The sequence below is a fragment of the Podarcis raffonei genome, chromosome Z (assembly GCF_027172205.1).
Source record: "Podarcis raffonei isolate rPodRaf1 chromosome Z, rPodRaf1.pri, whole genome shotgun sequence".
In the NCBI taxonomy this organism is placed as follows: Eukaryota; Metazoa; Chordata; class Lepidosauria; order Squamata; family Lacertidae; genus Podarcis; species Podarcis raffonei.
Window position 1 is genome coordinate 13,044,636 of NC_070621.1, and position 144,179 is coordinate 13,188,814.

The 144,179-nt window shown below is 44.3% G+C and overlaps 3 protein-coding genes across 6 annotated transcripts; 2 read left to right on the top strand and 1 right to left on the bottom strand.

Moving 5' to 3' along the window:
• Nucleotides 1-5,425: 5,425 nt before the first annotated feature.
• On the bottom strand, nt 5,426-83,565 carry SCAI (suppressor of cancer cell invasion). The gene is made up of 18 exons (XM_053374389.1): nt 83,401-83,565; nt 81,003-81,089; nt 41,742-41,873; nt 32,909-33,004; nt 31,390-31,476; nt 31,038-31,136; nt 28,022-28,118; nt 24,826-24,924; nt 23,300-23,452; nt 21,067-21,168; nt 20,763-20,864; nt 18,108-18,186; nt 14,123-14,222; nt 13,440-13,521; nt 10,170-10,242; nt 6,853-7,026; nt 6,504-6,604; nt 5,426-5,824 (listed from the first exon to the last, which is right to left on the bottom strand). Exons 1-18 carry the CDS (start codon nt 83,445-83,447, stop codon nt 5,675-5,677), a joined length of 1,860 nt encoding a protein of 619 aa, XP_053230364.1. The 5' UTR covers nt 83,448-83,565; the 3' UTR covers nt 5,426-5,674.
• Nucleotides 83,566-91,463: 7,898 nt separating this feature from the next.
• On the top strand, nt 91,464-96,770 carry RPL35 (ribosomal protein L35). Its single transcript, XM_053374388.1, has 4 exons — nt 91,464-91,581; nt 93,669-93,805; nt 95,179-95,260; nt 96,558-96,770. Exons 1-4 carry the CDS (start codon nt 91,579-91,581, stop codon nt 96,705-96,707), a joined length of 372 nt encoding a protein of 123 aa, XP_053230363.1. The 5' UTR covers nt 91,464-91,578; the 3' UTR covers nt 96,708-96,770.
• An 18,950-nt stretch (nt 96,771-115,720) lies between these two features.
• Nucleotides 115,721-141,653, top strand: TOR4A (torsin family 4 member A). 4 transcript variants are annotated; one of them, XM_053374087.1, is made up of 2 exons: nt 115,721-115,787; nt 140,010-141,653. In XM_053374087.1, exons 1-2 carry the CDS (start codon nt 115,745-115,747, stop codon nt 141,287-141,289), a joined length of 1,323 nt encoding a protein of 440 aa, XP_053230062.1. In that variant the 5' UTR covers nt 115,721-115,744; the 3' UTR covers nt 141,290-141,653. The 4 variants fall into 4 exon arrangements, with proteins under 4 accessions (XP_053230062.1, XP_053230063.1, XP_053230065.1 ...); XM_053374088.1 differs by lacking the exon at nt 115,721-115,787 and adding an exon at nt 117,254-117,423; XM_053374090.1 differs by lacking the exon at nt 115,721-115,787 and adding an exon at nt 117,254-117,423 and having other exon boundaries at nt 140,015-141,653.
• Nucleotides 141,654-144,179: the final 2,526 nt, after the last annotated feature.

Sequence of the window (144,179 nt, forward strand, 5' to 3'; positions counted from 1 at the left end):
TAGTCTCCAAGACGTGTCCAAGCAGCCATTTCAGATCAAAATATCATTTCTCTCCACACTCACAAAAGAGCAGTTTTTCTATTTGGAAACCATTACTAAAATACACTGCAAAAAGCAAGTTATGGCTTAAAGGGTCTCAACCAGAGCTAATTTATTATTGCCATGCCAGCATATAGCAGTGCTGTAATATATTCAGAACAATACAGTTAAGTGCTTGAAGCCCCAACAAACTCTAAAACCTACTGCTCACTTTCCACCAGAACCACTAAAGCAAGGTGGAAGAGCTTCCCTTTTCCCTGGGTTCAAATCTGTGAAGTATTACAATATCAATCTATGTTGAAGGAAAAGTTCACTTGACCAAAGGCTACTCCCACACTGGAAGCAAAAAATCTATGTAACAGGTGTTAGTCAGGTTTGCATATTTGAAAGTAGGGTTGCATAGGCGTAGCAGGAATTTTGTGGGGGGGCAGACCTTTTGTTGGGGGGCAGCTATGTATTTTTATTGTTATTGATTGGGGGGCAGCTGCCCCTCACTGCCCCCCTTGGCTACGCCTATGCAGGGTGGGCTCTGCACATGCAGAGCAATGTCATCAAGGAGAGGCAGAGAGATATCAAGAAGTGCCAAGACTTAGGCTGCAGGATAAGGAAGACTTATTACTAGACTCTTCATTCTTACATCTCTGCTTTGGCCAACAGTACTGTTTCGCCTCTCTGGTATCAGGGCTTGTTTAGTATTACATGAACTACCTACATTTTTTTGCTCTGTGGTGTATTTCGTGTATGTACAAACACACCATGGGGGGGGGATATTGGTGGTTTATGTAATACTGATTCTATACTTCATATCCATAAAGAGCTGTACCATGTGCTGAGAACATACTCCTCCTAGACAAGGTGTTGCTGGAAACTTCAACCCAACAATGCTGGCTCAAAAACAGCTAGTGTATTGGCCCATATTGAAAATCAGCAGATAGTCTCCAGTCTTTTAAATCCTTGAAACTATTGACTGTGATCATTTTGCCCTTCAGATGATCACTGGCCAGGTTGGCTGGGGCTGATGGAAGTTGGAGCCCAACAACAACAACTGGATTCCCACACCTTCCCCATCTCTGACAAAGCATTTTCACTGCCTTAATTTGTCTTTCAGGATTTTAAAGTTGACTGCACCAACATAATAAACAGTTGACTCACAACTTACGCACACAGAGTTTTAAGCACTTGGCCAAAAAAACCCAAAAATAAATTATAAAGGGGGCAGGTGTTTGGGGGAAAATATGTTGGCAATCCCACCTGCCATTGCACTCACCTTGAGAGAGTGGTCAGAGGGGCAGGGAGAGTACAGGTGGCCTTGGGATGGCATTTGGAGGTACAGGAGGAATGGGTTGTGTGTGGAGGGTTGTTTTTTTTTTTACTATACATGATTTTGGCTTTGTGTGCTATACCCGCAACATAATCTCTACATAAGTTGAGAGTCGATTGTACAAGCAAAACTGAGACAAAATGTTCCTGTTTACAACCTGCGCCTTATGTAGGCATTAGAGAAGCCAACTTTTCTTTACCCAATTTCAGCTAGAAACATAAACTACAATGCCAGACTTACTTATCCACTTAAATCTAAGTTGTTGGTTGTTGTTTTTAAAAAAGAAGCTGTTCAAATAGAATGTAGTACTTTTGTAGAATATATGAAGGGGGGGGGGATCTGGATACAAAGACCAATTCATCTGGTAAGGTCTTTCAGTATCTCTCCATCATATTTTTCTAAATTTAAAGCTAGTAGCATAATTTCAAAAATGGATAATGTCTTCATCCAGCAGATTTGTTCCCTTTGCTTGATGTGGAGATCAGCCCAAATAGTACCACATGATCACTTGAGCATTTCCTTGAGCAATATGTGGTATGGAAAAGGAGAATGGTTGCCTGCCTTCGATTTCAGCAAACATTCCTTGCCACATCCTTGTGGCCACAATGATAGGAATATCCTGTATTTGTGTAGTTGGTACAGTGAAGGGTGTTCCTCACTATTCATTTGATTGTCCTATACGTAACAGGGCCAGAAAATACTTTCCTCAACTCTTAATTTGGTTTGATTCTATATCAAGCCTGCAGATCTTTGCAGGCAAACCATCAGGCTTGTTACAGAAAAGAAGCTGCAGCAGAAAATATCAAGATAAGATTACATCAATGTGGTAGACTGGATATTCTTAAAACAAAATTGTAATATCTGTCCTTATTTGCTTTAAAAAATATAGTCCTTTAATTATTTGAACTTTGCATATCTGTTATGCTGGACTATGTATGGCTGGGATCCAGTTTTAACCTAAATCTACTGTTAAAGCAAAACTTGAACAGAATACAAAATGCAAACTCTAAAACAGAAATCTCATTTCCAAGCTTGTGGACACAAGCTATTTCAGCTAAAATGAGGCAACATGGAGTAAGGTAAGTCAGAGCTAACTGTGGAAACTGACGTATGATCACCACAGGTGACCAGAGAAACCTTTGGACCTTGAAAAGGAAGAATCTCCTTGATGGAAACCTTGGCTTCCAAAATGAACACAAGTGTTCCATATTCTTAGTAAATTTCCCCTAAGAACCATTTGCCATTTAAAGACTACTCAGAGGTACATCGGCGGTACAGGGAGACGTATTGGCACCAGAATGTTTCAGGGACGTCAGTGTGTGTCCATCATCACAAACCTTTGGTTTGCAAACATTACAAGGTCACAGTTCAGTAAGAATTAGATGAAATACTTGTCCCGAGTTTAAGGCCTACACAAATCCCTAATCTGTTTTTGGACAGTGAAGTCCTCCAAGAAGAAATTCACATTGCTGAAACTATGCTTCTGAATTATGGACCCATGAAACCACCGTCTTGAGCAATGGCACTCTTAATTATGCTCTCTTGAAATAGAACAAATTCTGCTCAGCACCTATGCTTAGATTTTTTTAAAAAAAATTCCGTATTCAAATGGTTCTCAAGCTATCACACACACACGCACACACGCACACAATTTACAAGAAGCACCCTCCACAAGCTAGCAGACTGTGCATATAATACATATAACAAACACCTTTTACCTACACTGTTGTTATTTTACTTTTTAAAAAATCAGGAAAATGGGAGCACCCCAGGGAAAAAATGTAGCAGTGCCAGTTACCAAACCTAACTTGATGGAAACAACTTGGCAATTAAACTGTTCTTTCCAATTGCCTGTCAAAAGTGAAGGCATTTTAGAAGCAAGCTCACTGGGGAGCAGGGAAGAGAACAACATCTCTGCAAAAACTCTGTATCTACTCGCCCATGCCCCATTGCACTTTTTTTGCCCGACCTAAGGCACCTCTCGCTACACCTCCCAAGCATTGCCTTCTCAGAGTCTGGAATGCATCTCAGTTCTGCTGTTGTGCCCAGCTTGTTGGCTATTGCATCATACTTTGGGCAGCGGCATACATGGCAGCCTGCTGGAAGAGATACGAAGGAAGCAATATTTTATGGGGACAAAACAGATTCAGGAAGAAAAGGATGAAAAAGAAACACTTACTCCATTGTTCTCTCCTTGGCCTCCATGAAACCCAAGCTGCAACAACAAAACTCTTGTTTTTCCTATTTGACATCTCAAAGATACCCCACAACTGCAGAATTACAGAAAACACTCAATAAGCTTTAAAAAATAAAGCCTGAAATGTGTGCTGTGTTTGGTGGGTTAATCCTGAATGTACTGGCCAACAACTCCCCACAACATGCCCCCATTTGCAAGATGACCACCAAAGGAGTCTTTATCAGCAGCCCTTCCAGGACCATCTGGAAGACACTTAACACACAAACCTATGCTGTGTAATTTTTCCAGGACTTCCTATCCATTTTCAAATGAAACGGAATGTGTTCTTTACATTCTAAGTCTTTCAAAGCCTGTTGCTGTACTCAAAGATGAACATATTCCTTGGTGGGCAAAAAAACCCCACTGAGGTCTTTTCCAAGATGGTTGTATAGGAGTGGGGGTAGACCTCTTGAGCCACAACTTGCCTTAAAAAGCTGGGTGCTGAGGACAATTTGAGAGCAGCACCCTTCCCCAGCAACCCTTTCCTTCTGCTGCAGCATTCCTATTTGATTATAATTATATACTAGTATCTTCCTAACATATGTTGAAAACAGACAGGCTGCCTTCAGGCAGTTTAGCTTCCCTTGCATTGCTCCCCTCCCCTTGACACCCCAGCAAAAACCCTCTGGCAGCAGCCTTCAGATTCCTGTAGATTGGCCCACTAGATTGCTGCTGGACTACAACTCCCATCATCCTTGGCCAAAGGCCATATGCTTGCCAAGGCTGATGGGAGTTGTATCCAGCAACACCTGGTGGGCTAAAGGTCCCCTGCACCTGCTGTAGACAGAATAAATACTTAAGGGCTCAAATGAAAAGTCAGTATGTTCCCCCACACCACCTCATCTAAACACAGCTATGGTAGGGAAGATTCATGTTTTACACAGGCAGTGAGGGGAGGGACGTGCCTTTCCCACAACTATAAACAAGGTTTTATTTTGAGCAGCTCAGCCACAGAGGCAAGGCAGTGATCTTTCCCCCACTACACAGCATCAACTTGTGTTGTCAAATCACAAAAGACTGGGTAGGAGTGGGGGGTAAGAAAAGTGGCTCTCTTGGATCTGGGGAACACCACAAACAGGTTAAGGGTTTATTCACAGTCCCAAGTGTGGCAGTGGTAGTTTGAAGCAGTTCCTTGCCATGTGTTCATATGCTGGCATTTTCCATCCCTAGATACAAGTCTCTGGGCAGAAGCTGAGGAATGATACTTCATTGTGTGGCGGAGGAAGGCAGCTTGTCTCCTTCTGAGGTTTCAGAACCCAAAAACTGACTGGTTCTGACCTTCCTCCCAGGGCAGGAAGATCGTCATGGCTCTGCAAGAGGCACGGAGGGTGGTCCAATAAAGAGATGGGGGCCAGTCTCTTGATGTGATTCCTATGTCAGGAGGCAATTCCTTCACAGGCTGAGATGGGGTAAAAGTCCTGCATTCTTAATCAACATGCAACATAGCTTTAACATCTGGATAAGGGGATTTATGGGAGTAGGGAACACTACATTTTCTGCGATCCCTTCAAAAGTGATGCTCCTTCTTGAGTTGGCCATACATATCTTGTTTTGAAAGACTTTTTATTATTGCTATTGCTGCTTTGCAATGAGTGATCCCATGTTTCACATTTCAAATCCAGAATCTTTGGGGACAGAAGAGGTCTTCTTCTTGGTTTGTTTGTGTTTTGTTTTTGCTTCCAAATTTTTAAAAATCGTACAAAAATAAAGAATTTTCACATACAAGGGCGAAAAGTGACCAATAGCATTTTTTCCCTAAATACTTAGGCTCATTTATGATGTGTCGCTGGTTTTCAACCACCACAAACCAAAATTTTAAACCCAAGGGATTCCTTTAAGTCTTTAATTTTTTTAAAAAGATGCAGGAGGGATTAGTTTATAAAATTGACCCCATACAGAATGGAACAGCCGTGCCCACAGCCATTCCATTTGTTTAAAAAAATAATCATTAAGTTTAAAAATAAAAATCAAGTAAATTCCTTTTGTGGATCTTCACATTAGAAAACTGCACCATTTCAAAAATCTGTGGCTGGGAAACACCCCATTGCAGTAAGAAAGCCAGAATGTGTATTTCCATTTTAATAATCATCAAGCGTGGTTTCCAGGAACACATTTCGAACATCCAGCATGGAAGCCAGCTCCAAAATATGCTTTTGGAGGTGTGGATTCTCCACAGTTTCGTCCCTTGGCAACTGGGGGTAGGATTCTGGATAATTTCTAGTTTCCTGCTATAGGAAGTGGGGAAGAGGAGGAGAGAAAAAATAGAATTTCAATTTTCCAGTACAGTAATCATTGCAATTTCATAAAAATATCTAAGTGGTCCTCTTTTCAGCTTCTACTGAAGACCTCCTTCTTCCAAGAAGCCTTTTAAGTAGAGATTCTTTTCCAGTTTGTATCTGGAATTGTTTTAAAGGTATTTTTATTGTTTTATTGTTTGCTACCCCTGAGCTCCTTTGGGAGGAAGAGAGGGACAAACAAGATATATTTATGCTAATGATCTGTGATTTTAAATTTTAACTTATTTTTTTTAAACACACACACACATGTATGAAGAAAGCTGTGTAAAATTTAATATAATAATCAGCATAACTATCATAGATGTTTTCTTAACTGTCTGTGCTTGGTGGCATAGAAAAGTTTATGGCAAATTTTGAAAGGTTAAAATAGAAGGTGCCTGCTGAGCCTCCTTAGGGAGAGCATTCCTACAGGACTGGGCCTAATGTTGCTAAAAACTTGACGGCTGCTTTGATTTCACTGGGTCTACTCAAAGTAGAGCTTGGTTGGATACAATCCACAGTCAGCATCTATCAAAGAGCTGTTTCGACAACAAGAAGGGAAGAGTTCAATGCTGCTTTGAGATTTTCAAGCAGTATGATTTTTTAAATAAAATAAATAATAGATAAATACCCGGAAGATTTTGTGCATCCTCATGGTAGCTGAGCAAAAGATGAATCTTGTTAGAAGTAAGCGAAGGAATTCATCTCCAAAAAACTGGAGAAAGGCCTGATCTGCAGAAAGTAAGAAGGCAGCTCTTAAAGAAAAGCTGAATTCAGAAAGTTATTTTTTCAATTTCTGGAGTGGAAAGGAGACTCTGAGTTGCATCTAATGCTAGTCAGGCTCAGTAACATCAATCTGTCTACTCATCTGAGGATACAACCTCAGATGCGGCCCTTTATAGTAAAAATAACAAACACATCCTCTTTGTTCATTTTCAGCTGCATGGTTCCCTTGGTCTAAGCATACCTAGAGTACATACCTATGGAACGGGAATGAGTCAGCAATTGTGCAATATCCCGGTTGATTTTGCGAAGGTAATCATGACACTTGTCCCACAATCCTTTGCGCATGCTTGATAATCCAGAGACAAATAGGAATGCCATTAAAGGATTGTTCAGGAAGAAGGTGAAGAGGCTGCCTCGCTGAGACTGATCTGGAAGGAAATGAACACAAAATGCACTTAGCATACGAAACAGGAGAGGTGGTTGCCCACTGTTAACAGCCATACAACCCTCTACCATGACACATAAATAGGGAGGCACTATTATAAATGCACCAAAGATGCCCTCCTATCCAAGTCTAACAAACTTTGCTTAGCAATGAGCAGCAGCAAATTTATGTCAAGGGTCTAACAGGTTCCCTATAAACCCAAGGTTGTATCAAAAGAAGTTGTACTCAGAGCAGACCCACTGAAATGAACATGACCAAATTAACGATGCTCATAAATTTCAATTTACCTAATCTGAGTAGGATTGGCTACAACCCTCAGATTTATTTCAAGGTAGATTTTACACTGCCGAAAGGTGTTCAGGCTTCGACTGTTGACAAATGGAAGGGGGGTGGGGGACCAAAAGCCATTCTATGATGTGAACTATCATTCTGTAAGGTACCAGCAGAAATCTGTCTATCCAAAGATATGGAACCTTAGGCCCAGGAGCCAAATATACCTGGCTTAGGGAAATCTCCCTAATTCACAACCCTCAGTGACCCTGCTTCGCATCTCAATATGCCTTGCTGGAATATGCCCTTGATTTCTGAGACCACCTTTTGCTTGTATGGATGGAGGAAAAAGAAGGGGCGTGTGTGAGCATGTGAGGAAAATGTTCTGCTGTACAAAGGTAAAGTTTATATTTGTTGCCCTGCCCACCACTGGCATATGGACCCTAGAAGATTTCTCAGAAGGGAATGTGGTCCTTGGGCTGCAAAAAGGTTCCCCATTTCTATTATATCCTACTGAGCACTGCAGACACCCCGGCTGTGGCGATCAAGGAGTGTTTCCTAATTATGATGTACCCACTGATAGCTATATTATTTGATTATCTATTACCCAATGCAAAACGTTTCTCCAAAGCGTCATCCAATACAAAGAGGCACTATTACCCCAATGGGGAGAGGAAGCACAATACCTTGAAAAAAACTATCCCCAACCCAATCCCCAAAACACACATATGAAGAATTATTTTGCCAGCAATCACCATCCCAATTATTCACCAGAATGAAAGCTGATCCTTCAAACTTGACTAGCTCTTAGCTCTGTTTCAAATTTGTACAACTAAGTAAAATGAGAAAAAGGAGAGATTTAAGGTTCTGATCAGCAGGAACATTACACTAAACAAGATACGATCTTCCTCCCCTCTCCCGCTGGAGACATTCACCAGTTGGTAGGTGTTTTCTGCTTGAAAAAGGGTAAGTTCTATTATTTTCATCATTCCTTTGACTGAGGCTATGTACATATTATACATTTAAAGCACACCCTTCTCTGGGAAGAAAGAAAGAAAAAGAATCCAGGGGCTACAATTTCAAGTACCCACAGCGAACTACAGTTCCCAGGTTTCTTTTGGGGGGAGATTTAATGTTGTTGTTGTTGTTGTTGTTTTTTAAAAAATGTATGATGTGTACTCAGCCTCATTTAGTGTTCTTTTCACAGGAACAATATTTATTTATTTTTACTCAAAACCTCTTGGCACATAATAGAACTTACCTCAACAAGGCCAAAGGGTGAAGTCTCCAGCTCCTTTCATGCATTCACTGCTGACCACCACCTTCCTGTGCCACAAATTATGTCACCAGACTGGACTTCATGCTGGGAACCAGTAGCAGTAAAGGGGCTGCTCTCTCAGAGAGCGACACACCAGAGAACCACTTACAGTTATGGGGACTGGAAAAATGGGTTGGAAAGTTAATAGAGAGCTTTCGAACTGATCAAATATTTCGCTCCCTAATTAGATTACAAGGCACTCCAAAAAGACTTCCGTTAACGTTAGTCCAGGCAAGGAAGAAACCCTAAGAGAGAGTGCCCACCACAGTTACCGCTGCAAAGGAAGAGGAGATAATACCGCCCCCCTGCCCCACATTTTATCTGCACGAAGCAAAAGGACAGCGGACATTAAGGAGAAAAGGAGCTGTCGTATGCTCTGTTTGCACTATATATTTAAATCGGTATCATACCACTATAAACAATCATGGCTTCCCCCAAAGCATCCTGGGAACTGCAGTTTCTTAGGGTGTTGAAAGTCGTTAGATTTATTCCCCTCACAGAGATACAATTCTCAGTGTGGTTTAACAATCAATTATTCTTCCCAGGGAACTCACTTTATTTATTTATTTTGCGAAAAGTGACTAATAAATATAATAAATAAAAACAGTAACTCTAGGAATTGTAGATTTGTGACATGAATAGGAATCTCCTAGCAACTGTCAGCACCAGTAACAAACTTCAGTTCCCAGAATTCTCTGGGGGAAACTGATTGTTTGAAGCAATATACTACTGCTGTAAATGTATAGTGCAGAGGGGTCCTTACTGGTCCATCTAGATTGGTACTGTAGACATTGACTGACAGCAGCTCTCTAGGGTGTCAGGCTGGAGTCTCTCCCAGCCGTACCTAGAGATGCCAGGGATTGAATCTGGAACTTTGTGCATGCAAAGAAAGTGCTCAACCCGCTGGACTATGGTCCTATCCCCCAAGAAAATAAAGAGCCTGATTGCACCTTGACCTTTAAAGCCCTACAAGGCTCAGGAGCACAATAATTCAGGGACTGCCTCTCCTCATACAAACCAGCCCAGTCCCTGCAGTCTTCATTTGAAGTCCTTTTCAATGTGCCCCACCTGAGCATCTGAGAGAAGTGAGGAGGCTGGCAACACTTTTCAGTAGTACCACCTGTGGAATGCTCTCCCCAGACTCATGCCTGGTGCCATTCTTATCAATCCCTAGGCACCAGGCTAAGAGCTTTTTGTTTACCCAGCAGTGGAATGAACAATGCAACAGCAACAACAGGACTAAGCACCAGAGTTTCTCCAAGCATCCAGGACAGCCAATTTCAAGGCTCAACAAGTATGTTAGTGAAATATTTACTGTAAATTTCCAGACGACAAATGCCCTGTTCTTGCAAAAAAAGAAAGAACTGCTCACTGTGGTTCAGGGGTTCAAATGAGGGTCGAGAGATGGGAGGTGTCACTGCAGCTTTTTAAGCTGGGAAGCTAATACCCCCTTTCCACTGACTTTTGTTGTTGCTGTAAAATACAGGAACACAATGCAACACCTCAACTCCTGTTACAGAGGAAAAACACCTTCATACCTTGCAACGCTTTTGGATATGCTGTTGGTGAAAGTAGGCACACCAGTGGTTGTCCGAATAAGTTTGTGAAATTCTGGAAGAGGAGCGAGAGAAAGAGAGAGATCTCAGCAGTTTGGTTTGAGAACACATACAGCAATAGAAAGCTAACGGAAAGGTAAACCCGATCAGTTGGTTGAAGAGGAGGGCCACTGGGAGCCCCATACAAACCCCTTTCTTTCAAAAGAAAGAGTGGGATGTTCAGTATAAAAGTAAAATTCCCTAGCAATATGTCTACGCCTCTGCATCACAAACATGTTCTTCTCTGCCATGGCTAAACACAGGGTGTTCTGGAGACCCCCAAGGTCAGGCCACTGGCACCAGAGGGACTTGACTGTCACCAGGCGATCAGCACTAAGTTGTGTTTGTGTCACTCAGAACTACCACATGCTGCTTGCAACCTGGATTACTCCCTGGTGGCGAGCAAGATCCATCTCTAGTCAAAAAGGGCCCATAGTACAAAGCAGAAAGAGTGGCCTTGAATCAACACCACCAGAACAGTCATACCTGAACTTTGTGAACGCTTCCCTCTTTTTAAAAAATATCCAAATATTTTTATTGGTTTTCACGTAAATACAAGAACAGCATATAAATACAGTAACTTTGTCCAGTGGTACCTTCTTATTAAGTTTCATAGGCAGTACACAGTACACAGACAATACGTTTATATATGCACTGTCCATTCAAGTATCCTCTCCACAGAGATTCTTGTGTTGTGCGTGGAATAAAAGTATCTTCTTTCTCATTTATATAGGAAAAGAATGGAAGCCAAGTCTCGCCAAAAGTGTCTATCTTTGAAATGCCTTTAATTACCCTTCTATGACGAGTAAGGTGTCCCGACAGAGCCACATTCCAAATATTATTTACCGAGATTTCAATGGGGATTTCAATAGGTTTCCAGTATTGTCAGCTACTGTTAATCAGGCTGCTGATAATAGAAAAAATACTAAGTCTCTGTATTTAAAGTTATTATTTAAACTTGAGTCTAAGGATAACAAGGCAAGAACTTAATTGGGTGGAAGGGATTGCTGCATAATTTTGAGACGTGGGCAACTTACATCCACCAGGAGCAACACCTCAACGCCTTCCACATGTGCTGTGTCAGAAAGACTTTGGTTATCACATGGGAGGACAAAGTTTCAAACAAAGACATGCTCTCCCAAATCCACATTCCCAGCATGTTCACACTCCTGTCTCAGACATCTATGCTGCTTTGGCCACGTCCACAGAATGGAAGATGGCAGGATCCCCAAGAACGTGCTCTATGGGGACCTGGTTTCAGGCACTAGGCCTATTGGCAGACCAAATCTGCATTTCAAGGATGTCTGCAAATGAGACATGAAGGCTGGCAACATCAACCCCTTGGAGTGGGAATCAGTTGCAGATGACTGCAGTGCCTGCAGGAAGTCAAGTTGTGTATCCCTAGCAGTGACCAGAGGTGGAATGGCCACTGGGAGAAGGACAGAGATAAAAAAAGAGCCATGGCACATCTGCAGCAGCACAACTGGACGCCTTTATCTGCTCCAGATGCAACAAAACATGTCTCTCCCGTCTCAGTCTCTACAGCCACAGCAGATACTGTAACCTTCCAACAGCTTGACTTCACCCTCAAAGGCAAACTCCTCCAATGTCTCAAGAGACAGAAGGATGTCAACATTAAGAATTAATGCCTAAGTTTGATTCCCCACCCACCTCTTTCACTTCCCCTTCACTTTCCCCTTGTGTGTCATGTTTTTGTCCGGAAGCCACTGTGTGAGCCTTTCTGGCAGAAGAGTGGACTACAAATGTTCTAAATAAGTAACAGAAGTCTTTGCAGTGCACCAGGGGATGTCATGTGGACAACCCAACATGAAATTTAACTTTCTGTATGCAACAGCTAATGAGACAAAGCAAATGTTTTTTTGAGGCGGATGACTGCTCAGTTTTTCCAGCCAAATGAGTATTTTCTAACACGTGGTGGAAAAGAGATGCTGGGGAAAGTTGGAAATTTAGGCAGGGAAAGGAAGGAAAGCATCCTTCTAGTTTCTATCCAGGACTCAGCCTGTTAAGACAGCAAGCGCTCTTCCAAATGTGTCAATTCCACTAAAATTCATTAAGGTAATTCCTACTAAGCTTGTTAACATATTAAAGAGCAGCTGGGTCTAATCAGAGCAATAGTCACCCCCCCTTCTCTCCCTCTCAATGTCAAAGTGATGATTAAGCACAGAGCTCTGTGCTACTCTACACAGGGCATGCGATACAGACACTCATATATATATTATGTGCAATAAGGTAACTAGAATTAGCAAGAGCAAAATCCAACTGAAATAGTCAAAACAAGGAAGGAAGGAAGTTACAGTACAGCTGCTGGCACATGAACATGGCTATGTCTCTCCAAAGGGGCTGCAGTTATCCATGGGTTAACACATCACACCACCTTAGAGAACTCTAAAAAGGCCAGTTGCAATTGTGCTTTAAATCTCAGAAGTAAGCTCAGTACCAAATCCCAAATGTGTTGGGTATTTCACTGTTTCACAGAGGACATTTTAGTGTTTTATAAAAGTCAGTTACTACTACCAAGGCATTATGTTTTTTAAAATTTTGTTTGGTTTTTTGCTTTGTTCCCTTGAATAAATTTTGTGTATACACATTACAAGATTGTTCTATTTACAACAAATGGCACACGTAAAATGCATTTTTAAAAATTACTTTGGTGTAGGGAGAGGGGCTGACTTTAGAAGCACTCAAAACACAGACATCTTAAAAATCATCTTATCTGTGAGTCCTGCAAGAGCCTCCTCCCTGCTTTGCTGGGCTGGGGTGGGGGGCAGCACCCTGATTCCAGCTGCAAAACCAGCTGGTGCTGGAGAGGCCAGAGACTATTTGACCTGTGAGGCCAGTAAGTCCTGCTGTCCAGTATGTCTAGAAACTATTGGCATGGGGGGTGTTGTTTAGGAGTTAATGCTGGAGTCAAGATTTAATTCTGACATACATTGTTTTTACCTGTTATTGGGATTACATTGCTTAGTTTTTATTCTCAGATCTTATGATCTACTAACAATTGTTAAATTTTGCTGTATACTCACTGAGAGGTTTTCATTTTTTATCATTTAAGATTTGGTTGCATTTTTGTACCTACTAGAGCAAATTATGTCAATTTTCTGGGGTTGTAAGCCATCTAGAGCACACCTTAACTATGGAAAGGAGGCATATAAATAAATAACGATGGTGATAATGATGGAGAAAAGTTGTTACCTTGTAGGCAACGCTGTTAGAGGAGTCCACTATGATAAACAGAGGCTTCCTCGTGAAAGGATAGAGATCACCAGGGTGTAGACTAAAAGAGAGAACAGAAACGGTTCAAAAGTACGCTTGGAACCTGGGAAGAGATTGTTGCTTCCTTAGTAATATAACATCATTCCAGGGGTCTCCCCACCCCCCACCACAACCTTCCATTTACTGTACTTATTTATAAAAGTGCTTAAGGGAAACTAAGCAAACCTAAACAGGACCCTCCACCCACGAGTTTAAACAGAGAGGCCTGAGTTCATGGTCACAAGAACATAAGAAGAGCTGCTAGATAATGCTTCTTGCTTGCCTGGATGGAGTGATGAAGGTGTGTGCCTACAGCACGAAGGTGTCATCTCCACTGCTCCCCCTACTGCCTTTGGGCCCACTCACCACCAGCATGCAGCCACCCAAAAACGTTACTATTGAAGGAATGTGATGCGCAGGTTGAAAAATACCCCCCAACCCTGCCCTTGAGGTTAGGGCTTTATAGGAAATGTGTATGAGTTGTGGGAGAAGCATCAGCCTCAAAATGCCAGTTGGAAGAAGCCAGTACAAATACTGAAACCATGGGGCAGCAAAAGTCCCGTAACTAAATTCCAAGGGCTGAGGGCTCCTGCCACCTGCTCTTCCAGGTACATGGTACTCACCAGTGCATCTCTTTGTACGACTGGTTCCGCTTGTGGATGCCATCCCCATTTATGATGTCCCGGTTGCTGTTTGTCAGGACACCCCCAAAATCATAGGGACCTGCAGAAAATGCAAACAGGAGGCCAGAATGAACAGCAGCTACACAGCTACATGTTGGCAATGAAACAAACACGGGATATGGACAGCAGCCCCCATTTGGGGAAAAAAGGAGAATCTGGAAGAGCTTGCAGATTACTAATGGATTATGGGTTTGGAAGTTCACTTGGCCAATGTCTGCCCCCCATCTTGACAATACAAGATGTCCTTTAGCTTTTGATTCATTTTAGCCTATGAATTCAAAACACAACACAGATTCACTTCGTCCCAATTTAACTTACTATGATCTTGATTAGAATTTGGTACAGCTGCCATAGGTGGAATTGAGGGCTGGCAGCTGACTATCCCTGTTTCAGATTGTGTAGGGCCAAAAGTATTGTGCCCTTTTCATTAGAGACCTCTCTAACTAAAACCGTGTTTATTTCACATATATACAGGAAGGATCAATATACGCCATGTTTAAACCCACACACCACAATCAAAATCAATACAACCAAGAACTAGAAATCCATCCTTCCACCTTAGTAGGTCAGGAAGAACCTTTCCAGATTTGCTGTGGATACCAGCCACCAGCATAGTGATAAAGAGAGAGAGAGAGAGAGAGAGAGAGAGAGAGAGAGAGAGAGAGAGAGAGAGAGAACGCTGATGGGAGAATGCCAAGGGAAGCTTAAAAAAGGAAAAGCTGGTTTTTTGACCCAACTCTGGGCAACAGCCACTTACACAACATGCTTCACTACCAGATTCACAACTGCCTAGTGGGAATTCAAGCATTTTCCACAACAAGACAATGGGATTTTCCAAATGGTCTTTGCGCTTAACCATCTCTTCCCAGTGGAGACAGTATAATTTGTCTAGTTTGGCCCTAAGATTTTACTCCTTCTCCTGGAGACGCAGTTACTCATTTCGCATAGCAAAGTCGACAGGTGTCAAATGCGGTCTTTAGAATCAGGCTCCATCTGCACTATACATTTAAAGCAGCATCAAACCACTTTAAACACCCAGGGCTCCCCCAAAGGATCCTGGGAACTGCCGTTTGTTAAGGTGGTGAGACCCCCTATTCCCCTCACAAAGCTACCATTCCCAGAGTGGTTTAACAGTTCCCTCTACCTGGGGTACTCTGGGAATGGAAGTTCTGTGCGAAGAATAGGGGGGGGGTCTCCTAGCAAGTCTCACAACCTTTAATAAATTGCAGCTCCCAGGATGCTTGGTGGGGAAGCCATGAGTTATTAAAGTGGTATGGTACTGCTTTAAAGATACAATGCAGATGGTGCCTCCCTCAAATGCTGCTTCCCATGCTCCTGAAGCTGTAACATTCTAGGGAACAAGTGATACTGTTTGCCCTTCCCTGTACGTTCAGCTCAGAAAGCCAATCATGTGGACTGCAGGTAGCTATGTGCAAGTCCAATATTTTAAAAATTATCATTACAAGGCTGAATTCAGCAATGCCACATTGGTCTGTGTTGGCCACATGGATTGACAAGGATCATCTTCGGCTGACTTTTGTACATGGGTACAATTGGAAGGGCTGAGACAACAATCCTGGTTCTTCATTTACTTCCCAAATTTCACTTGCTGATTAATAACCAGTTTTACCTTCCCAAGGAAAGACCAAAGCAGCTAACAAAAGGAAACATTGATTAAAAAATAATAATTTGTTGTGCAAAAGCAAGTATCAGGAATATTGCCATTGCACCTTTGCCTTACTGAGCTCAGAAGATTACAGGGCAGTTTCATGGGTGAGGCAGAGCCTATCCTCCTTCTCTTTTTCCTTAGACCTATCCTCCCTTTATCTTTGTCTGATACTCCATCCTCCCATGGTTCAAGCGCTCTAAGATTATCTGCCTTGTTGTGCCTCAAGAGGCAGGTCCCATTCCTCAAACTCTGTTCAATTACAGAAGACAAACCTATTCTTACCAACTATCAATTTACCCCTTCCTCAAATTATCCCTAATTATTTTTACCCCTTCTGCTTTCCCCCCATGTCAATGACTTAATCAGGCCAGCTCTCTTTCCCTTCTAGAGTCCCAGCTGCATTAATGTCATCTCTGGGGCAGAATGGAGGAGGTTGACATTTTGCACAGATGGTCCCCAAGGCTCACCTCCCACTTTGAGCCAGAAGCATTAACAGAAAATCTAGAAAGCTCTACAAAGGGTGGAGATGGACATTTGTCCTACCGTATGTTGGGAACAACAAAAGCTCATGCAGCAGGCATAAGACCCACCCACCCACAAAAACCAGAGTCAAGCGAGAGGACAAAGATTTGGCACCAAAGTACACAGCAAAAAAGACCCTGTAAACTTTTTGTTACAGGTGTTTTTGTGGGTTTTTTTAAATATAAGTATCTGGAAAGGTTTATGAATCATGCAAGGAAAGATGAAACAAGCATGCATTTTATAAAGGAATGCAAGTCTTTTAAGTGAATGGAGCAGATTTAATACAACATCTACTAGGAGGAATTTTTGTTGTTGTTGAATGCAAACATGATACCATGAGAACCAAATTCTTTCACTTTGTATGATCCATTCATTCAGCTTCAGCCAATTTTTGGAATGGATCATCTTCATGATTGTATTTTTTGAGGGGGGTGGGGAGTTGTCTTAAAAAACAAAACAACAAACAAAGCACAGATGGCAGCTGCATCCCAATATTCTTCCGGGTCGGATAGGTGGGGTGGAGGTGGGGTGGAGGGAAATTACCAAAGTCATGACAAGGGCTTGAATTGTGAGGAAATATCCACCATCTCTACAGCACGCCCCCCCTCCCCCAGCAGTCATCCTTTGGCTGCACTTGAGTACTATCAACACGGCTTTGTGTTCATACTGCTTTGTTTTGTTTTTTAAATAAAAGGGACAATGAGCCCCAGAAGCATTCAGGAGGCACCATTTACCAAACACTTACAAGGCTGGTTATCATCTTCGTGTAGTGAAGATCAAGCACACGCCACTCCTCAGTACTGTAATGTGCTCCATATGGAGCCTCGTAACACTTTTAAGACCTGGTTGGACAGCAGAGGTGGGGAACCCTCCAGGGCTCTTTATCTGGCCCTTAAGACTTTCTCCCTCTCTCCAGGCCATAACCCTCACCCTCACTGACTCTACTTCACACTGTGAATGGTTTTGGCTGGCTGGAATGTGTCCTTAAACCCTGATAATGCCTCTTGCTTGTGTGGATGGAGGCTGGGTGTTTGTGTGTATCATTTATACATAGAAACTAGTCTACTGCACAAAGGTAAAAATTCACAATCATTGTTCCACCCACCAATGGCATGTGGCCCCTTGAAGCCTTCAAAGAAGGGAATGTGGCCCTCAGGCTGAAAAATGTCTTTGTTGTCCACTCTTTTCTCCCTGGGGCATGAAAGGAGAACCAGTGTAGTGTAGTGGCTAGAGCGTTTGTCAGACTAGGACCTGGGAGGCCAGGGCTCAAATCCCCACTAAGCTTAACCTACCTCACAGGGTTGCTGTGAGGATAAAATGATGAGAGGGAGAACCATGTAAACCACCTTGAGCTACTTGGAAAAAAAGGTGAGAGAGAAACTAATGGAGATGTATGGGATACACATCTGCTGAGCATCACGCAGTGTGCATGGCATAGGGGTCCGTACACCCCACTTCTTCACCACACAAAGAAGATCTTCCAGCCCAGTAAAGCACCTGAACCGGGTGCTAACGCTTCCAACACCTGAAAAATCTTAAGGTGTGGCACAAAGGTAGACATGAGAGAAAATCCAAACGCCACTTCCTGTTGGGCAGCCTTACCCAGCAAAGGCAATGCCGGCCCATAGCTTATTCTCCAAGAGAAAAAGCATTTGGAGGCTTCCCCCGTCAGATTGTGGATCATAAAGAGAATTCAGGCCCTGCTCATGACAGGGAGCATTCCTTTATTTGTACCTTCACTATCCGAACGACCTGAAGGAAACACGCCAGTGGCTGACAGGTAGATGAGCAGGACACTATTTGCAGGCAGCTCCTGAAAGTTTGACAGGAGAAGGGGGGGGAGGGGAGTTGGTGAGGGAATATTGGAGAGGGGGGAGGTAGGCATTTGTTTATTAATGCACAATACAGATACATATCATTTATTTTAAGCTGTGTGTATCAAGGATAACCCAATATGAATATTAAAAATGTTTTTTTAAAATAAATGTAGCAGTAGGACTTGCACTGGATTGAAGGAATATTCCATCCTTAATAAGATAATAAGAGCCCTGCTAGAAGCACTCGCCCCTCATGTGGCTTCCAGCAACTAGTATGCAGAAGGTTGCTGATCAGAAGGTTGGCAATTCAAATCCCCGCGACAGGGTGAGCTCCCGTTGCTCTGTCCCAGCTTCTGCCAGCCTAGCAGTTCAAAAGCACACCAGTGTGAGTAGATAAATAGGTATACCACTGCGGTGGGAAGGTAAACGGCATTTCCATGCGTTCTGGTTTCCAGCACGGTGTTCTGTTGCACCAGAAGCGGTTTAGTCGTGCTGGTCACATGACCCGGAAAGCTGTCTGTGGACAAATGCCAGCTCCCTTGGCCTGAAAGCGAGGTGAGTGCTGCAACCCCATAGTCGCCTTTGGCTGGACTTAACTGTCCAGGGGTCCTTTACCTTTTTATTCAGAAGCATTTACTGCCTCTGACCATCAAGAAACAGCATAGCTTTTGTGGCTAGTAGACATCAATGGTCTTATCCTCCATGAACTTCTCTAATACTCTTTCAAAGCCATCCAAATTGGTGGGCCATTGTTGCCTCCTGCAGGAGTGAGTTCCATAGTTTAACTATGTGGTGTAGAAACACTTCCTTTTATTTGTCCTGAATCTTCCAACATTCAGCTTCACTGGATATCTTTGAGTTCTAGTGTCCTTCCCACTGCTAGCTCCATTGAGACTCCTCTCCTGTTTCCACACAACTGGGGCAGAGGCTCTTGTCCGCCTTTCACCCATCTGGAAGTTGCTGATAGCTTACTTCTTAGCCCTCTGGTCCAATGGTGCTGTTATTGAATGCCAGGTCAGTCCACAATAAGACCATGCTCACCCACAAACTGGTGGTGAATAAAAGGGCAGATGTGGTATGCATTACCAAGACTTGGATGGGTGAGTTGGGTGGGCCTGACCTAACTCAGCCGTGTCCCTCTGGGTACTTGTTACAGCGCTAGGTTAGACTTGGGCGGAGGAGGACAAAGGGCAGGTGTTGCTACTGTCTGTAAAGATACTATCTCCTTTACCAGAAAACCTATTGATCTTGGAATGGGATTAGGAGATCAGCATCTGGTGATGGGCCAGAGAGACAGACAGGGGATGCTGTGGTCTATCGTCCACCCCGTTACACAGCAGCACCCCATCCGTGCTGTCCAGGAGGGGCGCTGGAGTAGTGTTGGCAAACCCCAGGGGCAGTAAGTCTTGATGTTTTTCCATTAAAATGATCAACACAAAACAGTTGGGTTTCCTATTGATCTTTTTAATGGTTCCTGTAAACAGAGGTTTCGTTACAACCAAGCGGCATATACTGCTAAATGAATGAATGAATGCTTGGGAGGGAGCAGAGTAACACAGAAGTGACGCAGTCATATGCCGCTTTCAACTTTTTTATTTAAAAAAATCATTGCCAACCTCCAGGCAACGCACAAAGAAACCTCTTTTGTCTTGCTGTTGCTTCTGTTCAAATAGGTTTGATAGTCTTTTTAAAATTATTACAAGAACCTGTTCAAGTCAGGATGACTGTATATAAACCAACCCACCCATCTCTGGAAGAGGCAAAACAGCCTCTCTTTCTCTCTCCTCTTCCTAATTCTAAATTTGTGTCCAACTGTACAAACTCTGAGGGAAACCTGCCTCAGCTCCTCTTGCAGCAGCCTTCAATAGGCTGGTATAAAAAAATATCTCTCTTTGGACTGGAAACTGCTCCCTTATCTAATGATGGTAGTGGTTGTCTCCCCCCCCCCCCCAATTTGAAACTGCCTTCGGTTTTGTGAATAATTTTTTATTGCTGCTGTATTCAATTGTCTTCCACTGCTGCTTTAAGCGTTCACTGCAGGGTAATTTGAAAATTAAATTGCTGTTGCTTGCTGCCTTGAGCTCTCCAAAGCAAAGGTGTATAAAACAGTTTAAACAGATGAATAAAATTCAATTCATAGCAATGATGGTATTTTTTAAATTTGTCATTATTCATTTCAATTGCGCTTCATAAACACCTTTTGTTCTCAGGAGACATACCTGCTCACTTGCATTTTGACTTGGCAAAATGGTATTTTAGGAGCAGTGGTGGCTGGCGGGGCGGAAGGCATGGAAGCCAACAGTAGATAGTGCCAGAGCCAACAATAGGTAGAACCTCCTAATCCTAGTTTTGCTCCCATTCTCATCCCTGCTGAGTTATACAAGTGACTACACTGAGACAGATGAAGGAGCTGACAGCCCCCCCCCCCCCCCGAGTGGTTGCAAGTAAGAAGACAGGAAGATGCTGGCTGACTCATGGCAGACTGAGGTTGTTGGGGCAACCTATTGGATGAGCCTTCACTATTTGGGATATTCTATCACTAGAAAGAGGCACCTCCTCCTTTGGCACAAACCTTAAACGACGCAGCCAAGAAGGTGTACAGCTGACTGAAGGTTGGCTTGTACAGCAAGTACTTGTGAGGGTTTTCCCTTCTTGCTGGCTTTTCCGTTGTCTCCTATATAAAAAAAGAAAGAAAGAAACAAGCAGCACATGTCACTAAAATAAAGGAGGTTATAGATTTTTCATCTCAGCACAGCTGCTCCTCAGATCTATACAATTAGCTCAACATGGAATTCCAACTGATCTCAAACCAAAGTTAAAATAAATTTCTACTGCCTCGCCTGGTGAGTGCAGGGCTGAAAGACGAGGGGACTTGCCTGCAGCCCTGGCTTGCTCATTTGTGATGCCAAGTTCATAGGTTCCCTCTCCAGAGCTTGCAGCATCCGGAACATGTCGATTGTCAGCTCGCTGAACTTCACCTACCAGAGACACAGTTGCAAATTAAAGGTTTTTAGGATAATGAAAGCCATTTCTGGTGGGTAAAGATTTTTTTGATTTTTTTATTGTATATAAATAAGCAAGAATAATTACATAACAGATGGAAATTAAAACATAAAAAGCCAAACCATAAAATAAGCACATAGAATAAGTACAGTTACATATAGGTTTTTTAAGTAATGAGGTCCAGGTCATTGGAGTGGGGGTGGGGAGTAAGAATAAAATGTGTCCTCACATAAAGAAAGAATATTAAGCATTATTTGACTGTCAAGTATAGTTCCAGATGGGTCAGGCTTGTGACAATGGCTGCCTTGAAAATGATGGCTCTGCTGTATATGTAATCAAGAAATGTCAAGTCGTATATAAAAAAAGGTCTGGAACTTCTAGTCCTTGTTGAAAGCTCAAATTATGTGTAATTTCATCAATTAGTGCTGGAAATGAAAGTCTTTTGAGCTACCAAGTAAGTATGTGTCTGTACCAGCTTTTAAAAACAAAAAATGAAACCTTGCATACCACTTTACAATTATTACAATAGAAACACAATGCAGTGCAAAATACTAAAAATAGTACCAGAATATACGTATTTAAAAGTCAAATCATAAAGCCATATAAAGGAGCAAAACATTCACCCTCTAAAAAGTCTAGAAAACTGGCAGAACACAGTCATAAAGGTAATGCAGGGAGAAGCCCAGAGCCCTTTTCAAAAATTATGCTTAAAATTACTGTTGAGGGCCTATATCATTACCACTCTCTCTTCATAGATAATTCTAAAAATTATAGGTGTGTGTGTATATATATATGTGTGTGTGTGTGTTAGGGATCTTCAGTATACTTCATAGCACCCTCATTAAACTACTATTCCCAGAATTCTTTGGGGGAGCCATAGATACTTTATGCTATAGTACAGGGGTAGCCAACATGGTGCCCTCTGCATGTCATTGGACTTCAACTCCCATCATCCCTTACCACTGGCCATGCTGGTTGGGGATGATGGGAGTTGGGGTCCAGCAACATATGGAGAGTGCCTTGTTGGCTACCTCTGCTATATTAGAAAGCCAATTATGTTTGTCAAATAGGTATAACCTTTGTCTCATTATTTTTTAAAGCCTGTTCATATGGATAATGCAGCTTGCAACATGGCAACAGGCTTTTTAAAGCTCAAGTTGTGATTTTGACATGTGTGACTTTTATAAATCAATCAGCATCTCTTTACAGAGCCTGATCAATGGTTCTTTCAGCCCGGTGCCACCCATTTCTGACCTGCAATGACTCTCTCCAGGGCCTTGAGCAGAGATTTTCCTCCTAGTTTGTTTAAAAGAAATGTGGGTGGTAGGAAGTGTCAAGGGCTGCTTTATGCACCTGTGCTCTACACTCTGTGCAGCCTGGATGACCACGTTCATCCCTGGGGACAAAGATTGGTTCAATTAAGACCTAACACTGAGCCATGATTATGGAAAATGAACCACGATTCAGCATGATGTCCAAGCTGGCAAGGGTAGAAGCACTCTCAGTGGCCAAACTTTTCCAGTTTGATAAATCTCCTATAGTGTGTATGTGTGTGTGTATGCATGCGCACACACGCACACACGCACACACACGTTAGGCGATATATATACATTTCCCAAGTCCTGCTGGAGATTATGTATACTGACTGGGAAATATGCACAACTCCCTCTTCACAGACTGCTTATGTGCATGTTCTCCACAAGATCTGGTGAGTGTGTGCCAGGTGTGATGCACATTAATTTTTTCAATCACTTTTTAAAATTTTAAATTCTGTAACTTAAATTTAAGATAAGTCCATCTTGTGACCTTTCATATGAAGTTCTGAAGAGATTGGTGTTTTCAGTTTCTCAATGCTGGACTGAGCTTTTAAGGTTTTTGTGTAGTCCGACAAAGCCAAAATTGTCATTTATTTTTTTAATTTCAAACCCTCATAACTCAAAAAAGGGATGAAATAAAAAGCTAAAATTTTGGATTTAAATTTAGTTTTGATCATTCAACAAGAGTACAAAGTATTAAGAAAACTGGATGACATGAGGTAAAAAAGTTGGATTGCTTGATATAAAAAACTTGTGACATGGGACGAAAGGCTTGTGTACAGGATCCCACCTGATTGTTGCAGTTGCCAATAATAAGCGCATCTGCGAGAGTCAGCTGCCCTACGATCATCCCCTGCTCCAGCAGAGGGGCTCCCGTTTCAGAGAGGCGGTTGGAGAGGATCACAAGGGTGTTGTCATCATTCAACACCATCACAGGGTCTGCCTGGAAAGAAAGGGAGACAGGCATGAGAATGAGGGTCCCTGGCATGAATTATCTGGACTCAGGTTAAACCTTGCTGGAAGTAATAAAAACACAGCAACAAAAGAACAAGCAATTAGCAAGCCTCGTATTTTCCCAAATATTCTGCTGGGAGTGTGTGTGTGCAGAAATTCAGAAGCTCTTTCCCATAAAGCCAACTACATTAAGCTGGATGAAAGGGGCAATGGAGCAGGTTAACACTAATGCTAACTGCCACTGTGATTTGGGATTCTGTTTGCCAATTATCCTGTACTAAGCTTGTTTCTTTTGGAGAAGACTCGCTTTACCATGAGGATGGCGCAGCACCAGGTGAACTGCAAATCAGCCTCTGATGTATTACTGCGAGCTTTGGAAAGTCCAGGAGTAATAAGAGCAGCTGTGATCAAAGGAATGCTCCCTGCAAGATTCTAGTCTTAATTATACATATTTCCCTCACAAGATTTGGCTTATGAGTACGGCTCCTGCATTCTATTCCTTCCCACTTAGGAATAAATAATTCTGCTTTTTGTATATATACACATACATGCTGGCAAAATTTATATTATCTTAGGAACACTGGAAGCTACCTTATACCAAGTCAGACCATTGGCTCATCAAACTCAGTATTGCCAACACTCTTTGGTCATGACTCCCTATGGTCTCAGACAGGGGACATCCCTGGAAATGCCACATTGGGGATTGAATCTGGGATGTTTTGCATGCAAAGCAGATCTTCTACCACTGAGTGATGTTGCTTCCCTTGTATAATGTTGCTCAATTTACTTTTTCTAACACTATGAAAGCAATTGTTCCTATTTGGAAAAGGCGAAGGACAATATAGAAGCAGGGGGTGAGTTACTAGGAGGGGGAATGAGTAGTAGGAGATGACTTGAAGGCACAGAAGGAAGACGATGCCCTCCCGTTTCTTTCAGCGTTTAAAGGCTTCTCACTAAAATAATGAGAACTAGAAGCATGGGTGTGTGGTTTGCCTTTTAAACAAAAACTTTGCTTCCCAGAATAGCAAACTACAATAATGGTAACTAGCTCAGATGGCTTGCTAAAAATACCAATTAACAGAGAAGACAAGAGGTATTAGTTGTAAGAATTAAGGGTCTACATATTCCGCAGCAGCCTTTAACTACCCAATGTTGGGAACAAATGGGAACACTCCATCATCCTTTGCTTGCCAATTTCTTAGGGGATTTGCCTAGCTACTGTAGAAGATAGAACACTGAGCTAAATGCCCCCTTTGCCTGAGGATTATCGCAGAAGATGTAGGATATGAGTCAAGATCTGGGAAGACACTGCACTCTTTCAGAAAGAAAGGAAAATGCAGCGATTCACTTTTAAGTCCTCACCTCGACAAATGCAGCCACCTCTTGGAGAACCAGATTCCACTCCACTTGGTCTTCTGTGTTGAAGCGGTGGGTGTAGTCTTCAATCTCATCTGACAATTCCTAGAAAGCACAGAGAGCAACAAATGAGATGATTTAGTGCTGCTTTGGGCGGGGGGCTAACTTGAGTAGATTTTGTGAGTAGGCATGTGCAGTAAGTAAGCAAACATGTGGCAATGCTCAAAAAAATTTGTTTAGAGTGTTCAGGGAAGCAGTAACAGCAGTAAACTAGAGGTGAGGAAGCGAGGATCCATGGTGCACGGCCACATCCACGCTGGTTGGCGCTTCCTAGTAAGCTGTGCTACATCATCATCATCATCATTGAAATTTTTCAACATACACTATAATAAAAAACAAAGTAATCAAACTAATCTAAATAAAAGTAAAAGCAAAAAACAACAAAGAGAGAAAGAAAAGAAAAAGAGAAAGCAGGGCAGGTGGATGATGAAAAAAGCCATCTCCCAAAGGTAGATCCTTAACTTTTGTCACCCTTCCTATCTCACCTGGGAGCTTCCCTTTCTTCTCCTAGCCTCCAACCCTGGGAGATCTTCCCTTCCCTGCACCTCACGCAGGGTCTTTCACCTGCCAACCATCACCTTCTAACCTCATTAAGCCAGAGTAGAGGACATAATGAACAAAACGAAAGATAAGCAAAAGCATAGCGGATAAAAGGAAAAAGGAAAAGGAAAATGAAAACTATATGAAGAAAAAGATAATAAAACATAAAAAGAGTGGTGAGAACTTCTGATTCAAAGCGTTCACTGCAGGATGGTATCTAGCTGTATTCCATTATAATATCCAGCTGTTTTGCATTCAGCTAGATGATGTTTTCCCAATCTTCAACCCCAGACACAAGTTCATTCTCATTTCCACAAAAAAGTCCAAAAGGGGCTCCCCAGTTGTTATTATCACTACATGCCTAGAATAGTCTTCTTCCAATCTGGTATGTTGACCTTATCTCAAAAACAAAAATAAAAACCCAACATCCACTATAAGGATAATAATCCATAGTTATCCATTTGTTGTATATTAATTAATTCGTATCCAGTTCCATATCTTCCAATCCCATTTCCTGTTGGCCATGATTTTCCATCCTAATTTGGAAAAAAGTTCCTTCCATTTCCCCCCCCCCCCAAGAGAATTGGCACAGGCTCGGTAGCTTTTTCCTTTGAATTCATTCCAACTTGTACACAGGATCATTTCTCTCTCAGCTCTATCTCTGCCATCTCAAGATGTTTCTTAATGTCTGTTAATGGTTTCATTCCCCTCCTCCAGGATCACAACTTAATCATTTGTTTGTTCCACTCCTCCAGCCACCTGTGTGAAGGTCCTTTCCATTTCATTATCTGCTGCCTCTCACTTTACCATTCTACTCTCATATTCAGGCAGATCTCGATCGGTACTTTTTCCAAAAGCTCTGTGTATTCTTTGGTCTGAGCTTCTCTGATTCGTCTTCATTCACCATATTATGCATCTCGGCTCTGAGCTATCATATTCTCAAATGTGCAACTGTTCTCACAGAGCAGTGGTTCCCAAACTTCCACTCCCCCAACCTGCAACTACTTGGAAAGTGCTATGGGTGTTGGCAGATTACTGTGTAGCTATTGTAATGCAGAGCCAGTGTGGTGTAGCAGTTAGAGTGCTAGACTAAGACCTGGGAGACCAGAGTTCTAGCCCCACCACAAAGCTCACTAGGTGTCCTTGGACCAGTCATAGTCTCTTAGTCTAACCTACAGGGCTGTTGTGAGGATAAAATTGAGAGAGGAAGAACTATGTACACCACCTTGAACTCCTTGGAGGAACTGTGGGATATAAATGTAACAATAACCATAATAATAATGCACTATGCTAGATGACTCCTGCCAACCTAGCAGTTCGAAAGTACACCAGTGCAAGTAGATAAATAGGTACAGCTGTGATGGGAAGGTAAACAGTGTTTCCGTGCGCTGCTCTGGTTCACCAGAAGCGGCTGTCATGCTGGCCACATGACCCGGAAGCTGTACACTGGCTCCCTTGGCCAATAAAGCGAAATGAGCGCTGCAACCCCAGAGTCGGTCACGACTGGACCTAACGGTCAGGGGTCCCTTTACCTTTTATGCTAGATGATATTTAATTTAATCATGAATGAACTCCTTAAATCCAGCCTTCTATTAAATCCACTGCTTTCCACGCCTTTCAAGTGCCTCTTCCTCTCCATCACTTCAGGTCCATACCACCTGGCTTCCAGGTGAACTGCTGAGTTCTGAGAACAGAGCAGTAAGTTGCACTCTCCATTCACAACTGCTGCTCCTGCAAACATGCTGTGGGCCACCTGAATTAAGCTTGCAGACCAGACCCCATCATAGAATATGTGCCCGATAATATTTTTATACAGGCAAGACAAACTTCACCACCACTTCAAATTAATAATGGAAGCACTGCTGTTTCACTCTTACACTTGGAGAGGTTTACGCCTTTACAGTATACCAGAATCATTACCCCACTCTCCGATGTTTCTACATGCACTATTGTACTCGCATAACTTTCATAACAACCCTGTGAAACAGGAAAAACTGAGAGGGAGAGAGAGGCCAAAAACCTAATTAGAAAAAGAAGAAAGCCCAGAAAAGCCATCTAATCCTAAGAGTGGGCAGTTCTGAGGCTTCTTCTTCAGCGATCACTTGTAGCCAAGTAAGATTGTCTTCCATAAACACGGTTTTAACAATGAGTCCGTAAGTGACTATGGAAGCTAATTCTGGATCCACATGTCCTTCCACAGTGGGGACATTGGTTTCCGGGCGGGAGTAATCCAACTGCACTTTATACCCAAAGTACAATCTACACCAAGGCAGGGGCTGACTGGAAGGAGGCAGGAATAGGGCAATGATTCATATAGCAACACAACAAACAGCCTCCTCCATGGATGGATACCCTGAGATTCCAGGACCCTTCCATTAATTTCTCACTGCACATTTGGGAATTGCTATTGGACAGTCAAGGGGGCATAGTGATTAGAGCGCTGAGCTTCAGTGGGGGGAAAGCCAGACACAAATGCTTTCTGGCCATCCTCAACTTAACGTGCACTCACATGGTTGTTGCAAAGCTAATACAAGGCTTCGAGCTCCTTGGAGCATGTGCAAAGCCTTAACTACACACATCACAATGGTACTATTGGTTTTACCTTTACAAGATCCTTGACGACATCCATTTTGTTCAGTAAAAGGCAAACCACAATGAATCGTGCATAATAACGCAGCTTCTTAACTACCAGTTCAGGCCTGGGAGGGAAGAAAAAAAGCGGAAAGAAAATGGGAGAAGGGAAAATTATTTAGCAGATGGAAGAGAAATGAAGAGGAACATGGCTCCTGTGAAGGAATATCAAGTGATGTCCATGTTAGATTTTAATCACAGCTGTAGTATAGGCAGAAAATATTTCACTTTCAGTGCATGTAGAATTATTGGAGCTTGAGAGGACAAGTGCTTGGAGGACCAGAGATAATTTACTCTGTATGCCTCTTTACTACCTGCCAGCACAGCTATCTGGCTAATGGGAGGGATCATAGCTCTAGAGAACAGGATTTGCATGAAGATGGTCCCACATTCAATGTCTGGCACTTCCAGCCAAACGACTCAGGTGGCTGCAGATGGGGAAATACTTTTCCCTGCCTGAGACCCTGGAAAGCCATGGCCAGTGAGATCGACAAATAGTTTGGCTTGGAATAAGGCAGGTTCCTCCGTTACTAAATCCAGCTTCTGACAGAAAGGAACAAAATGGCTGGATTTAGAGCATGTAAGAAGAAAGCTTATATCCCTTAATAAAAGAATCGGGTAAGCTTCAGTCTGTGGGGCAATCTTGGCCCTCAAGGCTGTATTCCCCAAACCATGCCTACCCAGCCACCCCATCAGCTGGCATCACTAGTGACAACATATGGTGGGAGGTAGGGTTAAATCCTGCAATGTTTTTCTACCATAAACCACTCAGCAATCCTCAGGTGAAGGGCAGTATACAAAATAAATAAATAAAATAAAATAAAATAAAATCAATAACCTCCCACTCTTCAGCTGAAGAGAAGTTAAATCCTGCTCAAGCTTAGCAGGATTGCATGAAAGCCCCTTCCTGAACCAGGAAAGGGCTTGCATGGGAACCCCCTGCTAAAACGGGAGGGAGGGCCCTCTTTTTGGCAGCACCTTGCAAGATGTTTGAAGTCCCAAGTTTGTGCCCAGTGTTGTTGTGACATTTCTCGCAGTTTATCATCATGCATTGTGGGTTTCTGAACAGATATTCCCTAAGACCTTTTGTGGGTGACATAGAAGGTAGAGGCAGGCATCCTGGCACCCTGGAGTCTCATGTAGACGATCCCTAGCAAAGAGCACCCCAGGACTGGTTTCACACCTCCAATGAAGATATCAGACAGGTATTTCCAAAACACTATTCTCCAAAGCAGCTAGCGTTAAGGCATGTTTGGCTGGGAAGGGGCTTCCAGGTCAAAGATCCCAAGCCCTTCACCCCCTCTGCAGCAACCACTGGGGCTCCTGTCGGGAACCTACAGTTTTGTATTCTGCTTCCCCTGCATTAAAGCCCACCAGGGGTATTATTACTGCTGCTGCTGCTGTATTTATTTATACCCTGCCTTTTTCCCTAATGGGACTAAAGGCGACTGACAACTAAAATAGAAACAGCTAAAAACATATTAAAAAGCAATCATCAAAAAACAATTAAGCGTTAGTAGAATATATATATGTGTGTGTGTGTGTTAAAAATTGTATTATTTTGGTGCGCGCGCACACACACATAAAAAAGATCATTAAAATAAAAAACATCACAGCACCAGCCCTTTCCTTAAAAGTAAACAGCCATAACAGGGAAGACAGTTCCAAAGGGCTGACTGCAGCAAGTTGCTGATTCTGTGGGTTCACCCTATCTATACTATAATTAGTTAATAGGATCTTATTTCCCAAATGACTCTGGAAAATTGGGCTTGTAAAGCCGGCTTGACACTCATATCATCCATAAGATATCTGCTGTGGCACTTGGCTTAGGGTTCTTGCTTTTACCCTAAGTTCTTTTCCCAAGTACAGAGTTGCCTTACTCATTATTCCATGTATTTATGTCTTTTCTTTCTCTTTATCTACTTGCTCGCCAAAGTGTTGGAGGGGACATTGCTTTGGAACATTGAGCAGAGATAAAGCATACTTCTGAAGAACACTCTAGAAACCCTGTTCATTCACAGGCTGGAATGTTACATCCGCTGGAAAGGGGGATGTGTTACAGATGGAAGCAGTACCCTGGGCAGTGATGGGCTCCTAAATACCCAAGTGGCTCCACCAAGCCAGGGTGGTAACTGGCTCTCCTCAACAGGAAGGGCTTATAAAAGATTCCTGAATGAGCAGTGATGAGAAACCGAAACAACAACTCAATGCCAAAAAGGATCTGCACCCTCAATGTTGTAGGCCCAACTCTATGGAACTCCCCACAAGAAGTTAGACAGACACTGTCCCTATTGATTTTCAGACACCTGGTCAAGACCATTATGTTTCAGGAGGCCACTGCACCCTGAATACTTCTTGGATGTTTTGCATTACTTTCTTTTTTCTTTTTAGATTCTTTAGGTTTTAACTTTCGGTGGTTTAATTTAGTTCTTAAATTATGTATATGGTATAGCTTATTGTTGTAAGCCGCTTTGAGACCTAGATGGTGAAAAGCAGGATACAAACGTTGAAATAAAAATAATAATCTGGAGTCTAAGAACAAATGGAGAGCCACGAGTACCCATGTGCTACAGTTTTGGATAATAATAGGTTTCTCCTGGATCTGGCTCACATAAAGTCTTGGCTTCTTCCTTGATTGACTCACTTGGCTCCTACTCCTGGGCCCTCATTTAACAGCTGCCTATGACTCATCAGGGATAGGGAACTTGTAGCCCTTCAGATTCTGCTGAACTGCAACTCCTTCACCCCAGACCCCAGCTTGGGCTTGATGGGCATTACGGTCTAATGACATCTGAGGAGCCACAGGTTCCCCCATCCCTGCTCCTGCCAACACCTGCACCTCAAGGGAGGAGACACACAGGTAGCCAAGGGATGCCAACTGAACTGAAAGTGGCTGCCCACCAGCTGCCAAGTCACACAAGTTTGAGAATCCAGTACTTCTCGCTTTTAAATTGCAAAAAACTCACAAGACTGAGGCATGGCCTGACCTGTCTTCTTTGTTGACTTGCGAGTAGTAAGACCTCTGGCGGATAGCAGAGTAGAAGGAAAAGGCTTCATTCAGGTAGCTGGTTTCAGACGTGCGAAGGCTGTGTGGGAAGAAACACAAAGGGCTCACTGCTCTGCTAGATGAACATGTACCCCTCCTGCCCTTGGCTGAGAGGGCTGTCCATCTCACAGCAGTCCTCCTGGCACTTCTGACATTCCACTGAACTTTTTGCCACTCTTAATTGCTAAGGCCAGCAAGACTTTCATTACAGAGAGACTGAGACAGACAGACAAACAGACACACACACACACACACACACACACACACTGCATCCAGGAAGGGTTGTCACTCACTAGTAGTGGTAGTAAAGCTGCCCAATCTTGGAAGCGATTTCGCCAATTTGCCAGCGCTTTAATCCGTACCGATTGTCCAGAACTTGCCTTTATTTTTGCGGAGAAGAAAGGGAGAGTGTCACGTTCTATATGTTTATACACATACATATATATTAATTAAAAATAACAAAATATAATACTGAGTGCCCAAAATAAAAGGAATACCTAGAACTGAACATAGCAGGATATATTCATGTACCAAAATCAAGTACAGCAAATCAATATTACAAGGTTCCAAGCAACACAATTATTGCTCCAGTACATTATAATGAGACTCCTTTCTCCATTATCTTGCTGTCTTCCCTCTCTGGTTCTGATTATAAGTGTGAGCTTTACCATACATACTATGCCCCAGATTTTAGTCATCCATTCTCTCATGGATAGTGTACTCATTTCCCCCCAAGATTGTCAATAATAATTCTGGAACCAGTCAAGAAATGTTGCATTAATTCCCTGAGAAATCCTCAGACTCTCAGAAGGCAGTATTAAGCTCATTTGCTGATAACCACATTTCTCCCCGCCCCCCCCTCTCTCACACACACACCACCTCAAGGGGCATTTCTATACTACATGCTTCTACCAATTTAACTGGCATAGTATCCCCTCCTCCCCACAGACATTATGGGAATTGTAGTTTGGCAGAGGTGCTGAGAGTGTTTCATACTGATTCTTAGCTTCCAACAAGTAACTACCTACTCTGTGAGAGAAGATGAACGACAAGGAAAGTCATACTTCTGCTCTATTCTACCTTGGTCAAGCCACACCTGGAGTACTGTGTCCAATTCTGGGTACTGCAATTTAAGAAGGTCATCGACAAGCTGGAACATGTTCAGAGGAGGGCAACCAAGATGATCAAAGGTCTGGAAACAAAGCCTTATAAGGAACAGTTGTGGGAGTTGGGTATATTTAGCCTGGCTAAGAGGAGACTGAGAGGAGATAGGACAGACATCTTCAATAGCTAAAAATGGCTGTCACATGGAAGATGGAGCAAGCTATTTCCTGCTCTGCACTGTAGGACCTAAACCAATGGATTCAAGTTACAAGAAAGGAGATTCTGATTAAATATCAGGAAGAACTTTCTGACGGTAAGAGCCGTTTTACAGTGGAACAGACTCCCTCAGGAGGTGATGGACTCTCCTTCCTTGGAGGTTAATAAGCAGAGGCTGGATGGCCATCTGTCACAGATACTTTAGTTTAGATTCCTGCATTGCAGGGAGTTGGACTAGATGACCCTCAAGGTCCCTTCCAACTCTACAATTCTATGATTCCATGACTGGAAAAGCAGTTAACTTGCACTATGTATTGTATTTTCTCCATTGAGTTAATGCTCTATTTTTCTGAGGGTTGTTTAAGGCTCTCTTGCCCAGGAAAGGAGGGTGCCCTGGGCAACCTAGCCAACTGGCACCATCACACACACCACTCTGGCCCACGTGTTCCTGGAAGAGGTAGGCAGCCATCTCGATGCAGAGTTGGCTCTTACCGGTGCTGCTGCTGGAACTTCCAGAGCTTGGTGTAAACATCAAAGGTCCGCCCAAAATACGATTGCCACTGCTTCTGCCCATACTGAGGCAAGTCTCTGCAAGAGAGCCAATAGGAAGAGTCCATGTTACCAAGCAGGGAAGAAAGGAGGAGGGGCATTCACTGTGGGAAGAGACAGTCCAGAGACAACCTGGTGCTACTTATCTCATCATGCCTGCCTCATAATTCTAATGCTAACATTCATGTATCTACTTTACATTATGGAAAACTGTCCATTTGCTTTGCATTTGGACACCTCTTAAGGTATCACAATTAAATTTGGCACAATGGTTCCTGGGAAGAAGCAGCAGGTTTTCATCTATGCTTGAAGAGAATTGGGCACCATTCTGAATCAAGATGATACGTGGAGCCTTTCAAAACTGCACTGATTTTAACCACTAATTTCAACACGGCATGGATTGTTTTTTGTTGTTTCTAAGAATTCCTGAGCCACACAGGGTAGGCAGTTGCTATGTTCCTATATACATATCCATCCAAGATTGGGGTTGTGGGTCATTTTTGTCATTAAAAACATAGATTTTGGAGTGAGGGGACAGATTAAGATCCTCCTTGCTAGTATTGTATTCTTTTAAAGATGTCACATACTATACTTCATACCCCATAAATAGTAGGCTTTATTTATCAATGAATAAAACGGCATTTGTCCCACTACTTTCACCAAAAAGAACTGACCCAAAAACTTATAACAGCAGCAGCTTTGGTTTCCTAGGTATCAATATATACCTTCCCATAAGCTTATCAATAACACACTTTAATATGTGAGTGACCATGTTCAACAGCAGGTCCCTGGTTAAAATTTCTGGCATGCAAATCTCGCTGACCAAACCCACAGGCACAGCCTTGAGTACTTCCAAACCTATTCACAAGACACAGCAAGTCCCCTCCCATTCTTAAAATAAACACCATTCAAGCTTAGGAAACAATCACCTCCTCTCTTGGAAGGGAATGAAATACTCTATCCACTTATCTGGTATATAATTTAAGAACATAAGAAAAGCCTGCTGGATCAGGCCAACGGCCCATCTTATCCAGCATCGTGTTCTTGCAGTGGCCAACTAGATGCCTGTGGGAAACCTGAAAGCAGGACCTGGGCACAAGAGCAGCAGTCTCCCCTCCCTATGATTTCCAGCAACTGGTATCCAGAAGCATTTACTGGCTCCAACTATAGAGACAGATTACAGTCATCTTCGGGCTCTGGGGAAGGTCTCCTCATGACCCATGAGGGCTCTCCAGGGTGCTCCCCGCTTATGCACATTTCACTTTTGCGCATGGAGCACATAACATAGCCCCCAACATGAATGGGGAGTCACCTGTACTTTTAACACACAGGCCTAGAAAGAAATCTGACGGGCAGCAGCTCTCTAGCTTCTGAGCTTTCAGTAGGTATCATCCACACACATCTTTCACAGCCAGAAAGGTTACAAAAAACTTTAAACATTCAGTGTTAGATTCTACTTGCACCAACACATTCTGGACCTTTCCTGTGGCCCCACAGCATCAGTGCAGCCTACTGGTTCCAATACCTTAGTAATTTCTCCAACGCTACCTAAATTCCTTGAAGAACACTGGTACCCACAAAGGGAGGCGCATGTCCAGCATTGACAGCACAAAGCCTACTGAGGATGCACCACATCCTTCAGCTGCAGGAGGGGACACCCTCTTCCTCAGCACACTGATTTTCACACTCACAATTCCTGCTCCCTCACAGTTTATAATAGGAAGAAGCTATTAGCCCAGCATGCAGCCGCAACAAAAAGCCTTTGCAGAATGCAGGCAATTATGGGGTGGGTGGTGAAGGAATCTGCAATGCGTCTTAGGCTTGGCTATTCTTCAGGGAAAACAACATATGTGGCCCAAGTGCTTGCTTTGGCCCAGCAGGGAACCGGGTCCATGTAGGGAATGGGATCACAAAGTGGTTGCTTTTCATAACCTTCCCATACACTCTTGCACTTTCCCGCAGAGCTGCTCACTTGCTTTTACACCAGCACTGGGTTCTCAGACATGCAGCTCACCAACAGGCTCATTAATGAGCAGTTGGGACAATTTGCAAGAATCCATGCCATATTCAGCACAAAATGGCCATTCTTCCCCAAGATAAGTTTAAACACAACACTGTTTGCTGCAAATTTCAGAGTGAACCAGGGAAAACTGGCTGTGGAAGATGCCTACTGGCTAGTATCCGTGACAACAGAAAGATTGTGAGCAGCTCTGCAACTATTTCACTAGAGATCCTCTTGGGTGCTAAGATTAGCAGAGCTGGCCTTCTTAGTGGTTCCTCTGCTCTCAGGAGCTTGAGGTGTTGTTGTTTTTTGCAATGACACAGGAGAGGGTATTTTATGTGGCAGCCCCTAAGTTCTAGAATTCCCTCCCCACAGAGGGCCATCTGACACCTTCATTATAATGATTCTGGTCGGAGTGCTGAAGACACGCTTCCTTACTGCAGCTTTCGACATCTGAGGTGTACAGTTTTAGAATCCACCTTATTTCTGTGATTGTGTTGGTTTTAAGCTGTTTTAATATTGTATTTTAATGTTGTAACCCACCTGGGACCTTAGGATGAAGGGCAGGTAATAAATTTTAATAATATTAGCAATGACAATTATTAAGCTTGTGACTTTGCCTGGGGAAGGATAGGAGCGAAAACAAGGTGCAATATGGACATTTTTTTTAATTTAACAGGATTTGTTTAGCAATTGTTGAAACCCTCTAAGTGATTTACGTAAGATGGACATATTATTAACACTTGCCACTTGAAGAAGAAAAAGTGGGCAGTCAACATAACCTGCCAGCCGAGGGATAACACTAGCCTTGTATTTCAGCCCTTGCCTTGTAGAATCTGAACAGAAGAAACAGCATGCTGGCAAGTGAGAAGGCTGGCAGAGTAGGGCAAGAGTAATCTACCCCTTCTCTGGGCCTAGCACAGAAATCAAGGCAGGAAGGCCCCCTTTCCTTTCCTTTGCCCAGAAAATGCTGTTGGCCAATGGCCACTCAGCAACCTGCCCCCCTTTTGCCAGTCAGTTCCCTTCAGGCTAGTCTCTTAAAGGAAAAATGAAATTGCAGACTAGCACATTTTGTGGGCTTATTTCCAAGGGTGATGCTAACAGAATTCAACTTGTGGGGACAGCATTATGCTTGCAATACAAGTTGTGAAGGCAGAACAACAAGGAAGAACCCACCATTAATTATTATGGGTTACTGCCAACTAAGTCCTACTCAGAGAAGACCCACTGAAATTCATGGGCTTAAGTTTACCATGGGTCTTCTCTGAGTAGGGCTTACTTTTGCTACAACCGTACACATTCTGCACCAGATATCAGATCACCCTTGACTGGTTTGAAAATGGGCTAATTCACATTGTGCACATAAACCTAAGATTTATTGGCCAAGGATTCAAAAAACCATTGTCCTGAAAGCATAACATAGGCAGCTTCCCATCTGTCTATCCTGCTAGCATAGTACCGTCTCCTTTCACTATCAGCAGCAATTTAGGATCATGGACAGAGGCCTTTCCCATTACCTATTACCTGACCCTTTTTAAAAAATCAGCATTAGCCACTTTCCCTACAAAAGATCAGGAGATAACTAGAGATGCCTAGGACTGAAGCTGTGACCTTTTGCATAGGAACATAGGTAAACGACTACTGTGAACACCACTGCTAAAACACTCGATGCAGCAAGTACGAGGGCATCCTTTTCCTCCTCCTCCTCCTCCTCCTCCTCCTCCTCCTCCTCCTCCTCCTCCTGAGCTTAGAAATACCCCAAGTGCAACCCAGAGGAGAGCTTCCCCTCCTTCTGAGCATACCAGTCTTGGTGTTAATCCATGATCTCATCTGGGCTTCAAAGGGAACCTGAGTGCCTCCAAAGCTCAGATGCCTAGGACTGAAGCTGTGACCTTTTGCATAGGAACATAGGTAAATGACTACTGTGAACACCACTGCTAAAACACTCCATGCAGCAGGTACAAGGGCATTCTCCTCCTCCTCCTCCTCCTGAGCTTAGAAATACCCCAAGTGCAACCCAGAGGAGAGCTTCCCCTCCTTCTGAGCATAGCAGTTTTGGGGTTAATCCATGATCTCATCTGGGCTTCAAAGGGAACCTGAGTGCCTCCAAAGCTTAGCGCAGCATCAGACATCAGATCCTCCCACCAGGGCTGGGTCAATAGAAACTATACATCTTTTTCTTCTTCTTTTGCTTTCCAGGACACCCAGCTCCCCCACCCCACCCTAAAATGTGTGGGTCCTTGCTCATATAACTTGATTTCAAAGCTGAATGGGTGAACTTAATTATTCAGCATTAAAGTATTAGTCAAGTCAGCCAGACCCCTGAGGGTTTGCCAGCAGTTTCTCCATGACCATCTTTCATTTCTACAACCTAGTTCTTTAAGCAGTGTCAGAATGAATGATTGAATTGTTTTATTTCAGTCACTGACCAGAGTGAAGCAGTGTCAGAAATGGGCTGGATTGGTATGGCTCCCCTTTATCACATGCACAGCCCAACAAGACAACAACACGAACCCACCGACAGCATGCAATTCAATATGGATAACTTAATCCAACAACACCCCCCCTTCACACAACCACAAACAAATCCCACTGAAGCCAACCAAAGACAATCAACCACACCCTAGGCCACCCCAACCTCTCTCACCACCAAGGAAAAATAACAAGAATAGAAAGAGAACCTACCCAAGTGGCGTTGACACAAAACCCCTACACATACACTAAGTAAAAGAACAAAAGCTTTACCACCACCACCCTCTCTCCCACCCGCCCCTCTTTTCTTCCCAACCCTATACTGCATATAACACCAATGTCTCACAACAAATATAACTGGTAGAAAACACAACCTGAAAAAAGAGACAGTGCATGTGCTTTTGAAAACAAGGAAAATCTTTTAATAAAATTTGTTTTAAAAAGAAAAAAGCAATGGGCGAGATTTATTTCGCTCCAAATTTTTGGTCTAACACTAAAAGCAAACAGCCAGTCCAGAGCAGGCTGGATATTGACTGACAATCACCATCCAATCCCCGCCACTCGCCACTGTAAACAGATACTGCTGTTGTGGTCGGTTGGTGCTCTGTACCTCCCCTTCTTGCTCTTACACTCACTATTATCCTGGGAGACGGTAACTCAGGTAACTGCTGCTTACCCACAGGCACTGGCGAGGGAACCTGAGCCAAGAGCAGCAAATACCAAGTGATCCCCACAGGCCTGCAGGCACCAAGCCCAGGCTCTCTGTAGAGCCAGTCAAACACAGTACCATTTGCTCCAGTTTTCATTTCTGGAGAAATGTATTGGCTCGTGTTTTTCTGAGCCAAAAGATACAGCCGGAATTCTGCAGCAGCGCACCCTCCCCTTTCCACCTCTCACTTGCAGGCAGGTTGCTTTACCAGACAGCGTGCATGCATGATTAGAGGACACACACACACGCAGCAAAGACTATAAATGCCTGCACTCAAGAGCTGTTCTACAAGAAGCAGTTTTGTGTGCACAGCTGAATGAAGTGGCAATGAGGCCGCAGCATGGACTGTACCACTGTGAGGGGAGGAAGGGAGATCACATTACAACAAAGCAAAGCAAAACAAGACAAAAAAACCTCACTCCTTCAAGTAGAGAAGTAGCTTGAAGCAGGCAAGGCAAGAACCTTTGTCTCTGATGTGGGACTTCAATAACATGTATTTACAAAGAAAATCATGTAGTGGAACATTCAATAACGTGAACCTGCTTCTGAAGCCTGACATCAGGAGCTGAGACCCAGTTACGGAACTCAATTCCAAGTGGTATCAAGGCAAAGCCCATCTCTAGTCTCTTTCAAATGGGTCTTAAAGATGTTTTTCTTTGCTGTGGCCTTTGGGGGTTAGTTTGATTGCAGTTTGAAATGGGCTATCTTGCCTTATATATATTTCGGGATGTGACTGGTTATTTTATGTGTTTTCAATATTTCATTTCTGTGAGTGTGATTATAAACCATACTGAGAGTCAGTCTTCTCTGAAAAGTGGTATAAAGTCTTAAATACATGCATACCAGTGGAGCCTCATTCATTTGGGCTAATAGGGGGCACTGCCCCATTAACCTCAGTCCACCCTCAGCTAGCCCCCACCTACCTACCTCCTGGCTCACAACCAGTCAAGGAGGAGAACCTCCCTGCCGTATTCATCCTCCCTGGCCTCAGGGATGCCCTTGTGGAACTCAGCAGGCAGGAGGCTGGGAGCAGAACTACAATTGGTTGGCCCTAGCTCCATCTATTATTGGCTCTGGCTCCATCTACTGTTGAGCTCCCAGTCTTTCTCTCTATCAGTCCCAATGGGCATCAGTCATAACAGATGTTTACATAAATACTTAACAGCTCAAGATTCCACCACCTCATTCTGCTACCGTGTGTTCATTCAGGTTATGCAGGATGAGAAGGTAGTTTTGGGTCATACCACTTCAGACAGAAGGGAACTGCATATAGAAAAGTAGGGTATAAGCTTAACTGTGAAAAGATGCAGTTCACCACCTCCACCATTTCACCATACCAAGCTCTCAGGCAGCTTCCAAGGGGGCTTGCTAAAGAGCCTTGGCTCCTTTCTCCCAGAACAGACCCTTCTTTCTACCTTCCACTTGGAGGACCTTGCCAGTGTCAAAAACAACAACCGCTGCCTATAGGAGGCTGCTTCACATAAGGGATGCCTCTGGCACAAAGGGAGGAATTTAACATTTGAGCCACAAAAAAATAAAACAATTGCCAGAGTCACCTTGGCTAAAAGAGGGAAGGGGAAAAGCAGATTCAGTATGACATAAAAGAGTTTAAATGAGAGGATTCTTGGATGCACACCTCTTAGATGCCTGCCAATGAAGCAGCAACAGGGCTGATCACTATCTTGCTTTTCATTAATTTGGTTTTTTTCAGCTTGCGATTGAAGTTATAGCAACAGGTAGTGGGCTTTGAAGCACTTTGAAGCCCTCTCCTTACTTGCACAGCTCTTTGTGAATATTAGCTCTAAAGCAGGAAGGTACAGGATAATCATACTGGAGCAAGCAACTGGTCAAGGCTGCGGAGGCAGTTTATAGGAGACAAATTCTTGCTGTGGGTGCCCATTTTGAGCATACCACATGCACAAAAGTTTGAGGTATCTTCAGCACTTTACAAATTCCACTTGCATCTAATTAAAACCAAGGATCAGTCTTTAACACATAGAACCATAGGCAATCCAGGATTTTGGATGGGGGTCTGCCCTAGTCCTTGTTCTTTCTAGAGATGCCAGGGACTGAACCTGGGACCTTCTGTATGCAAGACAGATGCTCTAACACTGAGCTGTGGTCCTTCCTCAAAACAACACAGGGGTGGGAAACCTGTGGCCCTCCAGATGTTTTGGGAGACTCACAGTGGGAAGACCTGGATTCAGATCATTGGCTAAAGCTCACTGGGTAATAGAGATCAGAGAATTCCGATGAAAACAGAAGCAGCAGCAGAAATTGTTAATGTTCACTTATTCATCCCATTTCAGGAATTGATATAAATCCAGCAAATATGATTGGCATTTGCTGTTGTTGCTGCTTTCAGTCTGCAAATGATTCTTAACTGACTGCATTCCCGCCTCCACCACCATTGTGTTTCCTTTGCATTAAAATGAATGGGGTGGAATAACATAATGACAATATAATTTACATAACTATTTAAGCAAGTTACATAATTTTGCCACAGCAGACAGCAAGACAAATAACTATTTTTGATAGAAAATGAACTGCAGCAGAACAGAAACAGTGCGTCATGCAATGACTACAGGGCAGAATGGAAAACAATGCATTCCTACATGCCAACAGGGCCATTCTCTATGTCTGTCTCTGAAACAGGTTAGGCTGAAAGGGAAAGAAAGTCGGTTGGGTGGATAAAATGGGGTTGGAAGAAACAATCATGAATACCACTCTGAGATCCTTAAGGGAAGGATAAAAAATGTGAATAAAATAGAAGTGTCCCCCTAAGGAGGCAGAACACAGAGGCACCAAGATTTTGCAATTGTATAGCAGACACGATATCTAAAGGACAATCTGACAGCTCTGGCAGAATCCTCGAGTTTGGGCGGTCGCTGTTTCTAAAGCCACAAACACACAGCCTCTGACTAAAATGATGTTCCAAAGAAATAACTTCTAGCTCTTTAAAGAAAAAAGAAAAGAAAAAGCCTGAAGACCAATTGTTTTCTTCCACATTTTAAAGTTGAGTTTCTTCACACACAAACCCATCTGGCTTCACTTGGTAATCCCTGCTCTTTTTCCTGCAATGGACACAGTCACTGCCCAGTCTCCTGTTTCATCTCCCCAAATCCTTCTGCTCACTTATGTCAGCTATGTACTCTTTTCCCAAGGAAAAACATTATATTCTGCATGAAGGCAACCCAATGCTCCACACCAAGAATCCTGTAAGCTGTACACACTTCAGGAAACTGAGGGTGTTCGGGTCATCTCTTATTTTGAATCACATACTGTATTATATCCTTGTGGTAGCTGCCAAGCACTTGAGAACTTCTAGATAAAGCTTCAGAAGCCAGAGGGGTGGATTCAGGAAGGTTTCTGGAGTTGGAGTGGAGATTCAGCATACTGCAGAGCTCTGTGTTATTAGCAAAACTAGAATTGTGCAAAACACGAGGAATGCAAAATCTGCATAATTAATACAGTTTGTAGATTTAAACTTTTCCCAGTAAGGAATCTAGATTGCCAGATTCCAGAATTTTTGAGTTGTTGGTTTCTCCCCCAGCTCAAACCCTACCTATACAAAACACCTGAAACTGACTGACCTTAAGCCATTGAAGAGCTGTTTGGATTTATCCAGCAGATAACAGAAGTCCGTGACAGTTTTCCTCTCTCCCTGAGGGATGTCATCCTCCATGCCGCCTGTCGACATGGCTTCTTTCAGGGCAAACTCAGTCCTAGAAAGGGAATGCAGGCAAAAATCTAGATTAGCCATGGGTGGCAGGAAGGTCAGAATGAAAATGCTGCAGCTGGGAGTCTGGCACATAGAGTGTCACAAGAATGAAAAGGGGAAAACACACACACACATGCAAACACACATCACCCTCCCCACAGAGGCCTACTAAAATCCACAAGGAGAGAGAGTCTCAGCAAGTGACTGTCATTTGCTGTTTCTTTGCTCCATTCATTACTGAACTGCATACATCAAGGGGGCCTATTAAAGTTGTGGGTTGTTGTTGTTTTTTAAAAGATCCCTGTGCCTGTTCAATTAAGTCTCTCTAGCTTTGTCCGCTAGTAGAGCTATAGGTTTACCCCACAGCAGGAATTTAAGAACAGCCCTGCTAGATCAGGCCAGTGACCCATCTAGTCCAGCATCCTGTTCTTGAGGTGGCCAACCTGATGCCTGTAGGAAACCTTTAAGCAGGACTTGAGCACAACAGTACTCTCCCCTCCTGCAGTTTCCAGCAACTTATAAGTGTAGATGTGTGGGTGTAACACCCCCCCCACACACACATATAAAAGTTTTTCATGGTACAATAAGAAAATGGCTACAAAAACTACAAAAAGAACAGGTAGAATATGGAGTCCTCTCCTAGAGGCAATTCTCAGCCCCCACCATCTACAGAGGGTAGCAGTCCCTCCCAGATCTCACCTGGGATCCTTTTTTTCTCCTCCCAGCCTCTCATGCTGGGAGACCAACATTACCCTGTCTCCCACCCAGGGCCCTCCATCAACCATCTACCACCCCCATGAGTACACAATCCCCAAAACACAAGGCCCCAAACATAGGGCTCCAAAAGGAAAAAGGAAACATAAGGAAAAAAAGGAAAGAAAGAGGGAGGCAAAAAGACAAAAGAAAAAGAAACATTAGAGATAGATTAAAAGGGCTTCTGATTTTTTGTCTGCTGGTTACATGTCCATGTTAAAATCCCTCCACTATGTGATCCCTCCAATATGCAACACATGTTGGAGGGATCACATAGTGGAGGGATTTTAACATGGACATGTAACCAGCAGACAAAAAATCAGAAGCCCTTTTAATCTATCTCTAATGTTTCTTTTTCTTTTGTCTTTTTGCCTCCCTCTTTCTTTCCTTTTTTTCTTATGTTTCCTTTTGTGAGTACATTTGTGAGTACATATGTGAGTACATATTGGAACAGTATTCCGTATTTCCTCATTCTATATACTTTAATTCAAGCCCATTTCCTTATGTTCAAGTTCTGTTTCTTGTTGTATTTATGATAGAATCCCAATCTCCTCCTCTTGGACCTCCCATTTTCGTTTCCCCCAGTCTTTCTTCAGAGAGAGTACTGTGAATTTAATAGTATCATTCTCTGATTTCATCCCAAATCGTATGCAGAGTACAGAAAGGTAGCCGTGTTGGTCTGCCATAGTCAAAACAACAACAAAAAAATTTTTCCCCTTCCAGTAGCACACGAAAGCTCATACCAAGAACTAACTTAGTTGGTCTTTAAGGTGCTACTGGAAGGGAAAAAATTTTTTTGTTTTTGTTTTGACGTATGCAGAGTATTTTGCTAGAAATGAAGAGAGGCCAGGACTGAAGTTTTCCCAAAGCCTTCCCCCACCCCAAGCTCCATCAATGCCATATCCAGTTAATTTTCCATCACTGCATTTATTACTCCTCTCCTTCTTCTCAAAACCCTTGAATGGAGGGCATTTCCATTTCACCATCCAGCAACTGGTAAGTTACATGAGCAAGGGGGAGAATGGGGAGGAGAGAGTAAAATTGAATTTGCTTGATGCAGCTTCTAAACACCAGATTGCCCCACTGCAAGTGGCTTCCCAAACACTTGATAGCTGAGGCAAAAAAAAAAAAAAAAGATTAAAAGGCACCCAAGAACATGCACACATCACCTTCCACCTCTCAGTTGTGCAATCAATTGCTAGCATCACTGTTCTTTACAATAGCCCCATCCTGCAGTATGTCACACAGTGCTAATGAATACTAAAAGGGGAAATTAAGAAAAGTCAAGACCACAAGATACCTTCAATTAGGGCTGTTAAACTTGCAGCCCTGCAGATGTTGTCAAACTCAAACTCCCAGCAGCCCAAGCCACCAAAGCCAACGGTGCAGATTACAGGGGTAGGCAGCCTAAGGCCGGTGGGCCGGATGCGGCCCAATTGCCTTCTCAATCCATCCCGCGGACGGTCCGGGAATCAGCGTGTTTTGACATGAGTAGAACGTGTCCTTTTATTTAAAATGCATCTCTGGGTTATTTGTGGGGCATACGAATTCGTTCATTTCCCCCCACCCCCAAATATAGTCTGGCCCACCACATGGTCTGAGGGACGGTGGACCGGTCCACGGCTGAAAAAGGTTGCTGACCTCTGTTCCAGAATGATGAGAGTTGCCGTCTGACTGTGCCTGGAAGGCTACATACAGGTTCCCCATCCCTGCCTTTGACTGACAGGTTTTTCCTCATCAGCAGACCTCCTCTGCCAGCCTTACCCTGTCTGGATCCAGCCATACTTTTCAACATGTGCCAATAACTAGCAGGACAAGTCACCAACAGGTAAAATGGAAAGCAGGCGAATTAAAGGATCAAGGGTGCTGGTTACACGAATGCAACTGCTGCAAAGATTTGCTTCAGACGTGAAAGGGTGCCGGCCAGTCATCTCTTGCAGGTTTTTGCTTAATTATGCTCCAGGAGCCCCCAAATAATTACTGCTTGAAATAATGAGGTTTGCTAATGAGGTGTTGAAAAGCTCTGGTTTCAGCGTAAAAGTGATTGCTGATTTCTTCGCGCCAAAAGCTGTGCTTAACACACACACACACACACACACACACACACACACACACACAGGTTATGAACAGAAGAATGATTTGTTCATTAAAAAAACCCCAAACCAAATCATTTATATTTTCCAACTCATCTCCCACCCTTATTATTTTACCTCTTGAAAAATATTCAAATTCACACTACTATCTGGAGTTCCATGCCCACTTTACTGACAAACATGGCGCTGCTCGACCACCCCCACAAAAAAACCCTACCCTGTCACACTGAATATATTCTAATGTGTGGTGATGGGCTTCTTCAGGCCATGCAGTCTACCAAGTGCAGATTTAGATGGGAAATAACTCCATGTTTCTGAGGGGGTGGGAATAGAGACCAAGGGGACTGATGGGAGGCTTGGCAAGAGTGACTGGGAGACACTGTTAATGCTGATAATTTTAATGTGGGGCAACATTTATTTTGAATGGGATGTGCATGCATAAGCAAAGGAATATAGGTGTGACCTGTGAAAAACACAGGGAAGTCTTTTTGGGCCTCAATGATAGTTGAGAGCAAGAAATGGTGGCAGGTACTATTTTTTTAAAGAGCAAAGCAAAAAGAAAAGAGAAGGCTTTTTAACCCTGTGAGGAGGTTATGTGGAAACAGTGCCTTGGCTACACATAGTGAGGATCACAGACAAAACAGTTTTGAAAACAGGTTTCCCATGTCACTTTTCCAAACTGTAGTCACTGTTACTATGTATCTGTCACCCACCTTTTCCTTCAGGGAGCTGAAAGCAATGTACATGATTATCATCCTTCTCATTTAAGCCACACAACAACCCTGTGAAGTAGGTTAGGCTAAAAGGCTGTGAATGGCCTAGGGCCACTCAATCAGCTTAATGGCCAAGTGGGCCTTTGAACCCTTGTCTCCCAGGTTCCAGTCCATGGGTAGGCAAACTAAGGCCCAAGGACCAGATCCAGCCCAATCGCCTTCTCAATCCGGCTCGCGGACAGTCTGGGAATCAGCGTGTTTTTACATGAGTAGAATGTGCCCTTTTATTTAAAATGCATCTCTGGGTTATTTGTGGGGCCTGCCTAGTGTTTTCACATGAGTAGAATGTGTGCTTTTATTTAAAATGCATCTCTGGGTTATTTGTGAGGCATAGGAATTCGTTCATCCCCCCCCAAAAAAATATAGTCCAGCCCCCACAATCTCTGAGGGACAGTGGACTGGCCCCCTGCTGAAAAAGTTTGCTGACCCCTGTTCTAGTCTGACACACTAACCACTGAATCTCAGTGTGTCTCTACATAGGGTTGTGCTAGAGGCAAGCTATGACTCTTGTGGTGGCAGGAGTTAGGCAGGCATTTGCATAGCAAATAAACGAGAATAGGGGCAGGAAAAGTGTTATGGTTTATTTATACACCATGTTTTGCCTCCCTCCCCCTCCAAAGTGTGTGGAGTTGGACATTTTTCCAGGTAAGTGCAGAAGTGTTAATTGGGAGGCAGGTTTAATTTCTCTTGTGTAATGGGAACAGTATTTCTCCACAGTCCTCAAACATATGACACACTATACACCTGCCACTCATCTTCTCATTTGAGATAACATCAGAATACAACATCACATCTTCTATGTTTAAGTCAGCAGCTGCTGTATTATTCAAAGCAGCAGGGCAAATTGCCTAAAAGTCATCAGGTCACATCACAGTGGTAGAACATCTGCCTTGCATCCAGAAGGTACCAGGTTCAATCCCCAATGGCACATCTTTGCTGGGCTGGGAGAGATCTCCTGCCTGAAACTCAAGAGCTGCTGCCAGTCAGAGTAGGCAACACTGAGCTAGATGAACCAACAGCCCAACTCTGTATGAGGCAGCTTCCTACATTCTTAACAATGAGGACTAGAATGCTGCGGGAGGCAGTATGTTTCTGTTTATCAGTGCTTGGAAATGGAAGGAGGGAGGAGTGTTATTGCAGTCAAGTCCAGCTTTCAGGCTTCCTGTTGGGGCATTTGGCTTCCCACTGTGAGAACAGGATGCTGGCCTAGATGGGCCACTGGATTGATCCAGCGAGGCTCTTCTGATGCTGCTCAGTCATCACCAGAAACACAGTCCTCACTTTTGAGACTGAAAATCAGCCCATTTGGCGGGGTGGGGGTGGAGGTGGGAAGGGGGGAGAGGAGAGAACTTCCTTCCCTTCCTTCCTTCCTTCCTTCCTTCCTTCCTTCCTTGAAATTATCTCTGGAAAATGTTAATACCACTGTATTCACATTAAAAAGAGCAGAACATGTTGCTGTAGTTCTATCCCCAGAACCTTTACATGACGTGTACAAAAAAAAAGAGAGTAAAAGACTAGGTGGAAAACACCAAGATTGAATTTACTTAAATAAGCAAGTAAACAAGATGGTGTGAACAAGCCAATGGAAGCAGAAACAGATGGAGAAATGGCAAGGCAGACCCAACAGAGAGGGGGGCTGGGAATGAGAAAACTGAGAAAATGCCAGTTTCCCTGCCTCTGACAGAAAAGCAAACTGGGAAGGGTGGGGAGAGAGGGAGGAGAGAGAGAGAGAGAGAGAGGACAGAGAAACAGATATACAAAGCAGGCTAAAAATATCGAGACGCAGAATGAAAATGGGGCAACTGGAAAGAAAAGGCAGCGGAGGGGGAGCGGAAGAGGATGAAACCCCAAAAGGAACAGTGGAACTATTCTGCAGAGAGGCTGTTTCTCAAGGCGTTTTAACAAGTGACACACCCAGGGTTGCATTTTGTGTGACTCTTAAAAACATGCTTAGCACAAATTTTGTATAAAATTGAAATCTGCAATCACTTCAGTATAACACACACACACACACGAATTTCATTACTATCATTCTGTCTAACAACACTTCAGGCAAGCTTGCTCTGGATCAGGGTAGTCCGATGTGCTTTTTGGGTGGCCCTTGGAATCATCTGATACCCCTCCAGCCCTTACATTGGGTAAGCAAGGCACTGGGGTTTGGGAAGGAGGTGTGAGTGCTCTGACAGGTTCCTAGATTTCTCCTACGTCTTTCACAAAGCCTACTTAGCCAGAACCTTATGCCTCATCGCTGAAGCCTAGAGCCTCACTAAGCCAGCTTTGGAAAGGCAGTGCGAGGGCAGGGGTTGGCGTCAAATTTTGGCCTTGCTCCGCCACCCCTGCACAAGGTAGTGTGCAGCCGACGGATTCTGTGTTGAAGTACTCTTGCAACCCACTTGGTACGAAAAGTCTTCATTTTCCTGATAAGGAAGGACAAGAAAGTGTAGACAGACATCTTCAAATCTAGCAAGTTTCAAGAAGATTAGTCCTCCAAACGTGAGCAAAAACAAGGATACTATAGAAGGCTTGTGGCAGGAGAGAGAGATCAGAGAGCCAAATACGTTCCCCATGCAAACTCAAGAGAGCATTTGTAGGGAAACCTCCAACCTGGTGCCTTCTGGATGTTTTGGATCTCAGCTCCCATCAACCTCATCCAGTATGACCATGCTGGGTAAGGTTCGTAGAGGCCACCAGGTTGGGTGAAGCCTGCTGTAGAGAGCAGTGGCTGGAGGAGGGGACTAGCACTAGGGATGCTGGATAACTTTAGCAGACACAGAAGCAAAAACTGCTGGTGTTCACTTAGCCACCCCATGTCCAGAACAGAAAACAATGCAGTGAAGATAGAATCATGATTCACAATGAGCTTAACAAATTGGAAAACTGGGCCAAAACCAATAACCCTTTCCCAAGACATTATGTTGAAGACACCAACTTAACAACTACAGATTCTGCTGTCATCAGGAGATATGCCAAGGACCAGGGAAGAACACAGTGCAATGGGCTAATAAGGGACAAGGAAGGGCCATACTTACAAATACTGGCCACCTCATAGGCACAAAGTAATTGAGAGGGGGAACAGCATCCTTTTCACAAACCTCCCTATTAGTTTGGCACAGATATTCCCTTCCTGGTTACCCCCCACAGAACCTAATACAATGCCTCATTTCTCTACCACCTGCAACGTGTTCCTTCTGGGGATCTTGGGTTATTCACAGATTAGCAGCTGCCTTCCCAGCTACCTGCCTGCCTAATCACAGCTAAATAAGCACTTTGTGTTCTAACAAGTATTGTGTTTTTGCAGGCCACAGTTGGTTCCCCTTTACCTCAGAGGGGTAATGTTTCTGAGGCAGATGAAGCAGTCAAAATCTACACTAACAATTTGGGGAAATGAACAGAACAAAGAATCAGAGGCAAAGAAGGCCTCGTAGGCTCACCCAACTTCTGGCTTCATGCAGGAAATCTAGTGTTAGAATATCCTCACAACAGAGTCCAGACCAACTGCCAGATGATGCTTGAAGAGATCAATAATTCAGCTCATAGGCACCAACTTGAATAAAATATGGAAGGGGGCTAGATAAACCCTGCCCACTTTAGGCTTGGTCATTGCACTCATCCTAAATCACCTGCAGCGCCTTCACCTGCTCCATGGTGGTGGGTGGCGTGCACACCTTGCACTGGGACCAGAATCCTGTTCAGGCTTTCCTCTCCACCAGCACCTCCTTCAGCCCCTGAACCACAGGCCTGGCCACCACTCCTGCCAAGAGACAACACCACGCTGAGAGCAGTGGGAAAGGTGTGTGGCACCAAGGCAAGCTAAGGGCCGCAGCTGCCACCACTGTGTATCAAACGTGGTGCTATAGAACTTGCAATGCATGTTTTAGACTAGAGTTTATTCAAAATGGGGATTCAGGTGGTTCACCTGCCTATCTTAAGTCACTCCTACTGGACATAATACTCTGAATTCTTACAGCTAAAAAGGGACTTGAACCCAACTGTCCCCAAACCAAAGTTTCTAGCATCTGGTTGCCTCTCCCCCCACCAGCCCCAAATCATTGAGGGTGGGCTGCAAAATTATGTGTCTGCCTGCTTCGGCATATTTTTAGGACCTGCCTTATTTCTGTGACAGTAAGGTGTTTAAAATGCTTTTAAATATTTTGTTTTAAATTGTGGTTAAATATTGTGTTTAATTGTTGTAACCCGCCCTGGGACTATGGGGGAAAGGGCTGATTAATAACAAGAATGATAATGAGACTAGGTGGGGAGCATTATCCTCCAGTCATCTGAATAAGGCACTCCTAGTTGAATTGTTTAAAATGGTGAATGACCAGGAGCTGCTTCCTCTCTCCTCCTGGCAGTGCTCTGTGAACCCGCCCCATGGAGCAAGTAATTTGCATTCTCTCCCCACTCGTCTCTCACTGCTCCAATCACAAGGGCCATCATAAATGATGTCAGAGGTTTTTGCCCAATCCCAGGTCTTTTGCCATCCAGCAAGCCTAGTACAAGTTCCTTTACAGGACCTGTTGGGAAATGGGGTCCAAACATGGCAAAGAAAGAAAACACAGTACTGTAATGCCTATAAAACATTTTGTTGGCGGGACCGAAGGGACCTGGGCCCCTAGGAGTTGGTGCCTATAATTCAGCTTCATCTGGCTCATTCTCTACCTGTGACATTGGTTCTTACCTACCAACCAACTCATCACCTCTTCTCTTAAGTTTCATATGATTTCTTTCTCAAATTTGCATCCTGCCTTTCCAATTCTTTTCCTTGCTGTTCCTTCTAATAGTCTAAGACTCCCACCAAGAGCTACATCTCTCTCATCCTCAAAACCCATCTCAAGGGAGGTGCACAAAAATCACACAGCGGGGTAAATTGTTCCACAATCTCAAGGGGCGACTACGGAAAGCTCTCCTCCTTGGGAGGGACAGGTAAACAGCTTCATGCGTTAGAGGAACACTGAGCAGGACACTCAATATTACCTCAAGAGACAGGTGAGCTTACAAAGGCTTTGTCCCATTTGAAAAGCTGGGCGTGGCTTACAGATCCATGCAGTTTACTACTGAGGAACAGGCAGAGGCTACAAGGACCCTAGTCAGACAAATGATGGCAGGAAGCATGTGGCTGGACGCTCAAAAAAATAAAAATTATCAAAAAACAGCAGTGACAATATCAGAAGAAATCCTGGCGATGCAAGGAAATGTGGGGGGGGGGGCAGGGAGAGAGAGAGAGAGAGAGAGAGAGAGAGAGAACAAAGCCATATTCTTCCCCATTCCTGCCCACCTCTACCAAGCAGCATTAGAAGGAAAAACACGTCAAGCCACCAAATTTAGTTCAGAACAAGTGCTGGCAAAGGAGGTGGTAGCCATTTAAAGGGAAGTGGGGTGTGCATAAAACACCACATTTCAAAAAAAGCATCAAAAAGTAGCCAGGAGAAAAGCAAATCATGAAACTGCAGAAGAGGAATCTGCGGGATGAAGGCTGGGCAGGTTATGTGATGGGTGTGAATATATACCAACTGAGCTCTTGGAAAATATACTGCTCATCGTGCGAATACATTTTCATCAAATTATTTATTACATGAAATTTACATACTGCTTGACAAAAAAAAATGCAAAGCAGTTAACAAAGAGAATAAAAAATAAAATTATTTTAAAACATTTAAACATTCAAGGAGTAATTAAAATCAAAGATAAACGTAAAACAGGTTAAAGCACATCAACATTCTATATATCCAGATAGGTTTCCCTAGACAAAAATGTTTTCAGAAGGTGCCAAAAACAGTAATAGTGAAGGTGCCTGTCTGATGCAAATAGGCAAGGATTTCTAAATCTTTTAGTGCCATACTAAAAGATCCATTTATTACAGATGCAAAACGGGCATTATGTTGTACCTGTAATATTGCCAGTTCTGCAGATTGTGGTGATCAAATTGATATATATAGGCTAAGGTGATCTCAAGTCTGATTCTGTAGCAAATCAACAACCAGTGCAGGTCTCTGAGCAGAGGTGTTACATGCTGACAAGTTATCATTCCTGTTGGTAATTATGCCGCAGCATTTTCCATTAACTGCAGTTTGCAGATCAAGTACAAGGGAAGCCCCACACAGAGCACACTGCCATAATCCAATACATGAGTGAGGTATAGAACATTTAAAACCAAAAGTGTCCAAGTATTCCAGCCCAATGCTGCCCCCATCCTTATTTCATGAAGCCTCTGGGAAGTGCACAATGAAAGAACTAGATTTGCAGGGAGACCTCTCTCATAGAATGAGATGATATCTCAATGGTCACCTAGTCCAACCCCCTGAAATGCAGGAATCTCAGATGAAGTATCCATGACAGATGGCCATCCAATCTCTGCTTAAAAACCTCCAATAAAAGAGTCCACAACCTCCTAAGGGAGACAGTTTTCCACTCTTCTTCTCCACAGCTCTTACTGTCAGAAAGCATTTCCTGATATTTAGTCAGAATCTCCTTTCTGCTAACTTGAATCCCTTGGTTTGGGTCCTCTGGAGCAGGAGAAAACAAGTTTGCTCCTTCCTTCATGTGACAGCCCTCCTTATCTCAAGAGGGCTATCACATCTTCTCTCAGTCTCCTTTTTACTAGGCTAAACATACCCAGTTCCTTCAACCATTCCTCATAAGGCTTGGTTTTTTGACCCTTTATCATCTTGGTTGCCCTCCTCTGCATATTTTCCAGCTTGTTGATGTCCTTCTTAAACTGTGCTGTCCAGTACAGTCGTACCTTGGATCTCAAATGCCTTGGCTCCCGAACAAATCAGCTCCCAAATGATCAAAACCTAGAAGTGAGTGTTCCGGTTTTCGAACAATTTTCAGAAGCCGAATGTCCAACATGGCTTCCGTGGCTTCCACTTGGCTGCAGGGCACTCCTGCAGCCAACTGGAAGCCGCACCTTAGTTTCTGAACGGTTCCGGGAGTCAAACCGACTCCCAGTACACATTCTGTTCGAGAACCAAGGTACGAGTGTTTTCCAGGTGTGGTCTGACCAAGGCAGAATGATGTAGTCTAGAATAACATCAGCTTTTTTTGCATGTACATCACATTGTTGATTCATGTTAAGCCTGCAGTCTACTAAGACCCCTAAGACCCCTAAATATACTACTGGCAAGCCAGGTGCCCCTCCCCATCTTATATTTGTGCAACTAGTTCTTCCTCCTTAAGAGCAGAACCTTACATTTGTCCCTACTGAATTTCATTCTGTTAGTTTGGGACCAGTTAAGGTAATATTGAATTCTGATTTGGGTCCAGTTAAGGTCTTCTGCAGCATTAGCTACCCGTCCCAGTTTGATGTCATCTGAAATCTGGGGAGCATCCCCTCAATACCTTCATCCAAGTTGTTTATAAAGATCTGTTCCAGCACCTTTCCTGTTTTTTGTTCTTTGTTTTAATATTTTTTATTAAGGATTTTCTTGTTTTACAGAAGTGTAGTGCCTCGTATTTTTCTTCTTCTTCCATGTAACATTTTTACAAATCCGTTTCATTTGTTGAGGCATCAGCACCTTTCCTGTTATCCAGTGCTTTAAAAAAAAGGAAAGAAAAAAAGGTGCTGCTACTCACCTTGAAGTTGTTACAGTAAGTGTTACACTTTTAATATTTGAAAAAGCAAAAGGTTTTGGTACTGCATACCCTTGAGTACTCCCAGAAAAAAGCACTGCTGATATCAATGTCAAGCTGACTAGTTGGTAGCTACCTGGGACTTCTTTCCTCCCTGATTTGAATATGGGGATGGGGACATCATTTGCTCGCATCCAGTCTTAGAGAACTCTTGGAGAACAGGTGAGGTCCTTTAAGATTATAGTCAGAAGCTATGAGATTACATCCACAAGCTCCTTTAGTGCTGTTGGGTGCAGCTCATCAGGCCCTGGAGATTTGAATTCATTTAAATTAGCTAGGTGTTCCCTTACCACCTCTTTTCCTTGTTTGGGCTGCAGCTCTTTCTTGTATTGTTTATTCTGTTATCACCAGGTTGGGCACTGCTTTCCTTTTGGGTGAAGACTGAGGCAAAGTAGGTATTGAGCAGTTCTACCCTCTCTCTGTCACCCAATAGCGTTTCTCCATCTTCCCACACAGAGGACCTACTACTTGCTTGCTCTTCCTCTTGCTTTGAACATAGCCAAAGAAACTTAGTTATTTTTAATCTGTCATGCACGCCTCAGTTCATTCTGAGTTTGGGCCTGCCTGACCTCCCTGCAGCTGTTGACTACTTCTGTATATTCTTTCTTTGTGATTTCTTCTTTCTTCCATTTCTTATACACACCCTTCTTACATCTCAGCTCATTCGTCAGCTCCTTATTTAGCCACACCTGGTTCTTTAGGTGCCTTCCACTTTTATTTCTTTTTGGAATTGGCTGCCTTTATGCCTTCAATATTGCACCTTTAAGAAACTCCCATGTATCTTGGATTCCCTTCTCTTTGAGTATTTCTGACCATAGGACTTTACCTAGTAGTTCCTTAAGCTTTTTGAAATCAGCCTTCTTAAAGTCCAGTGTGCACGTCTGACTACACTCAACTTTCCCTTGGTGTATAGTGAAATCAATGAGGACATAGAATCATGGAATGACAGAATTGTAGAGTTGGAAAGGACCCTAAGGACATCTAGTCCAACTCCTTGGAATGGAGGAACCTCAACATGCAGTCTCCCATTCAATTTGAAACCATACTGGATCCTGCTTAGCTTTGTGAATGTGCTAGCAGTTTTATTGCTGCACCACTGCCAACTGAAAACTTCCTCCCAAGTTTCCCCATACTTTCACTTCATTGATCAGTTTCTCCCCATTAGTGAGGACCAGGCCCAAGAAAGGTGACTCCCTTGTTGCTTATTTCACCTTCTGGGTAATGAAATTGCTAGTGAGGTAGTAGAAGAATTTGTTGGACTCTACATTCCTGGCAGAGTTTGAGTTCCAACAGATTGGGGGGGAAGTGAAGTCTGCCATACTACTATAGCTCTTCTTTTTGAACGTTAAGTAATCTGCTATACGAAAGCATCATCCAAGTCTGGGTGATGGTCTGGCTTGGAGGCCTATAGCAAACACCCACACTAAGGACTGTTGTCTCCCTCTCCTACAATTTTTACCCATAATCTCTCAACTTGCTTTCCATGCTCCAAGTCATGGATCTCTTCACAAATGCACACATTTTTCCTATTCTTCCCTTCCTGTTTGATCTATTTCTTATAAGCAGGTTGTACCCCTCAATTTCTACATTCCAGCTGTGAGTCTCATCCCACCAGGTTTCAGTAATTAGGCCTATTGGGGTCATATTTGCCTGCCTGTATTAAGAGTTCAAGTTCTTCTTGCTTGTTTCCCATACTCTGTGCGTTCGTGTAGAGAATACTGAAGCCATTGGTCATTCCTCTGAGCACTGCTGCTGGCTAGCCCTGTATTTCTCTCCCTCTCCCTTTTCGCCTCCCTCGGGGCTCGCGATGGCCCAGCTACAAAGGAGCGAGGGAGGCATCCATTATGCTTGGAAGGTCGAAGCCATTGCAAGGGTGGGAGGAAGAGAAATGGCGCTGTAGAGTATAGGGTTTGGGGGTTTTAAGTCAACTTGGAGCCACCTTGAGAAGGGCAACAGCAGTCAGACCCACCCACGCAGTTTTGAGGGTGGTGATGAGGACCTCAAAAAAGGGGGGGTGGCGTCTCATTTGAAGTCGAAACCAGACAGGGGACATTTTCCTCCAAAAAAAGGATTCTGTTTTTCTAGGGACAGGTCACAAACCCAACTCTTCTACACCCAAGGCAAAAAGAAACTCAGCAATGCATGTGTGCAAAAGCTCTCTCTCTCCCTTTCTCTCTACAGGCTATAAAGCTGTCATAAAGAAAGTCAGAGCGCAGCACACTACAGTAGGACATTTCTGGCCCACCCAAGTCTTGCTGCTTCTCTCTTTAGCGCGAATGGTTATGTCAAAGCAGCTTCCCTTTTTCTTTTCTTTTTTAAACTACTCAGCTTGGGGAGGGAGGAGAGTGGTATTCAATATGCCACTTACTAGACTTGGCGCATTTTAAATGCCAGTTTAATTAGACGCCAAATTATTTCCCCCGAGTTATCAGCCAAGCTCTGGACAGCGATAAACTTCTCATGACCCAGGGAACTGATCGATGTGACCCAGTGAAGCTCCTTAAGCTAAAATTAGAAGAAAGAGGGGGGAAAGATTGGGGCGGGCGTTCCTTTATTTTATTTCAGGCTCCAGCAGTTTCAATTACTTTTGCTTCCGGCTCTGTCCCTTAATAACCTGCCAGCATCTCTGCAAGACAGAACAGAGGGGGAAAGGATAGCAAAGGGTTTGGTAATACTGATGGACAATGTGTATGATAAAGAATACACAAAGGTTGGCTGTGTTTTGCTTTATACACCATAATGGTGGGAGTGGTAGGCAACCTCCAACCTCTGGGCATGGCAGATATCCTAATTTGTCCCCGCCCCCAAAACACAGCAGCCTGCCCTACACCTGATGTTATATGTGGGGCAAGCAAATTTGCATCTGCAAAGTTATTAACATATGGAGCAGGTGCATGCTGGCTTAAAAGGTTCCAAGAATAGCCCTTCTTATCTACCGTATTTTTTGCACCATAACACTCACTTTTTTCCTCCTAGAAAGTAAGGGGAAATGTCTGTGCGTGTTATGGAGGAAATGCCTACGGGTGGCATGCCTACGGATTTTCCTCCTCTAAAAACTACGTGCGTGTTATGGTCGGGTGCGTGTTATAGAGCAAAAAATACGGTAGTTTGGGAAAAGGCATCAGCCAGCAGGGCTGGGAAAGAGTCTTTCTCTACCTGAGAGCTTGGGAAAGTCACTGCCACTTGGGATTAGATAGTACTGGGCCTCATCAGCCTTCCCCAATGTAGTACCTGTCAGATGTTTGGGACTAGAACACCCATCAGCCTCAGCCAGTGAGACTAATGATCAGAGATAACTAGACTTGTAGTTGAACAACATGTAAGGTAAAGGTAAAGGGACCCCTGACCATTAGGTCCAGTCATGGCCGACTCTGGGGTTGCGGCGCTCATCTTGCTTTACTGGCCGAGGGAGCTGGCATACAGCTTCTGGGTCATGTGGCCAGCATGACTAAGCCGCTTCTGGCGAACCAGAGCAGTGCACGGAAATGCTGTTTACCTTCCTGCCGGAGCGGTACCTATTTATCTACTTGCACTTTGATATGCTTTCGAACTGCTAGGTTGGCAGGAGCAGGGACCGAGCAACGGGAGCTCACCCCGTGGCGGGGATTCGAACCACCGACCTTCTGATCAGCAAGTCCTAGACTCTGTGGTTTAATCCACAGCGCCATCCCAATTTTGGAAGGACTGAGCTAGATGGGTCATGGCTCTATACAGAATCCTGTTCTCACAATTGCCAAACAGATGACTATGGGAAGTCCCCAAGCAGGACCTTAGCACAAGAGCACTCTCCTCTCTTGCAGTTTCCAGCAACTGGCAATCAGAATCATTTCTGCCTCCAACAGTGGAAGTAGAGCAGAGCCATCAGGGTTAGTAGCCACTGGCCCTCCTCCGTTAATCGGGATATTTCTCTTTTAAAACCATTCAGGTTGATGGCCATCACTGCGTCCCATGGAAGCACATTCCAGAGAAGGTAGATTACCCATTCCGCTGAAGCAGATACCCATGGAGAGCAGTGGGCCAGGCATGGCAGAAGCAACTTTCTAAACTTCCTTTTGGGTGTACCAGGTGCCTTCCTGTTAGCAACACTGGTTGCTACTCACAGCCAAGCTCTCTGCACTGCACAGCAGGACACAGGATAGGTAACAGCAAAGGGCCTAGGTTCTACAGATGAATGGACTTATTTCCTGCTGTGGACCGTCACGCTCTTTCAAGTGGCTGTGGTGCCAGCTACTCATCTCCCTCATAGACGTGATCTAGCAGTCAGATCTGCTTTTTGCACGTACATTGTTTAGCACCGGAGATGGAGGAGGAAGAAATCTAGAGATAGATTATGCTGCAGATTGAAGCAGTTTAGCTAGGCAGTCAGGCAGAACTGCAGGAACGGAAAGGGGAGAGAGAGGGACCTGGATGGTACATTAGGCTTAAGAGAACCAGGCCTCTACCACAACTCAAAAGAAATTCCAAGTAGAATATAGGGAATTTGTTCCTCCATCCCAGGAAAATCTATTCTAAGGAGACACCCACAAGAGATGGTGGAATCTCCTTCCTTGGAGGTTTTTAAGCAGAGGTTGGATCAGAGGTGTACCTAGGCTCCCTTGTACCCTCAGAAACGAGATGTATCGACACCTTTGAAGCTGGAAGAGACAATGTACCAGAACCTTTGTAAAAAAGTTTTTTGCCACCTTTCCCACTTACCCAGTGATTTCCTCTGTGGCCATCTGCTCTCCTCTGTGGGTCTGCTCTCCTCCATCTCTGTTGGTCCATCTCTCTGTTCCTGCCTCTCTCTCTCCCTCCCTCCACTCACTGCTTTCTTTTTGGTCTCCTCCCCCCCCCCCCAGTTTTTCCTCCTCCTGCAACTCTCCCCACTTCTAACTGGAGAGGGGACCCTGCAGGGTTGCTGCAACAGCTCATGCCAGTGACCAGATTCCTCCACCAAGGCACTCAGAGGAGCCTGCATGCCTCACCCAGTTTCCCACAGCTATGGAAGAGCAGCACAAGAGGAATGCATGGACAGACCTTCTAGCCACTCTGAGCCAGAGTGGAGAGGCATGATTTTTGCACCCCACCCCCGTTGGGCCTGTGCCCTTGACGGACCAACCCTGGGTTGGATGGCCATTTGTCATGTATGATCTAGTTGAGGTACCTGCATTGCAGGGGGTTCGACTAGATGAGGAACCTTGGGTTCCTTCCAACTCTGCAATTCTATGATTTTATGACTCAGAGAAAGAGAGGGCAGACAACTCTTAATCACATAAACAGTACTAGTCTCGGGCCTTTGCCTCAAGCAACATACTACCTTGTATACAGGTCTCTAGCCTTTCTAGAGCGCAACCTGCTGTTCCTTGGGAGTACCTGATACTATCTACTTCCTATCTGTGGTTTCAGCTGTTAGTCTCATGGACACACCTCTTTCCACTACTGAGTTTAACTGGACACCTGGCTATACATCTGCCTCTGGCCACCCACTTGAAGAGTGCCACCTCCTTTGCTTTGGCTAGGAGCTACTCTAGCATATCTGCCACTCCATCCAGCTCTGAATTCATGAGGGCTCTCTGCTATAGGCCAAAATTTTAGAGATGGGAAGGCCGGGGGGGGGGGGACTGGTAAAAAAACTGGTTTTAAAAAAATGGGGGGGACCAGGTTTTTTTCCAACGGCTTCGGGGGGGAAATGGGGAAAAAACCTGTGTCTCCCCCCCATGTTTCTGGTTTTTTTCCAGGCCTTCCCATATCTATGCCCAACATAGCAATATGGGGAGCTGCCTTATATCAAGTCAGACCATCTAGCTCCATTTTGTCTATGCAGAATGGCAGCACCCTCCAGGATTTCAAATATTGTTTTCTCCCTGAACCTGGGACCTTCTGCATGCAAGGCAGATTGTCTCCCAGTGAGCTACCTTCGGTGCCAGCAAGTCAGCTGAGGGCTTAAGGAAAGTGTGTCAACTTCTTTATATTTTTGGTTATAGTCATTTTGCTGCATGAGGCGGTTCACAGTTTTCTGCCAAGCTCTGAAGTTCCTTTGTGGCACGAAGCAATGCAGATCTGCAGGGGATGCACATTTAATGTTTATATAAGCCAGCCGTTTTTCAAACTGTGTTCCAGGGAATCTTATCAGCTCCTCAGTAAGAGGATCAGTAACGCCAAACAAACTTCCCTAAAGACAGCTTGCCTGCCCCTACAGATCTTCCTCACCTGCTGGGGCGCATGAAGCATGCCCTAGATTGCACTCCATTCATGCAGGGCAGGAGCAATTCCCAAGAAATGCAAGTATCCTACACGAACTGAAAATATGCCCTAAACCAGAAGCAGGGAACCCCAGCCCTGCCTAACGACCTAATCCAGCCCACCAAACCTTCCAGAGTGGCCTTCCACAGGCCCCTAGCCCAATTTAGCTGTGGTGGTGATAGCAGAAAACTTGGAGAAAATGTGACAATGGACCTTCATGGACCTTCATTGGGGATGGAGGGAATCCACAGATGGGCTGTCCCTCCCAGTTACTCAACAGGCAGGAATATGCAAATTAGACAGATCTTATATCATGGTGGGAGGGCAACTGGCAAGGCCTTGACAAGTTTGTGATGGAGGCAGTGGACAGAAAGCTGACCCATGAGAGAGATCCAGTGATTTATGGGCAGCGAGGGGAGGGAGGGGGAAGGGTTTGAGCAGTGAGAGACAGAGGTAGGGATGCAAAAATAGACTGCTCAGGTAAGGGGCAGGCCAGCCAAATCCCGACTGCCCTCTTCCCTGCTGTCTCCTAGAAACAGAATGGGCTTGAAGAGGGAAGTGCTGAGATGACCTCCATGCAGGAGAAGTCTCAGGCTGCATGTGAACACCACCAGATGAGGGACATAAGCCTGAGGGAGAGCACAAAACTGGAAAAGTTAATGTCAGCTACGTAGATTCTAGAAGCATGTGTGCATGTGCACCTTAGGAGCTGGGCAGTACCACCCTCAGGCCAAAAAAGAAGCTCCACCCCTGCTGTAGAGATACTACAGAATCCTCCCCAAAATACAGAATCCCCACAGCAGATGTGAAAATAGTCCTCTAAAGATTTGTGCTTGTGCAACAGAATGTCTCCCACTGTGCCTCCCACTCTTTTCGAACCTGCTCCAAAGGGTTAGGTCCAGACACAAAACAGGTATGGAAGAGAAATATAGGTGAAGGAGAGGGGGGAAGTTCTGTTGCACAAACATGTTTCTTTGTGCTAACAGATCTAGTTACTTCACGCTACACTGAATACCACCCAGAGAGTGTGAATGCCACCACTATGAGCAAATATCAATAAAATATGAAGAGTGGCCATCCTAAAGCTTCAACCAAAGAGCAGCACAATGCCAGATTGTGAAAAGAAGATACATGCAAGGCATCAGAAATCAGAGGACCATAAGGGGGTGTAAATGAAATGCCTTGTTATTTTTAGCATTTAATAGCAGCTGATGGCTGGTGGTTAGAGGCAAACAACAGAGCCCAATTAAGACAGCAAGAACAAGACTAGGCCTCACCAGAGCCCCAGTCAGCCTTTGCGCATATATTCCAAGAAATAAGTAGCTATTAATTCTTTTCATTTTAGAAGGCTATTTCTTCCACTTGTCATTTGCTTTGACAGTCTCTTTCTTTCTTTCTTTCTTTCTTTCTTTCTTTCTTTTCTTTCTCTTCCCCCTCTCTTCTGTGTACCCCAACACCTGTAGAGACATTATAATTTTATATACAAAAGCCCTCATACAGTGAGTTCCTCCCTTTCAAGACTTCTATTTCTAAATACTAAAACACAATAAATGCAACTTATTTTGAAAAGGGCAGATCTGCAGCAACAGAATTCCTTTATTTATATTCCTTTAAGTCGGGGATAACTGGCTCACCACTTTGCAGCATTATACCGCAAATACCCTTTCAGAGCAATACACCGGTGTGCAGAGGTGCAAACGACACGTTGCAAGGGGTTGCACAAGTGTGTAAGGTTGCAGTTTTGGAGAGGAGCTGGGGTAAGAAAGAGACATAGTTTTCACCTCCCATAATCATTTCTCCATGTCAGGTGCACCTTCCCAAACTCATGCAGGATTCCAGATGCATACACTTCATAGGACACACAGTTCAATTCAGGTACTGCTACAATCCCAGCAATGAAATCATTGGTGGAAATAGGTGGGTGGGTGTCTATTATTTAAAAAAAACAAATAAATGGGGGGGCATGGCTAGCTGGAAAGGTAAATGAGGGCATAAGTCTGTGTCTCCAATCCCCCCAGGACAAAATCTAAGCAGAGTGGATCCTATTGACATCGGCTTTATTGGCCGAGGGAGCCTGCGTGCAGCTTCCAGGTCATGTGGCCAGCATGACTAAGCCGCTTCTGGCAAACCAGAGCAGCGCACGGAAACGCCGTTTACCTTCCCACAGGAGCGGTACCTATTTATCTACTTGCACTTTGACATGCTTTCGAACTGCTAGGTTGGCAGGAGCAGGGACCAAACTGCCGACCTTCTGATTGGCAAGTCCTAGGCTCTGTGGTTTAACCCACAGCGCCACCCGCGTCCGAGACAAGGAATACAGGGACCTAAAAGTAAATCTGCAAGGTTAGATTTTCAGGAAGAAATAGATGGAGCTCTGTCTGAGGCTTCAGAGGAGGCCTCAGACACTGACATGACCAAAGGCAATATGAGGACTCCAAAAGGCAGGAGAGTATCTGCCACAATAGAGGGGGACGGAGATTCAGATGAGTACATAAATTTTAAAAAGGCACTAGCCTTAGACTGGGGAGCAGCTCTAGCTCTGCTTGAGCAGAAATTTGATGTGCTATCTAACCAGCTACCAGATATTTCTAAAACAGCAAATGATGCACACAATCTTGCTCTAACCAATCAGTCTGAGATCCAGCTCTTACAAATGATGACTGAAGATTTAGCTATGAAGCTGGAAGAACAATTGGACAAGGATTTGAGGGGGGAAATAGTCTACAAACCTACTGGAGAACCAGGAAGTGAGGGGGCATGGTTCAATTCATTACTGATTGGATACTCTCTCTGAATATAAACATACCACTGTCCCCCAATGACACAGAAAGAGCTCATCGGGTTCCAGGAGGCAGAAGCAGAACTGGTGAAGCCCTGAGAGATGTGGTAATTTGCTTTGAACACTATAGGCTCAAAGACTCAATTTACAAAGCACTACAGAATGTTAAAAACATAAAGTACAGTGAAGCCACCATTGAAATATTCCAGGACATCAGCCCAGCCACACAGAGATGGTAGGGTGCTCTCTGGCCTTAAACATCGGCTCTAAAAGAAGTGGGCATAGCATATCACTGGGCTTCCCTTTTAAGTTGATAGTCCAGCACAAAGGCAGAACCTGGGTTGTGAGTGATAACAACCAAACTGACAATGTGCTCAACGAGCTCTAGCTCCAAGCAGCAGATGACCCTCCCCAGCGCCTCTTCCCATCTCAAGCACCACAAACAACCATATGACCTGAAGGGTGCTGCTTCCCTAACATACAGCAATCTATTAGATGAGGGGTCGGCAACCTAAGGCCCATGGGCCATAAGTGGCCCACGGAGGTTGTTTAACTGGCCCACGAGCCGCCCCCAAACCAAGCCACCCGCTCGGTGAGTCCCCGCACGCTGCACTAAACTGGCACAGCACGGTGTGGGGACTCGCTTTTGCAGCACCGGAAATCACGTCTGCGCAGACGCAGACGCCAGAAATTACGTCTGGATGCAGATGTTATTGTGGGCGCGCCCACTCACACATGCGTGCAATCCAGCCCACGGAGGGATCTCCACTGGAGTGAACTGGCCCAGGTGAGGTAAATCTTGTCGACCCCTGTATTAGATCATGAAGCAGGGGGTGATAGAGGCCTTATAACTGTATGAAAATCAGATTTAGGCCATCCAGTTGAAGATCACAAATGGAAAGGTATTTGGACACCCCCCCCCCAAAAAAAAATCTCTGCTCCTTGCAGGAAGACTTGCTCAAGGACATCCTCCATTGGCACTGGACACCAATCAGGCTGGCACAAATTAATTCATCCCTTTCATATTGGAAGGACCGTGGAAATCTTGGGGCATTTTTTCTTAGTTGGTGGGAATGTCCCCATGTTAAAAAACTTTTGGAATAGAGTATTGTCACTTATATCTGAAATTACAAGCCAACCCCTTTCTCTAAATCCTGCCTTAGCCCTACTATCTTTGGACACTGAATTCAACTCCACCCTGCACCACAGAGAACTAGTAGGCTTCTTACTGACCACAGCATGACCAACAATAGATCAAAATTAGAAGAACCAGACTGAAATATAAAATAAAAAAGTAATATGTTTGAATGCTGAATGCGAACATTTATGTCTAGAGTCAATGGATAAAACAAACACCATTAGATGTACTGCTAGATGGTGCTTAATGGTTCCTGTATTTATATTTATATCTGTATAAAAACCAATGAAGTTTTGTTAATAAATAAACAAACCAGGCAAAGCAATGAGATCAACCAGGATTAAACTGCAGTGCAGATATGAGCTAAGAAATATATGAAGCTTCATTGGGTCTTTTTAAAGAAAGAAACTGCCCCCCATAAACCTAACTGAACCTCAATACATTTCACCTATGACAAAGTGACCAAAGGGAAGGTCTCTCTGCATTTACTGAAACTGCCAGCATTTCAATCCTGACATGCTGAGAAAGACAGTTGGGCGGAAGGATATAATTACAGGCACCACTCCTTTTATTCCATATGCATGTTACACTAGCTGGTTTCTCTCTCCCTCACCCATAAATTGCTCCAGTATATAGCAACATGATTTGGACTCAACATTACTATACAGGAGAGGCTAATCCTATCAAGGGTCCTTGACAGAGCTCTTAAGACCCCCACAGTGTTTAAATGGCAAGGGGGAATGAGAACAGGTCAAGGGAGATTTACAGTTATACTGCAGCTTGCTTTCAGAGCAAGAACCAGTGAAAGGTGCAGACGTGTCTACCTGGGATTTGGTTTGCATTTGTAAAACACAGAGCAATTGATGAAAGAGGTGAAGGGCAATCAAGTAGAAAATCAAGTGTAGAATGCTTCAGCCAGATGTTAAAAGAGGAATCCTAAAGAGGCATTCCAGAGACTTCCAAGGGCTATATGGAAAAGTCTGAGGCATTGCATTTAGCTCATAGGACTTGAAATTCCCGCCACCAACATAGATGTTACTGCTGCTGCAACTATTTCAGATGCTTTTCTTTGAATATTCCATGGCATCCTCAGTGGCAAATACTTATCTACTCACACCAGAAGTGCACAACTTAAGAAACTATGCCCAAATGACACCATATGTATTTGTTCCCTAGAAGATGCACTCTCTCCACACTTGGGCAGCTGGATAGTCTGCAGCTCTTGCCCGTTCCTGGTGGCAGGAGCAACTGTTGAATGCTCTGCGATGTAAAAAGAAAAAAAGAAGTCCACTGTCTTCAGAGGTTACTGATGTTGTTGTAACTGTTTCAACTGCCCCTTCTGATTTAGCAACTGTAAGAGGCCTCAAATTTGGTCACTCAAAGAACAAACATACAGCCCATTTCATCTTCTTACCACATCACCATCCTGCAGCAAGTTCAATCCACTGATAGAACAGCAACAGACAGCTCCACACTGGCACAGCATTTTTCTTTTTCCTGCTTAACTCCTTGGCGAAGCGAAGATGTTGCTACCACCACGACAGTGTCATGGAGACTCTCTGTTGTTATAATTACAAAGAACCAACATCCTAATAATTATTTTCCTCTAATCACCCACATGGAAAATTGTATGTGTACAGGAGAATGTATTTTTAAAATTAGCTACTCTCTCACAACAACCAAAGTTGGGCGGGACTAGCATAGAGACAAGAAGAGGAACTCCATTCTGAGATCCAAACAGAGTTTCAGGGCACCTCCAGACTCACATTGGTAGCTTGACCGAAGTGAGATGATGGTCCCCCTCCTCAGAGGCCCAACCTGAACAGGAATGCATGCATTCAGGTCCATGAAGAAGCATTTTTGTGAACCAGCTGAGTCTCATGATGCAGTGCAGTAATGATGTGGTTGCAATGACACCAAAAGGGAAGGGGTCTATCAATGTGAAAACAACCACCTCTAGCAAGGAACCACAGCTCTACAGTAATGCACATGCTTTGCTTGGATATCTGGTTACTTCCTTTGGCCCCTTCTACACTATTAATCTGTAGCAGAGCATACCACTTTAAACAGACATGGTTTTCCCCAAAGAATCCTGGGGAATGTAATTTGTTAAGGATGTGGAGAGTTGTTAGGAGACCTCTCTTCCCCTCACAGAGTTACAATTCTCAGAGGTTAAATGACCAATTCCTTTTCCAAAGAAACTTTGGGAATTGTAGCTCTGTGAAGAGAAGAGGGGCCTCCTAACAACTCTTGGCATCCTTTACAAACTACACTTCCCAGGCTTAAAGTGGTATGATGGTGCTTTAAATTGGATTGTGCAGGTGGAGCCTCAGTCTCTTCCACTCCTAAACCAAGGAAAGGAGACGGCAGTGGTAGTGGCAACAGAACTGCTGCAGCTCACTTTTAAGGCCACCTCACAACTCAACTCCCAACCCACTAGCTGAAGGAGAACAGCAACAAATCAGAGAAAGACAATGCCACCTCCTCTCCCACTTATGTTTGAGGTGCTGCTGCCTCCATCAGTTAATCCTGCATTTGTCCAACCACCACCCTCATTGCTTCCTCTTTCAGCACAGTTCACAACCTCTTGTCCAGTCCACATACAAAAGCCAAAGGCTACCAACATCACTATGGCAGTCTTGACGCCAACTTAATCAGTTCTTCTTTCTTTTGTTTTCTTTTAAACTGAAGTTGCCATTGATTCAGTCACTGAGTGATCAACTTCCCAATTACCCAGACAGGCAGCTGGAAGTCAATTCAACTTCCCATAACAAGAAATGAGAGGTGGACATCTCTCCTGTCCTGTGCCAAGGGTTTATTTCAAGTAGAAAAAACAGAGGCCAGAGGTAGAGCTCTGTGTGTACATGCACCAATGCACGTGTGAAGGGTGGAAAATTGGGGGGGGGGGAGAGACCCAGGGAGTAGTAAAGCCACCGGACTTTGCCTAAAGTGAAATTTCAGGACAAAAATCATGGTAATAAGAAATAAAATAAATAGCAAGCAGTAGAGCTGGGCCATATATTGATATATTGTCGATTTGAAGTCCATTTGTGATATCAGTTTCATCATTTTTGACCTGGCAATATATCGCAAATCATGGGGTGGGTGGGTGCAATGCAAAAATCACAATGTGGAAAACACTGTGAAGCCATCCAATGCATCTCTCAATTCCTGCAGCCCCTGTTAACTCAGCCAGCTCAACTCTCCCCTGCTTCCTGCAGGGGGCAGTGAATCACAAGAGCAGGTGTAGGCAAAACTCACCATGCAAGAAAAACTTTGAAGCCAGTCAATGCTTCCACATAGCTCTATCCTTATTTCAGACATCGTGATACATCAGTATATCATAATATTTAGCTGGAGATATATCACAATGTTGAAAACCAGACATTGCCCAGCCCTAGCAAGCAGTAACCCCCAGTTAGGCACAAGAACATCTGGAAACAGTCAGTTGCCTTAATGATTATCAGCACTTTAAAAAAAATATTGTTTTAACGGTGCACACTGCTTTTATGTTTTATGATATGGCAATATATAAATATTTGTATAAATAAATAGTAATGGAAAACAATAATTATGCTTGTACTCAAGACTGACTGGCCAGGACTGTAGAAACCCCAGCAGTTGAGGCTCACTGTGCCAGATTGTCTCCAAGTTGCAGAACAGAGGAAGGCAGCCAACTCCTTTTGCTGCACATGAGGTGGCAAGATGCCAGTTTCACTCAGAGCAGAGCCAAGTCCTGCCCCCTTGCATTGAGCAGTCAGGAAGTGCATCCCTAGGAAGAGCCAAGTTCCTGGAGAGCATTGGAGTGACAGGTCTAATTCTTGCTTCTTCAGAAGGCAGTCCTTTGGGAGGAACAAACTCACTCAAGCTAGACACACAATTAAAACTAGCTCTGGACAGTCTGTCCAACCATGGTTAAGAGAGAGATCAATCAGGGTTTCATCTGTACCAGACCAGAGCATAACAAGGCCCATGCAAATATGATTTCAGAGGCTCCAAGATCTACGCTGCTAAAAAAGCTCTCCAAATAGTTTTGGGTATATCCCTCTCTGCCAAACCTCTTCCATACAGGTGAGAGAGTTACTCTGTTCTATGGAGGAAAAGCAGGATATAATACAAATACATACAGGTTTGATACCAATATAACTAATCCTCCCACTCTGCAATTTAAATGAGCTTTCATGGTTTGCACAAGAAAGCTGTATACATATGGCTATACATCTCAGAATCTATATTGGGGATCAAATATCTGACCTAGATGCAAGGAGGTTTGTAGTCATGTTGGCAAATCCATGCATTCCCCCTCACCCACTTACACATGCTGCAAAGCAATACACCACCACCTCTAATCTGTCAATGGCTGCATTTGCACATAACAGTGAGCCAAGAAGATTGGTGTAATAAACCATACTGTGCACAGGTCTCCATGCTAATGTACTCAGTCCAACTGATCCTGCTTCACTCTTCTCTTGGAGGAAAGGAGTTAGCTTAGTGCTGCACCCAAACCCAGACCAGTGGTTACTTTCTCTCTAGTAGGTTACGACTGTTAGCAAGACTGAAAACTACGGTTTACCAATAGCTAATAGACAGGGGCTAGTTAAGGAGGAACCAACTACAACCCCAGGTTTGGACACAATGAAATTATCAGTGCATTTACTCATTTCTGACAAAAGCAGAGTCAGTCAGGAGTGACTGGGCACTTGGTTTATTAAGCCAAGCTACATGGCTTACTATAACACGCAATAGTGGCTAAGGCAGTTGAAACATAACACTTCCCTTGCAACCTATTCCATGTCTTCTGTGCAAATCTATGATAACTGTTTTCTCTCATTTATGTTTTCATGGCTAAGTGCTTAGAGGCAGTGTTCCCTTGACTACCAGATGGTAGATATGACCAGGGGAAAACTATAATCTTATCACCCTGCTCATGAGCTTCGTAAAGTCACCTAGACGGTTGATTCCAGACTGCAACATTGGCAGTCTGATCCACTTTAGTCTGATCCACTAGGACTGCTCTTCATTTTTATTTTTATTTTTATTTTTTTTGGTCACCATCCTGAAAGCACAACATGGGCAACATGGGACTTTTTGGAGTGAACACCACCACCACCCATCACAAATTATAGACACATCCAATACTTGCTGTTCCACCAAGGTATTTGTTGCCCTATCCTACTCTACATCTCAGGAAAGCAGAATACAGTCATACCTCGGAAGTCGAACAGAATTTGTCCCGGAAGCCCGTTCAACTTCTGAAACATTTGACTTCCAAATTGTGGCTTCTGATTGGCTGAAGGAAGCTCCTGCAGTCAATCAGAAGCTGCAGAAGCCTTGTCAGATGTTCAGCTTCCAAAAGAATGTTCAAAAACTGAAACACTCACTTCCAGTTTTCGATCATTTGGGAGCCGGAATGTTTGACTCCCAAGGTGTTTGGGAGCCGAGGTACAACTGTACTGTGGTCTGCTCTTACAGTAGAAGTCGAAATGGACTCCTTCACGGGACATAAACTTCAAGGTAGCATTTATTTTGGCAGCAAGTTCACATACTTTAGATACAAAGACGTCCACTCAACCTTGTTTGCTTGTTTTTGCCCGTGCATAGTCGCCTCTGGCTGTTCAAATGAACCGTGCTCAACACAAAGGGGGCAGAATGCAGGTTAAGGAGAAATGAAATGTTTTAAGGCAGAGAGGGAAAGCCTGTGATCTTGCAGGTGCTGCTGAACTCCAAATCCCACCAGTCTTCAGCTAACAGATCAAGATCAGGGATTAGGTATGCTGCAGTCCATCAACATCAGAAGGGCCACAGGTTCCTCATTCCTATCCTTAGAACAGGCATCCCCAAACTCGGCCCTCCAGCTGTTTTGGGACTACAACTCCCATCATCACTAGCTAACAGGACCCGTGGTCAGGGGTGATGGGAGTTGTAGTCCCAAAACAACTGGAGGGTCGAGTTTGGGGATGCCTGCCTTAGAACAAGGCAAGGCAGAGGGGTCTGGTCGGTTTCTGGTTTCCCAGACAAGCAGCAATAAATGACGCTAGTTCTAAGACAGGGAACCCTTTTCAACCCACATGAACACTGATTTCACCTTTGTACAGTAGGTTTCTTTCTACACCCCCCAGCAGTTGCCCAGTGTATGGCTCTGCTTCCTTGTGGACCACATCAGTGAGGCCAAGAGGTGGGTCTTGTCCTCTGGGCAGCCCAAAACCTCCATACACAGTGCCCAAGCTTAAGCTCTGGAAAGGTCATATTGGTGTTGCTAACACTGCAGAAACAATGCAGGAGGCAACTGCTACAAGTTACCAGTTTCTACAGTCACAGCTGGCGCTGTGATTCTCCAGTGGTTTGACCACCCCCAGAGGCACACTCCATTGTCTCTCAAAACATATACTGTAGATGCCAACAATATCACACACCCCTCTACGTTCTCCAGGCAAGGAAGCAGCATTATCAGAGTTCAGGGACACATTCTAGTCATGCAAAGTAGGTAACAAAGCAAGACTGGGAAGGGGTATAGACTGGGGAGAAGGGAGCAGGTGTTGCTTAGAAAGAGTCCAGAGGGCCAAATAGCAAAGTGGTCCTAGGCATTTCAGCACCTGAGGCAAAACTTCCCACTGCCAGATTCCCCCCCCCCCAGCAGTGGGGCTTTGCTATTGGCTCCTCCCTTCAGGAGAAGTTGCTACAAAGCTGCACCACACCGCTGGGCAAGAGAACAGTTCTCCTCCCACCCATCAGCAAAGCTAGGTGGCAGAACACCTCCCCTCTTGTTCACTTGGGAGGAGGGGAAGCGTTCTGCAGAGCTTTGCCACCAGCCCTTTAGAGGCCAGGGAGACCAGTAGCAGTCTTCTCTCTCTTCTCCCTTTGACCATCATTGTCCCACCACCAATCCCTGAGCTCTTAGCCTTCTTCCCTTGGGGTTCCCCAGCTGGTTCCTCCCACCATTCTTTTGCATCCAATCCATCTGTGAGACTGGAAGACAGAATGTGAAGAGGCGTAAGGAGAGTTTCACTACTTGAAGTTTCAAAAGGTTGATGCCAAGAGCTTTCTGCCAGAGACCAGAGTCCCCAAGACTTGCAAGATGAACTCCTCAATCTCTCAAAGAGCCATCAGTTGTCATTGTTTGTTATGATTCTACAAATGGACTTCCTCTAGACAGGTGCATGGAGACACCCACCATTTCAGTGAGTGCTGGATCAAAGGCACCAATACCTCTTGATTCAGACTGCTAATTATCTAAAGTCAAATCAAATATCTTTATTGCCATAAAACAGATTCAAAACAAGATACAGTTAAAACAACCAACCAGCAGGCGAAAGAGACCGAGGTAGACATTTTGTTATGTCTAGAGCATGATGGTCTTTGATTCTTGAGACCTCCGAGAGAAACTTTGCCATAGTCAGTGTAATATCATTTGACCTATCCTCCAGAAGGTATTTAATATGGGAGACTTCAGATTTTTCTGGCAGATTTGCTAGTAAGGGTTTGATCAATTGATCCTTTGCTTGCTCATCTAAGGCTGAAAACCTGGGGTGGGTGGAGCTCTGGAGTGAGACCTCACTCATTAGATAGTGTTGATGGTTGAAATCCTAATTCCAAGGGGAGCTGACAGCGATTAAAGGCAAGACTAGGAACAGCTAGAAGCCTGATAAAAGTTTGCATCTCTGGGAAGTGGAAAAGATATTGAAATGTTCCAGGCAACTCTTTTTTAGGTTTAAGAAAACCATGATGTTGCAGATCATCTAGGTAAGGATGTACGTATGTTCCTGCCCCGGTGCCACTAAACCATGGGAAGGCAAACTAAGGCCCAGGGCTGGATCTGACCCAATCATTCTAAATCTGGCCCGCGGAGATGGTCTGGGAATCAGCGTGTTTTTACATGAGTAGAACGTGTGCTTTTATCTAAAATGCATCTATGGGTTATTTATGGGGCATAGGAATTTGTTCAGCCCCCCAAAAAATATAGTCCAGCCCCCCCAAGGTCTGAGGGACAGTGGACCAGCCCCTGCTGAAAAAGTTTGCTGACCCCTGCAATAAACCTCGGTAAATCTCCTTGGAGATGAAGAGAGGCCAAAGGTTAAGTCTTGGAAGTGGAACCGTTAGGTCTCATACATGAAGCACCAATATCTCCTGCTTATGGGAATATAAAAATACGTGGGGAGACCATTGGCATCTATATATCTCACCAAAACTTAAGACATACAAGAATTGACTTTAAAGTCTCCATTCTGCATTTGTGTTTGGCGAAGGAATGGTTGGCAGGTTTGAGACAGAGAATTGTGCATGTTTCCCTGTTATTACTTTTTTTGAGCAGCTAACACCACTGGGTGGGGGAATGGGACTCTGACCTCTCTGTTTTGAGGAAACTGGCTCTATGACGTGGATCTTGAGAAGAGGCATAATGTCAATTGCATTCCTTTGATGTATAACAGGATTGAGAGACAGGGGAACTGACACTCCCCCCCATTCTTTGAATTCCAAAGCACAGCGTGGTACTGATGTCAAGGGTTCCAGCAATTAGAAGGTGCTAAGAATCGGACATGGGGGCAGGAGGGAGGAATAAAATTGACCACCCAACACATTTTCCACAGAAGGCAGAGTCAGGCGGAGATAGGCTGCTGGGAGTGCAAATAATGTCAAAGCTTGGGTTTGCCCCCCCCCCCAATTACTGCTGCTGCCATATGGGATTGAAATCACTTGCAAGAGCAGGTGGACTTGGAGGAATCAAAGGATTTAGCCTGCTTACAGCTTTTCTTACTCCAGACCAACAGGACCTAGCCCAAAGCTGGCTGTTCTCCTCCCCAGAAAGGAGATTCAAGCAGGCTGGCAAAGGAGGAATGAAGCAATTTGTCCCTCCACCAGCAGTTGATTTCACTTGCCTACATGGAATTCCTGGTCACTTTTGATCACCAGTGAATGGTTCAAAAAACAAGACTGCTTTAGTTCTGCAGAATGCTGCCTTACACTCTTACAGTGAGTCAAGACTTTGGTCCATCTAGCTCAGTACTGTCTGCACTCACTAGCTCTCAAGGATTTCAGAGAGGGTTCTTTCCCAATCGTACGGAGAGATGCTGGTAATTGAACCTGGGACCTTTTGGATGCAAAGCAGCTGCCCTACCACTATTACCCTGAGAAGACGGTTCCAAAGCTGCACTCTTGCTGCTGAAAAAAGCCGCAGCAGGTTTTACTCCAGAAAGAGATGGAAGCAGCACATACCTTTTTAAAAACTGGAAATTCTTAAGGAAGAAAATGTGCTCACAGATAGGATTGGCTCACTAGCTCCTCGTCTGGATGCTTCCACCTCTTCTCCTTCCAGATTTTAGTTTATTGGAATAAGAACACACAAACACACACCACACTTCAATTCTTCGTTGCCAAAACAAGGCTCCTTTTTGCTTGGCTGCTGCCAAGAGCAGATCCCACCCTTTGTAGTTCTGGCAGAGCTGATAGAAGGAGCTGGAACCAAATGCCAGAATAACTTGATATTTCAGTTCAAATGTCAGTCACTTTGCAACAACTTACCCAAGGCAAGCAGAGGGACAGTGGGGGATAAAGGAGGAAGAGTTATCTCACTTCCGAAAAAAGTTTTCTCTTGCCACTACTCTCCCCTGAAAGCAGATGCAACATAGAGCATTTCCAATCATTCATGCCACAGTCAGAGATGTGAAGATCCAAGCATTACACAATCAGGTTTATCTTGGGTCACAAAATGCACTCTAGGTCTCCAACAGTGACAGTTTCTGCCTGTATGATAGCTAAGAGCTAAGAGCAACTCTCATGGATTTTGCCTGCTAAAATCGGCAGTAAGATGGCACTGGAAGTCAGCAGCTGGAAGCCCCAGGGTCAAATGCAGCCCCCTTCAGTATCTTGAGCTGTCTCATCCCAAGTGCAGCTTAAGGATAGTCTGGTGCCTTATGCTCCATCTCAACCATTGAGATCCGCTTATGCAGAACTTTGGGTGGTTTCCTATGCCACTGACATTTGGTTGACCTTCACTAGGGACCAAGCCCAGCTGTCAGGCACCTGGGAACTGGGCAGCAGAAGCCTGCTTTCTTTTGCCAATGCACAATCTGCACTTTGCACTTTAAGGCTCCCAGTTGCACATAGGAATCTGTTGCTCCACCTGCCTCATACCTGATGTCACATAAAATATGGGGCAAGCGGGCGTGTTTTGGGGAAGGAAATTACAGGCGATATTTGAACCCCTGGTGGGCACAGGGTTCCCCACCCCTCTTCTAAAGGGAAACAGGAAAGAGGAGAGCACTCAATAGTGATATGCTGCGGAAACAAGATGAGAAGTCCTAACGGTACAAAATGACGACAGTGAAGAAGAAAAATCAAAAGATGCACAGGTTTCAAACTTGCACATTCTTTAGAGAAATTCTAAATACCCTTGCCATAATGTTCCTGTGTGCCTATTAATAATGAGAATATGAGAGTTTGTCCTTTCTTTCTCTCTCTCTTGGCTTTGCAGGTTAACTTTCCAAGTCTAGAGAATGGAAAGCTACGAGTATGCCAATGAAGAACAAATGCTGTTCCTTCCAGGAGTCAAAACATACAATTTTCCTGAGAATATGGAAGCTCAAAGTGCATATGTATTTGAGTCCCCTCACACCAACAATATTCTTTTCCTTGCTGACTCCAAGGCAAAGATGGTGAGCTGCTCTATTATTGGATGCCACTTTATTTTCCAGGACAATAGTACAGTATATTTCACTCGTTGAATGTTTGCCCAGAGTGAGTACTTGGGCTCTGTTAAAAAAAGGGGGGGGTGCCAAATAGCAAGGAAGGTTTCACTGTTTCAGAATACACGAACTCAGGTCTGGTTGAGGCATTACATACCACACACCTCAAAAGTGATGTATCACTGAAGTGTGGAATTTCTCAAAGTTTTGAAAAAATACACCAGCACTAACCCTCTCTCTGTGAAAGCATGGGGAATGGTTGTTGTTTTTTTTAAAAAACCACAGGTTGATTTACAAGCTGTAGGGCTGCCAGTTTAAAGAAGAGTTTGCAGCTTAGTGATAGATCATCTGCTTGTCATGCAAAAGGAAATAGATTCAATCCTGACATATCCAGTTAGAGCTTGGAGAGATCCCAGTTTTAAATCTTTTGAGAGCCATTGCCAGTCAGTGTAGACTGCTGAGCTAGATAGACCAAAGATCTGACTCTGTGTAAGGCAGCTTCCAGCATTCCTGTTTAATTCAACCTCTGTATTCAGAACCATGAGAAGTAGAATCTTGATTTATTTTTAAATGAAATGCAGCAACAGAGTACATGATTTGCACACAGAAGATCATAGATTCAATCCCTGGTATCTCAGGGTATGGCTAGGAGAGAACCCCGTCTGACACCCTGGAGAGCTAATGACAGTTAGTGTAGACAATACTGAAATAGATGGACTTACGGTTTGACACATTATACAGTAAAGGCAGCTTCCTTTGTTGTCATGTGTCAGATAAGTTGGTTCTACAGGGCCAGATATAACGAGCTGGCTACCCTTCTCACAATGGATGAAGACTATCATGGGTGAAAACTATCTGGGACAGTTCTAGGGTAGAGAGAGCCCAGGCAAAGTACCCAGTGGTGGACCCCTCCTGCCTGAGCCACAGGTCAACAACATCTGGAGAGCCAAAGGTTCCCCACACCTGGTATACACCTTAGACTGAATTCTAATCTACACTCAGCAGAACAAGTAAAAATATATATTTCTTAATCTTTTTTTAAAAATTCAAGAGTATTTCAAAATAACCAGGTTTAATTTTTGCAAAACATGTTAAAAGTACATACTTGCAACATCTAAAAACTGAATCACATATGACTCTGAGGTCCAACAAATTCCTTCATTGCCTCACTGACAATTTCATTTCCCTAAAGGTGGCAGTACCAACAAGGGGTTCATCTATCTTGGACCTGGTCCTCACCAATGGAGAGGAACTGATTGATGAAGTGGAAGTACTCAAGAAACTTGGGAGGAAGTGATCATGTCCTCCTGGGTTTCATGATACAGAGGCAAGGAAAAACTGAGTGTAGTCAGACATGAACTCTGGACTTTAGGAAGGTCAATTTCAAAAGGCTTAAGGAGCCACTGAGTGAAATCCCATAGAAATACTCAATGAATAGGGAATCCAAGATGGATGGGATTTTCTTACGGATGAAATATTGAAGGCCCAAATGCAGACAATTACAACAAAAAAGAAAAGTGGGAGACATCTAAAGAAACCAGTGTGGCTGCATAAGGAGCTTAAAGATGAGCTGAGATTTAAGAAGGGCATGTATAAGAAATGGAAGAAAGAAGAAATCACAAAGGAAGAATATACAGAAGTAGTCAACAGCTGCAGGAAGGTGAGGCAGGCCCAAACTCAGAATGAACTGAAGCTTGCAAGACAGATTAAAAATAACTACGTTTCTTTGGCTATATTCAAAGCAAGAGGAAGAGCAAGCAAGTAGTAGATCCTCTGTGTGGGAAGATGGAGAAACGCTATTGGGTGACAGAGTGAGGGTGGAACTGCTCAATACCTACTTTACCCCTGTCTTCACCCAAAAGGAAAGCAGTGCCCAACCTGGTGATAACAGAATAAATGATGTAAAAAGGGAGCTGCAGCCCAAGCAAGAAAAAGAGGTGGTAAGGGAACACCCAGCTACTTTCAAAGAATTCAAATCTCTAGGACCTGATGATCTGCACCCAAGGGTACTAAAGGAGCTTGCAGATGTAATATCAGAGCCTCTGTTTATAATCTTTGAGAATTTCTGGAGGACAGGGAAGGTTTCTGTTCCTGGAGGCAGGCAAATATTGTCCCCATCTTCAAAAAGGAGAGAAAAGAAGACTCAGGTAACTACCAACCATGAGATTGACATTGATACCAGGAAAGGTCCTAGAACAGATAATTCAAGAGTTGGTCTGTGAGCTCTTAGAAAAGGATGCTGTGATTACGAAAATTCAGCATTGGTTTCTCAAAAACAAGTCATACCACACAAAACTCTTTTTTTTTCTTTTTCTTTTTTGATGGGAGTTACAAGCTTGGTGGATCAGGGGAATTCTGTGGACACAGTGTATGTATCTTGACTTTATTAAGGCTTTTTACAGAGTCCCATATATTCTTGCAAGGAAGCTGGTAAAATGAGGGTTAGACGAGGTAACTGTTAGGTGGATTTGTAGTTGGTTGTCTGACCAAATCCAATGAGTGCTCCCTAATGGTTCCTCGTCATCCTGAAAAAAAGTGTCAAGCAGGGTGTCACAGCCTACCTAGTGGCAGTGAAGGCAGCAAAGAAGGCATATATTGCTGCCTCCATTGCATCCTCATTATGTCATCTGGCAGAGCTTTTCCAAGTTGTACAGGGCCTTTTGTCTGGAGCACAATCTAGTCCTGTTGTGTTGGATTAGTTTTAGTTGGTAAGGCTTGAGGAGGTAGACAAGGTGCCTTCTCTGCAGTGGTTCCCCGTCTGTGGAATGCTCTCCCAAGCGAAGTTCGCCTGGCGCCTTCATTATACACCTTTAGGCGCCATTATTGTTCAACATCTTTATAAATGACTTGGAATTGAGGTGGTGCTCATCAAATGACAACAAACTGGGAGGGTAGTGCCCCAGAAGACAGAATCAAGATTCAAAATGGTTTAAACAGATTGGAGAACTAGGCCCAAAGTAACAAAATAAATTTCATTAGAGACAAATGTAAGGTTCTATACTTAGGCAATAAGAACCAGATGCACAAATATACAATGGGGGACACCTGGCTTACACTGTTCGAAATTAACTAGTCGCCAGTCATTTTGCGACTCAAGAGAGCCATCTAGCAACCAAATTGAGATTTGCTGTCACCTTGTTTGCCAGTGAAATAAATCTCCCCTGCAGAGCAACTGAGCTTTTCCATGCTACTCCCCTGAAGACTTTTGATGTGCTAAAGAGTCTCCAATGTGGCACTGTTTGCATAAGTAAACAAACAACCTGCAAAGCTCTCTTGGGGGTAGGGAGCAGGAGGGGAGATTTAAATCCTAAGCAGGAGACAAAGCAAACTCCCATACAGCCCACCCACCCCCACTGCTCCCTCTGTCTCTTTTTGCTTTTGTTCCACCGTTAATGAGGCACCAGGTTTCAGCTTACTTTATTTGACAATAAGTTTACTTTGTTTGTTTGTGGACATTTCTTTCTTGTCTACATAATGAGGTGCTGGAAGGCTCCTTGGAAGAGGTTTGGGACCTCCTTTCTTCCCCCAATATTTAGTAGAAATATTATGGCATTTTAAAACTTAACACATTTAAACCCATCTCGTTGTCCCATTGGCTGGGACAAGAAAACACTCTTGAGAGGACATGGGCACCCATCAAGGGAGAGGGGGAGGAAGGTGCTTACATTAATCTTTTAATGTTTTAAGAGATTCTCAGATTCTGGATATTTAAAGGAAGGCCTGCAAAATGCACTAACGTTTACACAGCTAGTTTGCCACAGTAAATGTGGCATTCCAGGTACCCAGAACCTTTCATGTAACAGAATTTTAAAGGCTCAGGTATACAGGCAGTCCTGCAAAAAAAAAAAAAAAAGTTATCTTGTGAATGGAGACTACTGCTCAAAAATAATAAATCCCAACCCCATTTGCTTGGATCTATTTCAGTGTAAAAATGGTTAGGATTGTGCTGTTAGGCCTGTTCTTCTAAGAAGTTTGGTTATAACAGGCATATTTAACTGTGACTGCAGTACTTGCTGAAGCTGCGACACATATTGAGCGCGCGCTCTCTCTCTCTTTCTCTCTCTCTCTCACACACACACACATATTTATAAATGCTTACGGTTAGCCACTATTGCTGAGGCTGAGCCCCATTTATGTTTGTGGTGTCAAATTAAGAACTGCTATTAAAAATGTGTTATTAACAACCTGTCACTGATATGAATTGTGTATTGGTTTATGTGCTTCAAAAAAATAAATAGAAAGTGCTGCTGCAATTTGGGGGAGGGTGTGACAAGCCATTCTGCTTTTACCCGTGTAACCCAGGTTCCAGGAGCCATTTGGCTCCTAGCTTTTCTATCTCAGTTTCTAACACTTCTGGCTTACTAGTACTACATGTGAATCAGATCTAGGAGTCTTAATGGACCACAAGCTTAAGTCAACAGTGTAATGCAGCAGCAAAAAATACTAATGCTATTCTAGACTGCATCAACAGAAGTATAGTGTCCAGATCAAGTGATAGTACCACTCTATTCTGCTTTGGTCAGCCCAACCAGATGATCAAGGGTCTGGAAAGAAAGCCTTATGAGGAATGGTTGAAAGAATTGGTAAATTTAGCCTGAATAAAAGGAGACTGAGGGGAGATATGATAACCATCTTCAAATATCTTAAGGGTTGTCACATGGAAGAGGGAACAAGCTTGTTTTATCCAGCTCCAAAGGGTAGGACATGAATCAATGGCTTCAAGAAGTTACAAAATACGAGAAAAAAGATTCCGATTAAACATCAGGAAGAACTTTATGACAGTAAAAGCTGACTGACAATGGAACAGACTCCCTCGGGAGATGGTGGACTCTCCTTCCTTAGAGGTTTTTAAACAGAGGTTGTATGGCCATCTGTCAGGGATGCTTTAGTTGAGATTCCTGCAATGCAGGGGGTTGGACTAGATGACCCTTCGGGTCCCTTCCAACTCTACAATTCTATAACTATTGCTCTACCATTGAGATTTTTCACACCACCAACATCCTATAATGCACTGCAGGTGAGCTACATGGCCAGAAGTTCAGGATTATGATCTTAGGCTGTACAAAAGCTCAATTAGTTGCACATCAGGCAATATACAAATTTCAGAATGGGAAACCTGACCAGGTACAGAAAAACAGAGCCCAGTGTCTTAGGAGAACTCCAGAATACAGACCTGCCTGCATTCCCATGTAATTCACTGGGCAATCTGTTTTCTCACAACAGAATTCACAAGATGGCCTCTTGGAGTTCTGCTTGGGCCACATGTAAATGGGACCAAACCTCAAAACTATAAATTGCACCTGCAAAACTACAGGAAGTTCATCTCAGTTCTTGGAGCACCAGCACAGCACAGCTCCCAATAGTCATAATCTTAACAATTTTGCCCAAAGAGAATTTTCAACCTGAAGAAGAAGAAGAAGAAGAGGAGTTTGGATTTGATATCCCGCCTTTCACTCCCTTTAAGGAGTCTCAAAGAGGCTAACATTCTCCTTTCAGTGCTGTCTTCCCTGACAGTGCTGGAAAACTGCTAGTAACATTACACAGCAAACACTTGAAAGAAAATAAGATGCAGAAACCCGAGCCACTTGTAGAATTAATAATGCCATCAAGCAGAGGTAGGTGAAGGAGCCAGAGAAGGAGAGTGGCAGCTAGGAATCCATGCAAAACATCTGCTTAATAATAAAACCTTCAAAAAGCATCTACTGCATTTCCCCCCACCCCATTGCTGCCTCCTCCTCCTCCAGAGGAGTCACAGTGTGTGCTCTCTCTCTCTCTCTCACACACACACGCACACACACACACGCACCTGCAAAGCCTTCGGGATTCCCTTTGCTTTCTACACCTTTGTGGATACACAGAGAGAGCATCCTGCTCAAATGGCGGTGGGGTGGGAGGGAACACAAACCTGCTACCTAAAGCTCTTCAGCTATGGCAGAGCACTCCAGGAATGCAAGGCAAGGTCTCCTGACAAATAGCAGAGACTAGGGGGGAGGGGGGTTGCAAACTTCTCAAGCCTTTCCACAGCATACACTGCCCAACAGACTTTCCTACCACAGTTCACAACAGCATGCATCACACACAATTTTTTCAGGTAATATTTTTCAGCCATTGCCCACAGCTGCCTCTCTTCTTCTTCTTTTGCAAAGCAATACAGACACCAACAAAAAGGGCAAGTCTGTGAGTGCAGCCAGCCAGCAGACCAGCGCTCAGCAGAGAGCTCACATAGGAAGTGTTGATTCACATGCATGCATGCAAGGAGCTGATGTCATTTCAGTAACTGGGGTGGAAGGTATGTTTTTCCAGCAGTAGGTAAGGGGAGGGGGGGAAGGAGACTCCAGAACACTCAAGAGTCTTACATGCCAGAGGCTGTTTACAACACGTATTTTAAAAGGGGGGGGCAGATAAAACCTGTGGAATAAGCCCAATGCTACACACCAGGGAGTGATACTTTGGTACAGAAATTAAAACCCTAGACTGAAGAATGGGAAGCCAACAGGAAGTGCAGCCAATATGACTGCAGTGTACATTTCCAGACAAGGCTCTTCTAAGTCAAAGAGAGATGCAGAAATGAGTGTACATAAACACTGAGAAACACACTCCCTTGAGTGTGTTTTTTTTGGGGGGGGGAAGCATACATCCAAGAAGATGGATTGTTCCCTCTTAAGAGATTCCTCCTCAAGATTTGAGGGGTGAGGCAATTAATAACCTTCCTGTAACTAGCACTAAGTAAAATCTCTCTCTGCAGTTACAACCCCGTTTAGAATTAAGAGCCAGTCAAGGGGTACAGTTCCATCTTTATCTTCTCCAGGGCAACGGCAACAGGAAAATAAACAGAATCTGTTCACCTATCAGTTCAATTTTTCAAACCAATCCCAAACATATTTTCTGTGCCCCTCCCCCACCACCACCACACACACAAACAAACACACACAGACACACACACACACACACACACACACACAAGGCACTACTACAGTAACAGGGAAAGCAAGATCAATAGAGGCTACTGAATCTGTCAGCACTAAATTGGGGAAGGGTCTGGAGGAAAGAGATGCCCATCCTCTTACCTGCTTTTGCGTCTGCGATGGGGCTTCTCTGCCAGGCCTGTGGTTCTGGAGCGGGGGCAGGGAGAGAGAGAAGGCAGTGACAGAGGGCTGCGGGGACAAACAAGGACAGGACGACAACCCCACTCCACCCAAGACGAGCACACATCAACAGCCACCTCCACAATTACAGCTTACACACTTGCCTGCGTTTGACAGAACATTACATTCAAAGACATCTTAAGCACTGGAGAGCAATGGGGATCAATGGGTGCAAAGCAAAAGGCTTCTCTCCTTAGGAGATCTTACAACTCCCACATGAGACAGGTGTTACCCTTATTTGGAGTCTTTTCTTCCCTATACACACAGAAGCAAAGAACAGATCACTTACACCTTTCCTAGCCCACAAGAACATTGCCCCTATTTTGTAGTGACTTTGCTCCAGGTGGCACTGGGTAACAGTCATGCCACCCCCTCTTGAGGACTCCAAGCTCTTTACCCATCAGTGCCCACACCTATTCATAGGTCACTTCACCTTGCACCCAGTGCAACAATATCCCTCCACTCAATATATGTCACACACCTTTGACCCAAAGATGAGCTGTTCCTTGGCCAATGAGACTGACACCTAAAGCAGTATCTTCCACAGCTTGGCACCCATCCTACACCTATTCAAGGTCAACGACAGCCCACCAACCATACCTATGACCCAAATCTTTCTCTTGACCATCACCTTACAACACCACCAGCATCCACATGAAGCCTGTATCTTCAATGGTCCCATCCCAAGCCTCCTGTTCCCACAACATCCTACAAAGCAAACTGTCTATATCCTCTGCACCCCAAATTCAGGATAATTCATTGCATAAATTCCACCTGTCACATACAGTGCACCTATAAGCAACACCCCAAACATTAAACTCTCAATCCAAATCCCTCACAGTACAGTTATTCTAACACCTCAAACACCTCTGCCCCCAACTTCCAACCCCACTCCCCCATATCCAGAGTTCTCATACCACAAATCTCTGAACTAACCACATTGCCCCACTCCCCCATACCTTTCTACCCCAACCCCCCAACTCTTCCCAGCACCCTCATGCTTCTCTAATTCCCAATATTACACAACCCAAACAAACCTCAAAGGCAGCCTCAACCCCTTAAAAATGTACTTCCCTTTCAATTCGGTCTCTACTCACCCTTTATACCCCAAATCCATAAAACAACTCTAACCCTTCTGGTACCTTCTCCCACTTCCTACCCTTGGCTCCTCAACCCCCAATTCTCCCTAGGCTCCAACCCATCACTTCTCTACCAACATCCCTTCATACCCCAAACCCTTCCTAATTCTGCAGACAGACTCCAAATGTGAGGGCCATATTCTCTCATAAGCCACCCTTTTGGGGCAATGTTCCTGTTATGCCTGGGGCCATAGGAAAAAGTGGAATGCAATCATTAACCTACCACACTCTTTTACTTCTAACGCGCACACAACACCCCTCAAAGGAACCTCATCACCCCAAGTCATGCTCCCCCAAGTCATGCACCTCAACCCACATTTTTCCAGACACCCCATAACTCAGCCCCTCAAGGTGAAGGCCTCTCTCATTGCCCATATCCTTCACTCCTTTACCCCTGTTCATGCCTAAGCCAAGCCCCTCCAGCATATAAACCCTCAGCACAGCCCGCAAACCAACTCAACCCCTAATTCACACATCCCATCCAATAGCCCTTCGCCCCTCACGCATCTCATACCCCAAAACTCCTCACTATACCCCTTTTGCCCCAACCCCCCCCATATCAGCCTTCAATTGCCATTCACTCTATAGACCCCAAGCTTTTGGTAACTCTGGACCCCTCCCCATGCCCCCCATGTTAGCATACAATCCCCTAACATAGTCCACAGCTCATGATAATGTTCCACTCCTTACTCTCACGTATCTAACCCCCTCCCACTAGGCAACACCCCTCAAATCAGATGACCCTCCCATACCCCCAAAGCCCTCCCCATACCCACAATACCCCTCCCCATGCCCACTCTCTCCTCCAGCCTCCTCATGCCCAACTCCGGCGCCCCAGACCCTCCCAGTCCATCCATGCTCACCCTTCTCATGCCTCGGACCCCTCGCCATCTCCCTTTCTCAGCTCCCCAACTTCCACACGCCCTGCGCCCCACAAGCTCCCAGCAGACCCTCAAGGCATCGGGAAGCCCTTTCCCCCAACCCCCCCCCGCACCACCCTTTCCCCTCCTCATCCCCACCACGTCCAGACGACCTAGACGCCCCCAATGCACCAGAAATCCCACTGCCCCTCACCATCGCCCCCATCTTACACACGCCAAAAAAAACCTCGCTGGAAGGGACGCTTCTCACAACCAACCCCACACCCGCTCCACCTTCGGCCCCTCCCACGCGTCGCTTACCTGGAGGCCGGGCCGGTGCGGGGCTGGCGAGCCGCCCCTCTCACCATCCGCGCTCCCGAGCGAGGATGGAGCTGCGGCAGCGGCGGCAGCAGCGGCGGCGGCGGAGGCTGCTCGCTCCCTCCCTCCCTCGCTCGCTCTCGGATGGAAGGGAGCGATGCCTCCACCTCAGCCTAACCTGGGCACGGCCTCGCTCGGCCCGCCCCCGCCGCGCCACTCCGGCGCCCTCATTGGCCTCGCGGCCCAGGAGGAAGCGTCCGATTGGCTGGGCTCGCCGCCGCTCTCGCCTCTGAGTCTCCAGGCTCTCGCCCTCAGAAGGCAGAAGCGGGAGGGGGGACGGGGGGGTGAGGGGTGTCACAGAGCGCCATCTTGAGGGCAAAGCGAGGCGTTGCTCTGAAAGGAGAGGCAGATTTAACGTACCCTTCTAATCTGTTTTAACGGGTGGTTTTTTTTCCCTTTCAATTTTGATATCTAACTTTTGATATTTAAAAAAGTTGTTGTAACCCGCCCTGGGACAAGCTGGTGAAGGGCGGGTAATAAATGTATATGATGGAGGTGGTGATGGTGACCATTCCTGCGAACAGCAGGGAGGAATGGCTGAGTGGGATGGATTTGGGATTTTCCATATACAGTATAATATGATATCTTTATAATCATGATATGCTAATATAGTGAACTCAGTTATCCCAAGTGTGAGTCCGTTTGCAGCCGAAACGTAACTCCCATGCACAAGAACAGGCTTGAGGGGGGACCCTCAAATTTTGCAGAAGAATAAAAAAGTATCTGGGGGTTGGGGGTAGAAGAACCCCCAAACAGCACAAAGAGGTGTGAGTATGCTCAGAGGCAGATAATGCTGAGGCATGCACACGTTGGTGGGGGGAAGAAAACCAAGGGGAAGTTGAATGGAGTATCCTGGACCCCTTAGCCATCCCAGATTAAAACCACTGGAAGAAGTAGGGAGAAGTAGGGAGTGATATGTTTAAATTAGATAAGAAAAATTGTTTTTTGGACCAAAGCTCCTCAATCTGAAAAAGAGCTATTGACGAACATGGAAAAATTATTGTCCAAAATGTATAAACTAATATTGTTGTTTAGTCGTGTCCAACTCTTCGTGACCCCATGGACCAGAGCACGCCAGGCACTCCTGTCTTCCACCGCCTCCCACAGTTTGGTCAAACTCATGTTGGTAGCCTCAAGAACACTCTCCAACCATCTCATCCTCTGTCGTCCGCTTCTCCTTGTGCCCTCAATCTTTCCCAACATCAGGGTCTTTTCCAGGGAGTCTTCTCTTCTCATGAGGTGGCCAAAGTACTGGAGCCTCAGCTTCACGATCTGTCCTTCCAGTGAGCACTCAGGGCTGATTTCCTTAAGAATGGAGAGGTTTGATCTTCTTGCAGCCCATGGGACTCTCAAGAGTCTCCTCCAGCACCATAATTCAAAAGCATCAATTCTTCGGCAATCAGCCTTCTTTATGGTCCAGCTCTCACTTCCATACATCACTACTGGGAAAACGATAGCTTTAATAACTATTATTGTAATGGGAAACAAAAGATGAGCTGGTTAAAGTGTCGAAGACCCACTGGGCAGTGGATATAGGATATAATATAGACTTAAACCTCTGGCAGAAACTTTGGAAGAATGATCTGAAATTTACTGCATGCCACACACTGAAAAAGAATTATATGAAAATTACCCATAGATGGTATTTAACTCTGAGTAGATTGGCTAAGGTGTATTATGTGGAATCGGACTTATGTTGGAAATGCAAAGAAGTAGAAGGAACTTTCTCCCACATGTGGTGGACATGCAAAAAAGTTAAAGTGTATTGGGAAATGATATATAATGAGATGAAAAAAATGTTTAACCCCCCCCAAACCAGAGGCATTTCTGTTAGGAATTGTTCAGACAGCTGTTCCCAGGAGTCAGAAGAACTTATGGTAATTCATGTATGCTACAACAGCAGCTCAGAATTTGTTAGCCCAAAATTGGAAAGTGAGAGAGGTCCCTAGTAAGGAAGATTGGCAACTTAAGATAATAGAATATGCAGAATTAGCAGATCTAACAAGTAGAACAAGAAGAACAGGTATTTAAAGAGGAGTATAAAAATTTTGTTGAGTATATTGAAAATAATTGTGCACAGTTAAAAACGCTGGCAGTATTAAAGTAATTCAACAGTATAAATATTTTGAACTGATGTAAGATAGGAAAACTAAATTAGAAGGATATATTTAGATGTGCAGGAATGGTGGACAAGTTAAATGAATCTTGGAAGGTGTGGGAAGTCAATGAACCCATGGTATAATAAATATGATTAATTAGAAATGTAAAATTTGAAAAATTAATAAACATTATTATAAATAAATAAATTCATAATGCATCTCCATGTCCAGAAGATTGTCCCCTTCCAAACATTAAGAAAGAGGGAAACAGAGAAAGAAAAAAACTAGGAACAGAGGAATGTAGAAAAAAATCCTTATACTGAGTCAGTCAAGCCATTGGTTCATTTAGCTTAGTTTAGTGGTTAAAAGGTAAAGGACCCCTGACAGTTAAGTCCAGTCATGGACGACTCGGGGTTGCGGCGCTCATCTTGCTTTACTGGCTGAGGGAACTGACATTTGTCTGCAGACAGTTTTTCCGAGTCATGTGGCCTGCATGACTAAGCCGGTTCCGGCGAAACCAGAGCAGTGCCCAGAAACGCCATTTACCTTCACTTTGATGTGCTTTCGAACTGCTAGGTTGACAGGAGCTGGGACCGAGCAACAGGAGCTCACCCCGTCGCGGGGATTCCGATTGGCAAGCCCAAGAACCTCAGTGGTTTTGACTACAGCGCCACCCGCGTCCCTAGTTTAGTGGTTAGACACAGCCATTCTCAAACTTGGATTCCTATGTTGTTGAACTACAGCTCCCATCATTCCCAGCCAGTATGGCCAGGGATGATGGGAGTTGTCATTCAAGAACATACAGGGACCCAAGGTTGAGAAAGCCTGGGTTAAAGGACTAGGACCTTGGAGGTGAAATCCCCACCTGGCCAATATGAAGCTCACTGGGTAACCACTGGCCAGTCATCAACTCTTAGCCAAACCTACATCACAGGGTTGTTGTGAACATATTTTAGAGAGTGGGAGAGCCATGTATACACCTGGAGCTTCTTGAAGGAAAGGTGAGCTGCTACAAACAAACAAACAAACAAACAAACAAACAAACAATACATGTCCCTTACCCTGACTGGCAGCAGCTGTCCAGGGTTTCAGGCAAGTTTATCTCCTAACCCTAACTGCAGATGCCAGACATGATGATGATTAATTCAATTTCTTACCCTTGCTTCACCAAAAGGTCCCAGAGCAAGTTACAGCAATTGAAAAATACAAGAATTAAAACTGTTGAAAACAAATCAGTCACCAGAATTTAACCTGGAATCTTCCGCATGCAAAGCTGTTGCTGTATAGTCAAGCTGCAGCCCTTCCTCTAAAGTAGCCGTGTGTCCTGCTGTACAGAGGGTAGTCCTCTGTTTGAAAGACTGGCAAGGAACAGTTCTCTATTTTTCCAGGCTGTCCAGTGCAAGTCCAGTTTAAAGGATCATAAGAAAGGAAAGCAGCATTGGTCTTTGTTTTAAATTTTTTGGGTACACACACATAGCAGACACACCACGGAAAACCAATCCTTCACCCTTCAAATTTAAGAAATATTCATTGAGGAAAATTACACATTATTTTTGCACACAGAACAATCCCAAAAGCCATCTTGGCTTTTCAAATTACCGTACTCTAAATATTTCCTATGAAGAAGGAGATATCTTGGAGAAACCTTTCCCAGTACAGTAGTTATTTTCACTTAAGAATCCTTCAAATCCTGTCTTAAAGGCATATTTGTGTATGAACAGGGTGGGCTTGTGACCTGGATTCAAGAACTAAAGTATTTACAGTCACAAAGGAATGGCCAGGCTGCCCAGGCATAGCTGTCAAAGTTTCCCACTTTTTAAGGGAAATTCCCTTATTCCGAATAGGATTCCTCGCAAGAAAAGGGAAAAGTTGACGGCTATGTGCCCAGGTAATGCAATCAGCAAAACATTATCAGGTATCCTGGCAGCCAGGAGAGAAGCCGCACTCAAATTTCTGTTGCAGGCCTCTCTTATCAAATAAGAGAGGCCTATAACGTGGATAAAAAAATTGGCTTCCAGGTGGAAAAATCAAAATTGGAAACAGAACTGTTAGATCCCAAAACTAAGATACTTTCAAGAATGTATAACTTGCTGTTAAAATGGAATACGCAGGATGAAACGGTTAAATCTGCTATGATTAAATGGGCACAAGACATTGGTCATAACATTATGTTTGCTGACTAGGAACAGTTGTGGACCACCAGTATGAAATTTACGGCATGTAATGCCTTGAGAGAGAATATTATGAAAATGTTATATAGGTGGTACATGACACCAGTCAAGCTTGCAAAAATATGTCATCTGCCTGATAACAAATGTTGGAAATGTAAAGAGAATGAAGGTACATTCTTTCACCTTTGGTGGACGTGCCCAAAGATTAAGGCTTTCTGGGAGATGATCTATAATGAAATGAAAAAGGTATTTAAATATACCTTTCTGAAGAAGCCAGAGGCCTTTCTCCTGGGCATAGTTGGCCAATTGGTGCCAAAGAAGGATAGAACGTTCTTTATGTATGCAACAACAGCAGCAAGAATACTTATTGCAAAGTATTGGAAGACACAAGATCTACCCACCCTGGAAGAGTGGCAGAGGAAAGTGATGGACTTTATGGAATTGGCGGAAATGACTGGCAGAATCCGAGACCTGGGAGAAGAGTTGGTGGAAGAAGATTGGAAGAAATTTAAAGATTATTTGCAGAAACATTGTAAAATTAATGAATGTTAAAATGATGTTGGATTGGAAATAAGTGGTATTAGCAACAAAGTTAATAAGAATATGCAAAAATGAATTGATAATGGATGAAAATATAGAGTTATAAAATGTTAAGATATAGAGTTAAGATAAATGAAAAGGGTAAGGATTTGCTGATTTGATTATTTAAATGGGAATACAAGAAGGGGAGGTGTGAGGAGGTCAAAGAAACAAGCAAATGAGTTTTAAGTTATGAAAAATGTAATTGTTTTTAATTTTTCTTATTTTTTCTTTGCTTTTGTATGTTGTATCTTTATTTTTCTTTTTTCTTTTATTATGTGTTTTTGTATTTATGTTTTTGTAAAACTTCAATAAATATTTCTTTAAAAAAACACAAATTTCTGTTGCAGACTGCCTCCTGTGATGTATGTCCCTTGGGCAGTTGGGCAGCAAAAGCCACACCCCCCCCCATTTTCCTACAACACCTTGGTTACATTGACAGTGAGCACTAGCAGTGTTGCATTAATGCAGTCTAGAGATGCAGCCTCAGTGCAACATCTTGTGTGCATCCATGCCACAGTGTTGTCCGCATCATAATGATCTTGCATTTCTATGTTGTAAAGAGCCCTGAGATCCTTTGATGAAGTGTGGAATATAAATCTAACGAATAAAATGATAAATAAAATGATAAATAAATGACATGATGTTATCCACAAGGATTGGGTTGTGAGAAAGCTCATGTAGTCTTCCTGTTAGAATCCTTAACGCTAAGCAAATTTGCTCAAGCAGAGGTGGGATTTGTTTATTATTAAATTTCTAGACAGCCCACCATGCAAGGATCACAGGGCAGTTTACAATATAAAAACACAAAAATACATAATGTTACAGATTTGGGGGTAGCAGGCTGTTCTTATGTTCTTAAGGTCACATTCCAGCCAGGCCAAATAACTCAATGAGGCTGGTGAGAGGTACAGCTTGGTGAGAGCTGTGCTTTGAGTAGGGTGTGTGGTCTGAGAGGCCTGAGGAGCAGAGAGAGAGGCCCAGAGGACCGCATTTCCCCACTCCATGCCTGAGGTCCCGTCCCCCCGCATACCCATGTAAAGAGTAATGTTCAGGAGAACTCAATTCCAATGAAACAACACACACAGCATCAGACTGCACATTGCCATTTTAGATGTTCCTGCTAAGTACAGTATATCATAACCGATCCATGACAAATTCCCAAGGAGACAACGATCCCGAGATGCATGTCAACAGTTGCTAGTTGAAAAATGCTAAATCTTGATTTCTGAAGATAATGTTAATGATTGCATTGTGTCATCGTGTGGTTTTTTTTTTGAGACCATCTCCAGAAGAGTAGCAGTACTGTAAACGGTAAAGGGACCCCTGACCATTAGGTCCAGTCGTGGCCGACTCTGGGGTTGCGGCGCTCATCTCGCTTTATTGGCCGAGGGAGCCGGCGTACAGTTTCCGGGTCATGTGGCCAGCATGACTAAGCCGCTTCTGGCGAACCAGAGCAGTGCACAGAAACGCCCTTTACCTTCCCACTATAAAGCGGTACCTATTTATCTACTTGTACTTTGACGTGCTTTCGAACTGCTAGGTTGGCAAGAGCAGGGACCGAGCAAGGGGAGCTCACCAAATAACAGGGCCTTCTAGTACCTTGGAGCTCAGGATGAAGAACCTAGCTGCCAATGAGGTAAGGTGAAGCACCTGCCTCAGATAGCAGAAGAGCAAGAGGTGGAGTCCTGCTTGCTCCACCACTTCTGCCACTGCCAGAATGCCCCCCCCCTCTCATGGGTGAGACCAAGGCGTTCTGGTGCACAGCATTGCCACTTGTCACACACCCCTTGCCACCAAGGGGCAGAGAAGATGAACAGCAACACCTTGAGGAGCGCCCTGGTTCTCCCTGAGCTGAGTGAGAGGGGGAGATGGCATTCCAGTGGCATTGGAGGGGGGGCAGCAGTGGGAGACAGGGAGCGGCATATTCCCGTTTCACCACAGGTAGCAAAATGGGATGGGCCGCCCCTGTCAGGATGGAATGCCTGTGAAGAAGTGGAGTGCAATACACAGAAGCTTACAACAGCTTTCCCCAAACAGGTGCCCTGCAGAGGTGTTGGACTACAACTCCCATCAGCGTGTTTGGAGTTGTAGTCCAAAACTTCTGGATGTAGCCCTACACATATATTTTCAGAAGCTCCATTGAGTTCAATGGGCCTTACTCCCTGGAAAGTATGATATCCAAGCCCAGTTTTTTAAGGTGCCACAACACTATTTGGTAGCAGCCCAAGTACCTGCTTGCCTGGGAGTAAACTCTATTCATCTCACTGGGACTTAGGTAGAGGTAAAGGGACCCCTGACCATTAGGTCCAGTCGTGGCCGACTCTGGGGTAGCGACGCTCATCTCGCTTTACTGGCCGAGGGAGCCGGTGTACAGCTTCCGGGTCATGTGGCCAGCATGACTAAGCCGCTTCTGGCAAACCAGAGCAGCGCATGGAAACGCCGTTTACCTTCCCGCCAGAGCGGTACCTATTTATCTACTTGCACTTTTTTGGTGTGCTTTCAAACTGCTAGGTTGGCAGGAACAGGGACTGTGCAATGGGAGCACACACCATCGCGGGGATTGAACCACCAACCTTCTGATCGGCAAATCCTAGGCTCTGTGGTTTAACCCACAGTGCCACCAGGATTGCACTAGTTTCTCTTTCTCTTATTGTGAGTAGTCTTGAGCATTTTCATGGAATTGGTATATAAATACCAATACCAGTTGGTATATAAATAATGTAAAGAAAACAATCCTTGGTTGCATCCATTAATTGTGGAGATTACTCTTATCTGGTAAAAGATAGCAGTATGCTCTCTTTTTAAATAATAATAAATGTAAAAAAGCCCACATCACCAGATAGCAAATGTAACAAAACCAACCACCACCATCAAAACCAACAATTTTTATTAATATGCCTCCGTTATCAGGAGGTTTTAATTTCATTTCATTTGCAATTAGTTGATTGAATTGCGCTGCTTTCTAATTGCTAAATAATTCGATTACTATATTGATCATCCCTTATTGCTCTTAATATAAATGCTTAACATAAGCCCCAGGAGAGGGGGGCAGGCGAACAGAATTCACAAACTGCAGCTGAGCCACTCATCTGGTTACATAGGCTAAACCATTACGAGAGGGGGAGACAAGAATAAGACCTTTTACTCTCCTCCCAGTCCCCCCCGCGCGCTATGCGTTCATTGGTTGAGTCCGCCTTACCGGCTTCCTGACCCTTGCAGGCTTCCGTTCTTTCTTTTCGCTTTGGTAGCCTGGGAGCGTAGTGGACGCCATGGTGAGTGCGGGGCTGGGGGGGGCGTTTTAATCCGCTTCCATCAGTCCCTAGAATAAGGTTTTGGGCAACGCGGGTGGATGGGACGGGACGAGGGAAAGCTGGAAGATTTAGGCGGCACGAAGAGCTCGGTTTTGGGTGGCTTTTAAGCGGAAGAAAAATGGCCGTTTGTCTTGGATGGTTTTGTTGGGATTATTGCATTGCAGGGGGTTGGACTAGATGACCCTTGGATGCATTTCCAATCTGTGATCCTACGAAATGGGGAGCTACGTCGGGGGCGGTATTGACATACGGAGGTCCGGTTTGAGTAGGCGCGCCGAGTCAGGCTTAAGGGAAGAAAGAGCCCCGATGTGGGGAGGAAAATAATCGTTTACAGGGCTATCGTACTGCGCAGCTTGTTTCCTTGATTGGGTGAAATGCCAGTGGATTTTTATTTCGTTTTTGGAAGCTGGAGGGCTCCAGGTTGGGTACTTGAAGGCCATTTCTCACGTTACATCGTGGCACATCTGGGTTTGCTGTGACAAGCATCCTTGTTGGTGGTTCCCCAAGAAACTTGACCCGCCCTTGCACGTGCACGTGATCCTTCTGCTGTCTGCAGCATCAACTCAAAGCGTGTGTGGCCCAAAACTGAGTGGTGGAACAGAGGTGCTGCTTGCAGGTGGTCTCAGGTTCAGTTACCCAACATTTCCAGCTTTTCCAGGTCTCTGGTGGCTACCTGGTGTCTGCATAGACCCCTAACGAAAGAGATCCCATCACTTTCCAAGGATGTTACAAAGTTCTGCCACATCTGTGGGCTGATTTTCACTCTGGCTGAGATGTAAGAGCAGGATGTATTGTGTTATAGGTAGGCCCTAGAGTATATCCATGTTCTGCAGTTATTATTATTTTTAATGTGAATGCCTTTCTGTTTTTTTGCACATCTCTTATTTAAACTTTGTTCCTCACTGAGTGTTACAAATTCATGTTAAGAGACTATTGTTCCAAATCTTACCTGGTGTATCTAAGTGGGTGCTGTGCCAGCTAGCCTAAGCTAGGCCTTCTAATGCAGATGTAGCCACTGTGATGCCCTGAAGATATTCTGGAGCAACTCCTGTAATGCCAGGCCATTGGGCATGTTTGCTAGGGTTGGTGGTAGTGGAATATCTAGAGGGCACCACAATGTGTAACTGGGAGCACAGAATGCTTCCTTTGGAAATTACATGCATTTCTGTGGTCACAGGGGTGACCACAGAACTCGTGTCCTGTATGCCTGAGACAGCAGAATGAGCTGCCTTGAAAGCCCCTCGCTGATTTGGATGCCAAGGATCAATAATACTAATGTGTAGTTTGGCCCCATATGCAGTACAGTGGTACCTCGGGTTAAGTACTTAATTTGTTCTGGAGGTCTGTTCTTAACCTGAAACTGTTCTTAACCTGAAGCCCCACTTTAGCTAATGGGGCTTGCCGCTGCGCCACCGCTGCACGATTTCTGTTCTGATCCTGAAGCAAAGTTCTTAAAGCAAGGTAATATTTCTGGGTTAGTGGACTCTGTAACCTGAAGCATATGTAACCCGAGGTACCACTGTACTGTATACTTTTAAAGCCACTTTAAACAGTCATGCCTTTCCCCAAAGAACCCTGGAAGCTGTAGTATGTTAAGTGTTCTGAGCGCTGTTAGGCCTGTTTCCTCTTGGAGCTACAATTCCCAAAGTGGTTTAACAGTCAGTCCCTCTTGCCCTGGGGAGCAGTGAGAGTTTTAGCTCTGTGATGGGAATAGGGATTTTCTTACAACTCCATGGAAATAGCACCACTGATCTCAGATCATTCCCAACAACTTGAGGGTTTTTTTAAACTTGAAAGGGCTTAAAAAAATTTTTTATTGTGGTATGCAGTTTAACTTTGGTCCTCAATAATATTTTATACAGTGGTATTTCAAGGATGGAACAGAGAGCGGCCTTAATTGACTGGGTTTTATCCGGCTGCATTCTACTTACAGTAGACTATTAAAATGAATGGACCTTAGTTAATCACATCCTGCTCTGAGTAGAACTGGGTACAACCCAGTGAGCTCCTTTGTCTTGCTCTGATTCCATGTTCAATCTTGTTCCTAGGCCAAAATCAAAGCCCGTGACCTACGAGGGAAGAAAAAGGAAGAGCTGCTGAAGCAGCTAGATGACCTCAAGGTGGAACTCTCTCAGCTGCGGGTCGCCAAGGTGACTGGTGGAGCAGCCTCCAAACTTTCAAAGATGTGAGTTCACCACCACAGCTGTGCTACAAGCCCTGACATTTTGGGGACCTGGGTGCCTGATATTTGTAGGCAGAGCCTTTCACTGTTGGAAGCTTGCAGCCCTCCCTTTGTCGTTTCACGCAGAGATTAAATTTCCTGCCTCCCCCCAACCTGAACTGCCAAGCTTTTAATGTTTCTATGCATAACTGGCAGCCTCTCAGAGCAGCAGGGAGAGTGTCTGTTTCAGACTGGTACAAATTGATCGGTCACATCCATACAATACATATAAAGCACTCTTTGTTGTTGTTGTTGTTGTTGTTTAGTCGTTTAGTCGTGTCCGACTCTTCGTGACCCCATGGACCAGAGCACGCCAGGCACCTCTGTCCTCCACTACCTCCCGCAGTTTGGTCAAACTCATGCTGGTAACCTCGAAAACACTATCCAACCATCTCGTCCTCTGTCGCCCCCTTCTCCTTGTGCCCTCCATCTTTCCCAGCATCAGTGTCTTCTCCAGGGAGTCTTCTCTTCTCATGAGGTGGCCAAAGTACTCCAGGTGGATCACGTTTGGTCAAAACTCTCCACTATGACCTGTTCATCTTGTGTGCCCTGCTCGGCGTAGTTCATAGCTTCTTTGAGTTCTTCAAGCCCCTTCGCCACGGCAAGGCAGTGATCCATGAAGGGGATAAAGCACTCTTACACTGCTCCAAAGAATCCTGGGAACTGCAGTTCATTAAGGCTTTTCCAACAACTCTCAGAATCCATAACAGACTACTGTTCCCAAGATTATTTGGGGAAAGGGAAGCGACTATTAAAGTGGCATTATATGCATGATGTATCTGCATCCATGGAGACAGACCTCTGCTTAGTGAGTAACTCTGACTGCTAAATTTAGCTTCTGTATTCAGAAGCAGTACACCTTTGATTACCAGACATTGAGGGCAAACACTCATCTTGCTTTTGATTTCTCCCTATGGAGATGGGTTGGTCACTGCTGAATAAAGGAGATTGCTAAATGGATCATTGGATTCACTCATTTCTTAAGCTGAATAGGGTGGGTTGGGCCACCCAAGTAACTGACACCACAGCTCATTAGTACAGCACTACTTTATTCACTTGAAGCCATTTTACCCACTTACATTTTTAGCTGACAAGGCTAACACGGGCTTATAGACGTTCCTGCCCTAGGCTTACAGTCTAAAAGACACAACACAAAAGAAAAATGGATGAGTTTGGAAAGAGGAAAAATAAGCAGACACACTCTTCCAACTGTGTGTTATCCTTCAGCAGGAATGAATTTTAAGTGTCCAGTATGTTGGAAAAACTAATGAATTCAAGTGCCGGCTTTTGGCTGTGCTTTGCACTGAACCGTAAGTCTCTCTTTCTGCCCCTTGCAGCCGGGTGGTTCGCAAATCCATTGCCAGAGTGCTGACAGTCATTAACCAGACCCAGAAGGAAAACCTCAGGAAGTTCTACAAAGTGAGTCTGGAGTTTCATTTAAAGTTTATTTTTCTGTGGCCCACCCTTTTTCTTGCAGTTGCTTTTGGTGGATCAAGGGGGGGGGAGTACTCCCAGTGAAAGTGTTGGCAGCATGTTCATAATAGGTTGCATCAAATGTTGGTCATACTCAAAAGAGCAAACCCATTGAAATGAGTGCACATGTCTTATGTTAGGCCCATTAATTCCAGTGGTTCTGTTATGAGTAGACCTTGGTTGGATGCAACCTATTAACTCTGGGAGGAGCCTTAAGTGGATTAAATATTAAGGCAAGTTGGATAATCTCAATATTGGGAGGGGGGGCGTCTTTCCAAAGTGCCAGAGATTGCAAGGCTAACACCCAGCACTGCTCGAAACTCCATGGATGCAGTGTGAATCTGTACTTGCTAAATCAGTCTCCTGCTGGATAACTTTGGCTGGGCCATGTGGTCTAAGCAGTTGTCTAGTAGGTACACAATGCTCTGAGGGTGTTGTACTTATGAGCAATGGTCTGGGCCTCTGGGTAACCTTTTTATGGGCCAATGGCCAGTGATGTAGCTCTTCTGGAAATCTTTAATCAAAACACATTTTGGGTGGTGCAGAGATAAAATTTTTGTAAGCAAAATTTTAAATGCTAGACAAGAAGCGTCATTAATTTTACTGTGTATGAGTATCTGAAGATTTTCAGGCCATAGCTTTTTAGATTATGCATGCAGAGCATCTACTCTGCTTGCATAAGGTCCCTGCATCTCCAGGTATGGCTGGCAATGTTCCCATTTGAAACCCTGGACATCCACTCAGTGTAAACAATGCTGAGCTAGAGGTATCATTGGACTGACTGAGTATAAGGCAACTCTCTATGTGCTAGTTTGAGTTTACCAGGCATGAAGAACTTTTGGCCCTCCAGGTGCTGCTGAACTACAACTCCCATCATTCCCAATGAGCACAGCCAGTGGTCAGGTACGATGAGGGTTGTAGTTAAGCAACATTTGGAGGACCCAAGGTTCTCCATCCCTGGATTAGACATGCACTGTTCTTCAGCAACTGGTATTGAGAGGCTTAGTACCTCTAATCCTGGAGAGAGCATATAGCCATTACATTGGCTTGTCCTTTTGTAGTGTTTGTATTTGCCACAGGCAGCCAGGCAAGTAGCCTTCACCAAGCCTTACTGACACAAAAGTGGTCACATTTTTGTGTACCCAGAATTTCAAACTGCAGCTGCCTCTGTTTTTGTTCATGAGGTCTCCCATATCTCTTCTAAAAGTCCATTCTGAGCCTAGATTCTCTGTTCTGCAAACAGGGCAAGAAATACAAGCCTCTAGACTTGCGGCCTAAGAAGACACGTGCCATGCGGCGCAGGCTAAACAAACACGAAGAAGGTCTGAAGACCAAAAAGCAGCAGCGAAAAGAACGCCTGTACCCGCCTCGGAAATACGCTGTGAAGGCATGAGCCCTAACTTCAGCATTCTGATCCTTTGGCCACCATTTTCCTATTAAAAGTGTTTTGGCTGTAGTTGCATCTCGTTGATGTGGTTTCTTGCAGCTCTGGGAGGGTAACTGAGGGTTTTTTGAAAGATGGTCAGATTTCAAAGATATGCTTTTGATGATAATACCATTCATGTAGAAAATCTTGACAGTGGGGGGGGTGAGACTTGGGGGCAGTGCTTCCTGCACTATATGAAGTTACATCAGAAAATGATCAGAGTGCTATTTCTTCCCTTTCTCACGAGCCAAGGCATGTCCTGTTATAAGATCTAACTTGTGTGGAATTTCCACAAAAGCAGCAGAGAACCCGCTTTGCATTCAGTAGGACCCAGATTCAAACTCCAGCTTTTCTTGGTGAGGCTGGGAAACACTGTCTGCCTGAAACCTTGCAGAGACCCTGACAGACAAAAAATAAGGTCACGTCCACTCCATACATTTAAAGCACGTGGCTTTCCCTAAAAACCCTCAGAACTGTAGTTTGCCCTTTCATGGAGCTACAATTCCCAGCACCCTTAACAGACTACTGTTCCCAATATTAAGGCAAGCCATGTGTTTTCACTGCAGCGTGGGTGTCTCTACAGCCACAGCAGGCACTGCAACCTTCCAACAGTTTGACATCGCCCCCAAAGGCACAGCAACAAGGATGTGATCTAAGTCTAGGTAGACCAGTAACCGTGCTTAAGGATACGTTTAATGAGTACCTAACAAGTCATGAATGAGACAAAGGGAGGAGAGAGAATTAAATATTCAAATTGACAATCTGTTTTCGGTCCTAGAGAGCTGCAGCAAGCCCACAGTAAGTGAAGACAGGACAATATCGTAAGTAGATACATGGTTTAAAAGGCAATATCAAGGCAATTAATGGTATGCAGTGCAAAGAGCCTGCTTTTTGACGGGTGGTGAGGGAAGTAGGTTGGGAGGTGGGTATGCTTCCCCCCTTTTTTACCAAAACTCCCAAGGAAAAAATGTTAAGGAAAAAGAATGGACAGGTTCCTATTCCACCATCCAAGCCCAAGAAATTTCCAGTAGCGTTTTGGTGATCCAGCCAGAGAAGGGATAGTCCATTGAACCTAATAGCTAGTAAAGGGGTCTCAACTGAAACATTTAACACCCAAACTTGACACTTGAGCTGCAAACCCACCAACCCCCCCCCCATGGGAAGAGAGACATAAGCTGTGGTGTGGTGTCTCTTACCCATTTACACCATTAGGTTTTTCTATTAACAAATGATCTGTTGCCACAGTGAGGGGAAGTACTTTTCTGTGGAAGCAAATAATGCATATGAGGCAACCTTAGAGTAAGTCACCCCATAGGGGATGGGCCAGGTATCTAGACAGCAGCTCATCAGCTGTGGCCATGGGCCATGCTGTCCTGGGCTGACTTTATAGTCCACAACATCTGGAGGAACCATGTTGACTGCTTAATCTGCGCCCTTGGCATTGTCACCTCTGGTTGATGGTTGCTTGTGGAGGATCTTCTTCAGCTCCTTGAAACATCGTCACTGGAGCCTGAATTGCTGGCACGTGAATTTGTAGTTCATTTCCTTTGTGTTATGAACTGCTGTGTGACTCCAGTCCTGTTTTATCAAAACTTTATCTTAAATTTCCAAAGGATCTGGTAAGGAACTCTACTTTTAAGTCAGGAAACTTTTGGTCTTCCAACTGCTGAGATACCGATCTAAAGTGCATGGTCTGTAACATCTGGAGGCCAGAGGTTCCTTATCACAGCCTTTACCCTTTTTACTATTCACCACAACAACTCACAACTGTACAGATACTTCTCATTTATAGCCTCTATATCCCAATGTTCCTTTCAGGAACTTAAGGTGACATACAGAACTTTTCCCTCTATTTTACTTTCAGAACAACCCTGTGAGGTGGTTAAATTATATTAATTTATTTGCTGCAATTATATCCCACCTTTTTCTCCAACAAGCTCAAACTAGCATACATGGTTCTCTCCTTTCTCCCCTTCCTCATTTTATCCCCACAACAACCCTGTGAGGTAGGTCAGACCAAGAGCCCAAGTGACTGGCCCAAGGTCGCTGAGTGAGTTTCATGGCCAAGTGGGGATTTGAACCCTGGTCTTCCAGGTTGTAGTCCAGTACTCTTATCCACTGCAACAAACTTACTCTGAAACCCAAGAGTCCTTGCATCCTAAGTATCCCTGCTTGTGGATGCTTTAAAAAAGGATTGCCATTGAGTAGTGTTAAAGAGTTAAGAGCAAAAAGGGTGCCGGCTAGAAAGAGCACAACAGTAAGCCTGAGTGGGTGCAGGCACATGGCTGCATGCACACACAAATAGTGATGTTAAATTCTCGAGAATAATGTTTTGGAGAATATTCTCCATTAATGAGAATATTAGAGAATTTTCATTTAAAATAGGAGAACATTCATTTTAATGCATTGAAAAAGATATAATTACAGTAGTTAATATACAGTACATGTTTATTCATTGGGAAACTTGTTCAGATGGCAACCAAAAACTATACAGATACTTTTATTCAATGGGGCATTTGATTGAAAATTCAGCATGAATGACTCAAGTTAATCACTAAGCCTGCTGCTTTGGTGACTAAAACACAGCTTGATAAACAAAACTATATGCATACATATAAGAAAGAAGCCACTAAATATTAAATATATTATCATTATATGATAATATATTTCAGTATGTCAATCTCTGGTAAATGGCACGTTGTGTCACTGCAAAATCCATGTTACAGTACTGGCACTAAATAAAAATATAGAAATATCAACTGTTTAAATCAAGGCCACCTCACATGCTGTTACACATAATTGTATAGGCCTAGGTACTTTAAGTGTATAAAGCATTAAAGCTACTTTATGTAAAAAATATCACACTGTATGGCCAAGGGTATAGAATTGCTAAGAATAAGGTCACACCAAAATAGGGGGAAAAAGGCTATTACATATACTTTGGTACCTCTGGTTACGTACTTAATTCATTCCAGAGGTCTGTTCTTAACCTGAAACTGTTCTTAACCTGAAGCACCACTTTAGCTAATGGGGCCTCCTGCTGCTGCCGCATGATTTCTGTTCTCATCCTGAAGCAAAGTTCTTAACCCGAGGTACTATTTCTGGGTTAGCGGAGTCTGTAACTTGAAGCATATGTAACCTGAGGTACCAGTGGTACCTCGAGTTACAGACGCTTCAGGTTACAGACGCTTCAGGTTACAGACTCTGCTAACCCAGAAATAGTACCTTGGATTAAGAACTTTGCTTCAGGATGAGAACAGTAATTGTGCAGCGGTGGCAAGGTGGCAGGAGGCCACATTAGCTAAAGTGGTACCTCAGGTTAAGAACAGTTTCAGGTTAAGAACGGACCTCCAGAACGAATTAAGTTCTTAACCCGAGGTACCACTGTAGTTGAAATACATGTGAATTCAAATGTTCATCAAATTAAATGAATAGCATTTTTAAAACTTTAAAGAAAAAAGTTTTCTGTAGCTCACATTTCAGAACTGCCAATGGTGAATGACACAATGCCCAGTAATGTAACTGGATCAAAAAAACCATTATTCATTACTTACAGTGGCAATATAACAGCTTGACTCATTATTTACTAGATTTTTTTAATGTGACTTGTAAAACTGGTTCTTACATTAGAATTTACAGTTTGTGGAGAATATTCTCCGGAGAATTTTCTATCAGAGAATATTCTCACCTCACTACACCCACCCACACACCCTCTGTATTCATTGCTGCAGCTGCAGCTCCTTCCTGCTCCACCCTGAGCAAACTTTAGTTGGGTCAGATCAACTTTTTGGCAGTGCCGCACATGGCAGCATGGGGTCAAAAGCGGGTGGGAGTGTGGCAGGAGTAGCTGCTGGACAGGTTAGGTCTGAGCATCCTGTTTATTCAGTTGCAACTGGGTTCCTACAGGTAGGCAGCAAAGAACCCAGGACAAAGACATATTTTAACATTGATGCTTTAGGTCAGTGGCTTCCAACCTTTTCAAGTCCATGGCTCCCTTGACCAACCACATTCTTTCTCTGGCTCCCCTGAGGGAGCCGCTTACACTGGGGTTCCATTATAGCATTATAAGTGGAGATTCCTCCGTTCTTCTGCCCTGCTCCATTCCGCCCCGCTCCTTTTCGGCACCATTTTTGGCATGCATGTAAGTAGTAGCTCATGTGCCGACCCAATGAATGCCATTGCTCTGTAGGGCGAAGCTGACACACTACACGGCAGCTCCAGCCTGCCTTTCCCAAAATTAGTGTGCACATGGGGTTGGAGAGGGCAAAACAAGATTAAGATCAGAAGCAGAAAGGGCAAAATAATATTAAGATCAAGCTACTTTGCTATTTTCTTGCATTTCTCGAGCCCTTTGTGCAAAACTAAGGAACTATTAGTTACTGAAGCTGGGGAGGATTTTTGTTTGTGGGTGGGGGGAAGATTTAAAGAAAATAAACAGTGGTGCGAACACGTTTCCCCATTTCTTCTAATGCTGTTTTATTTCAGGTGTCATTTATGGCCTTTTGAAAAAATGGAAGCAATTAACCATTCCAAAAAGATAGCATCAAAAATAAAATGAGCTATACCTTTGTATTTTATATGGGACGCGGGTGGCGCTGTGGGTAAAACCTCAGTGCCTAGGACTTGCCGATCGCATGGTCCGCGGTTCGAGGTGAGCTCCCGTCGTTCGGTCCCAGCTCCTGTCCACCTAGCAGTTCGAAAGCACCCTTAAGTGCAAGTAGATAAATAGGTACCGCTTTATAGTGGGAAGGTAAACGGTGTTTCCGTGTGCTGCGCTGGTGCCAGTTTGCCAGAGCAGCTTCGTCACGCTGGCCACGTGACCCGGAAGTGTCTGTGGACAGCGCTGGCTCCCGGCCTCTAGAGTGAGATGAGAGCACAACCCTAGAGTCTGTCAAGACTGGCCCATACGGGCAGGGGTATCTTTACCTTTGTATTTTGGGCAAATTAATCTGGACATTTCCTGATTCTGTACTAAACAACAACAATTAACATTTGTTATAGGCCTATGCAACTGATGGCAGAGATGTCTAATTTATTTATTTATTCATTTATTTAAATGGATGGCAGGAGAGAGAGATGCAGAAAGATAATGGGCTGCAATTAATAAAAGGACCCTGTGTCTCCCCTGACTGTTCAGGGTGCCATGTCACTTTGGTTAACAACCAATGCCTTAGGTTTTGGGGCAGCATGTAACCTCACAAACTGCCAAATTACACAGAAAGGCAGGAGGGATTTAGGTACAGTGGTGAGGGGTGCAGAGGTGCAAAGACTGTGGTGCTGGGTGCAGGTACAGTTACATTTGATAGGGTTACACAGGTATGACTACTTTGGGTGATTCAGACAAAAGGCTTGCAATCAGAGTGGCACCATAGGTGTCGGAATCAAGGCATTCAGATGCAGTGAGATGTCCTTTTGACATTTAGGCTTTGCCTTTCTCCATAAGGGAAATAAATTACAAGTCAAAGCAAGTTCCTTTGGGACAAACAGGTTGCTGACAGAACTTTCAAGGTTAAGAAGGAATGTGGCCTCAGGGTGGAACAATAGAAGGGCCTTTGCCCCATAAAAGAGTCTGCAACAGTTTTGTCTTTGTACCCCAATAAGGTTATTCTGATTCGAAGTCATTTGTCCTTGTTACATTATTTGTGACATTCATAAAGGTTACAATTTGTTTATACATTTGTTTCAGTTTCATACAAGTGTTATGTCAGAAAATGGTTTAAGAGTTGACAGGGTTTTCATTACAACCACAGGGTCATAGGAAAACAATTTCAGGTCAAAGGATTCAAGTACAGTGTTACCTTGGTTCCCAAACCTAATCCGTTCTGGAAGTCTGTTCCAAAACCAGGCATTTAAAAACAACCCCAGAACAGTGGTGGAGGAAGGGGGGCGGTGGGGGCGGTGCGCCCCGGGTGTCATCCCTAAAGGGGTGTGTGACATCGCCGTGCCACTCCCCGGGACACGCCACTCGCCACGGGCATCACATCCCTGGGCCACTCGCCGCAAGCGGCCCACCCCCGAGGCACTTGCTGTGAGCACCCCCCCGGGACACTCCGCTCTCCACGGCCGGCATCCCCACGGGTGGCTAACCCCATCCCCGTGGGCGGCTAGTCCCACCCTGGGTGCATAGCACGTGCGCTGCTCCAGGTGCCAGAGCAGCTAGCTCTGCCTCTGCCCCTAAAACAGCAATTTAACATGAATTTTCCTATCTAACAAGACCCATGATCCATAAAATGAAAGCAATAATCAATGTAAAGGTAAAGGGACCCCTGACCATTAGGTCCAGTCGTGGCCAACTCTGTGGTTGTGGCGCTCATCTTGCTTTATTGGCCGAGGGAGCCGGCGTACAGCTTCCGGGTCATGTGGCCAGCATGACTAAACCAGAGCAGCACACGGAAACACCGTTTATCTTCCCACTGGAGCAGTACCTATTTATCTACTTGCACTTTGACGTACTTTCGAACTGCTAGGTGGGCAGGAGCTGGGACCGAGCAATGGGAGCTCACCCTGTCGTGGGATTTGAACTGCCGACCTTCTTATCAGCAAGTCCTAGGCTCTGTGGTTTAACCCACAGCACCACCTGCGTCCCTTAATAATCAATGTACTGTACTATAAAATAAAAGACAGTGTTGTATATGATAAAAATTAAAATAATTTTTTTTTCTTATGTGTACTGATGATAGTCATTGTTTGGATGGAGGGCTTTTATCCATTTCCGCAGTCACACAATCAATCAGTAGCTGAACTGGGTTCCACACAGTCACAAAAACAAGTCACAAAAACGAAGTCACAAGCCACAGTTACAAGTCAGTCCCATAAAACGAAGAACAAGTCACAGTCAAAAAAAATGCAAAAAATAGCAAAAGCAAAAGCTCCAAATATCACCTCTGTGTTGTGTGGGTGCTCGGGACAGCAGCCGGCAGACCCAACAGGAAGCCTCTGATTAGCAGCAGGGGAATCAATTTACAAACGGAACACTCTCAACAGGAAGCAGAACATGTTGCGCTTCCAAGGCAAACCTACTTCTGGGTTTGCAGCATTCTATTCCCAAGTTGTTCATAAACTAAGCTGTTCTAAAACCAAGGTACCACTGTAAAAAGGTGGTTTCTGGTAGGTTTTATTATAGAAAACAGTGAAAACCTGTTATAAATAGGACTTCTTTGCAAATTGGAGGCTACCTCTTTCAATTGACTCCCTGCTGTGCAGATTGACAGGCTAATTTAGCTTGTTAGCGCAGTTTTGGGTGCATTTATCTTAAGGCACCACTAGGTGAATGTGTTTGTGTGGGACACACTTATTTACATGCACCCCCTATGCATGTGTGTTCTCTGTGTGTATGTTTTTCTTTTTTTACAACAATACATGCATGCAAGCTGCCATTAGGATTGCCACCTTTGGCTGGGCAAAATAAGGAGCAAGTTGGTGGCGGGGGGGGGGTGGAGATAAAAATTACTTTACCTGGTACAGAATGAAATGACTTCAAAGCAATCCGTTACAATGGATTGTTTCTAATGCTGGTCATAATCACAGAGTAGACTCAATGAAATTTATGGATCTAAGTTAGCAATGCACATTAATTTCAATGACTCACATCCTCTCCCCTTGTTGAATTTCTGTCTGCCCAAAGAAAACCCAGCCAAAAAGAAATAAACAAAGAAAGAGGTGGAGATAGCAACAAATTCTGTTTCTCTTCCTAACAGAGCTTTGCCTCCAACATCCCTTTCCATGTAACTGCTAAGGCCAATTCACACACACACACACACACATCTTAAAAAAAAACCCTGAAGAAGTGTGCATGCACACGAAAGCTCATACCAAGAACTAACTTAGTTGGTCTTTAAGGTGCTACTGGAAGGAAAAAAAATTTTTGTTTTGACTATGGCAGACCAACACGGCTACCTTTCTGTAACACACATCTTAGTCAGACAAGTTAATTCGACCACTAGGGTTACATCTTTTCTTTTCACATATTTGAGATGTTTTAAAAAAGAATTCATCTGCTATCTATAGGTATTCATAGAATCATAGAAATGTAGAGTTGGAAAGGACCCTGAGGGTCATCTAGTCCAACCCCCTGCAATGTTAACTGTAATAAATGAAAATCTGCCCTTATTCCCTTATGGGGGACACAAGAGCCCTTTTAGATTCCTTTGCAGGTTCTCCATCGGTCGGAGAAAATAACAGAGGCCAACCAGAGAATATTGGGAAGCAAAGCAGCTCGTAAGCCTGATCTTTATTGAACTGTTGCAACTGGGTGCGCCCTTCACACGCAGGAGAAGGAGGAGGACCCTGAACAAAGGTGTGCCCGCCCTTATATAGACATTTTAAATTGCCTGCCCTGGAGTTCAAGACCACCCCAGAAACATCATACATACATCATAGAAAGGGGTGTAGCTCAAGAGAAATCTGAGTACGTTGTTTACTTCCTGTCATTGTTTATCTCCTGTCTGGCAGGTTACCTGTTAATGCTTATGGTATTTGTTTGGATACCCTGGGGTGCCTGGCCAGTCTTTTGTAATGATAAAGATTTAGTTCCTGAGCCCAGTCACGTTGTTGTTTAGTCGTGTCCGACACACCAGGCACTCCTGTCTTCCACTGCCTCCCGCAGTTTGCTCAGACTCGTGCTGGTAGCTTCGAGAACACTATCCAACCATCTCGTCCTCTGTCGTCCCCTTCTCCTTGTGCCCTCCATCTTTCCCAACATCAGGTTCTTTTCCAGGGAGTCTTCTCTTCTCCTGAGGTGGCCAAAGTATTGGAGCTTCAGCTTCAGGATCTGTCCTTCCAGTGAGCACTCAGGGCTGACTTCCTTAAGAATGGAGAGCCAGGTCACAGGCTCACCCTATTCATACACAGACATACCCTTAAGACAGGATTTGTGAATGAAAAGACAATGGGGAGACTTTTCCATTTTCCTTTGACCTTGCAGAAAAAAACATTTGGTCAGTTTGGGAGTCAAAATGGTTTCTGGGCTGTTTTCCTGTGCTGCTTCAGACATGTGGTTTATATATTTATGTACGTGTTTGCTTGGTACATTTATGAACAATTATTATATATATAAGACCTTAATTTATTTATGTCATAACTAAAGCATCATTTAAAGTACTCTTATACCACTTTAGCAGTCATGGAGTCTCATCCCCCACAAGAATCCTAGTTTGTTTGGAGGCCCCCAATTCCTCTCCCAAATATATAGTCCCTGGAGTCCTCTGGGAAGAAGGATTAATTGCTATACCAGTGTTCTTCCTCAGGTAGCAAAATGTCTTGGGCCAGCCTAGTTCTGCCTCTTTAAACAGACAGGAATGGCTTCCTGTTCCTTCTAGCTAAATGAAACTAGGCTGCCCTTCTGAGCTAAAGTGGTTTGCCAGTTCCTCCTTCTTGTTCCTCCTGGGGACAGTGCCTTAAACTGCTTTTCAAAGTATTTTTTCCTTGTTTGCTGATTAAACTGAAGGTGGGGGAAAAGTCTGAATCACCATGTGTTTCTGTTCAAGCCGCTGTTGTGGGTCACATTCCCAACTCCTACCTAGGTATCAGATCCTTTTAAGAGTGGGCAGCCATGTTTTACTTATTTACACTTTTGCCCACCTCTTTCTCCAAGGAGCTCAAGTTGGCATACATGGTCCCTTTTCCTCCCCAGCAATCCTGTGAAGGAGGTTAGTCTGAGTGTGAGTGCCTGGCCCAGGGCCACTCAGTGAATTTCACAGCCACGCAGGGATTTGAACCTGTATCTGGAGCACCTTGGAAGCTGCTGTGAGTGCTTTTCTTGACAATAAAGAGTTAACTATCAGAGGTGTGCCTTCCTTGGCTGGGGAGGACCAGGACACAAGGTCCCATGTTCAATCCCCGGCCTCTGTAGGTAAGGCTGGGAACCCCCCCCCCCACAACTGAAACCATGGAAACCCTCTGCTGGAAGGATCAGTGATCTGATTCAGTATAAGGCAAGCTTCCAGCATTGCTAGGAGTTCTCTCATTTTCTCATTTTTTCAGTCTTGGTTCTTCACATTTCCACACCAGTTTGAGAACTTTATACAGTGGTACCTCTGGATGCGAATGGGATCTGTTCCGGAGCCCCGTTCGCATCCAGAAGCAAATGCAACCTGCATCCACGTGTCTGCACGTCTGTGGGTCATGATTCGCCGCTTCTGCGCATGCGCGTGGCGTCATTTCGACTGTCTGCGCACGCATGAGCGGCAAAACCCAGAAGTAATGCACTCTGTTACTTCTGGGTCGCTGCAGCGAGCAACCCGAAAATACTTATCCCGAGGCTACTTCAACCTGAGGTATGACTCTTTTTGTTTCTTTTTAAATCCTCATGAGAAGTCATCAGCATTTTAAACTGAATTTATACTAATAGCCACTCAATTTCGCTTAATATACATATTGGTTTTGCACAGCATTCCCCACAGCACAATGCATGTTATTTTAGCCATTCAGGGCATCCTTATGCGTGCTTTGCTATAGCAGATGCATTTTCCTACATACGAGTTGGCTAAGAGAACTGCCCTGCAAAATCCAGGGAAGTGGGAGTTTTGAAAGATGGTGCATATTTTCCTTCTGGCCTTGTTTCGGAAACAGTATAGGTTTTCCTTTAACGGAATCTGATTTCTTCCTTCCATCTCTAGTATGAACACAAGAGGGATATGCTTCTCGTCAGGGGAAGACAAGTCTCTCCTGCTAAGAAGCCAAAGCTTACGAAACAGAAATCTGTTACACAAGCCAAATGAACCACACCTAATCCTTACTCCAACTGCTGAAATCCTTGCCTAAACTGTGTGAGATAGACTTGTGTGACTCAGCTTGCATTTCTGCACGGAGTTGAGGTAGTTTACTCTAGGATTATTGTTATTGTGCAAGTAAGGGGTGCCAAGTTAAATAAAAATATTGGGGCGGGGGGCAGATAAGCCCCAGCCCCAATCCTGTCCACCTTAGGCTTGGTTCTCTATAGTCCTCCTCAGGCAGGGATGTGATACCCAGGCATCTTTCCATAAAGGCTGTCAATCATTTTTGGCAAAAAATTGTTTATTGGTTTTACAGTTTCAACTTCAACAATTATTTTCCATCAAAAAAAGAATGAGAAATACAAAATATCCAACATGAAGTAAAAGAACTACCGATAAAATTTACCATAATTATTATTTTTTAAAAACATATTTTCAGAGGTTCTCTTTAACCTCCTGACTTCCCTCCATTTCCTATCCTGATTCATTGAATATATATATTTTCTGCATAATTATACTTAAACCTCTTTTTTATTCTCCTTAATATTTTATCCTAATTACATATCATCATTGTTTCAGTTCAAATTTCCTTCCATAAACTTTATCTTATTTTAACTACTTGCAAGTGTTTAGTCAAAGCCTGCCAATGTTTCTACTTGTTTACAATATTTTTGTACATATACAATAAATGCCTCCCATTTTTTTTAAATTTCTCAATTCATTGTCTCTGAGCTTTTCTGTAAGTTTTGCCATTTCTGCATTGTCCATAATTTTCAATTGCCATTCTTCTATTGTTGGTATCTTATCTTATCTTCCTTCCACATTTGGGCTAGTAAGATCCGGACTGCTGCTGTTGCGTACATAAACAGTTTTTTATTTTACTTTGGGATTTGATTTTCTGTTATTCCAGTAAAAAAGCTTCTGGTTTTTTGGTAAAAGTCATTTTAAACATTTTCTTCAGTTCATTATACTGTATATCATTTCCCAGTAATTTTTAACCATTTTACATTCCCACCACATATGGTAAAAAGTACCCTCTTTTTCTTTACATTCCCAACACTTATTAGAACTTGTTCTATACATTTTTGCAAGTTTTACCAGTGTTATGTACCAACAATACATCATTTTCATATAGTTCTCTTTCAGTATTGTACATATAGTAAATTTAAAATCCACCTTCCAAAGTAGAATTCCAAGTAGCTGTGGTAAAACAACATCTTCATTAGGACCAGCACAAAATTAGTATTATTTAATTTTGTTATATAATTTAGCAACTGTGTTCTAAAACAATCTACACATAATGTGATTAAAAGTATTTCAAAAACAAAAGCAACAAATACATTTAAAACTAAATCAAAACCCTACCAAACAAACCCTAACTTGTGGTTCAGACTCATTTATCCACCTCGGAAAGCTTGTTGAGACAAAAATGTATTCAGCTGTCTCTGGAAAGTGGGTCCCTGTCATCAGCGCTGTATTTAGGGTGATGTAGGTGGTTCCCCTGTATAGGGCACCGAGCTGAGGAGGCACAAAGTAACAACAAAAACACCTATATTTATACGGTTTCCTACTCTAGTTTGTCCTCACTCAGGGCGCCATATTACCAAAGTCCATCTCTGCTGTCATATTTCAGCAGGAATGCTGTTCCACAGAACAGGGGCAGCCACACTAAAAGCCTTGCTCCAAGACAGTGGCGTAGCGTGGGTTGTCAGCACCCGGGGCAAGGCAAGTAATTTGCGCCCCCTAACCCGTGGATTTGCGCACCCTAACCCGTGGATTTGCGCACCCTAACCCCCAGATGTTGCGCCCTGTGCGGCCGGCACCCCCTGCACCCCCCACGCTACGCCACTGCTCCAAGTTACTGCAGATCGGGTTCCTGGGATCTTTGAAACTTGCAGAAGAATCCCAGCAGACCACAGTCATCTACAGGGTCTCTCAAGTATCACAAAGGAATGTTGCAGCCTTTTGAGTAAAGCAGAACTCTTACTCAGAGTGGATGTTAAGCAAAAAAGCAATCAATCAATCAATCAATCAAACAAACAAACAAACGAATGAATGAATAAACAAACAAACAAACAAAAAGTGGCAGGGAAGAGAGGAAAAGGGGATGGAGCACCTCCCATTTGAAGAAACATTGCAGGTATTTGGGGCTTTTTAGTTTGGACAAAGGGCAACTAAGAGTTGGAATGAGAGAAGCTTACAAAAATTACGCATGGCATGGAGACAGGGGGTAGGGAAAAGCTTTTCGCCTTCTCTCAAAACACTAAAACTTGTGGACATCCATTGAAGCGTACTTTTGAGAGATTTGGGACAGATAAAAGAAAATGACTTCTTCATACAGCACATACCGGTAGTTAACCTATGGAACTCACTCCCACAGGAGGCACCAGGCTGGATGGCTTTAAAAGAGGATTAGACGTATTCATGGAGGGCTAACCATGATGCTACACTTTGCCTGTACAGCTGGAGGCAGCAGTGATTCTGAATACTAGCTGCTGGTAAGGCAGCATGGTCTGTTCTGCCGCGCTGGGGGCTGAGCCTAGCGGGTGCTGCAGGGCATCATAACTATGATGTAGTGAATTGAGCAGAATGGAAGGTGAGAGGCGGTGGTGGGGATCCAATTCTGGCCTTGTGCAGGGCACCGCTGAAATTTGAAATACAGAAAGTCCGGCCCTGAGGGGATAGCGCTCTTATGCTTGGGTTCTGCCTGCAGGTTTCCCTCAAGCATCTGGTTGTCCAATTTAAGAACAGGATTAAAGAAAAAAGAAAAAAGTTAGTGTAGCTCCAGTCTGCAGTCTTTTAAAATGGGCTAGATGGAGTGTTTTAGGATTTAATCTGGATGGATTTATGCCTTGTTTAACCCTTTCCCTTCCACACTGATTCCATGATACAGTTCACACTGTAGCCCATAGCAGTTTGGAGTGCAATGGAGGTCACATTGGGAAGCCTGCATGGGAGACAGCGCTAAACTTATGGCCCAGATCCAAATTTTGTATTGGTGGCTGCTGCAGGGTCACTCAGCCAACCCTCCTAGACACAGCGCTCTGTTTCGTTCCGGGAGCTGGCTGGGAATTTGCCAGAGAGTTTTGACTCTCAGGAAGAGGGAGAGCAGAACAGTGATTTGGACCAGAATTTGCAGGGTACGGAGAGATCTAGGTTCTGGAGTTAGGGAGTGGTAAGTTTTCTGGGCTGGCTTCAGCTTAGATTTCCTTGTCTCCCTGGTTTCTGAAATGCTAGGAATGCAGACTCAGATAATCTTTACATCCGGTGGGAAGGAAGTACCAATCTCCAGCTTCCATCAAGATAAACCATCCACAGAAACAGCCCAGAATTCAGCTGAAATGAATTTCCTCTTCAAAATCTTTTGCAAGCTTGATGTTTCCTTCCAGTCATTTGATGTTTGGTTGTTGATATTTGATATTACAGTATTCAGTATCTTGACATGCAATGGCATTCAGCATTGGTAATCAATTGTATTAAGCTGCAGGCCTGATTGTATTTATTCAGAAGTAAGTGCTATTGAAGGGGACGTGGGTGGTGCTGTGGGTTAAACCACAGAGCCTAGGACTTGCCGATCTGAAGGTTGGCAGTTCGAATCCCCGTGATGGGGTGAGCTCCCGTTGCTCGGTCCCTGCTCCTGCCAACCTAGCAATTCGAAAGCATGTCAAAGTGCAAGTAGATAAATAGGTACCACTCTGGCGGGAAGGTAAATGGCGTTTCCGTGTGCTGCTCTGGTTCGCCAGAAGTGGCTTAGTCATGCTGGCCACATGACCCGGAAGCTGTACGCCGGCTCCCTTGGCCAATAAAGCTAGATGAGCGCTGCAACCCCAGAGTCGGCCACGACTGGACCAAATTAATAATTGCTTGCCTCCAAATAATTTCATCCTAGGTCAGCGGTCATCAAGTTAATGGTACTTTTTCCTTACAGACTAATATTTTGCGTTCCAGGTCAGCGGGCGCTGCTGCGGTCGTAAGATGGTTGCTGTATTCAGAACTGGGAAGGAATTTTCCCTGCATTGGCAGGTTTCGCCTTCCTCGTAGCATTTTGTCACAACTATGGCAGTTTTAGACCTTGGCAAGGTATCCTTTAGTCTATTGTCAACATGCTCCCTTCCCAAGTGGTGGCATTTGCAGGGCCTATTAAAGGGCAAAAACCGGGAGTCCCTGGCCCTAGAGCGGCGGCATGTAGGTCAAACTCCCAGGCTGAGGTTAGTGAAAGGGCATGCTGTGTAAGTTTGTGCTTTGCAGTCCCCTCTCACTACACCTCATCAGCCTGCATATCCTAAGCCAGACGGGCTGAGAGGGTTACCTGCCAAGGCTTGTGTCAAGTTCCCCATTCTGAAGCGCAATAAAGTCGTGGCCAGTTTGAACCCATACTCTGGTCTCTTGTCTCATTCTTTGTGGGGAAGGGGTAGGCACCACAGACAGGGTTTAGCACATGTGCCCGCAGTCAGTACCAGTGCACTGAGTGCAAGATGTCCTTCCGGCAGAGCCAGGTCCTCACCAAACACCAGAGGATTCGCACAGGGGAGAAGCTGTACCAGTGCCAGGAATGTGAGAAGACCTTCAGCCTGTGCTCGGATCTGTACAGGCACCACTGGGGCCACTCTGGGGAGAAGCTGCTCAAGCGCTAGGAGTATGGGAAAGGCTTTACACAGAACTCTAGGTGAACCCAGCAGCACTGACTCCAGAAACGGTAGTGTTCGGAGCACAGACTGGAGTGAAACAACAGGGGATATAGACTGGGAGATGGGTAGCCATCATGTCTCGTCCATTACTTCATGATGCAAAACACAGAAACCAACAGCAGGTATGGAATTCAGCGTCCTGAGATTTTCATGCTCAAGTGTTCACTTACAACCCTCCCCAGGATGCTGGGAGGAGCCATGGGTTGCCGTGTGGCTTCAATCGTCAGTGCTTCCTCCTCTGCCTGCTCCTGTTGCTGCCACCAGTGTGAGGCTGCTTCCACCCTCTTTCCCCTCCACAGCAGGAGGAGGTGGAGAGGAACTGGCCGCTGGAGCCATGCTGCACTCAGCTCCATGCTTTGCTCCACACTCAGCCTCCTCAACACTGGGGTGGGAGGACTGGCTCCCTGCAAAAGATGCTGAGAGGGCGCACAGGCCCCCAGGAGCTGAAGTACCTGCATACTGAGCAATGGAACTTCTGGCCCATGGGTGAAGTTACACCTTCGAGGCATCTTTCCAGCCCTTGGGACCTCCATAATCCATGACCCCTCCCCAGGCCACATTCCTTACTGCTCTGATGGTGCCTCTTGAGTGGAAGGAGACAGAAAGAGGTATGTGTTAGAAACCTACTGTACAAAAGTCACACTGATTGTTCGTTTTTGCCTACAGCCCTGCCCACCACTGCCTTGCAGACCCCAAGAAGCTCCCCGCAGGGGAGTGTGGCCCCCAGCCTGAATAAAGGTCCCCCCAACTCTGTTATAAAACAAGAATCTGCAGCAGGTTAATATGAAACTGTGGTAAGCCCTCCCATCAAATCTCCAGGAAATAAACAACTATCTTGACTATAAAAGAAGACATTGGAAGGCATCCCTGTATCAGGAAATTTTAAATGTCTGATGTGCTACAATTTTTTATATATGCTGTAAGCTGCCCGCTGCCACTGCAGACCAAACAATTCTGGCTTGAAAGCAGCTAGTTAAAATTTTAAGCAGTACAGGTGGAAGGGCAAAAATTCAGTTGCTTCCTTCTGTTTGTATTCATTTTGTAGGGTCTGTCTTTGTTCAGTTCCTCAGCTCCACATCCTCTCACTTTACCCCCTTCTGCACCCTGCCTATCTGCCTTGGTAGCAGAAATGAGTCCAGCACATAAGGAGCCACCACCCAAAGGCCCTGTTGCTGCTACCCATCCACCTCACCTCTGAAAGTGGAGGGATTCAGACTGGGGACTCCAATGATTATCTCAATGATCAGACAGATGTGAATGGGACTTAGAGGTTCTTCAGATGCTGCCTCATTCCTAGGCTGTCTAGGGCAGGCAGGGGGCACCTTTCAGCCTTGAGGGCTATATTCCATTCTGGGCAATCTCGGACGGTAGCAGGGGCACATAGTAGGTGGTTGAAAGAGCCAGAGGTGAAAGTGGGCAGAGCAATGAATGCAAATTTTATGCTTTGTAAAATAAGCTAGTTTCTGCACATTCATCCACACACCCCTCTCCATCCTCCATCCAGGCACGCAAAATACATTATCAGAGTTCAAGGACACATTATAGTCAGGTAAAAGGACCCAGGATGTCTGCAAGCGCCAGTGGGAGGCAAGGTGGTGTGGGGAAAACCCTGCAGGAGAACCTTGGAGGGCTGCATTTAATGTTCAGGCCCAAGGTTCTCCACCCCCTATTTAGGGGCTTTAACAATATTATCTTTAGTTAGCCAAAATGCAACTTCCAGCTTTTATTTAGAAATTTGGACCACATTGCAAAGAAGCATTACTGTTTGATCTGCTAGCCTGTACAGTAGTAGGAACCCTGTCAAAGGAAAAAATATCCAGCCTCTGCTTGGTTCTTTGACATTCTCTATGCTAATCAGCCATCAACAAACTTGAAAGCCACATTATTACCTAATTCAGTTGCTGGAACAAGGAAAGTCTATAAATCCCCTGTGTTGTCCCATGCCATTCCCCTCCCCTCCCCTTTACACCACTGAACTCAATGTCGGATCCAGTTGGACAGCTCAAGCATCTTTTTGCTCTTGGGTGCAATTCTATCTTGTTCAGCATCTGACGGTTGGCCCCACCCAGCAAGCAATAGGGAAAACATGCAAAGTTTATGTTAGCATGTGGCTTGGGGAAAGCACCTCTTTCCTTGTACTTTGTGCCAGAGATTTCTCCCCCGGGTTTGTTTAGCTGAAGATGCTGCAATATGCAATATGGCATGCTCCAGACTGGAGAGCAGGTGTGGGGGACATGCCCTCCAGGTATTGTTTTGGAGATTACTGTATGTTGCCTTTCTTCCACAGCCGGAGTCTAAGGCAGTTTCCAAATGGATGGATGGATATCTAGATAGATAGATAGATAGATAGATAGATAGATATAGCAAGTGCCTCAGTGTGTGAAATGCTTCAGTGTATGAAACTCCCATACCACCCCCTCTTTAAATAGGGCCTGCATATACCTTACCTTTCACTGGGTTTTCAGGGATATTTAATTTTTAAAACAGCAATTCAAATTTAATATTTTAAATGAGATTATTAAATGTGACAAAGTTACAGCATGGCGTGCTCTCCTTCAAGGTGACAGCCAATCAGCTGAGCTATGCCCTTTTCCAGGGTACACCATTACATCTCCTTCCCCTGTTTTTATTCTCTGCCTTCTAACAGTCAATCCACATTCTGGGCCAATGAGCAGGGTTAGTCCTCACTAGTCAGTTTAGAAGATTTCTCCCCTTAGCATCCCATCCGCTAATGTTATTTGTACTTCTGTAAAACTTGGGAGTTCCCCAAAGCCTGCCAGTTCCTCTGTTGTGTATGGCTGGTACTAGGCCTTGTCCACACTTTCCGCTGAACACCGGTACAAGCTTAGCCTACACACATCCAAGTCATTCCACACCAGTACACAGACTGCATTCTCATGGAATGTTACAGGTGAGTACAAGCTTACAGTTCAACTATTTGTCTGCACACTTTTGATCACACTTTTGATCACATCAGGACCCATGCTTACAGAGCTTGCTATTAGCATCAAAGTGTAGTATCTTCTTAATATGCATTTTAAAAAATCAAGTAAATAAATAATACTTAACTAACTGAGCAATCGCGTCGCAGATAGCTCAGCACTAACATAAATCCTGTCTAAGCCCATGGCTATCACCATGTTGCAGCTGGTGATTAGGCTGAGCTGTAAGGGGGTGGGCTGAGGTATAAAGAGACGGTGTGTTTTTTTAGTCAGGTGTAAAGGAATTAGAAGTCGGCCGGGTGTGGGGGAAATGTGAGGGCAAAGGACCCGGCAGATAGGCAGGGCTGGCAAGTGGAGTGAGCCCTAGCAGGATGCATGTACACATATAGCACATCTTTGGCCGTTTTGTGTTGGTTTGCACAAATTTTATTTAGCATTGTTTTACAACTGTGCGCGCGCGTACACACACACACACTGGTCTGTATGACAATTATGCAAATTACAGAATACACCTGCCCATTGTTGCGTCTTTCAAAGGGATTTGCATACTCCTAACTCTAGGGCTCATTTCCCTGCAGAAAGTCAGAGGAGAAAAACAAAACCGTTCATAGAACATTGGGAAGTTTAGTCGAGGAAGCCAGAGCCTGAAAAGGGGCAATGACATGGGAGTGTTTTCAGCTGATGCAGCAAGAGACCCTTCCAGTGGTGAGTGACTGGCCTTAGGAACTGTAAATGAGGGGAGAAGAGCTATTCAAGGCATACCTACAGCAGTCTTTAAAAGAAACAAAAACAAACAAACTGGCAACCCTGTAATTATTTGCCTGGTTTGATTTTGTTGTTGTGCTGGGTGGCTGCTTCAGCAGACAAAAAGCTGGGATGGGGAAGGTCTGTGGCTTATTTTTTATTTTATTATATTCATATCCTCTGCCTATCTGCCAAGCCTTTTGCCAACCCCATGGTTACAAAGTGAGCTTCATGACCGAGTGGGGACTTGAACCCTGGCCTCCTAGGTCCTTGGCCGACAGACATTCTAACAACTACACCACCAGTTGCCATGAAGCTCACTTGGGTGACCTTGGGCCAGTTGCTGTCTCTCAGCCTATCCTACCTCACAGGGTTGCTGTGAGGATAAAATGGGCAAAGAGAGAGAACACTGTACAACCACCTTGAGCCTTTTGGAGGAAAGGTGGGAGGCTGTAGCAGGTGCTGTAACTCTCCAACCGCTTGACTTTATCCCCGAAGGCATCCTCTTCCATTGTCTCTCAAGGCAGACCAGTGCCAGCAACAACCTATGTTCCAGGGCTTGGATGTTTGGTGTGGTGGTTAGACCAGGGGCAGGCCACATTCATACCACACATTTAAAGCACTCTGATAACAGGTTATGGCTTTGCCCAAAGAATCCTGGGAACTGTCATTTGTTCTGGGTGCTGAGAGTTGTTGGGAGAACCTCCTTCCCCTCCCAGATCTACAATTCCCAGAGTTCCCTGAGAAACCACTCTTGAGAGCTGTAGGTTCAAGAGAGGTCTCCTAACAACTCTTAAGTTCCTGTAAACTAAAACCATTGACTGTCCACAGTGGTATCATGGTGGTTTTTACGCTGTGAATGCGGCCTTAGACAGGGATAGTCCAAATCCCTTCAAATAGAGGATTGTCCTCTGTAAAAGTTGGTCATGTGGCTCATGTAATGAAGGCCTCAGACGTCGCAGCTGGAGCACGTGGCCCAAGTGGAGCACAGCAGCCTGTCTGAAGTCATCCACCTTAATTGGGGGCCAAGTGAGAAGCTTCAGACTATCCTGTGGTGCAGGCCGGCTGGCCTACCGCCCCTTCACCTCTCTTTGACTCAAGAGACCCGTAGCGGAATGGGTGGCGACTGTGGCCTGATCTGCCTCACATAACCAGCGTCAGGTTTCCTGTCGCAACCCAGACGCAGCCAATGAATGGGCTTTTTGCCTCTCTCCGTGTGTGTATGTGGTGTTTATGTTTCTGTGTGTGTGTGTGTGTCTGAACTCTTGCAACACAGACAGGCCAGCAGCCAAACACAGCTGCACAGTGCTTCAGCGATAAGGCCTCGTGAGGGTGTGAGGAGGAAGCTCAGGAGGGAGGAGGGCCCTGCTCCCATCTCTTGCTCTTTTCTCTCTCTCTCTCTCTGACACACACACACACACACACAGAGGAAAGGCCACATCAGCTTTGCACAAGTGGTTGCACTCTCAACCCTGCTGACTCGACTTCCAAAAAAATGCCACATGGCTAACGCCGGCTCCTTGGGACTGGCCCGGCTCCTTCAGAGGAGGGAAGCAAGTTCCCTGCTGCTGCAGCTCCGAAGAAGGCCCAATGCTTGGTAATGCTCTCTGTCTGTCTGTGGTGGGGCTGGGTTGGATGGGTGGAGTGGATGATCCAGTATTTATTATTTTTTTGATGGGGGTCAGTACAGGGTTGTATAGTTGCCGGCTGCTCCAGAAGGAAGAAAGCAACCTTCTGTGTCACTGTCTTTTAAGAGTATCTTAATCTGCAGCAGCAGCAGCAGCAGCAACTTGTCTTTGCAGTGTTGGGGGTGGGGGGTTATAATCACCTGCTGGTGGTCTTCAGATCAAGTTGCAGAGGAGCAAAAGTCTACTGTATGAAGTTTGCAACCATGCAGAGAAATCAATGCCCCGAGCAAACTTCTATGCTGTGAGTAACTGGCTGGCATGCAGTTGGCTTAAGAGAATTAAGTTTTTACTGGTACAGAGCTGAAAAGGATGGCAGTGAAATGGCCTTTGCTGAATTTCTGCAACTGAAAAATGATTTCAACTGTTAGGGGTTGTATGAGGCTGCTTTGGGTTGGCATCATCTTTTTCTTCTGTAATGGCCAGGGAAAGACGGAGGGACGTGGGACTGGGTTTGCCAGCTGACCAGAAAAAAACGGACCTGGCCTGCGTTTCACAAGTCACGTGATCTGTCTGCTGGCAAAGCCTTTCAAAACAGCTTTGCCATCTGCTAATGTATGCCAGTTGAGGTGCAGCTAAAGGCAGATGAGCAGGGTTAGCTTAAAAGGTGGCAACTCTAAGGCTGTCATTAGTTTTGTTTTCTAGTTGGGCTCCTGCACTTTAGCCATAGGAAAAGCAGGAAAGCTATAAGTGAAACTTTTTCCTGGTGTGGAAAGTGCATGTGCGCAGACTTTCCCTTGCATGTACTGTGCCTGGGAGTGATATTGTGGCTTATCAGCACATCTTTCTTTGGAAGTAGTTTGCAACTTCAATGGCAAGTCATGAATCTCTGGAAATGAGTTCTCTAACTAGGAATGAGACACACGTCGCGCAGCGCTCAAACATAAAAAGATGCACTTCCTGCTTTGGAACTTCAAGGGAAATGCACATGTCAAAACAGATTATTGAAAATTCTCTGGCAGTGCACACAGCATGACCACGTTGGCGATCAACTGGTCACCCATCTGATGAACCATTTCTCCACTTAGAGGGTTTCCGGCTAGTGTTGCCACCTTTCTGCCTATTCCTATGCTTTTAACAGCTGCCTGCAATGGGCTAAATTTAGCAGCTGAGGTTTTCCCCATTGCTTCAGCTCCTTGCTAGGAAAAGCTTCAGTTGCTCAGTTTGTGCCTACAAAGCAGGAGTAGTGCCTCCAGGCCTCTCTATGTGGCCCTAAAAACTCTTCCAAGACCACACCCCCTCTCCCTAGGTAACGCTTTGCATTGACCCTGCTTCACACCTTTAGTGTTTTTGCCTGAGTGGCCAGTACCCTTAAACTCTGATAATGCCTCTTGCTTTTTGCCTGGGTGGGCAGTACCCTTAAACTCTGATAATGCCTCTTGCTTGTCCAGGATGGAAGATAGAGGGGTTTGTGTGTGTGAATTAGCTGACAGTACAAAGGTAAAATCCATTGCTCCACCCACCTTTGCTCCTGGCCCTGCCTACCAACTGGTATGTGGCCCTCAGAAGCTTGTTTAGAGGGAATGTGGCCCTTCGGCTGAAAAGGTTCCCCTGTGGTTGCTGCAGTTAAAAGCCCATCAGTAAAACAAGTTGGTAGCCTTGCTTCCAGAGTTTGTGTGTGTCAGATGAGGTGACTCAGCACATCCGACATCCACAAACCATATGAAGACTGCTGGTCGCTGTTTGCCCATATATCAGTGAGAAAATGGTGGTGAGATAATGTTCTGCAAAGCATTCCCTGACTAGTGTGGTTGCAAGTTGATTGCAAAGACCAGATGTTTCCACATCCTGAAAAATGCTTGTGATCCTTACATGTGGAAATTTTGAAGCATTCTGCCCTACTAGTCCCAGGAAACATTAACCAGGAGCCTGCAAATACTTTTGCTCCCTTCCTGTTGCCAGCCCTGCTGGAGATTTAGAGCAGCAAACAGGGGGGTGGGTGAGCACCTTCCATCAGTAGGGGCGTAAAGTGTTTCTGCTCAAGAATGAGGCCCAACAAGTTTTGCCTGCTCTTCCTGGGTCCTTGGAATGCCAGTGTTCATAAGCAGCTACTTGAGAGCTGCTAAACCCCGCCACTGAGAAAAGGGACTAGGCCGCGTTCTGAGCCTAGTCAGGCCTGTGGCGCCCTCCCAGTGCCCCCCCCCGCCATAAAAGCAGGCAGGCCCAGCCGCGGCCTTGCTGGAGCCCCACGCTGCCCGCCTGGGTCGGAAGGGGCACCGGGCAGGGGGTGGTGGGGAGCGATGCCCCCCCCACCGCCCAAATGCAAGCAAAAGTAAAGAAGGCTCAGCCCGGCCGCCTGGATACACTCCTGATCCTGATCTTGATCCCAGAAGGAAAAGCAGCAAAAGAGGCTTGAGCCCAGGAGTCAGCCTCTTTTCCTTTGACCTTAGGCCCACCCCCGGCCGGCTGTCCATTGTCCTCCCTGGCCAGGGGCGGGTCAAAGGCCAGCTCAGGCAGGTGGGTGGCACCCGCCCAGGTGAGCCTTGCTTGGTGCCGCAAACCCCGCCCACATGTGGGGAAGGGAGGGCGGATATTCCTGAGCTATGTGTTCCATCCCCTCCAATCCCCACGCCGAGGGCTTAGGGTGGCGCTGTGGTCTAAACCACAGAGCCTAGGACTTGCTGATCAGAAGGTTGGTGGTTCGAATCCCCGTGACGGGGTGAGCGCCCGTTGCTCAGTCCCAGCTCCTGCCCACCTAGCAGTTCGAAAGCACATCAGAGTGCAAGTAGATAAATAGGTACCACTCCGGTGGGAAGGTAAACACTGTTTCCGTGCGCTGCTCTGGTTCACCAGAAGCGGCTTAGTCATGCTGGCCACATGACCCGGAAGCTGCACGCCAGCTCCCTCAGTCAGTAAAGTGAGTTGAGTGCTGCAACCCCAGAGTCGTCTGCGACTGGACCTAATGGTCAGGGGTCCCTTTATCCTTTACTTTTAAACCCATTTCCTGACCTATTTGTTTCATCTCTTCCAATCCCCACGCTGAGGGCTTAGGGTGATGGTGGTTACCAATAAAGTTAAAACCATAAAGCTTCAGTTACAGGGATTAAGCCCCCTCCTCATCTCATGCCATTCAGACCATTGGTCTATCTAGCTCAGTACTGTTCATGCTGACTGGCAGCAGCTCTCCATGTTTTCAGACACAGGATCCTTCCCTGCTCTGCCTGGGACCTTCTGTGTGCAAAGCAGATGCTCCACCACTGAGCTATGGTCTTTCCCTTTAAACTTAGGAAGCTGCCTTTTATGAGGGAGTCAAACTATTGGTCCATCTAGCTCAGTGCTGCATGCCCTGACTGGAAGTGACTTTCAAGGGTTCTGGCACATGGAGTATACCTTTGAGCTAAGTGAGACCTGTTGGAGGAGACCTGTTGGATCAGACCAATAGCCCATCTAGTCCAGAATTCTGTTCTCACAGTGGCCAACTAGATGCCCCATGGGAAGCCTGCAAGCAGGTCCCAAGCGCAAGAGCCCTCTCTCCTCCTGCAGTTTTCAGCCACTGGCATTCAGAAACACACTGCCTTCAACAATGGAGGCAGAACATAGCCACCATGGCTAGTAGCCATAGATAGCCTTCTCCTCCATGAATCCTCTTTTAAAGTAGTCCAAGCTGAAGGTCTTCAGCAGGGCAGAGGCAGGGGGTGTGTGGTGGGGGCGGGCTGCCTGGGTGTCACCAGTGAGGGGGGTGACAAAATGCTGGGCGCCACTCACTGTGGGGCCCCAAACGGTCCGCCCACTGCCTCCCCACACCCCAGCTGTAGGGTGGCTGAGTGGGAGGAGGTAGGCAGACATTTTGGAGGCCCTGTGGAGTGTCCTTTTTTTTTAATATATATAATTTTTATTAAAGAATTTTTTATAACCACAAAAACATAACAATACAACACAATAAACACAACAAACAAACAAACAAAAACAAATACAATTTCAAATCTTATTTTCTTATACCTTTCTTCTCCGACTTCCTCATGCCTCCCTTTTCTGTATTCCAATTTCTAATCAATTATTCAGCAAATCTTCCCTTATTTTAATTTAATTTAATCTTCCTTATTCTCAACTTTTCCCAGTCAGCAAACATAATGTTATGGAAAAAGTTCAAGGACTATTTAAAGAAACACTATAAAATTAATGACAGTTAGAATGATGTTGGACTAAAATAAATGGTTACTATTAGTAATGGTCATGACAAAGAGAATAAGGGTGATTAGTATAAATTTATAACAAAATAAGGCAAGATTTCGCTGAATAACTGTAAGAATTTGGAATACAGAAACGGCAAGTAAGAGGAGGTCGTGGAAGTAAGGTTCAGAAATTGGGTTATGAAATGGTACTTGTTTTATGTTTTATTATTGTTTGATGTTTGTTTATGTATGTTTTGTTTCTGTTATATAAAAAACTGTTCAATAAAAATATTATTAAAAAAAAAAAAATCTTCCTTATTCTCCTTATCTTATCCATTACTAATAGTAACCATTTATTTTCTAGTCCAACATCATTCTAACTTTCATTAATTTTGTAATATTTCTTTAAATAGTCCTTAAATTTTTTCCATTCTTCTTCCGCTGCTTCTCTTCCCTGGTTTCGGATTCTGCTCGTCATTTCTGCTAGACCCATGTAGTCAATCACCTTCATCTGCCATTCTTCCAGGGTGGGTAGCTCTTGTGTCTTCCAGTACTTCGCAATGAGTATTCTTGCTGCTGTTGTAGCATACATAAAAAAAGTTATATCCGTCTTTAACACCCCTTGGCCGACAATACCCAAGAGAAAGGCCTCTGGTTTCTTAGGGAAGGTATATTTAAATACCTTTTTCAGTTCATTATAGATCATTTCCCAGAATGCCTTAATCTTCGGGCACGTCCACCAGAGGTGAAAGAATGTGCCTTCCTTTTCCTTACATTTCCAACATTTATTATCAGGCAAGTGGTAAATCTTTGCAAGCTTGACTGGGGTTATGTACCACCTATAGATCATCTTCATAATATTCTCTCTTAAGGCATTACATGCCGTAAATTTCATCCCGGTGGTCCACAACTTCTCCCAATCAGCAAACATAATGTTATGACCAATGTCCTGAGCCCATTTAATCATACTTGATTTAACCGTTTCCTCCTGTGTATTCCATTTCAGCAGCAAATTATACATTTTTGACAAATTTCTAGTGCTGGATTCTAACAGTTCAGTCTCCAATTTTGATTTTTCTACCTGGAAGCCTATTTTACTGTCGGCCCTGTGGAGTGTCCTGCCCCAGCTCACCCTGCCCTGCGGGTGGCTGGCCCCGCCCCTGGGCGTAGGACACACACACTGCCCCAGGCGCCCAATCAGCTTGCTCTGCCGCTGGTCATCACTGCCTCCTGTGAGAGGTAGTTCCATATACTGGCCTTGGTCCAGTATATCTGAAGGAACGTCTCCACCCCCATTGTTCTACCCGGACACTGAGGTCCAGCGCCGAGGGCCTTCTGGCGGTTCCCTCACTGCGAGAAGCCAAGTTACAGGGAACCAGGCAGAGGACCTTCTCAGTAGTGGCACCCGCCCTGTGGAATGCCCTCCCATCAGATGTCAAAGAGAACAACAACTACCAGACATTTAGATGACATCTGAAGGCAGCCCTGTTTAGGGAAGCTTTTAATATTTGATGCATTACTGTATTTTAATATTGTGTTGGAAGCCGCCCAGAGTGGCTGGGGAAACCCAGCCAGATGGGCGGGGTATAAATAATAAATTATTATTATTATTATTATTATTATTATTATTATTATTATATATTTTTATTAGTTTTCAAATACAAAACAGAATTATACACTCCATACATCTTAATTACATCTTATTTCTCTTTTTTGACTTCCCTCAATTTGTCTGCAATCCTTCATATTTTAACTTTTTGCACATTTCTATTTATTATTTATATTATTACTGTAAACTTCATCCCATTTTTAATACTTATTATTAACATTCTCCCATCACAGCGCTTCATTAAAACTTACAAACGTAATCTGATTATCACTTAATTTTTGCAAATATTCAATAAATTTTTCCCAATCTTCTGTAAATCTTTGATCTCGTCGATTTTGGATCCTTCCTGTCATTCTGTCCAGTTCTGCATAGTCCATCATTTTTGTTCTCCATTCTTCTATCGTAGGTAGCTCCTCCTGTTTCCATTTCTGGGCTATCAGTATTCTTGCCGCTGTCACTGCATATAAAAATAACTTCTTTTTCTTATTTATCTCATTACCTGTAATGCCTAATAAAAATGCTTTTGGTTTCTTAACAAATGTATATTTCAACATTTTCTTCAATTCATTATATACTATTTCCCAAAAGCTTTTAACTTTCTTGCATTCCCACCACATATGATAAAATGTACCTTCTTTTTCTTTACATTTCCAACATTTGTTACTTGTCTTATACATTTTTGCTAATTTCACTGGTGTTACATACCATCGATACATCATTTTCATCACATTTTCTTTTATAGTTGTACATGCAGTGAATCTTAGACCTTCTTGCCATAATTTTCCAATCCTCCATTTGTATATTATGTCCTAAATCTTTGGCCCAATCAATCATAACTGGTTTTACCTCTTCATCCTTCGTGCACCATTCTAGTAATATCTTATACATTTTGGCTAAAATTTTAAAATCATTATTCAATATTTCTGTCTGAAATTTTGATTCTTTATCAGCAAAACCCCTTTGATTTAAATCTTTTCTAAACATTCCATTAATTTGAAAAAAATGCAACCAGTCATTAACATATTCCTTAACTTCTTCAAATGGTCTCATTTTCCATTTACCTTCTCTTTTACTTATTAACTTCTCATATGTCACCCATCCCCTAGTCATTTTGACTTTCTTCACACTCATCGCCTCCAACGGCAATAACCAATATGGAGTTTTTTGTTCTAACAGATTTTTATATCTTTCCCACACTTCAATCAGGGACCTTCTTATGATTTCCAAAACCTTTGTGTACATGTTTCTTATCATACCACAAATACGCATGCCACCCAAATCTATTGTCAAAACCTTCCAAATCTAACAAATCAGTATCTTCTAATTTCACCCATTCCTTCAACCAACAGAGGCAAGATGCTTCCTAGTACAATTTCAAGTCTGGCAGGGTGAATGAAGCCTCCTCTTGCTTTCACATCTGTCAATATCTTAAATTTTATCCTCGGCTTCTTACCCTGCCAGATATACCTTGAAATTTCTCTTTGCCAATTTTTAAAAATTGCTGCCCCTTTGATCACTGGAACTGTTTGAAATAAAAATAACATCTTCGGTAGCACATTCATTTTAATCGTTGCGATTCTTCACCTATTATTATTATTATTATTATTATTATTATTATTATTATTATTATAGTTTAACTGTGCTGTGTAAAGAAGTTCTTCCTTTTGCACATCTTAAATCCTCCAGCATTCAACCTCATCGGGTGCCCATGACTTCTAGGGTTATGAGAAAGGGAGGAGCACTTCTATCTATCCACTTTCTCTGTGTCATGCATAATTTTAAACATTTCTATAATAATGTCTCCTCTGAGTGTCCTTCCCCCCCCCCAACAAAGAAAGCCCCAATTGCTGAAACCTTTCCTCACTGGGGTTGTGTGTCCCAGAGAGCTTGGGTCAGTTTCAGAGCAATGCTTTCAAAACCCTTGGATAGCTGAGCCCTACTTATCAGAAGGAGGTGAGCTTGGGATGGTGAGAAAAAATTGCTGTGCATCTGTTGCTAAACCATAGGAATGGTGGGCCAGCATGATGTTTCTGGGAAGCTGATCTCCTGGGGAGCCAGAAAATGTCTAGATCTAGCCAGTAATCCGCCATATGCTACCTTGAACGTAAAAGATCCACTGTTAGCCCTTATTGCTAGCAGTGAATTGCATAGTGGCTGCTGTTCAAGATGACACAGATAAAATAGCGGCTTATCCACGCTTACCTTTTTGCCTGCTCTTTCCAGGCACAGATCTGTGCTTTAAAGCTCTGCATCTGAGTGCTCTCTCACGCAGCCCTCCTTCGAAATTTGAACTTCTCTGAATTTGGCAGTGCAATTTTCTGGCCAAGTAATGTGTATAAGAATGCATATACTAGGGTAAAGTATGCATATATTAGTGAAAATAACATATGAAAGGCATTGTATTATGGGAAGTTGATTTCCAAAAATGTGTTCTCTTTTCTTTTTTCTTTTCAAGGGTTGCAAACTGATGTAGAAAATGAGAGTCACACCAACACCATGCATTTAAAGCACTCTTATTCCACTTTAAGACACATGGCTTCCCACAAAGTGTCCTAGAAAATGCAGTTTGTTGAAGGTCTCCTAACAACTTCCAGCACCCTTAACAGACTACAATTCTGATGACGGGGTGAATGGGGGTTGTACAGGGTCACGGGGGATTGTAGAACCTTTCCTTTTTTGGGGAGCAGGGTTCCTTTGTCAACATCCTACACACCCAAGCTCCTGCAGACTGATTTGCATTGGCTTATGCCTTGATGCTGCAAAGTTCTGGTGTTAATTGGCTCTAAGCAGCTAATGAATGAGCCCACTATTTGCAGTACTAAATATTTTTTGCTCAGGCAGTTTTGTGCCAGAACGTCCATTGCAAGGGGCAATGCCAAGGATGTTCTGGGATACCTGAGGTCTCTGCTTTCTTCTTCTTCCTCCCACCCACCCGCCCTGCTCCATTCTTCAGAGAAGTGCTTGAAATGGGTTTCATTTGAAGGCAAATTGCTCTTACTTTGGTAAGGGACCAGGCATTTTGAAACTGGGGGCTTTTCATTTCTGTGCATTTATGTCTCTACACTGTAATTATTATTTTTTTTAAAAAAAGCAATAATACATCCTGTGGGCTGCATTATTGAAACTTTTGAAAGCTGTTTCACTTTGCTCTGAAAAAAACAAAAAGAAACCCATTTTCTAAGTGTGTGCCTGATTTGCTCTCTGTGAGCTGTAATTTACTCTGTGAAAAAAACAACCATTTGCTCTCTCTATCATCGTCTTCTTCCTGCTGGATCTCAAAAGGACATAGGCCACATCCACACTATGCATTTAAAGCAGCATCGTACCACATTAAGCAGTGATGGCTTCCCACAAAGAATTATGGGAGCTGTGGGGTTTTTTTTAAAAAAAAGTTGCTAAGAGTTGTTAGAAAACCCTAATTCCCCTCAGAGACTTACGATTCCCAGAGTTCCCTGTGAAAAGGGATTGACCGTAGAACCACTCTGTGAACTGTAGTTCCATGAGGGGACTAGGGGGTCTTCTAACACCAGTCTTAGCATACTACATTTCCCAGAATTCTTCAGGGAAGCCATAGCTGTTTAAAGTGGTATCGTAGTTTATTAAAAGTATGGTAAGAATGTGACCTGGATGCGGGTGGCGCTGTGGTCTAAACCAGAGCCTAGGACTTGCCGATCAGAAGGTTTGCAGTTCGAATCCCTGCGATGGGGTGAGCTCCCATTGCTCAGTCCCAGCTCCTGCCAACCTAGCAGTTTGAAAGCACGTCAAAGTGCAAGTATATAAATAGGTACCGCCCCGGCGGGAAGGTAAACGGCATTTCCGTGTGCTGCTCTGGCCTGCCAGAAGCGACTTAGTCATGCTGGCCACATGACCCGGAAGCTGTACGCCGGCTCCCTCGGCCAATAAAGGGAGATGAGCGCCGCAACCCCAAAGTCGGCCACAACTGGACCTAATGGTCAAGTGTCCCTTTACCTTTTAAGAATGTGACCACGCTGTCATCCTCAGCAGAACAAAGAGACCTGAAAGGTCATTTTTATTGTACAATCTTAGGAGGAGTGGGGGCGTGATGTAACTATCATGAAGGGACCCTTTGCTTCTGAATTTGCCATCAGGCAACTGCTGTTAATGTAGTATAAGAGTGCTTTAAATGCATGGTGTGAATCCTACCTGAGAGAAATCAGAACTGACAGGTTCACCCACACCTGAGCTCATGTAAAACTCAGCTGGATGGGGACAAAACTAGATTTAGATGGCTGTGCCTGTCATTGGCTCTGGTGCCACCTATTTCTGGGCTCCCTGACTTCTGCCAATGGGCAGCAGCCACCACAGCCGGGGCTTTCTAGTAATCTGAGAGAAAACTGGTTTATTTCCTCTGTTTGCCGCTGGCTGGAACTCCTCCTCCTGGCTGCCATGACGGACCAAACGTACAGAAAGTGCATCGCTGATTCTGTAGCGTCTGACTCATGGTTTGGGTTTATGTGGTAAGAACAGAGCCCTTGCATGGATTCACTGGCTTCCTCAAAATATAACTACCAAGAACACTAGAAGCCCCTTTTGTTGCTTCCTGTGCAGTGTGTAGCAGGAAGAAAACTATTAAAGGGGGTTAAACCTTTAAGAACAGAGGAAGAACTCTGTAGCACTGAACCGAAAGGTCCATTGAGTAAAAGTATCCTGTTTCCACAAGCCTGGCATGGTAAGAGAAATGGTCCCCGGTTGTTATTACCCAGGTCCCCTCCCAGCATCCTCTGTATTGTATATTTATAATGATTTGTGCTCATGTTGTTATCAGCCACCCTGCTTTTGATCCTGTTTGAGCCTGCAAAAGTTTTGGGGCAGATATCCTGCTTCGTTTCCTGTAGGTTCCATAGCGTTCTGCTGAAATTCTGTAACTTTTCATACCACAATTGTTCTGGTTTAATTTTATGAGTGTCCTGCTTCTGTTCCCCCTGTAGAGTGCCCACCCCCCAGGAGCAATAATGTGGTACCATTTAGGGGGCATATCACAGAACAAGAAATAAAATAGAATGATGACCCGTCCAGTATAAACCCTCTACCAATGCACTGTTGTTGTTTCACATTGCAGTGCATTGTTAAACTCTGGAACTCCCTCCCAAAGGAGTCACTGGTAGCCACTAACTTGGAAGAGGATAACTTTAAAAGAGGATAAGGCAAAATCATGGAGCATAGGACTATCAGTTGCTACTAGTCAATGATGGCTGTGTTCTGTCTCCATAATCAGAAGTAGTAATGCTACTAAATACCAGTTGTTTGAAGCCGCAGGAGGGGAGAGTGTTGCACTTAGGTCCTGCTTGCAGGATTCCCATTGTGTCATGAACTGGCTGGATGTGAATGAGTGGTGGGAGGCATCAGCAAGGGGTACCTCCAAGGGAACCCCCAGGGGAAGAAGGGTCAGAGCCAGAGGATTGGTGGTGGGACAGTGATGTGTGGTCAGAACATAGGCGCCGACTCCATGGGGCTTGAGGGGGCCCGAGCCCCCTCAAAAATTCGTTTGGGGGGGCTCCGCCCCCCCAATAATCTCCGGCGCCCCTCCAGCAGAGCGCCATCGCCGCCCCTCCCCCAGCCCAAAATGCACAGGGGGGGCGGGCTGCATGCCTCCTGCCCTCCCTCCCGAGCAAAAGCTCCACCCAATTTCCTTTGGAGCTGATTAATAGGCGCAGCACGCTCTCCCCTATTCGCTCACGAGGAGGCGGCGCCACTTTATTTGCATATTCATGAGCTTATTTATTATTCATGAGCTTTCCCGGGCCCCCCCAATATTTTTTATAAGTCCGCGTCGCTGGGTCAGAAGGAGAAGAGGGAGCAGACTGGGAGGAGGAGGTGCTGGAAGCTGAAGAGGCAACAGGGTTTAGTGAGCAGAAAAAGCCAGGGACAGAGAGCGGTCCAGGCTCAGAGGCAGAAAAGGAGGCGGTACAAGGGGCAGCAATGAGGAAGACCTCTGAAGAATCCAGGGAGTCTCCCCCTCCTGCTAAAACCAGCTCCCCCAAAACGACCCGGTCTTCCAGAACACGCAGAGAGATTGGTTGTGCTCAGAGGCAGTCTCTGATTGCTTGGGGGGAAACGCTGGAGAGGACGGAACTTAGGCAGCTGTGGGAAGGCGGGGACCTTCAGTCCTTGCAGCTGCCTCATTGGGGCAACACATACCGGGAAGAGTTGGTAGGATTACTGGCCTGAACTGTTTTGGTTGCTTTGAATAAAGAGTTAACTTTACTGATACCATCTGACCTACACTTGACTCTGGTTCCTGATACACTGGGACATCTGGTTGGCCAACATGACAATGGAATTATTATTATTATTATTATTATTATTATTATTATTATTATTATCTTAATGTTTTTATACAGCTCTGCTTATGTTCTTATGCTTCAAGCTGTGGGGAACTACAACTCCCACCATCCTTTGCTACTGGCCATGTTTGATGGGGCTTATGAGAGTTGTAGTTCAGCAACATCTGGTGGGCCAAAAGTTTCCCACTCATGGACTGAGTTATATTCGGAGTAAAACCTTTGTCCATTAGCTTCAATGTGGCCTGTAATGAGTTTGTACAAAAGATCCCAGGTTCAGTTCCTGAAATTTTCAGGTAACAGGAAAAGACCGCGTGTCTTAAAATTCTGGAGAGCCATTGCCATTCACCGTAGACAATGCTTAGCTAGGTAGAGCGATGGTCTGACTTGGCAAAGACAGCTTTCTATGTTACCTATATATAAGACTGGCCCACCTTCTTGCCTTCTTTCTTATAAATCAGGTGGTGGTTCCGCTTGTCACTGGCTCTTTCTCCACCTAATGTTCATCTCCCTGCCTCCTGCCCTACAGCAGAGGCTGGTTTATTAGGGTGAATGGGTAAGTGCCCCACCAACTTAGGTCAGCACTCACTGGCCAGCTTTCTTACAGCCAGTCCAGAGGGTTGTCCTGTCTGTCACCTTCCTCTTCCTTACTGTCAGCATTGCCCTTGCAGAACTCAGCAGGGAGGAAGAGGACGGGGCCTAAGATAAAATGGCTTGGCTCTGCCTGTCATTGGCTCTGCCTCCACCTATCATGGGCTCTGGGCTCCACCTACTGTTTCCCCCTCCCCTGCCTCCTGCCCTACCAGCCCCAATGTGTACCAGCCACCACTGCTCTTTCCTCTGGAGATTGCAAGTGACTGGAAATGGCAGGGAAGCAGAGCTCAGGTGAACGTTAAGAGAACTGTCCTGACGGTAAGAGCTGTTTGACGATAGAACAGCCTCCCTCAGGAGGTGGTGGTTTCCCCTTTGCTGTAGGTGTTTGAAACAGCCGCTTGGACGGCTCACCTGTCAGGGATCCTGCAGTTGCCTCCTGCATTTCAGATCATGTACTGAGTTGCTGGTTGGATCGGATGATTTCTAAGGTCCCTTCCACCAACTCAGTGACTTGCTGATCTCTAGAAGTTAATTACTGAGATTGAAAATGCATGCCTTCTTTTTGCTGCATGCTTGATCTAGGCAGTGCCCATCCTGCTGTTTTGCATCCTGCTCTCACTGGGTCAAACATATTTTTCTAGTAGAAGTTTAACCCAAAGAACAATTGGCCTCTTGGCACTGAAATCAGTGCTGATGAGTGAATGAATGCAGCCTGGTGGTGCGATGGGCCTGTCTGCTGCCCTCCTGATAGCTTCTCCCTGGGTCTGGCAGAGCTTCTCCCTATTGTCTATAGAGGCTTGTTTTCATATTCCCATCCTGCTTCTCGAGTTCCAAAGTGCCAATGGAATTTATAACATTCCACAATCCAAACTGTCCATTATATATATGCACACAGTTCTAAAACTAGGAATGAAGGCTGTGTTATGCATAGTCAGGACATTCGTCCATCTAACCAGTTTATTCTTATTATCATTAGTACTATTTCCCCCCCACCCGCTCCACAAAGTCTTCATGGACCAGCTCTGCATTCAACATGCAGGATTTATTTAAACCCCCCCCCCCATAAAATGGCAGGGTTTTGGCCAGCCAGCCTATATAGTTGAAATTGCACAAGATACAATCCCTGCTCTTATGTCCATAGTTGTCTTTATTTACTCTACTGGATCTAATAAAGAGAAAGAAGTGGGGCGAGATAAATAAATAGGGGACAAACCAAACCTAATAACTTGGGGGATTAGTGGCATTTTGAATAGGTGGCGGGTTTCTGAGCCAGCTGATCCTGGCCTTAGCTGGATGACGTCGCCTATCCCAGGTCAGCCAACTGAGCTGAGGCCAGGATAAGTCCCGAAACAGGGGTGTTCTACAGGTGTGATGGGATGTGTTGTAGGTTGGTGCAGGAGGAGACATAGCCCTATTCCAAACATGTTCAGATTGGTCATGTGACCTGCTAACCCAGTGGGAGTTCCCTAGTACAAAGGTGGTGTAAGTCAAAGTGTGTTTAAAGACTTTCCCTCTTCCCCTGGAGGGTTCAGATGTTAACAGGCCTTCTTCTTAATGGAGTTTTGAATCAGGGTTAGTTACACTGGCATGATTTACCCCAGCATAGATTAAGTTGGCTTCCTTTAGTTTGGATTGCTCTACCCATCAACAAATCAATGGTTATTGAAGTGATTCATCACTGAACTTCATGAAGTTGTTAAAATTAATGGCATTGTTATTTGCTATCTGAAGAAATGTGCATGCACACGAAAGCTTATACCAAGAACAAACTTAGTTGGTCTCTAAGGTGCTACTGGACCATTTTTTAAATTTTAAATATATTTCGGCATTGTTATTTGTTAGTCATTTAAAAACAGTGAGTTGGGCCATCTACTGCATGCCCTTTATCTTCCTGTCTGCTACATGCTAATGCTTCAGAGTCAGGCTGAATACAAAAGGTTTTGTGGTTCAGCGGATCCATGCTTTTACATTGCAATATTATTATTATCATTATTAAAAATAAACAAATCCTATTTTGCAGTAGGTTGTTAAAAGCAGACAGGAGTATGTGTTTTGAAAGGCAGTAGCCTCTAGATGGCACTGCTCTCCAAGAAAAGGGGATTGCTTTTGACCTAAAAAAACCAACAACCCAGAAAACTTACATGCTGGTTTTTCTGGTCTAGTTTTGTGAAACAGATACTTATGTCGAGATTGCGTACTTTTAAAAGGGGGTTAAGAGACACACAAAGTGTGGTGCTGATGGTAACCAACTCTTCTGTTGGTTACCTCTTCCATGCATTTCCCCAGATTCCTCTGGTAAAGCAACAAGCAGTGCCCCTCCCCCACCTGACATTTGGAAGTAGACCAGGGGTCAGCAAACTTTTTCAGCGGGGTGCCGGTCCACTGTCCCTCAGACTGTGTCAGGGGCTGGGTTATATTTTTTTTTGGGGGGGGGGGAATGAACGAATTCCAATGCCCCACAAATCCCAGAGATGCATTTTAAATAAAAGGACACATTCTCAGTGGCGTAGCGTGGGTTGTCAGCACCCGGGGCAAGGCAAGTAATTTGCGCCTCCTAACCTGTGGATTTGCACCCCCTAACCCGTGGATTTGCGCCCCCTAACCCTAACCCCCAGATGTTGCGCCCGGTGCGGCCGGCCCCCCCTGCACCCCCCATGCTACGCCACTGCACGTTCTACTCATGTAAAAACACACTGATTCCTGGACCGTCTGCAGGCCGGATTTAGAAGGCGATTGGGTCGGATCCGGCCCCCGGGCCTTAGTTTGCTTACCCACGAAGTAGACTGAGTCCTGGACCTGAAGGTTCCAATTATTGTCATGCAGGGTCAGTGCCAGACTCTTTTGAGAAAGGGGGCTTGGCACAGTGCCACCTGCACCCACCCACAGACAGGACACAGTGCTGCTTAAGAGAGCCACCACATGCCCCCTTCTTTGCCCACTAATGAAAATAATTCGGGGCCCAGTGAATGGTGGTGCAGCTGGATTGGGCTGGTTAGGAGCTCTTCCAAGCCCCTGGATCCCTTGACTAGTAAAGGTAAAAGGACCCCTGACCATTAGGTCCAGTCGTGGCCGACTCTGGGGTTGCGGAGTTCATCTCGCTTTATTGGCCGAGGGAGCCGGCGTACAGCTTCCGGGTTATGTGGCCAGCATAACTAAGCCACTTCTGGCAAACCAGAGCAGCGCACGGAAACGCTGTTTACCTTCCCGCCGGAGCGGTACCTATTTATCTACTTGCACTTTGACATGCTTTCAAACTGCTAGGTTGGCAGGAGCAGGGACCGAGCAACGGGAGCTCACCGCGTCGCGGGGATTCGAACCACCAACCTTCTGATCAGCAAGTCCTAGGCTCAGTGGTTTAACCCACAGCGCCACCAGCATTCCTTTGGAGCCCTTGACTAGTGCCCAACTAAACCAACGGCAGGCACCAGGCCTGCTAGCATAGTTAACTTATATTTATATATATAGAATTGTTTCTATGTGTTTGTGAGAACATAAGTTGTTTTTAAATATGGAATTGTTTTTACTGGATTTATTCATGGAGCTGTTTTCTTGTCTTTTTTTTTTTAATAATATTTTATTAAGTTTGACAATAGGGATAAAAAAACATTCACAAAAACAATATAAACACAGAAGGGATATAAAACATAGAAAATTTCACAATACAAAACTACAAACATTTAACCTAACAAGGGAGGAAAAAAAATACACACACAAAAAGGTAAAACACAGATCACTCTTTTCTAATTTCTTATCTTTGATAACTTATTTTCCCGACTTCCTCACGCCTCCCTTTTTTGTATCCCTTTTTAACAGTTGGTTCAGCAAATTCATATCCTGTTACTTTATCCTTACTTATATTAAATTCCAAATTTATAATTTATAATTTTTATCTATCTTGTTACTAAAACCCCTTCATTTCATTTCAATGTCATCAGCATTCATACATTTTACAATATTTCTGTAAATAGATTTTAAATTTCCTCCAATCTTCTTCCACCGACTCTTCTCCCTGGTCTCGGATTCTGCCAGTCATTTCCGCCATTTCCATATAGTCAATTACTTGCATCTGCCATTTTTCCATGGTGGGTAGGTCTTGTGTCTTCCAATGCTTTGCGATGAGTATTCTTGCTGCTGCTGTAGCATACATAAAGAAAGTTCTATCCTTCTTTGGCACCAATTGGCCAACTATGCCCAGGAGAAAGGCCTCTGGTTTCTTCACAAAAGTGTATTTAAGTACCTTTTTCATTTCATTATAAATCATCTCCCAGAAAGCCTTAATCCTCGGGCACGTCCACCAAAGGTGAAAGAATGTACCTTCAATTTCTTTACATTTCCAACATTTATTATCGGGCAAATGATAGATTTTTGCTAGCTTGACTGGGGTCATGTACCACCTGTACATCATTTTCATAATATTCTCTCTTAAGGCATTACATGCCGTAAATTTAATCCCAGTGGTCCATAACTGCTCCCAGTCAACAAACATAATATTATGTCCTATATCTTGTGCCCATTTAATCATAGCAGATTTTACCGTTTCTTCCTCAGTACTCCATTTCAACAGCAAGTTATACATTCTTGATAATATCTTAGCATTGGGTTCTAACAATTCTGTTTCCAACTTTGATTTTTCCACCTGGAAACCAATTTTTTTGTCTTGATTATAAACCTCTCTTATTTGAAAGTAATGTAACCAGTCTCGCACCTTCCCTTTAAGCTTCTCATAACTCTGCAATTTCAGCTTGTCACCTTCCTGTTCCAAAATTTCACAATACTTTGGCCATTTTGCCTCTATATTAAGTTTTTTCATAGCTTTCGCTTCCATAGGTGATAACCACCTTGGGGTTTTGTTCTCCAAAAAATCTTTATATCTTGTCCAGACATTAAATAGTGCTTTCCTGACAATATGGTTTTTGAATGCTTTATGTGCTTTAACCTTGCCATACCACAAATATGCATGCCACCCAAATACATTATCATAACCTTCAAGGTCTAGGATGTCAGTGTTCTCAAGAAGTAGCCATTCCTTCAACCAGCAAAAAGCTGCTGATTCATAATAAAGTTTAAAGTCCGGCAGGGCAAACCCCCTCTGTCTTTAGCATCAGTAAGTATCTTAAATTTTATTCTGGGCTTTTTGCCCTGCCAGACAAATCTAGAGATATCTCTTTGCCACCTCTTGAAACAGTCCATCTTGTCAATGATTTGTAATGATTGAAACAAAAACAACATTCTCGGCAGTACATTCATCTTAATGACAGCAATCCGACCCAGCAAGGAAAGCTTCAAATTCGACCAAATCTCTAAATCTTTCTTCACTTCTGACCAACATTTCTCATAATTATCTTTAAATAAATTTGCATTCTTAGCAGTCATATTCACCCCCAAGTATTTTACCTTCTTTACTAATGTCAGATCTGTCTCTTTCTGAAACCTCTCTCTCTCCATAGGCGTCAAGTTTTTCTCCAAAACCTTAGTTTTTAACTTGTTTAACTTAAAGCCTGCCACATGACCGAACTCCTGGATTAATTCTAGAGCCCTCTTGGTACTAGGTACTGGTCTTGTAATGTCAATACAAGATCATCTGCAAAGGCTTTAAGTTTATATTGTTTTGCTCCGACCTGAATACCATGAATCAGCTGGTCCCTTCTTATCATATTTAGCAAAACCTCCAGGACTGAAATAAAGAGCAGTGGGGAAATTGGGCAGCCTTGTCGTGTCCCTTTCTCAATTTTAAATTCTTCTGTCACTATGTTATTAACTATAAGTTTAGCCTTTTGTTCAGAATAAATCGCACCTATACCATTTTCAAAATTTTGTCCAACCCCCACCCCCTGCAGATTTTTCTCCATAAAAATCCAAGAGATGTTGTCGAAGGCTTTCTCCGCATCTACGAATATCAAAACCGCTTTTGTATTAATATTCACTTGTAACTTTTCCAAAATGTTAATTACATTTCTCATATTATCAGATAAATGTCTACCAGGGAGAAAGCCAGCCTGGTCTTTATGTATCATTTCTGCTAAAACTTTTTAAAGTCTTTTAGCCAAAATATCAGCAAAAATTTTGTAATCCACATTAAGCAGGGATATGGGGCGATAGTTCTTGAGTTGTGTCTTCTCAGACTCAGTTTTAGGTATAAGTGTGATGAAGGCTTCTTTCCACGACTCTGGCGCCTTTTCCCCCTCCATGATTTCATTGCAAACCTCCTTTAGTGGTTGAATCAAATAGTCCTTCAAAGTTCTGTAGTATTTGAGGTTAATCCATCAGGCCCTGGAGATTTTCCCAGTTGCATAGTCTGTATGGCACCTTCAACCTCTTGTTCTGATATTTTAGAGTTCAAGAATAATTTGTTTTCTTGAGAAATTTTTTTGTAATCCATTGGTTTTCAGAAATTGATCAATTTTAGTCTCTGTCTGTGGCCCTTGTGTATAAAGTTGTTTGAAATATCTCTGGAAGCAGTTTCTAATCTCCTGTGGGTTTTGTATGTTCTTTCCATTCACTTCAAGGTTAGTCACAGTATTTAACTTATGTCTTTTCTTCAATTGCCATGCTAGCAATTTCCCACATTTGTTAGCAGATTCAAAAGTCTTCTGTCTCATCTGTTTAATTTTCCATTCTATCTCCTGATTTGTCATTTTCATATATTGTGCTTGGTAAAATTTGATCTCTCTCAAGATTTCCTGTGACTTTGGTTTAACTCTAAGCTTCTTCTCTCCTTCTTTTATTTTTTCCAAGATCTTTCCCTTTTTCTCTTCTTGAGTTCTCTTTTTTATTGCATTCTGCTGAATCAAGAATCCTCTCATAACAGCTTTACTTGCGTCCCAGATTACCCTTTTTCCCACTGACATCTTCAAATTTATCTCAAAATAGTCTTTCACCATTTTTTGGGCCTTCCTAATAATTTCTGGATCTCTAAACAAGGTGTCATTCATCCTCCATCTGAAGGAGCCAGTCAGTGTTAGTTTCATTTTCAGTTTCACAGGGTTATGGTCAGAGTAAGTTTTGGGGCAGATTTCCACCTTTCGAATCTTTGGAGCCATTCCTCTGGTTATCCAGATTTGGTCATTTCTTGTCCAGGTCTTTTTGGCTTCAGAAAAGAAAGTCCCTTCTTTACTTAGGGGGTTCTTAGTTCTCCAAGTATCAATTAAATCCATATTGTCTGTCATTTCAAAAAAAGATTTCGGTAGTCTTCCATCTTTTGTTATTACTTGTCTGTCTGACTTGTCCATGTTTGTCGATACCACTCCATTCATATCTCCAAGCATAATGATGTTATAATCCATAAAGTCCAACAACGTCTCATGCAGTTTCTTAAAGAATTCTGATTTCCCCTCATTTGGTGCATAAACACCTACTATCAAGAATTTCTCTCCTTGGGCCTGTATTTCAATTGCCACAAATCTTCCTTGTTCATCTTTGAAGACAAATTTTGGGGATAAACTTTCTTTTGCATAGATCACCACTCCTCTCTTCTTAACTTTGTCTGATGAAATGAATTCTTGACCCAATCTTTTGTTAATCAGTACTTTCCTATGTGTTCTAATCACGTGGGTTTCTTGCAGGCAAATCAAGTCCAAATTTTCTTTTTTCAACAAATGAATAATTCTTTTCCTCTTGTCAGGGGAGTTCAGACCCTGGATGTTCCAACTTAGTGCTTGCAGAGACATTGTGTTGTTATTCTGTAGTCCCTCCAACTGCTCCCGTCAGTTGTTCTTGATCAGTGGGTGGTATTCCTTTCTCTGTTTTTTCCAAGCCTGATGGTGGGTTCCCTATGTCCAGGACTCCTGGTCTTAATGTCTTCGGCTCTTTTTCCGCCTCTTTCTGTAGATCTTCCTCGTGATAGTTCAAAAATCTCACTTTGTCTTCCTTTGATCTTATCTTCACTTTTTTCCCTTTATAATTGAAGGACAGACCCTGGGGGAACTCCCACCTGAAAATAATGCTGTTTCTTCTTAACAGTTGGACTAAGTCACCGTAGTTAGCTCTCAAATCCAATAGGTGCTTTGGTATATCTTTGAAGATTTCGATTCTCAAATCTTCTATCTCCAATGGATTCTTGTAATGGAGGCTCAATATTTTGTCTCTCTCTTTTTTTGGATCTAAGTGAAATCAAGCAGTCTCTCACTTTGTTCTTTCTTCCCCCTTTGCCAATTCTGAAGGCACTCACTATCTTGAAATCTTTATCTGACTCAAGGCCCCAAAATTCCTCAAACTCCTATGTAAGAAAATCACACAAATTGCCTCCTTCCACGTCCGGTACTGCCCTGATTCTTAAATTGTTCTGTTTGTCTCTAAGTTCAATTAGAGATAGTTGGGCCTTGTGATCCTCCAATTGCTAATTAATTGGAGATATCTTTCCCTCTACCTCCGTCACCTTCTCTTTCGCTTCTTCAGCAATTTTCCTTGTCTCCTTAGATTCCCGGAGCAGCCGGTCAATAGCCTGTGTATTGGAGCTGATGGTTGTAGTGTTTAAATCAATTTTAGCTGACAATTTTTCCAAAGCTCCAAATATTTTGTCAAGTGATGCATTTAATGTCTCATCAGGGCCTACTCCCTTTGTTCCTGTCTGCCCAGTATCCTCTTTTTCTGGGAGAGATGGAACTACTATCGACTGTCTTCGTTGCTGCTGCCTACTTTTTATCCTTGTAGATTTTTCCTGGGGTTTATCCTGATCCATAACTTTATCTTAAAGTCCCAAGGTCGTTCTCACAACTTAACTTGTTTTGTTATGAGAAAATCTCCAAGCCAGCTGCAGTGGAAATTCCCCAGTTATATCCCAATCCTCCTCTAGGGGAGCACAATGGCAACAATGTTCTTTTCAACGCAACTTTTGTCTAAAGGCAGCAGTATCTCTTTTTAACTTTCCAATTTTCCCATAAAATGGCAACAGTTGCAAAGGGGGTCCTTCAATTCAGTTCAAATGCAGGTTAAACACATAAATTTACAATGTCTCTAAACGGTGCAATACTTTCCACTTTCCTGGCAGACCAGGATCAGGGATTAAGTGGTGGTCTCTTCTTTCCTTCCACTTTTCCCTTCAAAAAGTACTTTCTTCTCCCCCCCCCCCACTCTGAAGGGGGGTTCTTAGATCTGGCATTAAAATTAAGTCTTTTTAATTCAGCTTTCACGGTTCTTAGTTCCAGTAGTCTTTGCTTTAATACTGTCTACAAAACCGGAAGATGGACTTCCTTTTTACGTCTTCCCCGCTTCAGAGCCAAATTCAAGTTCTTTATTCCGATCAAAGGAACAAATCCTTTGATCTTTCCAACTTTAGAAAATCTTACTCACGGGTTGTAGTTTAAAAGCTGAATTTCAAGGAAGAAAGGACAGCGCTCTCCGGCAACAGCTGCAGCGGCTTCACTCCACAGAAGTAGCGATTGACTCTCAGTGCCGCACCACCCCCGTTCCACTCCGGAGCCCCTCACGGGGTCCCTTTGCCACTTGGGGGGGCGCTTTTGGCACCCGCCGAGTCCCACGGCCGCAGGCTTCCCCCGCCTGCGGTTTTTTGAAGGGTATCCGCTGCGCCGTAGCGGATAGACCCGATTTCTGCGGAGCTTCTCCCTCGTAGTTAGAAGGAGACCGCCATTGCCGTTGGCGCCGCCTCCGGAAGCTCCTGTTTTCTTGTCTTATGCTGTATTTGCTTTATAATTGTATATTCTGATGTTACAATGTGCCCTCGGACCTTATGGTACAGGTCAAGTAAGAAATCTAATGAAATAAATGAGATTTCTGCTGATAGGAGATCTGTCTTCCACAAACGTGTCCCACTCATCTTCCTCTCCTCTCATGACAACCCTGTGGCATTTTGAAACGGGAAGTAAACCACTGTACCATGCTGCCTTTCCTGCTGTGTTCTTATGCTTCTTTTTCTTCTCCCGTAGAGAAGGCAGGAAAGCGAGACCCACGGCAAGAGCTCACAATGGAGGGCCGGAAGCAGGCCTTGAAAAGCCCCCAGAAGCTCTCTCTGCTCTCGTCCCCAGTGCGGGCTGCCATTCGCCTGCGGAGGACAGCTCATGCCTTTAAGAAGAACTTCCTGCCTGGGGACTCCAAAGCAAAGCTTCTCCAGAGGCAGATCTCCTTGGGGAAGGCCAGACTGGGCAGTGCCTCCACCTCCCTCTTGAGCCAAGCGAGCTTTGAGAGTTCTCAGTACTTCACTTTTGATACCTCGGTGCAGGAGCCCTCAACCAGATCCAGCAAGCGGAGGAAGAGGTCCAAGAACCCCAGGGTATTGTACCCAGGAAACTCCAGGAAATACCTCCCTGCCGAGCACAAGAGCAAAGCCAAGAGGTGCCTCCTGTTGCTTGTAGGAATTGTCTGCTTCCAGATCCTGAACGCCATCGAGAATCTGGACGATAACCTCCTGAAATATGATCTGGATGGTCTGGAGAAGACAATGCACCGAGAGGTTTTTGGGCAGGCCTTAGCAGTCGAGAGCATTGTGGCATTGCTCAAGGACTACCTGGCAACACACATACACAACAAACCACTGGTCATCTCCTTCAACGGCCCAAGTGGGGTTGGGAAGAGCCACGTCGGTTGGCTGCTAGCCAAACATTTCAGGTCAGTCATGGGGCACAACTCTGTGCTCCATTACTTCGGCATGCACCACTGCCCGGACAGCGCTTCCACATCAGCCTGCCAGCAAGATTTATCTAAGACGATCAGCGAGATGGTTACCCAAGCCGAAATTGAAGAGAAGATCCCCGTGTTTATCCTGGACGAGGTGGAGTTCATGTCTACAGCCTTGCTGGAAACACTGGGCGGGTTCTTCCAGACGAACCAAACCAACGAGTTCCTCAATGCCGTGTACATCCTGATAAGCAACCTGGGGGGCAACGAGGTCGCCAATGTTCTCCTTCAGAATGCCTCTGGTGACCAACTGCAGCCCCAGAAGAAGGTGGAGTTGCTGCAGGCTGCTCTCCGTCCTGTCCTTGACCAAGTCCACCCTCTTTGGATGTTGGCGGAGATTGTTCCCTTCGTCTTGCTGGAGAAGAGCCACATCCTGAGCTGCTTCTATGAGGAGATGATGAGCGAAGGCCTTTATCCTGATCCGAGCCACGTGGAGAGCTTAGCCAGCCAGATCAACTATTACACTCAAGGGGGCCAACAGTATGCCATCACCGGTTGTAAGCAAGTTATAGCCAAGGTGAATCTACTGTAAAGGACAAGTGGGAACTTCTGACAAAAGGGCTGCCTTCCCCCTCTTTTCATTATGGAAGGGTGAACTGCAGGGGTCGAGAACTTTCAGCCCATGGGCCAAATGCGGCCTTCTAGGCTTCATTATCCCTCACATGTACTGGGTTGACCAATGTCTAGACTTTTTTGCAAATGAATAGGGATGAGAGCAACGTGGCTTTTGGTCGCCAGAATGTACAGCTAGGAATATAGGAAGCGAAGGACTTACACTTGAGATTGCTTTTTTTCCTTTTCCCTCCCATTTCTTTTTTACCTCACATTTCATGTCTTTTTAGATTGTGAGCCTGACGGCAAAGGACTGCCTTAGTACTGAATATTGTGAGCTGCTCTGAGACCTTTCTCTTTCTTTCTTTGGCTAAAAGGTGGGGTGTGAATGCCCTGAATAAATAAATATGCCTTTGGGGAGAGGAATGATTTTTCAACCACTCTGTAAACTGTAGCTCTGGAAGGGGAATAGGGGGTTGTCTAGCAACTCTCAGCAGTCTTATCAAACGACACTCTCAGGATTCTTTGGGGAAAGCCATGACTGTTTAAAGTGATATGATACTGCTTGAAGTGTATAGTGTGGATGGAGCCCGAGGCATTACTGAAGGAAAGGCATAACTCTCAGGGTGTTAATGTGAAACAAGGCCAGTGAGAGGTGTGGCCAGGGGAGAGTTCTGAGGGCCAGATAGAGAGGACATGAGGGCCACATTTGGTCCTCAGGCCCTGAGGTTCACCATCCCAGCTATAAATGCTTTTGAATCGGGCTTTTTCCTTTGAAGGGGCACCAGCAAGTTTCCAATCTTGAACTGGTGGCTCCCAAGGGTTGAAATAGAAGAAAGAGAAAATCTTACACAATTACAAGGAGAAGCAAAGATTAGAATATACGGTAACTGCATTTAATCCTGATGGTTTTAAATAAAAGTTGCCTCCAGATGGAGGCTTAATATTGTAAACAGCTCATTCAGATATTGCAAATGAGTTGTTGGCAATTTTTTATATATATATATAAAAAAGTGTGACTGGATTTGTAGCCTCTAAATCTGGATTAAATGGGATGGCAGGATACAAGCTGGCATTTTGATGCGGATGTTGTCATGTGGATGCAACATAAAGCCTGAATGGATGAGGAGCACCGATCCTATCTGGAAGCCCCCAAGTTCTTTGCTGTTCCGTAACATTGTCAGTTTAAAAAGCAGCAACGTTTTCTCGAAAACACAGTCAAAAATTAAATTAAAAAGTTGGGAAAAATGTCAAGCTAATCATATTATCAGCACTGTATTGATTTTGGTTTATTAGTATTCTTTGATAAAGAAGCAGCAAAAATGGGCTGTGGCCAATGCTATTCGGAGCAGACACATTGAAATGCATGAATGTGACTCGTTAACACTTCCGCTTGTCCCAGCACTTTCCCTGGGAAAACCCACTCTTTACCACTGAACCAGAGTAAATGTTAATTGGAAAACTGCTTGGACCCATGCTTTCTAGGTATGGGACAAGTTGGACGAGCCCTAAGGTAGTGTACACATTACTGCTTACAGTGATGACAAAACTGAGCTAGGTAGACCAATGGTCTGACTTAGTATAAGGCAGCTTCCTGTGTATGTTGGCTGTTCATTCAGAGCCACGAGGACTAGAATCATACTTTATTTCTAGGGGAAGTGCCATAGCTCAGTAATAAAGCTTCTGCTTTGCATGCAGATGGTCCTAGGTTCAATCCCCATTATCTTCAAGCAGGGCAGGGAGAGAACGCTTTCTGAAACCCAGGGCCCATAAAAGCCACGGTTAAGCTGAGGTGTGCTCATTTCAGACAGCTGCTACACATGTGCAGATAACAGCACACCACTTCACTGGATGGGAATTCAGTCCTGGGGAAAAAACAGGTAATGGGCATTGGGTAAAGACATCCCCACCAGCTCTCCAGGTGTTTTCAAGATCTCACATTGTCAGCTTTTTCTATTTCTGCCCCTTTGCCCTGAATTAGGAAGCAGCTTCAGGCTTTGCCCCATAGCATTGCAATTCTAAATAAATGTTTCCCACCACCCCAATCTCTGGGCAGTCCAATATTCCAGGGATTCCAGGCGCTTACCCAAAGTCCATTTTTCCTTTTGGAATGAGCCACAGCGGAGACTGCAGTGTCTTTATGATATTTACACACATACACAACCTGAGCCTACGATGGAAGGGTTCGCAGCATCAATACCCCAAAAGGGTCTTGTTTTTCTCATAGCTTTTGCCTTGGATTCAAACAGAAATCAAACATTGCTCTCAAACATTATTCTGAGTCTCTCCAGCTTGCTGCTTTACCTCTAGGTCACATCACTCTTACTCAACTCTGCCTTTTCCTTCTAACCACGAGCTGGGGGAGCCTCACCCATGTGCCATCTCTCAGAGAGCCCCTTTCCTTTGTTCTCTTAATGGCCCATCACACAGGCAATCACCTTTACACAGGAAGCTAGCCTGCCTTTTATTTTAACAGTTGCTGGATCCAGGGGTTAGAAAGATCTCACATACAGCCTACTCTCCCCCCCTTCACTCAAATACCTTATTTCCAACCTACACCTACTTACAAAAATAATCTTGGGCACTGGGACAGTTGGCATGATAGAGCAGGTGTGTTGTTGACTCATATATATTCTTTTTCTTTTTTTATGTGCGGAGTTTTCTGCTCAACCAGCAGTGGTCTATTAATAACTTCTCCCTAAAAATAGCAATGCATGTGTTTTAAGAACATGCACAAGGTATTTGTCTGGTCAAGCACAACAGTTTATATCCTATGGGAGGGCATCCATCTTTTGCAATTAACAGCAATAATTATCAAACAAATGAGTCAGAAGAGGCAAAGGGATTTTGCCAAGCAGATTGTGTGTGTG

Coding starts and splice junctions, on each gene's coding strand:
- RPL35 (XM_053374388.1), top strand. Junction 93,806..95,178: donor GCCTCCAAACTTTCAAAGAT/GTGAGTTCACCA, acceptor TGCCCCTTGCAG/CCGGGTGGTTCGCAAATCCA. Junction 95,261..96,557: donor ACCTCAGGAAGTTCTACAAA/GTGAGTCTGGAG, acceptor TTCTGCAAACAG/GGCAAGAAATACAAGCCTCT.
- SCAI (XM_053374389.1), bottom strand. CDS start 83,447: ATGGTGAGAGGGGCGGCTCGCCAGCCCCGCACCGGCCCGGCCTCCAG. Junction 41,874..81,002: donor CATCGCAGACGCAAAAGCAG/GTAAGAGGATGG, acceptor TTCCCTTTCTAG/GACTGAGTTTGCCCTGAAAG. Junction 6,605..6,852: donor GACTCATTCCCGTTCCATAG/GTATGTACTCTA, acceptor TACTTTCTGCAG/ATCAGGCCTTTCTCCAGTTT.
- TOR4A (XM_053374087.1), top strand. CDS start 115,745: ATGGGAGTGTTTTCAGCTGATGCAGCAAGAGACCCTTCCAGTG. Junction 115,788..140,009: donor AGCAAGAGACCCTTCCAGTG/GTGAGTGACTGG, acceptor CTTCTCCCGTAG/AGAAGGCAGGAAAGCGAGAC.